Genomic DNA, 144,179 nt, shown 5'->3' on the forward strand with positions numbered 1-144,179 from the left:
ATCCTGTGGTAATACCCCTGAATATTATCATTTAAACGAGTAATTTTCATAATAAAAGAAGAAAAAAAAATCTATGGAGGTGGCAAAACTGCCCGTTTCTGAAGTTTAAACCAATATAATTTCCAGCTGATTTACAGAGAAATAAAACTGTGGTCCTGTACAAACTTTACATTACAGGGAAACAGTTTATTTTTAAAAAATATTTACATATTTGAGTACTTGGTTCTTTGCAATAGCGATTATATGAACACAGAAAATTGTATGGTAGGCAGGTTTATTTATTAGATTTTTCTATTTGTTCTTTTTTGTGCAAATTCCAAATCTCTCTTTTTGTATTATTATCTGCCTCTATTTGCCTTGTATTACTGCTGCTGCTTTTTTTAGTATTCTGAGAAGGCTGGGTGACTCTGCTTCTAGGAACAGGAAGAAAAGATTTAACTCTTGAAACACCCAACTCTGTCTTTGATTTACTGTTGCTGCTTTCCACAGTTCGACTGCTGCTGAGAGGACGCATTCCATCCTATGAATAAAAAAAAAAAAGGCATTTTCTGTATAATATATCCATCATATATATCCATCCTATATATGCATTTCTATGGATCTGCAATGTTAAAATTGTTTCTGTTAGTGGAGACTGTTCTCTGGATTTTAAGTAAAAGTACAGAAGATATTCTAACATTTTGACTGTTTGAATAAGAAAAAAATATAATGGTAAGGGTGGTTAGTCATCTCAACCAACTTTAGCCTTTTTAATGCTGAGGTGTGCCAAGCCACTCTCCATGATATGTGAAAAGTCCTGGAAATCAGGTGAAGTCCCTGGTGACTGGAAAAAGGGAAACTTTGCACCCATTTTTAAACAGGGTAGACAGGAGGACCCTGGGAACTACTGACCTGTCAGCCTCACCTCTGTGCCTGGGAAGATCATGGAACAGATCCTCCTAGAACCTGTGCTAAGGCACATGGAGGACAGGGAAGTGATTCGAGACAGCCAGCATGGCTTCACCAAGGGCAAGTTCTGCCTGACCAACCCAGTGGCCTTCTACGATGGAGTGAGCACAGCAGTGGACAAGGGAAGAGCTATGGATGTCGTCTGTCTGGACTTCTGTAAGGCCCCTGACACAATCCCCCACAACATCCTTCTCTCTAAATTGGAGAGAGATGGATTTGATGGGTGGACTGTTTGGTGGCTGAGGAATTGGTTGGATGGTCGCATCCAGAGGGCAGTGGTCAATGGCTTGATGTCCAGATTGGTGACAAGCGGCATAGCTCAGGGGCCCATATTGGGACCAGTGCTGTTTAATATCTTCATCAATGACACAGACGGTGGGATCGAGTGCACCCTCAGCAAGTTTACAGATGGCACCAAGCTGAGTGGTGCAGCTGACACCTGAGGGATGGGATGCCATCCAGAGGGACCTGGACAAGCTTGAGAGGTGGGGCCTGTGTGAACCTCATGAGGTTCAACAAGGCCAAGTGCAAGGTCCTGCACCTGGGTCGGGGCAATTCCCAGTATCAACACAGACTGGGGGATGAAGGGATTGAGAGCAGCCCTGCTGAGAAGGACTTGGCGGTACTGGAGGACAAAAAGCTGGACATGACTTGTCAATGTGCGCTCGCAGCCCAGAAGGCCAACTGTATCCTGGGCTGCATCAAAAGCAGCGTGGCCAGCAGGTCGAGGGAGGTGATTCTCCCCCTCTCCTCTGCTCTGGTGAGACCCCACCTGGAGTCCTGTGTTCAGCTCTGGAGTCCTCAGTACAAGACAGACATGGACCCGTTGGAGCGAGTCCAGAGGAGGGCCACAAAAATGATCAGGGGGCTGGAGCACCTCTCCTACAAGGAAAGGCTGAGAGAGTTGGGGTTGTTCAGCCTGGAGAAGAAAAGGCTCTGGGGAGACCTTACAGTGGCCTTCCAGTACTTAAAAAGGGACCTATGAGAAAGATGGGGTCAATCTTTTTAGCAGAACCTGTTGCGATAGGACAAGGGGTAATGGTTTTAAACTAAAAGAGGGCAGATTTAGACTGGATATACGGAAGAAATTTTTTACAATGAGGGTGGTGAAACACTGGCACAGGTTGCCCAGAGAGGCGGTAGAAGCCCCATCCCTGGAAATGTTCAAGGTCAGGTTGGACGGGGCTCTGAGCAACCTGGTCTAGTTGAAGATGTCCCTGCTCACTGCAGGGGGTTGGACTAGATGACTTTTAAAGGTTCCTTCCAGCCCAAATTCTATGATTAAGCTATTTTCAGGGCTATTTCATTGTACCTGCAGAAAATAGACAGAGTGTGTAGAAAAAAAAAATTATCTCAGTCAGATAAAAGTGTCTAGATTGGACTCTAGAGGACCCCTATCAAGGGAACACAGAGGGCCTAGTGAAGGAACACAGACAACAGATTCTGCCCTGGCTAAGGTTAATTGAACCATATGCTCAGAGGCTCTCTTGATGTTCAAAAAGACAAGGAGCAAGAAAGAAAAGGGAAAAAAGTGTAGCAACAGAGAAAGAGTAACTTTTACTTTATTATCCAAAGAATCAAAACTAAGCAGGATATAATTTGATCTTCATGTTTAGTAGGGATGTTAGCACCCACAAACAATGATTTAGATTTCTGAAAATATTATGATAATGGACCTATTATGTCTTCAAATAATACTCAGCTTATCTTCCCACTCTGAAACTGCTCTAAGGTTAGTAAAGATTGTTTACATTTAGACTGTCTTTTCCCAGAATCACCAAACTTATAGCATAGGGTCTCTTTTGATTTCTCATAAATAATATGGCAAGACAACTGTATATTACATCAAATATCTAGTCAGGAAAAATAAACTGAAACCCCTTTGAAAAAAAAAAAAAAAAAAAAAGCTATTCTTCACAAACTCCGGTAATATCATGTCTTTCTCAAAAGGCAGAGAAATAAACCATGAGCCAGAAATTTCACATCAAGATTTTTAAAAAGTTTTGCGCTTTTGCAAATTTACTGAATAATATTAATTGGGGGAAGTAATGAACCCAAGGCTTTTGTTTCTCAAAATCTGATGCAAATAACTTATAATGTCAAAGTAATGTCAACAACACTTGGCCTACGGAGATGGCTTTATGTAAACATGAAAATGGAAGCAAATACATCCATTGTTTAATAACTCTTTATTTTCCATTAGGACACGTGGGAGAAACTTGGCATGGTATGTCTAGCAAGTTTACTACGAATCATGACAGTTTATTCTTGTAATAAACCGGGCACCGGAACACTAATTCTTTGTATCCGATCAGGAATTCAGATTTCGGAGAAACTTAAGACACCTTCCCTATCCTTCTACACAACTCGTTTCACCTACCTTTTGTGCTGTTGTTTTACTTGGGTTAGTACCACTTGCTGAAAATACAGGATTGTTCGGAGAGGTACTGAACATCAATAGCTCATCTTTAGAATCTGCAATCTAAAAAAGATGGTGATTTTTTTAAAGTTATTCGCAGCAGAGGTTATGTTTCAATTTGCTAAATTTTGGAGTCTTGATTTTATTTTCATGTAGTTTCTCTGCAATGCAATGCATAAATATCCAAAGAATGATTAAAATATCTTGCCTTTACTCTAGAGTGTGTTTGTAGGAGATGGGAGATCAAGAGAGAGATTTCGCATCGACTGTTATCAGAGGAAGATTAGACATGCATTTCCAGAGCAATACTATTCAGTGGAGCTTAAAGGCAGCTTCCCATTAAATTTTATCCAGCCCCAGGAACATCACAGAAAGGAATGATCCTTTTCCCTTCCTTCTGCCATATTTCTTCCCTACTATTTTGCATCGAACCTTGTGACCATGCAATAGGACCTGATCAGCCTTCTATCCTCACTGAAAACTAGGTATTTTATCCTGGGGCAAGCTGATCGGATTCAACTTTGCAACTGAAAAAGTACTAAATCCCACATAACAGAGGCAGCAGGAACATATTCAAGTGGAAGGGCAAATTAGAGAGTAGGTACTTATTTTGATGGCAGCCTGAAATTACATCACATGAAGAAAACATGCAACAGCACCCTTACTTCTGTAAGGCTCTACTAGGCAGCTAGGGAATTCACGACAGAAATTCCAGCCATGGATGGTTCCACCCATGGTGAGGAAACTGAACAAAAGACAGTGACATCTATCTCCTTCCTAATCTAACCCATATTTCCTTGAATTGTCAACAACAAGCAGTTACATTTTACATGTTATTAAACACAATTGGTTACCATTTCTTTAAGCACATCCCATTCTTTCAAGGATAGATATGGCAAATCCCTGCTAACTGACTAGCGATTAGCTTGCCAGCTTGGTGCATGTGACTCATGCAAGTACTGTAAATACTTTAAAAAAAAAAACCAACCCAAAAGAAAACACCATAATAAAAGGATTTCATTAAATAGGTTGAAAAATCTTCCCAAACACAGTATTTCTTTTTTTTTTTTAATAAAAACTTGGCTGACTTCTAAGAATAAACAGAATACTTAATAACGCAAAACTAATAGAACTCTTGCTCAGGGAGATCCTAGAGGATGTAACGTGCAGCCTAACTGGGCAATAGCCTAACACGGACTCTATCTGTGTTTCTAAAGATACAGAGTAGCTGCTCCGGTGTGACCACAGCCTGCTGTCACAGCCATCTACTTCAGCTGTGCTAGGAGAAAAGAAGGAAAAGAATAAATAGCTACAGCGACAGGGAGAGCTGGATGCTTTGGGTGTAGAAGGAAAAATGAGAGAGATCCACGGCTCCACCCTCTGCTCCAACAGGCCTGCCATAACCACCCACGACCCATTCCAGCATAGAACTTAGCCCCAAACCCAGGACCCCTGCAAGCATCCTTCACCTTCTTCTGCCACTGTTAAAGAATTAGGCCGATCCACTCCTTCTTGCTTGGGGCAGCAAAACTGCATTTTGCCTACACAGCAGTGGAGCTTTGAGCCAGTTCGGAGATGGCTAATGGGATTGTGTTAAACAAACCAAATGTGCAAGGCATATTAGCAAAAACTTTCTATGTCTTTAAGACTACAAAATGGTTTCCCAGTGGAAACAACAGTAGCATGAAAGATAATATGGGGAACAATAATGAAGAGAAGGCTGTTGTCCTAGCATTTATGAACTGATACATTTCAGCCTCCACTGCAAGGATCTCTACAACAAAAAATAGTAGTATAATTTAAAATAACGTACATTAAACCAGAACACTTACCCTCAAATGTATAATTTATTAGTTGACTTTGGCTTATTCCCCAACAATTTAACAATTTTCTCCAGCTCAAGCAGTGCTTGTAAACTAAAAATTTATTTTAAACACGTAGCAAACAACTGCATACGGTAATGACATAAATTATTTAAAAACCTTGCTTTTACCTTGCTTATATCAGGCTCAGATTTGCTGGAACACATACTTTGAAGTTCCTGTACAAGATCTACTTCATCATCAGAACCAAGGGACAGCCTTTGCTCCAGATTTAACTTTCTCAAATGATCCTTCTCTGAAGATCTGGTTAAAAAAACGAACGGAGAGAGCAACAAAAAATAAGCTATGATGTATAATTTAAAAATAAATATTATACACAACTGAAAAACAGCAGTTTCTTTCCAAATGATATTTACTACCACAAACAGGAAGAACATAACATCTAATTAAGTGGCAGCAATAGCTGTCAATAGTTGTTATTTCATAATAGATCTTCTTTATATCCAAATCATTCTCTCCATTCTCAAATTCTAACAAAGCATTCTTCAGCCTACTATCTTCAATGATTCTTCCCTTTTTAAGACGGAGCAATCAATTTTATTCCACTCTCCTTTTTGGACTTAATTCCAAACACTTAAAAACCCCCTGGCATACTGGAAGCATAAATATTCTATGCTCTCTGTGCCCGTGAATATGGTAGAACCAAGGTTTCAGATTGAAGTAAAGTCTCAAATGCAGTTTCCTCTGGCTAATTCGTACCCTTTCTTACAGAAACTCTATCATTTAGACTAACGTGCATGTACTATACCACTTTGAATTATCATTCAGCAAGCTAAAAGAGCCAGAGGAGGTTTTAAAATATACTGCCAGGCGTATACAAAACCATACACTTGGCTTTTCATGGCAGAATGTGTTACATAATATTCTTAAGTTATAGACTCTTCTGTTACATAAAGACATGTAATGCTGCAAGGTTTGAATTACAGAAATGAATTCTAAAACTGTATCGAAGAACATAAATTTTATTTTCTCTCGGAAATTAAAATTAAAAAGAATTCCTTTCTTCAGATGTAGAACCAAAACGTTACCAAATACAAACTCTTCATCTATTCATTATAATGTTCTGGTTTACAATATGATTTTATCATCTTTATTGTTTGCTAAGTGTAACAAATACCAGATATTAAAACTTACTTTGTGGCGAGAGAAGCTCTTTTCTTACAGTTTGGTTGCAACAGAGTCTTAGATTTTATACCTGCACAAAAGACAGATTGACTTATTAGTGAGTTATGATGTGTGTTGGGTTTTTTTATTCTAAAATCTGGGATAAACAGGGGAAATGTGTTCCCATTTACTGGCTAATTATATCAATAGAGTCTGTCCGAGACCAGAATACGCCCCTTGAAACTGTTCAGAGTTGTATTAGGAACTGCTAAAGCAGTAAAACGGGCATGAATTGCCCAAGTTTTTGTGGAAGACAGGACATGAGGTTTCTGTACGAGGCACCTGAACCACCCTTACTGGTTCTCTCAGAGAGAAATCACTTGTCAACAAGAAAAGACTTAAGTCTGCTTCCTTTAAGTAAAATCAAACAACTCGCCCTTACTTGGAAACAGGAACATTTGATTCTGATAGCCACAAATGGAAGGCAACTAAAATTACACTCATCATTCCATTTTTTACTTACATTCAGAGATATTAACTGGACTCCAAGAACATTCTCAGGTACAAGACAGAAGTATCAACTATACTACTTCAGGTTATGTTAATTTAATTTCTTATATCCTCTTAGCAGGATTAGATAAGTTCATAATTCAGAGAACTAGCAAGCAACAGGACATTAGAGTTGCAGTTCAGAAAAAGCAGCCTTCTTTCTGAACAAGAGCTGAAGAAATTAATAGCTCAGTTTAACATTACAAAGTACCAGGTATCAAGTATTTCAGTCTTTTATATATGAGGTAATTGAGGCTAGAATATTACTGTTTCTAAACTCTATACGTGTGTGTGTGTGTGTGTGTGTGTGTGTGTGTAAGCCGCTTTCTCTGTAAACCCCTTCTTAACTCTTCTCTCTGAAGGAGTTAGCTTCATTTTGTGAAAGCAAAATAAGTAATCAGATTTTGTCCTCTAGAAGTTTTCCTCTTCAATACTGTATTCAGTTATGGTATTCCTAAGTTTTCCTTCTAAACAGATGTATACTTCTAGAAGTGTGATACGTTGCTTCTGCACATATCCAGACACTATGCTCTCTATAGTAAACTGCTTATATGGCTTACGATTTCGAGGTGAAAAGACATTTCAGAAGTGTCAGCTGCTAATATAACTTTCACATTTACACACATGCATAGACCCAGTCATATAAAGCCTTCTTTATCAAGAAGCATACTGAAAATGATGTGGAAACTTCTTAAAACTTTACAGTATCTGTGACTACACAGAATTTTTTACATTTAGTTTTTACAATTAAAAGTGAAAATCAAACAAAAATCTTCAATTTAAAACCAAAGATTTCTTTCTTCCACTACAGAGCTTCTAGATTATTCTAGAATTTATCTAATAAGGTCAAATAAGGGATGCATGATCTGAGGATGCACGTATTAATTTAATTTTACTTTGATTTAGACAATAGAAATTATTGTAATGAAGCTATAAAGTAAGTGTAAAACCCCAAAGAAGTAGGTATACTGTAAATTAGGTGCAGAACTAAGGAGTATCAATCAAGTAATGAAGCTTTCTGTCCTCCAGTACTGAGGAAGAGAATGTTAGAGCATTACTCCACACAATATGAGGTAGAACCACTGCTCAATCTTCCACCATCTGAGACAAAGCCTACCTCATTATCAGATGACAGGAAGGCCATTAGAATAAACAAACAAACAAACAAAAATTAATTAGGATACCTCACAGTCATAAAGAAATAATTTTGGGGAAAAAAGTAAACAATTTTTTACTGGTAAACAAAAACATGACTGTCATTTAATTGAGAATTTTTAATTCATGATGTAGAAGAAAATTTAGATTAATATCTACACAGCTTAACCCCCCACACCTTCTTTCAGAATTGAAAATGGAAAGCTTTACCTTCAGTATTTGTCTCCTGCTTATTCCATGACTGGGAGGCTAAATGGCCTGACTTTTTGCGAGGACTTGTGCTCACTTTTCTCCAAGAAGTATTCTCACCTCTTTTCTTACTACAATTTTTGTAGCTCGAAACCACCGACAAAGGAAAATTTCCTCCCTTAAAATCTGCTATATAATTATCTAGTTCTGAAACAAAAGTAGAACAATGTTAAGTTCTTGAGTGTTGCAAATGGTTCTTCTTTGACTACCTTATGCAACTACTTAGTTTAGTAACTGTAAATGCTTTTAACCACACACCTCCCATGATAACTACAATTCTGTTTTATGGAAGTTTTTAAAAAAGGAATCAAACAGTTAAAAGCCCCACTGTGGCAATGTACAACTACTTGCCTTTCAGACAGTTCACTGTTACCTGTTCTGGGTAGAGGACAGCCATGCAAAACAGCTTTATTTAGCAAGATGCTGAGAGCAGCTTTAACAACAGCCTGTTGACCTTGGCTAGGATTTTTTTTCGCTATAGCTTGTCCTGATACAGATGGTCTTTTCACAGAGGCTCTGGAGAGTATTGCTTCTTGAACTCTGGGAGCTATCACAGCATTCCATAACTTGGACATCCACCTGTAGGCACACAAACAATCCCTTAACTTCAGAGAGAATTATCAAAATACAAGATTTTATACTTTGGGTAACATAATCAGATTTCGCATTTTTCAGGAAGCACATATATTTTGGACTTCATATTGTATCCCATTTCAGGGAGAAACTGACTTTATTTAAAGTAGGGTTTATTTGTTTATTTTATATTAAATTATTTGACTTAACTTTCTTCAGGTTGCTTTGGCAAACTATTTACCATCTGATGCTTCTCCTCCTTCAGATAAGAACTATAAAACATCCTTTTCATTTTAAGGCTGAAAGAAAGAATGTCCCAGAAAGATGTGTGTTCACATATATACAAAAAAAAAGCCCCTTTCACCTTTGCCAGTGCATGGAGAAGTTTCCATGCTTGCAGGTGTTCATTCATAGCCTATTCGCTGCCAGCGTGGAAAAAAGGAGGCATTCAGTTATTGCACCCTTTCCAGTATTCTTCCATTTCCAAACTTGTCCAGTTTACAAGACCTTTCTATTCGTACAGCTGCCTTGCTCTCACTCTCCTTTTGTTTATTTGATCTATGGTGAACTGTGTCTCCAGGATGCCGTGGATTTTCCAGATTGTCTGGTTTAGAGACTGGCTCTGATTACAAAACTTTGATTCAAAGGGGCATGGTTCTTCTGGGACTTCTGCTTTTCTAAGAGAGAAATATTATATTGTTTTAGCACAGAAGTGAAAAAATTGTATTAGGAAATATAGAAATGCTATTTCTTACAGCTTATAGCTCTCAATGTATAAAGGCTACGAGTTTCAGGCTTGGGGCTTAGCTCACATCTATAACAGATGCTGAGACAATCTTTTTTATATCAAATCCAACTTTTTTTTTTTTTCTTATACCCTCTTCTGGGAGGGAAGATGGTAAGACTGAGAGTCAGCAGGTTTATATTAAAGGTCTAGAAGAAATTATAGACTATAATGCTGTGTTTCGGCTTTGCAGAAATCCATTCAGAAAGAGTGAAGGCTAAAATGTGTTTGACTTAAATGAACCATTTTGTTGGATATGTTGATTCACAGCAGCCATCTTATTACCCAAAAGACTATGACAACTTTTTTGGCTTTTTTTTTTTTTTTTTTTTTTTTTTTTTTTTTTAAAGTTAGAAAGCATGAATCATTTGATAGATGTATTTTTGGTTAGTTATGAAGCATAAGATTGAGGTTTCATGATATACAGCCACGCTACAAAGTGTTGGTATAACCTTGATTAAAGTTACATTGCTTAGAAAAATAATTAGTAGAGCTGTTAAAGTAAGATGTAAAATGCATATTGGAGATGTTCCTTGAAGCTTGCTTAGCATAATGGTGTGGATACCATTCCATATAGATACAGTCTGCTTCTGCTACCCGAGTTAAGCTACTAAAATAAAGCAAATATTGCTTTCATTTTAATAATAAAGAACTCACTGTCTCCATTTCTGCCTATGTAAGCTTTTGACATTTTGCAATTCTGCTAATATAAATGGTCAGAAATGAACACTGGGAAGATAAAATTAATTGAGACTAAATAGTTAACAATTGATGGGCTGCACAATGCCATCCTCTCTAAATAAAATTCCAACCTGCTGTTTAAATTTGGTCTTATGTTTGTGCTTATCTTGATCAAGTCCCCATTTCTTTGATATAGCTGATATTTAGCAAAGGTATAGCACCACCCTGCCCCTGAAAAGGAGATGTAAAGTGAAACTCTTTCCTGTTGGAACATCATCTTTAATTCCCTAGATCAAAATCAAGAAAAAAATGTAGCTACAATTCCCCTCATTTGTTCTCTCTCTCTCTCTCCAAACCATTGGAAGCCACATGAAAGAGCACGCAGCAGGGAACAATTTCCTGTCACGCCTTCTCTCCCCCTTCCCAGCTGCCGCCTTCCACCACTCGCCTGAGCTAACACTTAGCCCACAACAAACCCAGTTTGTAGGTAGCTGTCTACTGTCTTAATGAATTGAACTGACTCAGTGAAGCTTTAATAAATGCAAAAAGCAGCAGAATAGCACAGTGGAGAGGAGGGGCAAGAGGACAGGAGTGGTTAATTAGATTGAAATAACAGCAACCAGTGAGCTGCTAATTAAAGCTATTTATTGCTAGTTATATGACCACAATGTTACCCATCATGCTGCTAAACTAAAAGCATCCAGTAAGTGCTCACTGGAGCTGTGCTTTTTAATTATTAGTAAACAAAAACTTCATTAAAATGAGGAGTCAGATGGCATATCACTGCTATAAAAGACATTTTGGGGTTGTGCTCAAAATAAAGCACTGTGAATCCAGTCAAAGTTACACTTAGGAGAAATCCAAACTCAGAAATGTATAATTAAGGGATCTAAAGGATAGTTTTTCTGTCCTCTACTAATGCCATTGCAATAAATAAATGATTAAGACAATTCAGAGGACATGATTCAAGAGGGAGACAGGAGATAGATGTATGATATACTTTTTTCTTTTTTTATTTCACAGCACCCATAAATGGTGACTTCGACAATTACTCTGGATATTAGAAAATCTGTCCTTTTAGAAAAAAAAGGAAAACAAACAAGCAAAACGTATGAAGATCTGTAGACAGAACAAAAGATGGGAAAGCCAGTGCACGTGCTAAGCAAAGGACCCTGGAAGAAAGGTCAGCAGAAACTAGTACAAGAGAGAAAAGTCAGAGAGGGAACAGAAGTGGCAATTCAGGAGAATGCTATGAAGCAGGGTGAGAAAAGTAATCTCACATCTCCAGAAACCAACATTATTATATGAATTCTAGATAAGTTTGAATCTTAACTAGGGGCTCATTATCTTTCTAATGTAGCCAAGCAACATCTTAGCATGAAATGAATATATTTTAAAATTCTATCGTATCACTGGCTAGCATTTGCAGGGAAGTTGGAGTGTTAGCAGCTGTTCATGCAATTGTAGGCAAGAAAAGACAAAATTTTCATCATTCTTCTTTTATGTTACTGGACATCTAACCATATATATAGCTAAATGTATATATCTGCCTTATTTACTAAGCTAACAAATCTGTGAAACTGTACGTATGTTTAAAAATGATACCAGATATTAAAAAGAGTGAGAAATTCTCCAAACTTCCCTCATATACAACTTCAAAAGGAAACTTTACCGACTTTTCAAGCTCAGAATTCTTGAATCTCATTTTGGTCTGTTCACTAACGAACACCTTTCTTTACAGTGCTATCTTGAAATGAAGAACAGCACCTTTAAAGTGTTGAGACATATTAGCCATTCCAGTACAAGTAATATTTTACAACTCTGCGTCAAAAAATAACTGAAAGATCACAAGACTGACTTTCAACCAGTGTTAGACACCCAATTCTCATTTGTGACCTTCAGAATTGCCCTTCTAGTAATTAAGTATCAAACAAAAGTTTAAAACTTTCAATAACTTCTGCTAAAATACTTTTAAGGTTGTTGAGTCAGATGGGTTTTGGGAGAAACATAACTACTAAATTTGTAATAAGTATCTGTCTAGTTGGCACTGAACAGTGTCAAACAGGAAACAGAAATCTTACTTGACTGTCGCTTGGCCATGCCCTGGCACCACAGGACAAGAGAAGAAATGTTTTGGCCCCATAAGTGCTTCAGGCGCTCCTAGACGTGATAAGCAAGAGTTCAGCTGGTGCCAAACAGCCAGAATCCAGTCTATGATCTTGCAGACAGGATCACATGGAGGAGGTACTTTGCCTCTGAACTGCAGGGAGAAAAGATTAACATGATATAACACCTCTGCTGCAAACATTTTCCTTGAAACCCCAAGAAGGCTTGGGAATTTTTTCCCCTGGTATATTGTTATTGCAAAAATCAGGTACAGTCAAAAACTGGTCAAACCTTTCTATGGAGTATATTTAAGTCTTGTGTATTGAAAATGATTACCCCAGCTACACTTTAAAAGTTACCTCCTTATCAGTAAATTGACATGCCTCTACTTTCTTGTGGGAAACTGACACACAAATTTGGCAGCAGTGCTTTTTCTAGGGTGTTTAAGATTAGGATTACAACAGGTACCTACCATATCCTCCACAATGTATATGATATAAATAAAGCATACAAAAGAACATACAATCACACTGAACAGGAATGTCTGATCCAGGCATATTCTAAGTGGATTTCCATTTTGATTTTAGATTTAGTGGCAATGACGGAAAGATGTCTTCCCCTAAGACTTAAAATTTTTAGTATGCCTTGTTAAAGGCAAATTATTTGATGCCAGAAAATCTTCTGTTTCAACTGACTCCAAATTACAGTATTCATCACCCTAATCCCAGGTTTATCCTTTGGAACAGTTTCAATTAAAGAAAGTCTTAAAAGATGCACTAGGGATAGTATTTTCCAGCACTGAAGCCAGAGCTTCTTGACAGAGTCTACAGGTGAACGACATAAAGTTAATGTAGAAAAACATTTAAACTGTTCCCGTATATCCTCATAGTCCAAAATAAGGGGAAAAGAGCTTTTCATCTGAAAACATGAATACTAAGGCACAAACAAGGTACTAGAATACAGAGCAAGGATCTTTGAAATCATCTATTGTTCAAACAATGAATGTGCCTTTATTTTCCCTTATATTTTTATAACAGATTAATCTTTCTTCTATTTTTAACTTTGGAAGCCACTGTTTTAAGCTCCACACCAACTGGCACGTAAGTTTGCATACGGCACATGTGTGTATTAAAAAGATGGCATTAGCACACTGGGCATTTGTATTCATTATTTAATTAGGGAAGATACAGGCAGACACATGGGGTTTTTTGTCCAAATAGCCATCATCTGCATATATGCTTTAGAAAAGATAAACTTAATGGGATTACTACCCAAATTCTGTTCAACTTCAGTCAGAGGTAGGAACCTAATACCTTGTTAAACTCTAACCCATGTGACTAAGGATTGCTTTTAAGCCTAAACAAAATAGCCTGAAAACAACATCTGTTACACGATGCTGCAAGTTCTGGTAGCCAAAGCAGTTTGGCAGAGTAAGTTTGATCCAGCCTTTGTCTGTGAATGAGTCAGAGTACCACTCCTTCTGCAATTGTCTGCATTGCTGTATTTCTTGGCCTTGTGCTCAACTGAAGACAGTCCTCTTTGATCTTGAATGATCTACGATCAGAGTGTTTCTGTCGTTTTATAAAGGGCCTCAGATCACTAGATAGTCTCCAGTGTAGGCCGGAGAATTCTGCTATATCCTTTTATTGCACTGTCCTTTGGCCTATACCCCATTCCAGCGCTACAGCATATCTGCAAGGTACAATGTTCAACCAACCCACCTACTTGCCGACAGTCAATTGTTACCCTCCCAATCCTTTGCAAGAATTCTGGAAACCATTCATACTCTCAACCAGACAATGACTCATAGTGGTTCCAGCTTACTATGTTTGTAGAGACCCAAAGATTTAAAGCACATGGGGGAAAAAGGAAACTTTGTTTCATGCAGAAAAGTACTTGTAAATAACTATGCACCTGAAAAAAGCAATCTAAGAAAAGTAATCTATTAAGAGTTTCATTGATACATTTCACATGATTCTTTTTTTCATATTCTGTATTCCCGTTCTTGCTATTAAAGAATACCTAGGAATGTTTCTAAATTTCCTCATTATCGTAACTGAAATGCTCAGTTATCACACATTTCCTCTTCAGGACCTCTTTGAATCAGTAAGGTTTTATAGATGAGAACTGTGGCAAAGGGCACAGGAGATGACATCCCCAAGGATACCCAAGGTACATACAGCTGAACACTCAGAACTGACAGTAGGTCTGTTGTCCCAGACCAGGACTCTTTATTACTGACAGTTTTTTCTATTCCTAAAACAACCTCCCCTTTTAAGCCTGTTTAAAACTCTACTGCCAAGATTATTTTCCTTCGCAGCTGTTTTGATTAAACTCCCCCTTGCAACATCTAACACTGCCTGACTGTCTGCAATAGCTGCTATCACACTGGAATGGTTTTCTTCCAAATAACTTTCAAATTTCCACAATTCTGCTTTTGCCCACATCTTTCTTTGCATTTCGCATCCTCCATTTGCTTATTCACGTTAAAACAGACGTCCCATCTTTATTCTCTTTTGGACTTTTGTTCCAGCTTCAGCAGGCCTACTGGCTCAAAACAACTTCCCTACTGATATATTTCTCCCCCCTACTTTCGTCTTTGATTTAAAAATCATGAAAACTCTATTTGCTGCTTAAAATGTAGTCAATACACACAGGACATAGAACTATATCTTATTTTAGACATATAGAATAAATTCCTTGAGAAAGGGATTTTACGTTTGCTGAACAGATTCTTACTTTCATGCTCACACAGAAGATGAAAAAAACAAAACCTGAAGGATGTTTCATACAGTGGATAAGCGAGTATCCACAGTACCATTATCTGCAGCCAACCTGTGTGTTTATGCTAATCCGCCGTGGCCACACACCTTCCTATATGAGGCCAAGCCAACATTTACAAATACATAGCCTGTATCTTCCCAGAAATGAATGCTTTTTTCTTGAAACAACTCAGTTGTAGCTTTTGACGTTACTATTGTACATATTTCACAGACCTGGTAATGAACAAAATTGCTGAAGCCAATGCAAGTTCTTACCTTGTTTATAACTTTTCTTCTTAAAAACCTTTGAAGCAAGCCACGCATTGGTTCCCCATCCCACCTAAGTTGAACCCAGCGGAAATGTTGCTGAACCAGCAGGTCAGAGCCATGAAGATGACACTTTGCAATTGTCCCCAGTAAAAAGCAATTCTCATGAAAGTAAAAGGCACCAGAAACTCCGTTTGCTAAAAACGAACAATAAAACATTTTACTGAAATACTCAAACCTTCGATATGATTTCATATAAAAGCAAGAAGCAGTGACATAATTAGAAATAAAAAACCCCACCATAAATTAGCCTTAAAACATGCTACATTTGATTAAGAACAACTGTTTGCAATATCATAAAAACTGAACAAATTATATTTTTCTCCTGTTCCCTGTTTGCCATGTATTATAATACAACTGGATTATAAAAACATTTCTCTGTTCCAAATTCTTTAAATACCTCTTTGAATAGTGCAAGGATTTTCCAAACTCCGATTCTCAAGAGGTGCCAGGAAATCTCCTAGTAATTCAGATAAAGAAGCTCTCTCCAGATTTTCTAAAATCACAATGGTTGTCTTGTTTACAGGAGGCTGTTTAACTGGGACCAGGCAATCTGAAATATAAAAATTCATTAATGTCTACTGATGAAACCTGACTTTTATTTATGTATACAGCTTTTACTGCTACTAATGCAAAAAAGAGGAATTTTTAATTTTTATTTTTTTGCCTTTTAACTTGTTCACAGAAACAGACAGACTGTGTAATATGTTCAAAACTAGAAGCATAAAATCAAACAATGGAAAGAATACTGTACAATAAGAAAAAAAAAATTGAAAGCTATTATCAAAATAAATTCCTGAAATGCTTATAATGGGATCTTCATAAACAGGAAGGATTTCAGCACACTGAAAATACATACAACAGAAAACATAGCAAAGACCTCTGAAAACCTTTCTTTCATTTGCTGTAATACATCTTAAACTTTCAACATGTACTCTTTATACCATGTAGTGATAGAAGGATTCAGAATATTCCATGTTTACAAAAGACTTAATCATTCTATGAGATCGCCTATTTGTTTCTACTATCCTCTCTTCAAAACTTCCTTCAGTATCTTTAAGAATCACCCAAATAATCAGAGCTAGTTTGAGGCACAAGCAGTAGCACCTGAACCTAACAGGCATCAAAATGATGTCGATCTGTATCTATATATACTTTTTCACATTTCAGATATTTTCCTTTTTTTTTAACTGATTTTAACATCTTATTGACTAAAAAAAGATACAGCCTTTGCAGGTGTTCCTAACACTAAATTCCAGATGAATGCTTCTGTAATACAAATACTAAACAAAACACTTATCTTGAGTATACTCAATGCTTTGCATTGTTTCAGAACTTCTTGAAGGCGGTACTAAAGATGGCCATTAAGGAAAATGATGAGTAATAGGGCAAAACTTACAGCAACCAACTGTAGCTGACGATTGCTATTTATTGCAGTTTCCTGAATATTACTGCCCTGTTTTACTAGGAGGATATAGATGGATAGCAGGAAGGACAGGTACTTCCTCTGTGTTTGATGGAACCATTCAGAGAGAGGAGAGTGCTCTCCTAGGAGAGGAGATGCAGCAGAACAATGGGGCAAGCAGCAGGCAGAAAAATGAGAGACAGCCACCAGCACAATGCTGAAATGCAAGCACAGACTATTAAGAGTGTGTTGCTGACACAGAGTAAAGCATTCAAAAGAGGAAGCTCTCCTAAGAGACAGTGGCTAGTAAACAAACCAGACTATGAGCTATTTTCTTGCCTGCAGGCCAAACACCAAAGCCTAGCTGACTTGTGACTACGCAATGTGATGGCACTGAAATGACATGGGGGAATAATCACTGGCCCAAGCGATCCTCCAAGCTGTGACCAGGATTTCCTGGGAGGAAAAACTGACATAGCCTGAAGTAACACTGGAAAGTATGCTAACAAACAGAATGGAGCACTGCACACCACTGTAGGAGCCCATGGGATGGCTCTGCTTTTGTTCATGAGCACAGACATTGTCAGAGTTCATTGCAACCGAGAAAGCCAAAGAAAGCTACAGGATGAAAGCATACTTGAAAAACAGGCCCCACACTGGAAACACACAGCAGGTAGAAGACAGCAGTCAGTCTCACTCACTGAATTGTAGATTTTTCTATTAAAAAGTTAGTAATTCTAGTTTGTTTGAATAAAACAATTGCCTATGAGACTCAAATTCCTCTTGGTGTTTCTGGTCTCCCCATACTGAGAAAGAAAAAGGTAGAGGCTGATCCTCTCAAAGCTCTGGCTGTCTCAAAGTTTCATCACGGTGGCACATGAGAATGCATTCAGAGGTGTTGCATTGATACAACTGAAAACGGTACAATTCAAGAGCCCAGCCTCTTTCAATACAAAAAGTGAAATGTGAAAAATCACAGCTCCCGAAACACATGGTTTTTCCAAGCAGGAATGACATTTATCACATTTATTTTTAATGAGAATGACCATATTAAATAAGTGGCAAACATCCTAGAGCTGTAGAAGAAACCATAATAACAAAAGAGAAAAACCCAACTTTTTTGGATGAAAATGAGGTCTTGCTACCAAGGTTAGATTCAGACTACATTGCTAGTTTTTGCCAACAAAAAATCCCCCAAACTAAATACTCATAAAACAGAAATGGGAAAAAAACCCAGGAGAAAGCTGCAAAGGGGTGAAAGCAGCTACATACCTGAGAACTGCTTGCAAACAGCAAAACTGTATTTGAGCCAAAATTAATTGGAACAGTACCAAAGAAAAGAAAACATCATATCACCCTTCAGGCTCTTATATTATTACTGTATGTGTAGTATTATATATTATTGCTATATTATTTTATATATTATATATTAATATTATACACTATATTATTACTGTATGGTTAATACTATGGTGAAATAGAAGAAATCAGAGTCTGAATACATGAGCATAGGTAAAACACAGCACAACCCGCTCATGAAAAAGCCCTCCACAGAAAATATGCTTTTTAGCATATTTACACACAGCTACAATAAGGCAACAATACACCTTCATTTCTGATTCAGTAGATCTGAACTATAGCAATCAACTTTTAAAGGCTCACAAACAAAGGAAAAAGGAATGGGGCAGAAAAAAGTATTGAGAACTATTAATTTTACTTACATGGCACAAACTGTTGACAGAGCTCCCTATTGGACTGTCACACTTAGTTCTACCTCAGTTTAGACTCTTATCATTATTTCCCAAGCACCTGGGTTCTGTTAAAACATGTCACCCACTACGCAAAATGTATTTTAATGTATTTCTTTATTTTGTACCATTAAAAATTTTCCTACAAAATCAGTCCAGCTGAAATAATCTTACCAGTACTGATGAACAGTTCTGCAAGCTGCTCCTTGGAGAAACCAGCATCCACTTCAACTTTAACAATTTCACATGTGGATCCTGCAGCCACTTGCTTTTGCTGTGTTGGAAATTTATAGATTTGGTGAAATAGTGCAAACTTGAATTTATGAACAATTTACTTTATATGTTTGTGTTAATACCTTCATGCAGGCCGCTATCTGATATGCTATATAGTCTTGCAAACTTCCTTCTGGACCATGGAAAATGACATTACGGTATTGTTCAACCTAGAGAGAGACAATAAATTATTCTTGAAAGTTCATAGACTTGGAGGGGTTTTTTTACCTAAATGAGACAATCAGCACCTAACAGACAAAATTCTTTGTTTTGCACTACTGGAGTTGATAAGCCTTACTATATTAGTTTCATAATAGGCAATATTTGCATGCATCTTGGAAATATATTGATAAATTTATATCCTAATTTGTAAAACTACAGGAAAAGGTATTTTGTCATTATAACAAACATTAAAACTTGAAAAATTCAGGTAGGAAGGATGACTTCAGAAGTCACAAATATTTTCTTGATTTTGAATTAAAACAGATAAACCAGCATGAAGTTAAAATCATCAAAGAGTAGCTTAAGTCACTGCTAACTTAAGGACTTAGACTAAGGACTTTATTTCCAGTTGAAATGAATAAAAATAGAATAAAAATTATTTAATCTATCTTAGCTGTAAAATTACTTTATCTCTAAAAAGTCAGTAAGGGAATACACTCATATCATTGTGCAACATTGCTGAACACAGCAGAAACCTATGGCATGTAACTGTTCCTCTAACAACATAAAATACCATCAAAGGAAACAGCAGAAATTATGCAGATCTTAAACTAATTCTGATTTGACTAGCAATGTTAAAACAAATGACCTATGAAAGTTAACTCATATTACCCAATTATCCTTACATTTGAGGTATTAAATAAATTGTAAGAGTTACAGGACATATATATGCACTAATAAAATTGAAGTCTCAAATAATTGCTTACATGAATGTTATTCTAATTTACCTTCCCCTTAAAAAGTGGAATGAAATAACTTTGGAAAGAAATAAGATCTCACAGAGCTTTTAATATATTTTCTTAAGCAGTTCAGTTAATCAGATGGCAGTGATTTAAAGAAGAAAGATAATGCCCTCATGTGACTAAAGTTATTGGGGTAAGATTTAGGTGAATTTATTTTAAAATAACAGCTTTCATCCCATTTCATTTTTTAGAAGTCTTGAAATTCTTTCACAGAGTAGATGATCAATTTTTTTTAGTCAACACTGTTACAGAAGTATTTTCACATACAAATAGCATGTAGAGAGAAGCTAGCTTAGTACTTACCAGGCGGAGGTAATTCTGAAGTGTCTGAAGATGGATCATAGATGCATAAGTCACGCTATTTAGGCAGCCTTCTTGAGGTCCTTTAAAAAGAGATACACAAATAACTTTTCTAAATCTCTCATGTTTGATAAGCATGTATGATGGATACATATACTTTTCATGCAGTATTCTACAGTGACCTCCTAAAATTACAGGCTACGCAAATTGAAATGGTGAAGAAACGGAAGGCGTTTATCTAGCAACATAGATTCATGGGTATCCATGACATAAGTAAAATGGATACTACTATATAACTAAAAAGGTAGTAGGGCTTTTATGTGCCAGCATATTTCATAAATGTTGTAGACCCTTTCAAATCTAGTTAAACAATTGATTTGATATGATATTTCTGAGGATCAGAAACACTGAAGAACAAAACCAGTAGCAAATGATTCTCAAATTACGTATTTCATATGGAGTGCCTTAACATTCAAACCTGAAAATTATAATTGAACATTACCGAACAAAAACACTGTGATATGCTCAGCTCTGTTGTTCTTCAAAAAGTCCCACGGTGGCTGGGAAAAAATCTGACCTGTTGACCATGAAATGTTTCCTGTTAAAACGAAAAAATAAAAGAGAGAGATATTCCTTGTGTCTATATAAAGTGTCCTATGCTCAAGCATATTTGCTTGCTTACAAAGATTGTGTGCATACACTAACAGATTTGACAAGCAAACCAGTCCCATGTACTAAATCATACTATTATTTGATACATGACTGAGAATACTGTTTTCTGCCAATTGAGACACAAGTCTAACAGCTAGCCTATCTTTACATCTATACATGTAAAATCAAGTAAAATAAGATAATTCGCCCAGTCTAATGTGAATAGGGTTTTTTTGGGGTCAGTGGGCAGGTGGAGGGGGGAAGAGGATTTAAGATGAAGCACGTGAATTTTCAGAACCCTATGCAACTGTTGCTACCACCACCACATTTTGGCCAATTTCTCACAATTTTAAAGATTTTTCTGGTTTACCTTGATAAGTGAAGTTACATAAACCAGGAGTACCTCTGTTCTACCTATGCTGATGATTTACAGCCTGGATTTACTGCACATTCTGGATGTACTGTAAAGACATAGTGTGGGCTTTGCTCAGAATTGTCTTGTTTCACCTGTAACACAGATCTCTCCTCTGGACTACTAAATTGAGTAAAGGGCTAATCAACATAGGGCCTCATGGTCCCCGAGATGATATCAAAGTGCTTAATGAATTGTACTACATACACCTACCTAGAAGTAAAGAATAGTTTAATGCCAGCACTGTTCAAAGTTTCATAGCTAGTATTGGTCTTTCTTAGTCTAAGCTTTAAACGATCCAAAAGTCTAAAGATATTTTTATCTTACAAGACTTCACAAATTCAAGAAACCCCCAATTTTTGCTTTTCTTATTACACCAGTATTGATACCTAGTTTGACAGACAATATACTGCTTGCACTCAGGCCAATGTTGGATTCTGCAGCACTATTAAATGACAGGTCTTCTAGGCTCCTCCATCCATCAGAAGCAATTGCTTGGAAATGGTTTGTCACTGCCTGACTCACTGCTTTTGAAAAATCATCCCATGATGTCTGTTTGCGGATATTCAAAGCACATATTGTGTTTTCTGTATCAAATTCCTCTGTACCACAATGGGCTGGTTCAATGCCACTGACTGAAATCCTTACAGGTACATTAAGAGCATCTGTTGAAAAACAGAGAACCAAGAATGAGAAAAACTGTAAAACCTAATTTAAAAAAATTCTATTATTAAAGACCGGTAACATCTAATACTGCAAAGAAATGCTACAAAATAACTCCTGCTGCCAAAAAGCAAATGCTAAAGAGCGGCACAGACCACCACCACCAAATCAGAGCAGTGATGAAAAACAAATATCAAGGTACCTATCTTTTTTTTACATTACAAAAAAAATCAGGATTATTATGCTTAAAAAACAGAAAGTAAAACAAAACTTACTTAATCTTTTATTTCCTCTTTACAGACTAATTTCTTATGAATTAAGACAAACGGTAGGTAGTGTCTTAACATTTCAGTTTATTGTGGTTGTGCACATTTTTATTATCAATGCAGAAAGGGATTTTCTGGCAGTAGTGCACATATGGAAAACACAGTTAAGTGAGCCAAATGTCTAAATACAAATTTAAGAGCTAAGACAGAAAATTCACTTGGAGTGTATATTTGATTTGTTATAGAACAAAACTAATTTAATGAAGTTATTTTAAATCTTGCTCTTTGAAAAAACGGAATACAACTCAAAAGAAGCAGCAATCTATATGGATCATTTAGATGACTAAAAGTGAAAATGAAACTGTATTCTAACTTTAATGGCAAAACAATACCTTTGAGAAATTATCCCTGAAATTAAAAATAAGCACATGACAAAACGATACCAGCTTATTATGTAATCTTGCATGATCTTAGCTTTGCTTTTGAGTTCAGACACCAAATCTTCAGCCAATACAAATCAATGAAGCTTTTCCAATGTCAGAGAAGTTCCGATTTAAACCCACTAGCCTACCAAAGGGAAAAGATTACTCAAAGGCATCCTTTAGATGTGGGATTGTGAGAAATGTATCAAAGGCTTGCCCTTTGGAGGGCTGAACCTCAGGGAAATGAGCAATAAGAAACCCAGAGGGTTCTTTACAAGGAAACAGGCCCCTAGGACAGAGCTACAGTGTATGCCTAAATTTCAGTGCATGTGACATCGACAGCATAGCTGGCAATCCTGGCCCCCAGTCTTTCAGATCTGTTGAAGCACATCCTCCTGTCCTATGTGCATGTAATTCCTTACAGTGGAAACCTTACTGGACTGTGAAGAAGGTAGAGAATGGTACATACACAACTTACCTAAAATTCAGTCTTGGTTTGTTGAGGTGTATACCCAGATGAGAGTGGTGTTTACAAGCTTCCACAAATCAGATATTGTGGGGGCAAAAAAGCTAACTATGATTGCACTGATGCTAACTACAGGCTTAACAAATGAAAGAGAAGAGAAATGGATGCCAAAGGTTCTGGCCCAATAAAACTAGCTGGATTCATGATAAGCCTGCCCAGAGAAACAGGGTTCTAGGACTGATGAAAATAATACAAGCATCAACTTAACAGGCTACAGATTCGGCCACCAGAAATTGACTCCAGTCTGATAAAGAAGTAGACCTCAAAGGAGTTTCTAACAGAAAGTGAGTTGTGTTCCCCTCTGCACCTACAGTAAAATGGTAAGAACATAGATATTATAATAGCTGAAGAGGAAAATCAGAAGCAGCACACAGAAAGCCTCCCTATTTTGTCAATAAATGGTGACCTTGAGGGGACCGGAACATCTCTGTTATGAGGAAAGGCTGAGAGACTTGGGGCTCTTTAGCCTGGAGAAGACTGAGAGGAGATTTATCAATGCTTTCAAATATTTAAAGCGTGGGCGTCAAGAGGATGGGGCCAGGCTTTCTTTCAGTGGTGCCCAGTGACAGGACAAGGGGCAACGGGCACAAACTGGATGGAGCACAGGAAGTTCTGCCTGAACATGAAGAAAAACTTCTTTACTTTGAGGCTGACAGAGCACTGGAACAGGCTGCCCAGGGAGGTTGGGGAGTCTCCTTCCCTGGAGATATTCAAAACCCGCCTGGATGCGATCCTGTGCAACCTGCTGTAGGTGAAGCTGCTCTGGCAGGGGGGTTGGACTAGATGATCTCCAGAGGTCCCTTCCAACCCCCACCATTCTGTGATGTTGTCTCTAAGACATTTTTGAAGAACAAAACAAACAATCCCCTCAACAATAAACAAGTGACAAATAAAACTATGTTCTAAAAAGAGATTGAGATATAACTAGATGATTGTCTTAGCCTGAGGAAATTTGACAGCTATCCACCACTAAGTGAATTTTCTGCAAGAATTTGAAGAAAAAATAAGAAGAGGACAATAGTTTTTGAAAAAGTAATTACTAATATTAAATTCAGTAATTTTAAGAGAATATGGATGTTTGCACATGTACAATATACACCATCTTTTCAAATGGTTTAAAAACAATAAATAATTTAATAAGTTCCAACAAAAATTTATCATATGCTTTTGCAAAATTTCAAGAACAGAAAGTTGCTAAGAAAACTTAATTTTGTGGTGCCAAAAAAGTGACAGTTACCCTTTTAATATTTCTCATTTTTGTCCCACAAGCTCTTTACTAAAAACATTTTTATATAGTGCTGATAGCATTTACTTACTTAAATTTTCTAGGAGATGTTTGCAATCATCAGTAGCAACATCATGCAATGTTCGATTACACTTATCTTTTCTCTCAGCCTCTAGTCCACCATGGCTACAAAGGATTTCTAGACAGTTCTGCAAAGGTAATAACTGATTATTTACTTGTCCATTTGCTGCATTAAACAGTTCTACCAATATGCAGTTAGACTCCTAACTGAAATTCTTACACATGCATCTTGGCAGTGTTCAAGCCCAGGTTGGATGGAGCCTTGAGCAACCTGGTCTAGTGGGAGGTGTCCCTGCCATGGCAGGAGGGTTGGAACTGGATGATCTTTAAGGTCACTTTCAACCCAAACCATTCTGTGATTCTATTATTTCGAAAGATAGTCAGATACGGAGTTTCTATACAGAAGCGACCAAATGATGTTCCTCACAGAGTTGAAAACCAGGAGTAAAAATATTTTATAGCAGACCTGAAAGTCTCAGATCAAGATTTTGAAAAAGCAGAACATACGCAGCCAGGCTTCTACAGTCTCCAAGCACCAAATGCTGATCTGTCGAATTGAGAAATTCTTAACATCTGGCCACTAGTTTAGGTGTTCACACAAGGAAACAGAAGCCCAACTATGCATCTTGTTTTGAATATCTTGGTCTCAATGTTCAAGCAACAGTAAAAAGCAATTCTAAAGCTTAATGCAGACTAGTTAATGAATCTATTCAGATGGAAATCCATAAAACCAGTTTTCACTTTGCAGTTCAACAACTACGAGTTTCCATCATGCCTGACATCTGAGTGGGACACAGAAAAAGAAAAGCAATCATTTTACAATCACCTTGCAAGCCTCCTCTTTGGTAGGAAAACCTGAATTTCTGCAAGCATAGTAACAATGCAGAGAAATAAAGATGCATTTCTATTAAAGTCAGAGCACAAACATTTTGTGGATGCCACTAACATGATACTCCCTTAAAACTGAAAGACTTAAAAAAAGTCATATGCTCAACAAAAGCAAAAATTTGTTATAATTCATTAGAAATAAGCTACTAGCAGATAAATTTGGATTGGTACAATCATACTGTAACATGAAAAAAATACTAATTATACAGATCCTCCCAAACCAGCAGGGGAAAAAAAAAGCCCTCATAAAACTACATTCAAATGTTGATTGATCAGCAATCAGAATACTTATTAAATCATGATTTACAGGTGGCCTTCATGAAGGCTTTGTCAGCCTCAGACATGCCTCTCAAGCACAGATATCCCTATTAAGAAAAAACATCATCAGAAATGATACTAATTAATACTGACAACATCTGGAGTTAATCACAGCAGAGAAACCAAACCTTGAAAACAGATAGAAGCAGCTACTAAGTATTTTGATTCAGAACAACAGCTTGTTGCAGGTTTGGCTACAGCTACCTATGTTGTACCTGTTCTAACAGAAAGACTTTTATCAGTATATCTGATACTCTGAGACCTTTCATAAACATAACAGTCATTCAAACTGTATTTCCCAGTAAGATGAAATTTTACCAGATTGTTATTCCAGCACTCATAAGAACTTTTAAAAAAAAATCAATTAGCTCGCTAACTTTGCCAGAAGAAAATTAAGCATGAAAAAAAGCGCATATTTTCTTGCCAGGTTAGTAGGTTAACTGTCTCTTAAATGGGTGCAATGAATGGCAAAGACAGCAGAAGGCAGAGGACTGAACCGTGAAGCTGAAAGTATGAAGTAAAGAGGGAAGAAAGAAGTGGGAGAGAACAAAGAAATGAAGCTTATTTCCTTAGCAAAGTAAGAAGGTTTGTTGGCTCCGTTGCCTGTGAAATAGCAGCTAAGATGCCCTAGCATAATTAATCTGTAAAGAATGGCACCTACCAATCTTGAATGAAAAGGGTGCAAGTGCCAGCACTGTTTATATGCAACTGCCATGTAGTCTCATGAATGACATGCAGTGCAGATAAAGGATTAGAGAATGAAGTGTTAACAGTACTTGAAGGTGGCTATTAAGCTTTCTTCAGCTTCTTAATGCCCCAAACACCTCTCAAGTCAATAAATGCATTTAATCACATACAATTATATAAAGTCTCTGCAACACCAAAACCGGGAATCTGACTGCCAGCTATATATTGCCTTCATCACCTAAGAGAATACCCTTAACCCTCAATGGAGATCTTCTTAAACAGCTGACTTGGAATGTTCTCAGAAACTCAAAACCGTGAGTTATTCATGAAAGGTATATGTGAAGACTTCCAGTGTCACAGCCTTCAGAGAGAACACATAGCCAAAGCCTCTTTTAGACAGTAAACAAAACCCGGCTTTCAAGTTCCTGAGGGTTAATTATTGCAGAAAGGAGCAACATACTGCACACTATCTAGGTATTTGCTGACTAGAACAAACACCTTAAACTCCATTTAAATTCAGATGAATGGAAACGGAAATAAGAGTATGTACATGCCTAACAGACACTGCTAATGGAACATTGACTCTGTAATGCAAAATGCTGATTAAGCAGTGGCTGGTTCCTAAAAAAACGTAACTTAATAAACTAAACTGATTCTTAAATCTGTCTCTATTTTGAATTTATCACAGCAAATTTATCAGAAAAAAGGAAACATAATGACAGATATTGAATTTATTGTAATCACAAGCTGATTTTTGAAGTCTTGTACTGTATTTTCCTAAAATTCACTCTCTTCTGTGTTTAGTATCCTCTATTTTCTCCCTGGGTAAAAGTTTCACAGTAAGCAGTGTTAGAAGTGTAAAGCTTCTGTTGTCAAATCATTCAAGTGATATTCAATTTCCAGAAATCTTCCTGTTCATCACCAGTAAGATCTGTCAGGTCATTCACCATGTCATCAGTTATCCCAGCCCCTAAAAAACTCATTCATTGCCTGCTAAAAAGGCTGCCTAAAGTAACAAATTAAACAATGTAGTACTGCACTACTCTGATTCTCAAATTTCTTTTCCTCCCCTCCCTCCCACAGGAAAAACTGTTCATAGTTAAATCATCCCTAACTGTAACAGGAAACTGTGTCCATCTAATATCTTTAAGTACATGACACCCAATGAATTGGTATTTAGACTGGGATTCACCTCTCCTTAACTTAGAAAACCTGAATCTCAAGTAATAATGTTTTCTCTTTTTATTGTTGGCCCAAATTAGGCATTTAAATATGGCAATTCACCCCATTTGACACCTAGCTTCTGGAGTAAATTGTCCACTGGAAATATCTGTCTGTTTCTGCTAAATCAACTGTGACAACAAACTAGGTAACAAACTTAGATTTGACATCTAAGTTTTAGTTCTTCAAAGATAAGAAAGAAAGATTTATCTTGACTAAATTCTATCAGGTTACTGTAACTTGTTCACATAGACTGACCTTAAAGCCTTTTGATGCTGCTATGTGGGCAGCTGTCCAGCCCTCTTTGTCAGCATGGTTGATGAGATCTGCAGAAATAACAGGCTTTACTCTACTGCTATAGTTGTCTTCTCTCTTCTCCAAATCAAAGTAGTCTAAATTAGGCTCTGTATCAGTCAAGGAGTTCCCATTGTTTGGCTCTCCATAGTACATAAGGAGCTTGAGACTGTCAACATTACCAGAATCCACTGCTGCGTGAACTGGTGACCAGCCATCCTAAAAAAAACAAAAGCAAAAAGCACACTCCCACCAAACACATAGAAAAATGTTTGCAGAACTTATATCAGCAATGAATCTGAATGGAAGGCTCTGTTTGGAAGTTAAAAAGATAAGCAAGAGTGACATTATAATCCTTTGAGAAAACAGAGTTGCTTGTTTGTGTTTGGGGTGGAAGAAAGAGACGGAAGGAAACACAGCAGAAAGAAAATTTTATAGCTTTCTCCAAGGACAGTCCAACAGGCAGAGACTTTAAAATTTTTAGAAGATCCTAAGCGATACAGGACTTCTATGGTGTTAATAAACTGTTTCCTTATCATATAATCAAACTAACACAATTCTAATGACCAATTATTTGTTTCTTGTTGCATTACTCAATTTATCAGTCAGATATTTTCATGGTTTCAACATCATAACTTTCTCTCATTTCAAGTCAAATATATTTACTTTCCAAATCCAAAATAAATGAATCAAAAATATTCAGTGAAATCGAGGAGCAGAATGTACTGTGAAGCTAATACTCTTTGTGCTGTGTTTCTGGACAGCCTACATCCCACATCTATTGTCATGTTTACATCAAAGTCTTAAGAAAAACTTCAGGAAAGCACCTGAAAAGGGCAATATCTAGATGTTAATTTTGAGACAGTCCTCTTCCCTTTCTCCTGTAAATACAATTTTTTTTTCCATATTCTCCCATTTGTGATATATGAGACTTTACAATACTGATGACAAATTTGGGGCTGGGAGTTCCCTCAGGGACAAAAATAAAACACCCTAACATAAAAGGTGGAAGCAAAATCCCTTTCTCCTCTTCTCCACCTTAAAAACAAGTCAAACCAGAAGAGTTCTGTTTTGCAAATCCAGTGCTCAAGAAAAGTCTGCAGCAAACTGCAGGCAGAATCAGAAATATGTAAAATTATCTGGAAGTCACAAAATTTAGGAGATTTTATAAATTTAAAACTTAATAAAACCCAGAAAGCATGATGAAAAGAACAAAACATCAATTTCAAATGACACAGTTTATTCCAGCTCTAAAGAAGACTTTAAATAAATATTTTAATGTAGTATTTCCTAGCTGTTTGCAGTTATTCAGTACTATACAAGATACTTTCACTTTACCAACTATTATAACTTACGCTGGTTTTTACTGTTCGATCTGCTCCACCTTCCAACAATAGCTTAATACAATCGTTATTTCCATTTTTACAGGCGAGGTACAAAGGTGTCTGTCCTCTTTCAGCAGCATGGTTAATATCAGCCTGATACATAATTAATAATTCTGCACACCTACAGCAAACAATAAGGTAGTAAAATAATCTTATATTTGACATCCAAAACCTCTTTATAACTTACAATATTTAAGTATTTTTTATAAAGTACTGATTTTATAGATACAGAGCTACCTGTGATTTTATCCATCACATATACCCAAGTACAAGGTATAATTTTATACACAGGTATAAAGACAGAAAATCAGGCTACTTTAAAGCCGTAATTCTTAAACTACTGTAGCTGCATTTAAAAACTGTGAATGCGAAACATTTAATTTCACATGGCTAATAAAACTTGCTGACAGCTGCTTAAGAAAAACCTTCATCTGAGCAAAAAAGTACCACATCTTTTCTGACTACTGGTATTTAAAAAAGGAAAATAAAAAAAAAAAGGACTAGGACTAGCTCTAGATACCAGCAAAAGGGACACTTGCCTAGGGAAGTAACTTGGTGGGGACAGCAAAACAGCTACGGCACTACCTACCGTTCAGATCCCTGCATGAAGGCTACTCCAGAAGTAGGTCTCGGGGTGTGCTGGTAGCAGCTACTGGATTAGGGAGGATGGCAGATTAGGTGGAGTACTGAAGAGCAACTCACTAGGGACTGGTATTTGGATCCACGATCCTGTACTTCCTCACAACCCTGTACAGTTCTTGTGCCAGGGTTGGCTCCCCTTCCCTTCCCAAATCCAGCTTTTCAACAACTGTCAAGACTTTAGAAAAATCTTGATGCCAGTCTATTCCCTCTGCAGTTCAAACAAGGGCTGTAAACAAAGCTAATTCCGCATCTCTCTGGTTCAATATTTACCAGTCCATAAAAACAGGATATTGACAATAAAGCCTCAAAGCAACTGATGCATGCCAAATAACTACTGGTTAGGAGATCATACCATAACAAACAGGATGACAAAATATTTAATACAATGTAAGGTATATATAAGAATATAAGTATATAAGAAATTACAGATAAAACAGTCACAAGTATTTTTAAAAAAATTATTTTTGTTAAGTTTTTATTTAGTCAAAAAATCAAGTTCAAGATAAAATGCACAATTTTAGAAAACAGTAAAACAGGTAACATTAATATGAATTACTTAGCTGTGCTTTCTGAAAATGTTCAAATGAAGAAAAAAGATACAAATAAAAGTAATGCTTCACCTTATCAAATGTTAAACATATATCCTAACCACACAGTCACAAAAGTCATCTTAAGATAGGCTCATAACAAGACACCTCCATAAAGCAACTCAGATTGAGTTTTAAATCTGCTATGTTAAAAATACCATTTTGTTATTTTGCATTGTACTAAATGATTCTGGAAATGCTGCGTTGACTTTCCACCTCAGGGTCAGGTAAGGGCAGCCTGGCCTGGACCACATGGGAAGCGATTTTGAAAGTTTCTTCTAAAAGCATTTTCTGAATTGGTGATATTACTGAACAGCCTCAAATACTATCATTTTTTTTCTGACTATGTAATTAGAGATAAACAACAGTATTATCTAAGTTCAGGAATAAGGTTAATGAACATGTTGCAGGGCACTGGCTAGTAAATGTATCACAGACCAGTACTGTGTAATTGATAGTAGTTTAGTGCTGTCATTAACCCCAGATTCTTAGTGCTGTAGTACAAGTAACACAGACTACTATTTCCTTGAAAGGGGAAACACTATACTATTGCCCCAAATTCCACCTATTACAGAATTTTTCTGAGCCAGAACTTTGAAGTGATCAACAAATCAAACAGCCTGAAGCATTCATAGTCTTTCTGATATTTTTGGCTGGCCCCATTATTATTCCATGCTCACTTTTACAAATTGGTTCATGTTTAGCATCTAAAAAAAGTGAAAGTAAGAAAAGCGTTTAGGGATAGCACACTACATAACTAACTCTAAGGGAAAATGAATATAAAGTTTGCAATACCATAACACAGCAGATGATATATAGTAAAGTCAGAGAAATAAATAGCTTCCTATTTAAACAATGTCTAAGATATTTATTTTAGTAAGAAAATATGAAGAGTGTATTTTTGGTTTGTCTTGTCAAGACACATGTAATTTTTATGGATTTTATGTAAAACACTGAAACATTTAACTAGATATGTATTTCTGTGCTCAAAACACCTAGTGGGAATTTGCTACCTCTGGATTAAGACTTCCAACAGAAGATACCCATTAGCTGATACCTTTGAAGTCCTCTAAGAAGTGGCAAGAATCTCTGATGATCCTTATATACTCATGGAAGACAGTGAGAAGGACAGGGATCCCACTGTTCCTCATTGTTGGGTCAGGGCCTATCACCGTATAATAAGACTCTGACCCCTATGTACTATATCATAGTAAAATCCTTAAAAAAAAGCAAAATGCAACATTGAAAGAATCAAAAACAAGATAAGCAAACCCAAAGATATATAAACCAAAGGGTAAAGTCTGTAATAAAAATTCCTAGTCATGTTGTTTAAGACTTTTTGCATTTTTTACCCAGTTTTATCTGGATAAGGATGCTCTGGAAGAGGGTATCTAATGGCTGCTTCCAACTTTCAGTTCTATTTCCTATGATTCTATGGTACACAGTAAAGCTGCAGAGCAGAAATGCAACATCAGCCTTCAGGTCCTCTGATGAAGGGAGGAAAGAGAGGAAAAAGTCATCTGGATGAATTGTTGTGTAGTTCTCAGTATAAAAAGATGACAGAATTTTCCAATCACGCTGTTATAAAACACCAATTTTTATAAAATTAGGAGCCTCACAAAATAAAATCAAATAATTGTAACTACATTTTTAAGAATGTTCTTAGAAATATTGAATCATACATAACTTTCTGTTTTTCAAAGTTACTGATACAAACAAAAAAAAAACCTTAAAAAAATCTGATTTGTTGTTTAAAGTATTTGATTCTACACCACTCAGGAGAATTCCCATATAAATGTTCTTTTGTCTCTGAATATGATATTCATAGATCTCTATTCTTCAAAAAATAAGTGCAGAAATAATGTCTTTTCCCCTTCCTGTGTTAATCCTATATTATAGCTTATAAACTTGAAGAAAAATAAGAAATTCGAAGGTATTATGGCCATGCAGACCAGTATCATGCTGTGGTTACTAAGCATACATGTTCAGAAAAAAAATAAGTATGGAAAATATTAAAACCAGAATGCCATATGAATATGAGTTTCAGTACGTTTGCCAAAAAATGACAGTTAAATGCATTTTATACCATTTTATGCCTAAGAATGCAACAGTAATGTAATGAAAAATCTATCTAATATAGTGTAAAGAGAATATAAAATTTAGTAATAGCTGACAGGCAAAATCTTGAGACTTCACTTACTTGACATGTCCCTGAGCAACTGCTGAACACAAGGGTGTAAAGCCATTTTTATCAGCAGCATCAACTTCTGCTTCTGCAGTCAGCAGCAATCTCACACAATCTATAAATTGAGCAAAAACAGAGACCAATGCAACAAAAACAAGTGGTTAAAACTACCAAAAATTAAAAGGGGCAACAGTAGCCAGTCTTTTTGACTATACATCACACACCTTAGCGAACTGAAGTAGAAGCTCAGGAAGTAGTTTGCAGGAGAGGTGAGAATTGACTCCCAAGGGGCACCACCACTCTTTTGCAAAAAAGGCTTGGTTTGGGTTCTACTGGGATCCAAATATCTGCCCACTGCTGGCAACTCCCACAGTGTTAGCTGATTTACCTCTAAAGTGGGGAATTCGAACTATCCAGCAGCCCCTAAAGGCAGCACAGTCCCTCTGGTAGGCACATGACACATCCCAAATATGCAGCCACAGGGGAGATGCTCACAAGCTACAGGGAACTCAAGCAACACACTGGCCAGTCTTGTTTTAGGACACTTTGACTTGGGATTGCAATGACAAGTAAGATAAGCTGACAAGCTCAAACCTCCCCACACCGTTCCCATTCATAGATTTCCAAAATTACATGCTAAAAACAGTACCAGCCTGATTCCACCATCCTACAGCTAAACTAAGATATTTAATTACATAGTAATTACACTGCTTTTCATCTACAAATTGGAATATCATTTCATGCAATTAAGTTTGAAGAAAATACTTAATCTGCTCTATATTCTTGAAATTGGTTCTAGACCAAAATAAACCAAGTCTTTCGTAGTTGAAAACTACTACTTTGAAAATAAACTCAGCTAGAACATCAACTATAAACTCCTGACCTGATTTCTAAGCAAGCTTAATGCACTCTCTTCCAGCACTGGATAAGATCCTGGAGCCAAGCTTTGCTAGTTACGCTTATCTCTAGATATCAGAAACATATATTTAGAATTACTTAGAAATCTGACTAATCTAAATCATTCTTGAATGTATTTACTCCTGTTAAAATTCTTTCAAATATTAACACAGATGTTGTGGAGTTGATTGAATAAATACTTTAACATTAAGAAATAAGTTTTTAAAATACTGTAAATTATTACATTCTAAATTAAGATCCTTAAATTTTTAAACAAGTAATCTGATGAGAAATTACTTTTTTTCTCTTCTTTTTTTCTAAAGTTGGTTGTCAGGATAAGCTACCCAGACTCCATCTACAGAATTTTTTTTTTAAGTCATAAAGACTATCTCAGTTAAATAACTAACTCAGTATTTCCATTTATAAGATAATATCAATTAAAATCAAATTATATTTTTACTCATTTTGTAACAGAAAAAATACTCTGCTAACAATGACTTCCCCCCCCCCTTCCATTGTCAATCCCAGTCTTATATTAAACAATTAACTTGAAAACAGACAGATTCCTGTTTTACATCCTGAAATACTTCTAAAGTTTATGAAGGATGTTGAAAAAATTTTCATCTAGCAGTTTCAAGTATTTGGCTAGATGACTCTTTGGCTTCTTCATAAATCATATGTTAGCCATGCAAAAGCCATGAAGAACGCACAGAACAAGAACACCTCTCTGGAAAGGTATGGTTAATTATTGATTGGCAGATCATTCAGGTGACAGTTTATCTATGTGAAAATACTGTTTCCGATGCAGATCACTGAAAAGAGCTGTTTATCCTCAAGGATAGGTGCAAGCATGAGGAAGTACAGCCACTTTCGTAAGGCATACCATGCGAACTAGTAAGCTCTACATGATCTGTTCTGGTGGCATATCAAGTAATAGTACAATAATTTCCAAGAAGCCTGGGTCCTCTGGATGGACTTTTGGTTGGGATTTGCAGATGGGTAATTTGGGTCAGTCCAGGCTCATTAATTCCAGTTCACTGCTGAGCACCACAGAAACAATCAGCAGTGCAGAGGACTGGGTGGAAGGGCAGGTACAAGACAGACATCAACATTGTCACTCAGCTAAAGGTTTCGGTCAAAGCAAAAGCAAAACATGGAAGCATATTAGCACAAACACCTGGAGACTTCACTGCTCTCCACCATAGCTGGGTAGTCAGTTCTTCCAGAGTGCTGGCAAACACCATGCAGATACATCCAGTGGCTCGGCAGAGCTGACTCCATGTAGCTGTATGTCTCTGCACCTCACTCTTTTCTATTTCCCACATCATTCCAGTTTTTCCTATCAATCAGCATGCCACAGCCTCCAAATACTCAGGATAGAAGAGAATCGATTATACCATAAATGCATATGATTAGCACATAGCTGAGTCCAAAGGATATTATTATTATTCTCTTCACATCTCTCAGTTTCAGGAACTCTATTATTTCATTCCCTCTTTCTCCATCACCTCTTGTTGCAAGGAATGCTCAGGATTGGTAACACAATACAGATATGCAGATATATTAGCTAAGTGAACTACTGTATGTGTTATCAAGTGCATAATAGACTGAAGCAGCTTCTGCTTTGTTAATGGCTCAAACCAAGATGGCTTGACAAAACAATCTGTTCAGCTATCCCAATCTAGTGGTTAAATCATAAAATCAACAGTTTCCTCATGTCCATTCAAACAAAGAGAGAATTTAGTGTATATTTTTAAGGTGAAGTTCTCTCTCAGACTTACAGAATTGGGGGCAGTGTGTGCAGGAAATAAAGCAGCTGCTAGGAGCTTCATGTGCTGGAAAAACCCTCAGCCGCAGCTCTCAAAAGGCAACTGTTTATGAACAGGAAGGCTACACATTTTGCAAATAGGACAGATTAGGAAAGAATATTTGAGTAGTCTCTTTTCTTGTGTAACTCAATTTTCCCTACAGACTGGGCTGAGAGCACATAACAGCTGCTGCCGCCACGCTGGTTACAATGTGCTCTACCATTCTCTAGTTATCTACACATCTCAAATACTTCCTTCACGGAAACTGTGTGGGGATCATTCACTTTCCACTCTTCCCAGACTCTCTGCAACATGGTGTTTGTTTCTGAAGGGAGGTGCTCGTTATGCTGGCTCTTAACAAGTCTAGAGCTACTCTTTTCTTCTGGCCAACTATTTCCCAGGAGAAATTGGAAAATCTGAGAGAAGGCTGAGGGGAGACCTTATCGCTCTCTACAACTACCTGAAAAGAAGTTGTAGCGAGGCAGAGGTCGGTCTGTTTTCCCTAGTAACAAGCAATAGAACAAGGGGAAATGGCCTTAAGCTGCACCAGGGGAGGCTCAGGCTGGATATCAGGAAGAATTTATTTCCTGAAGGGGTTGTCAGGCATTGGAACAGCCTGCCCAGGGAGGTGGTGGAGTCACCATCCCTGGAGGTGTTTAAGAGACGGGCAGATGTTGTACCTAAGGACATGGTTTATTGGTGTTGGTAGAGCTAGGACAAAGGTTGAACTCAATGATCTCGAAGGTCTCTTCCAATCGAAACTGTTCTATGATTCGATGACTTAGAAGAAACAAGGGGCCTGGAAATCTCTGAATCTATTTAGTCACTAACTCCAGGTTGAAAGTATTCTCAATAAATTAAATCACGGTCTGATCAGGCACCAGGGTAAGCTTATGTGTTAAGTCTTACAGTTTGACTCTATGGTCTTAAGTATCTTTTCCAATCGAAATGATTCTATTATTCTAAGGAAAAAAAAAAATACAGTCAAAAGACAGTAACTTTGACAATCCTACTCAACGCAATGAAAAAATTTGTACAATAAATTATTTTATCCTTCTTAAAATTACATCAGTGTCGTTTCTTTCCACCTGGTTAGTTTTTAAAAAAAGCTACTAAAAATTACTTTTTCAAATAAGAGATTTATTCCTATACTTCCTTTCTGAAGCCTATATATTTTTACATAAATTTGCTTTTAAAAGTCTCCACTTCGAATAGCTGCATACATCCATGCACTTGGGAACAAACCCCAAGTAACAAAGAAAGGATTATGTATTAAAGTTAAGCACAAAAATCTTTCTCCAAAATATTATAAGTCTACTACTCTCAATTTTCACATAATGTATTAAGCAGACATCAATAGAATTACTTCTGGTTTAGCTCAAACCAGGACACTGCTGCTGTGTGATTCTCTCAATTCAGAATTCGTACAATCCATTTAGTCGCTAAAATGCGATAATTTGTACAATGAAGTGTTTTTCACAGCCTGCCAACTACAAATAGAAGAGCAACACTAAAACCTTTGTAATATATTTTATATCTTAAAAAGTAGAAGATACTAAACAATTACAGGATGCATATACATGTGTTTGTTTTTATTACTATGTTTTCATACTTCTGTCAAGTGCCTCTTTCACTTGAAATTTTGACAATAAAACAAGAAACCAAATTGCCTTTGCTGTCAGTAGGAGCTGCTCAGTAATTGTAACTGAAAATCAGGGCATTTGCGTCAACACGTTTTAGGAATACAAGATGAGTAGAGAAGAATTGGGTCAATTATGGTCTCCCACAAACACCAGCGATGATAAATGGATGTAAGTCTAGAAGAATCCACAGAACATCTATTCAGTGAGGGAGGAAAATAAATCCACACAATACAATAAACTCAATATTCAAGATAGAAAGTTTTTTTTTAAAAAAAAAAAAAAGAAAGGTAAGTGCCACAGGAAGAAAATAAAACAAAATAAAGGAATTTTCCAATATTTTAAAGGTCTTGGTAACAGCAAAGAATCTGTCAGATGAAAAGGCCCAGATGTTTCCACAAAGTAACCATAGCACCTAGCAAGCAAAGAGAAAATATACCATTCTGAACAAAGAACATTCCTCCTATCCCGATGCCTGGTAGCAAAATTATCCCTGAACATGTCAGAAAAAAGTATGCTATCTGCCTAGCTATGGATTTTGGATCCTCAATTTAATTTGATTTTTAAAATACTTGAGAAAATTAATGGAAAAGTCTGTCTAAATACTATTTTGAACAGTGGATCAGGGTTTTCTAATTGTGTCACTAACAAATACATTGTTAAATAAACCCACAAAGTACTCTTCAAAGCAATGGCTTCAAAGGCACTATGTTCCATGTTATCCTGTGAAATAAAATCTTAACTTTACTAAAAATTACTGGAATTTTGGCATTGGTACTGGAGGATTTCACCTTTAGGGTCCAAAACAGCATAACGCTATTATTTGCAATATAAGAATCTAGGAGATTTTTACATAAGTAGAAAAAACTACAGTAATGTGTACTGGAATTTTAAAGAAAGCTGCTGTTTGAGAGCCTTATGTTAACAGTCTGAAAATTATTGCTTGGAGTTTGCATCCATGAAATTCATATCTATTACTAACATATTGGCCTCATTTCATAAATATACTCATAAAATATGAAGACTGAGTGTTGAAAGCTGTGGAGACGCTACCTCCTCAAGGCTGAGGATTGGGGTAGTGGGGAAAAATAAAAAGAAAAATGTTACTATCTCAGTAGAGCCTAAAGAACACACTAAGGCCGTTTCCTCTAGTTCAAAAATAAAGACAGTTCATTTTATTTCCCAAGTAACACACCACTCTGAAACTATCTTCCATTATTTTCTCTGCTGCTGCAGAAGATCAAAACGCTGGTGATGACCTATTCTTTCCTGCTTACTCCCTGCAGAGGAAAGCTCTTTCAAGTTGCCTTCGCTACAAAAGATCTTTAGTTTGTCACAGAACACGGGGTGATGATATCTGGTGGCTTTTTATAGGAAGGGAGTGGAAAATTAGAATGGATGTTCCTGCAGAATTACCACAAACAAGAATGCTTTCTGTGTTCCAAAATTCTGCCTCCAGAAGCACTGCTTACATATACGCTGCACTATGACTTTTGTCATATAATCTATATATCTCGCTTTCAATTTCACATTTCTAAAACCCATGCATTTGACCTAATTTAATATTAAAAACTCATGAAATAAGCTTTCACTATTTCATATGAATGCCATAACAAAACAGTATCACTTACCTGTATGTCCATTCGTAGCAGCAGAATACAAGGCAGAATAGCCATCTTCACAAGAGTAATTAATGTCCAGTCCTTCTTCATTAAGCAGCATTGATAATAAAGTGACATTTCCCTGGGCAGCAGCTTGGTGAAGAAGGGTGGGCCTGCCACCCAGGGGGACAGGACCACCACTTGTTAACAAAGGGGTTAGGGAGGAAGACCAGCCTGTGAGTTAAAGCAACATAAGTTAGATGGAAAACACATAAATAAAGCTCTGTATTTTCTGTGTTCTTTTAAAAATTAAAAAGGATCTTCAAAATGACAGAATTTGTTAGTTTAGCACAAGTTTTGTGATGATGCTTTGTCTGTACATCAGAGGGTATTCTGAAGAATAGAAACTGCACACAGGGGTGACAGTTGTTAATGCAAATGAACAGGATTTCGTTACAAAAAGTTAATGTGAAACTTGTTATGAATTGTAGGAGCAGCTAGATGTCTCAAAAAATTACACTATTAAAATTCAGAAATTACCAAAACTTTTACACAATTTTTAATTTAAGAGCTGATATGCTGGGAACGTTTTTTAAAGTATCTAAAGAAAGGTTTCCAAAACAAAACACTTCTTTTTCACATGAAATTTCATCCTCCTTTACAGTCCTAGTGCAAACTTTAGTATTTATATCTCATCTGCAGTTATACAGATAAATTGCACAGAGAGCTCTTAATAACTTTAAGCACCTTTCAATAACTTTGTAAAAAAATGTAGAAATCATTTGCACAAATAATACAGAAATAAATATATTTATTATTGAACTGTACCTTTAGGTAATGTTCCTTCTACTCAGCAATACTTAAACAATATATTATAAAGTGCCCTAGTGTGAATGAGTAACAGGTTATATAAAATTTACAAGTGAAAGCTTTCAAGTCACCCTATTAAAAAATAATATTAAATTCAAAGTTTTGAAAGCTTAGGAGTTATCTTGGTTAAATGTTCTGTTCATTACTTATCAGCTTTAGTAGGGCGTTTGTTAAGAATATGAAGTTTTCTGCATAAGGCATAGAAAATTTTGTGCATTCTTCCTTGATCAAGGACTGCAAAAGAAAACAGGAGAAAGATTTTCTTCTTATTTTCACTATTACCTTTAGAAAATCCACATTATATTTCTCTCTTGAATAAATAACTTTGTATTCTGTGGCCACACATAGGCTATAACATGAGGCTAAAATTTGATGATACATAGCAAGTTTACGCAGGTTTTACTGTGGTTTTGCAACACCCAAGACTGAAGAGCAGCCGCAGGACATTACCTCCAGCTCCATCAAGCTGATCGAGTGCTATCCAACCTCCAACACCTAGAACTAGAAAAAGCTTGTGGCAGTAGCTCTACCATGCTGGGATGATCTGCTCCGTGTTTCAGAAAAATAAAATGAAATGTGGAAGTTCCCAACAGAATTCTATAGAAGCAATAAATTTGGGAACCTTTTAAGAGCTGGACAAATTTTAATTAAGGTCCTGACTTACACAAGAATCCATCATCTGAGAGCCTTAATGAAGAACACATAGTTTGATCTTCATCCAAAACAACAAAAACCCAATGCTTAGAGTATTTTCGTATCTGTTTCTAAAGTAAGCTAAATTTGTCATTTCATATTAAGTTTACTAGTTTAGTATGTAAATGAAATGTATTTGCAGTATTTTCACAATGTTAGCTTATTATTCAACTTATTTGATATTGACTGTAAGAAGCCATCACTACAGCTATGAAGTTACCTTATAAATCCAACCAACAATAAACTGTAAAGTTAACTCCATCTTCATGTAACTTCAATTCTGAAGCCACCTTCTGACTATTAATACTCTTACTAATAATTGTTTCTCCAGTACTTTTAATCAAGAGGATTTTGAGGGTTTTCTGAAGTTTGCAAAAAGAAAAAGCAATATACAAAGTAAACTGCATCGTTTAAGTAGTAAAAAAAAATCATATATATTTATTTCAACTTCTGTTATTTGAGAACAGTTAAGTCTTACAAAACCCCCAAAGGTCTGAAGAATAACTTTTGTTCTTCCTTTCCACTACAAAAGTGTCTTTATTTTTCCAGCCTTTTGTTATTTTTTGAAACTAACTGCACTGCAGCCGTTGTTATATATATATATTATTTTTTTAAAAATGTTTTTAAAATGGTAGTTGTGCAGTTTTTACTGTCTTGCCATGGTAGTTAACTGATAATTGACATTGCTTGGGTGGTGCTCCAGATGCTACCATTCTTTGAGTTATATTGGAATTATTTGGGGAAATTTGGGGAGCCTCAAACTAACCTTTAAACATGAAGTTCACTTCGCCAAGCAGTTTTGTAATATGAATAGTATTTCTGGGCTCCCTTCCTTCTTGAAAATAGTGCAAGTTTCTTGTTGTGGTTTTTTTTTTTTTTGGGGGGTGGGGGGGTGGGGTGGTGGTGTTAAGCATCATTAACAGAAATGCCAAAATAACAAGGAAATTTTTGGCCATATATGATAACTTAACTTTCATTTCAACTCCTTGAAATGAAAAATATGTTTTTGCAATTCAGTGATGAAAGTCATTATACTAGACTATCATTAGATGAAAACCTTCTGCTGAAAAAGGTACAAAACCAAGGTAACAACACAAACATAACTTTAGCTTCTATTATCAATGTAAAGCAACATAATAAAGCTGGTATCATCCAACAAAATACACCAATGTCAGAAAATACCAATAAATATGGTACACCATTACAGATGTAAAAAGTTAGAAAACGTGAAGCATCTGTGAAAGCTTGTAGGACATGCAGCGATGAAGGGCAGAGGGACAGACAAAAACAGCTTCTGGCATCAGCTTCAGAATGTGAGATGGTTAATTTCAGAGCCCAGATCAGTCCCTCATCCCCCGACTTTTATCTTCGAAGCCAATTGTATAGAGAGAATAAGTCAATCACTACAGAAATGAGCCAAATAAGACATACTTCATTGAAGAGTGACATAGAAAGCGCAAAACCAAGAAGAAAGTGAAAGCAGAAATCCCAGGGGTATGAAAATCCAACTGCCTACATTCGTTTCCATTTTGAAGTCTTACAGGCATTGAAATGTAGAAATCCAAACAGAGCAGAAGCATTTTGGCACCAGTTCAAAGGCTGCTGAAGTTAATGAAAACACTGTCACAGATTTTGAATCAGGCCATAAATGTTCATTGTAATTTCTCTATGTGCAGTCTGTTGAACATTAATGACAAAAACTGGTGTCTTTTCGTACCAGGGATGAAAAGAGCAACATGCAGTACAATGCCCCATCTCTAAAAGAAGGTATCATCACATTAATTTAGAAGAATGCGTAACTGAAACTATCGGTGCTCTGATTTTAAGTTTGCTCTTAGCAGTTGCTCTTTCTAGAACCAAGACACTCCCTTACTGAAAATCAGGCTGTTGCTATGTTCTTAAAGCAATCTGAGCTAACTAGGAAACTGTTTTAAAATTAATAAATAGAATACTTGAGTGATTAGGTTATCATCAGTTCTTCTGACTCCATAGTAAGAAGAAAGAAACATGAATTTATTGAAAACAAAAAAATATAAAAATGAAGTATTCTTTCAATCTCGTTTTTAATGTGCTAAATTTGTTTTGCACTGTTGTTTAAAAATATTAACAAATTCTGATTGAAGCTCACTACTTACTATACAATAAAATATGAATAAGATTTCACCATGCTCTGCTTTAACTGAAAGTAAAATTGAAATTCTAAACATTTTCTGAAAAAAGTAAATAAACCAGATTAAAATCAACCAGAACATTAATAAAACTAACTGAGTCTGTGCCTTGAGGGCACGAAAACGCAGATATGGGAAGGAGTTTTCAGCAGTATTTTGAGTTTGTGACATGTTGTTCACCTCAAGAAAAGTCATACTTAAAAAAGAAACTGAAAAAAGAAAGTTGAACAAGTGAACATGAATTCAGGCATTACCAACCACATTACCTTAATGAAAACAGTGTTATTAAATTTGGGTTATCTTTTCTTTTCTAAGACAAAGTCTATTTCCATATATATTTATAATTTTTTTTCTTTTCTCAGCATAAAAATTTTGAAGGAAACGTCTTTCTATACTTCCCTAACATCTGTTGCTCAAAGTTTATTTAGTTCTGCAGTTTGCCAGAACACTTGGCCAAAACAGATTAAGTTCCCTTAGAAAACATAAATAAAATGGGATTGGAGAATAAGTGCAATAAAATATAAGCATTAGTTTGGACAAAAGACAAATTTTGAATATTTATCCGAATACTGCAGATAAAGTTATTAAAGTTCTTTGAGTCTGTTTGTAGCCAGTAAAGGAGGGGTATTAAAATAGCATCTCTACATTAATAAAATAAAACAGCAGACCACTAACTAGAGTTCATGCAATCTTTCCTTGCAGACTTCAGATTTTGGGATGTTTCCCGTTTACAATTGCAAAAATTCACAAAAAGCAGAGCCACTTACAAAATACTAACAGCATCAAATGTTCAGAGCAAGGATTATAAAAGGATTAAATGAACTCAACTGGTTTTAAAAAAATAATAATCTGTCTTAAATGATTACCGAACATCATCTAGTTAAAATAAGACTAACTGAAATATACATCCTAATTCACGCTCATAGGATTCGTGAAAGGCAGCCTCTTGTCTACAAAAACTATTCACTTTGAAGCTGACTTTGCCAATAATTGGTTGTATGTCAATAAAATCTTAGGGGGGGGTGTTAATGAAATTTTAATTCCATTATGAAGCTAATGGCACCTGAACGCAAATATCTGCAATACTGGGAGACTAATGATCTATCCGACATGGCAATCAGACTCAACTAGGAACACGAATTTTAGATGAAAATTCAGGACATTCACATGAAAATGAGCAAACTAAGAGGCAGCCATCAAATCCCACAGTTGTTAACTCTGAGAAGTAGTAGACAAATGGAAGATAAGGTTTCCAAGCTCATATTTTCATGGCACAGTTCAGAAAGGAGAGAGGATTCTGACAGTATGGTGCCACAGTGAAATGTTAAAACCATCAGTAGGTTACTCCAGAAACATGCAGAAAGTCTTCAAAATGAAGTGGAATGGGAATAAAAATTCCTTAATAATGTGAACTCTGGAATCTCCTATTGTCCTGGTGTCCCTTGACCCCTATTATGTACAGATACAGGTTTGCCACATGCTGCTTTTAGAATGTTTTCCCCAAGACTGGTCAGTTCAACTGCCTTATCAGACAGCGGTGCAGCTACCAACAGCAAGTGGCTGGTTGTGTGACAGAAGCAGACCAGCTGTGCAGGCGTTTTATACCCTATAGGTGGTGATACAGGGATTAAAGTTATGAGGGACCGAAGTACCATAAATGAACTGAGAATAACTGTTGAAATGTTGAGTCTATTCAAACATTCTTCTATGCTGATGAAGGTTTAAAGTGTTTCATAACTATGTCCGTCTTCCTCACTGCAGTGCAAGTCAGGCTAATGTGCTATTGATCCCAGCAGGGAAATATGTTAACAAAAAGATTTATGGGAAAGCTACAATTAACTGAAAGGTAGATCAGGGCCACCTTTGTTCATTTAACTGCCATCATGAAGATATCCTGAAGTTGGCAGCACATTAGGCCCACAAGATCCCACCGCAACGCAAAACGAACAGCAGATACACGCACTGACTCCAGACTTAGACTATCAACATAACATTTACATTTTAACTTTCCAACAGCAAACCTTTGCTGATATCTGAAGCAAACCCGTGAGATGCCATACACAAGTATTAACGCAGCCTACAAGTAAAACCAGAAGAACTACAGAAAAGCGAAAATAAAGATGAAATATATGCTACATGTATGAAGTAATATATTTGAAACTGCACTGTTATCCAGGCAATTGCATACCTTAATGTGCAACCACCTAATGTCATAGGAGAATACAGTTTCCCCAGCTATGCCCTATTTTCTAAAAGTTTCACAAAGCACTGAAAATCATATTCCATGGAAGATCACCAGCAGAGGTAATTTTCAAAACATTATTTCAGACTGAGAAAGCATTTTGAAGTCAAAATAATAGCATTCATTAAAAAAAAAAAAAAATCCAAACAAAAAAAAAGGATTTTCTTTAATATACCATAATCTGCAGCCCATTTACTTTAAACATTAGTCCTCATGTTTTAAAAAAGCCTTCACTTTGGAGACCACTTTGAGGAAGCAAACTAATTTATAACATTACTAAATCGGCAAAAGAATTCCCATACCCCTGGAATGTGGAAAAAATATAAACGAACATTTCAGCTTTTAGAAAGTAAAAAAGAGAAAGATTAAAAAGATAAATAAAGCAAATGAGAGATGAATAGGAAAACCAAAACATTTTTGCAGAGGAAGACAGGCTGTAGCATATCAATCCCTTTACCTGATGCTGTTACCAGGAGGCTGTCTGAATCACATGGTCTACAGGATGAAGCACTAACAGGGTTTATGGAGGAGCTACAGGCAATGGTGGTGGGAATGACAAAGGAATTTTCTGAACATGCAGGTTGGTTCAGTCCAGGGAAGTGGGAAGGCCAGGCACCCACCTGAGATGAGGCTATGGCTGGTATGGCACAGCCTGCAGGTGCCACAGATAAATCTATAGCAGGTTTTGGTGGCAGCTGAGGTGAGGACTTAGAAATAATTTCCTCATTTATTACCCTGATTCCTTGTGGTGAACTTGAAAGAGGTGAGGTCACGGTTTTGCTGTCAGTTTTTGCACTTGTATTTGGGGATCGACTACTATCCATTAAAACTTTAAGCTGTGGGTGTGGTGGGGAGGGAGTTTGCGAAAGCCCTGGTTTTTTAGGTGGAATAGGTGGAGGATTTCCTCTGTCAATTCTTGATACGCTGGGAGTCTTTAAACTCATTCTACCAACTGGGGGATAAGTGCCAACTTCCATTGAATGTGATGTCCCCAGTCGCGACGGGGCACCGCTCTGAGGGCTTGTAAATCTTGAAAGGACTTGGGTAACAGTATTCCGAGCTACCTGTTTGGCAACTAGGTTGTCACGACTAGTAGGGGATACATCCCTTGAGGGAGGGCTTTGGGTTGTGTTTCCATTTTGGTCCTGATCATTCGCATTCGCTTGAAATCTAAATCTAGCTGCTTGGATTCGTGGATTTAGGCCTGGATGCCCAGTAGTGTTGGCAGACGGTGAATGCAAACTGTGCATAGATGAAGTGAGCGAGGAATTCTGAGCTGCGGCAGTGGGTGCTGCAGGGGTGCAAAGGGAGGTACTATTTGAAAAAGGGGAAGTGCTACTAGGTAAATCAGGTGATGAACCTGTACTTGGTCCGTTTTCCTCAATTCTGTTTTGATTCTGTGTAAGAACAGGAGTTGCGGGAGGGACAAGTTCACTAGATGAAGACTGCCTATCAATGACAGGCTTCACAAATGCCGCATTGCTGCACACATTCATTTTTGTATTGCCAGACACTAGTGGGTTCACTGTAGAAGGCTTTACGGATACAGTCAAAGGCAACTTTTTAACATTTTCTGTGCTACTGTCCATCACTACTGTATCTGTTTGGCAGGCAACAGTTCTTGAACTTGGCTCTTCTGTTTCAACAGAAACAGAAACGAGACTCCTATCTTTATTTTTATCTTTATTTTTAAGGGAAAGATTAGCTTTACTTTCATTCTCCTTTTTTAATTGCTCAATCATTTTGATCATTTTATCTCTCTCTTCTCTGAGGTCACTGGTGTGTGCTTCCTCTCTATGAAGTTTGGCACGCAACTGCTCTCTCTCTGTGTCAAACTCAGACAGCTGCTTTTCCATTTGAGCTTCCATTTGTGTACTCCTTTGTTTCTCAGCTGCAAGAGACTCCTCCAATTCAGTAGCCTTTTTCTTCTCCTCTTCAAATTTTGACATCATTTCTTCCAGTTTCTGGGCTTCCTCTACAATTCGGCCAGACAACTGTTTACACTCTTTCACTAGCATCAATACTACATGCTTGTTCTTTCCACGTTCTTCTTCAAGACGAGCGGATAGCTTTTTGTGCTCCAGCTCAAGATTCTGTAACTGAGACTTTTCCATTTCCAACTGTAAGAAAGCACAGAGAAAAATTCTCATTAACAAGATGGAGACTTTGAACATAACCTAGTATTAATCTGACCTTGATATTTTAATGTTTGAAAGTATGCCTAAAAGGCACCTCCTTGCCCCAGGAAAGTGATTTGTGATATCTCACACAAGTGCCTATAATCTTATACAAGCAAAAGAAAGAGACAGGCATCTCTGAAGAGAAATTCAGAAACTAAGTAAGCCCATCTACTCTCCCCCATTGGCAACACAGAGACTCCCCAAAGTGATTAAATGCTTGTCATTCCTGAGTTAGGAGCTACCTGTTCTCCACAAATTAGACATAAGACATCACAGGAAGTCCTCTTCTCAGTAAAGAAACCAGACACAAGCAAGAGATGAGCTTTGCAAAAAAACTTTGAGCCCAGAAATGAAAGGTTTCAGATCTTCCTCAGACTGAACGAGATTAGGGTTGAAACACACAGTCCATCATGCCCGTAATACATTTCTTACATCTTGTTTTAACAACTATAAATAAGACATCGATTTCTGAGACCAACTTTTTGACACAGGCACAAATATCTTCCTGTACTTACCAACAGTGGAAGGTTTCACTGACATCAGTGATGTATAAACTATGTTATAAGCTAGAATCAAAAATCTACTACATGCAGATAATGGATAAGAATAATTTTTCCCTTCATTCATACAGTTATCATCTCTAACTCATCTTGCCTGCTGATTATGCTTCTATTCAAAGACCCTGTTCTAGAAAAGCACTAGAAAAATATGTTAATGCACTATTTTATAAAATACCCACTAGTAATAATGCAAACTGCATTGCTTCATATTTTCCCAAGCCAACTTTTACACAAGTCAAACAACAACAAAAGAAAAATTGATTTCTTTCTTCCTGCTCCTCCCTTCACATACTGATGCAGTAGCTTCCTATATGGCTTATCTGAATGACTGATAAAAAACCCACCAACAAAAATCCCAAGAAACTGCTGAGCATTCCTTCTCCTGTACTCTTTTTATTAGTTTAGCCTTGTCAGTTCTGCTTTGCATTTACGTATAGATCGATCCAGAAATAACAATTCAGAACTGTATCACTAAAGTGCATTTTCTAAGTGGCCATTTTTTCTGGAAAAATACTTTCACGTACCTATGAAAAGAAATAATCAAGCACTTACATAACCAGCCAGTTTTGACTGCAAGAGTAAACTATTTCATGCTTCTATAACATGAGAACATTTCATGATGCTCAAAAAAAATAAAGAAAAGCGGAGGCAAATAGCAATACATTTAGGACCAACTTGGAATTAATGCTTCACTTCAACAGATGAAGGAAGACTCATAGATTATAGACTCAGATTATAGTGTCATGGTAAAATGATAATAATTTCAGAGTTTAAGACAACACAGTGTTGTCAATATATTTACTGTAAACTGTAATGTGGGCAACAAGATGGGTAGAAAATTGGTAATAGCTACAGAATATCTCCTCTCTTAGTCAATGCTTAAAATATTGTCTTGGTTGCCAGATGAAAACAAACAGACACACAGGCAAAAACAACCCCAGGCATTACAATATAATAGCTTGTCAGAAGCCTGTTGCTACAGCACATTATTCCCTGTCCTCTCCAATAAAAGATGAAATTTCTTAGCTCTCGAAGCTTTTTCCTTCTAGACGCATCTACAATTAATTTTTTACCTAAACTGCATTTAAACGAACGCCAATATAAATACCATTTTTAAGTAACAGTTCTGTTACACTCCTGTTATACCATAGAGTAGAGTTGAAACTCATGCCATCAAGAGATGAGAACAAGAGGGAGAGAATCTGTAGTTGTAATAGAAATAAATCCCACCTGCTATAGCTCATTGTCCCCAGGATAATTTTTTTCCCACATGGTAAGCAGAATTCAAACACAAGAAAAAGCTTAAAAAGGAAGGAAAGTGAAATGACATAAAGAAAATAAACAATAAATTCTGCACTTGTAGACAAACGTTTGTCTCAGTCTTCCAACATTTCTAATCACATTACCTGACTGTAATTTTCTCTTCTGTTTTCTTCAGAAGAATGGGAAAAAGCATAAAGAGATGATGGCAATATTGAGGTCATGTATATTACAGTAACAGTAAAATTTCTTCCTGAAATCATACTGTTATCACAGGAAACACTGAACTAAGAGGAACAAACCACTATGGGAAATTATACCTCCACTACGAACTTCATGGCTTCAAATACCTCAAAACATGTTTAGCAGTGGAGGGGCTCCACTGGGGTTTTAGAGCTTCATCCCAGGTCAACCAATACACTCTGTACAATGCATTTCACAAAACCAAGTCCACTCTTTCTTAAAAACAGTGTTAAATATATAAAAAATAACATTATCAGTCATTGCTAAACAAACAATATCAGCAATGATGTTAATGACAGTACAGCTGCAAATTAAATTATAAGCTGTTATGATGACACTGTTATTTAGGAATGGTCCCATTCACAGTTCTTCACATGCAGAAAATAATTGTTTCTTAAGCATTTCATTGTTTTTTTCAAAGCATCCAACAGCATTTGGATGCTTCACAAGCATTTCAAAGCAAATGGAGCATCCAACAGTTTAGTTTTGTTAAAACAACAGTCATGAGAAAAGCATACAATTTTTAAAGCTTGGAAATGCACAAAGATTATAGTGAAAATGTTTTTGTCAAGATTTTCTATACTTTATTATTCCTCTATTTTGCTTTCAGACAAGGGACTGTTCTATAAATTAACTGTTGTGAAATTATATTACTTTCAAATAATTACAAGCAGATTTTAACATATAACTGGGATGAAATCAGTTTACCATACTATCATAGTATCTTATTTGTAAGCTTTGTGTACAAATAAAGAATCCCTAATATATATCTAGATCTATATATACAAAAGTCCTCTGATTTCAAATTGAAAAGAGCAGCACTAGTTTCTCATTTTATGTTATCTCCTATGTCTATCTCCGCCACTCTTGTTTTGGCTGCATCATCTTGAACAGGAAAAACCTCTTAATATTTACACTGCATTTTTTCCTTTAGATGACAGATTTAGAATTAGCTGTAATTATTTATGAGTTTATGAACTAACTATGACCTGATTTTTGCAAAGTGTACTATATGCATACACTAAACCATAGCAGTAATTTAAACATCTGGAAATGTGTCCAAGAAGGATTTAAAAAGGGGTAAAAAAGGATACAGAGAAAAACGATATTATCCTGCAAAGAACTAACCACCAAAGGCCCTTCAAAGGTGAAAGACAGAGCACATGCCTTGTGAGAAAAGGTTGACAGAGCTTGGCTTGCTTAGTCTAGTGAAAAAAAGACTGAGGGATGATCTAATAGCAACGTCCGCTCCCTTACAGTGATGACAGATCCAAATTCTTCTTGGGTGCCATAAAAAAAAGTTAATGTGAAAAATTGCCCTTCAGGAGGCTCAGTCTTGAAAAAAAGTTCCTCACAAGGATAGTAGTGCAGAAAGGCTGCAGTATTGACATTTCTGGGGGTTTTAAGGACTCAGCTAGAGAAATTCACAGGTGACCAGATGTACTGCTGATGACAACCTGCTTCAAGCACAAGGTTAGACTAAATCGTAACAACAGGCCTCTTCCAACCAACATGTCTGTCTGTCTGTCTTTGAGCATGCATCCTGATACTGACTTCGCTGCAAACATGCGACAAATGAAGAACTGTCATTTTGATTATCTGGTTTTGACTTCCTAGGAAACCTCAAAATTCATTTCAATAGCAGCTCCAGGAAAACCATTCAAAGAGATGGAAGAGGATGGAGACTTAACACAAAGCAGATGACACCTGGGGATTAGGTGTTTGGTATATGGCAAGCCTATGACTGACAGTCATTTGTGCATCTCTCTCATTTTTCTACATTCTGGCACATTGTTATGACTTACTTTTTACGATCAAACAACAATTTTACTCAAAGAATACTTTTAAGGTCACTATATTCATGGATAATAGGCCTCCAAGAATAAAAGTTTAGTCTGAGGGTGTTTAAAGTCCAGTAATATCCAGAGAAAATAAACACAGCTGTACACAGACTTCATTACTTCGTGTAAGAGTGAGACACCGAAGCAATTCCAAACATGAAGATAGAGGCATCAGGCATTTAGAGAAGGAGGAACCACTCTTGGAGGGAGGAGGTACAGCTTGCTCTGTATTCAGGTCACATTTGTCTAGGCTTAACTTTTTTTTTCTTACATTGGGTCACCCTATTTTGTCTAATATTTCTAGAAATCCCTCAAAATACCTTCATCACCCTCTTCCATGGAGGAATTTGAGAGATGGAGAACAGACAGAAAAATGTGGAACTAAGGGAAGATAAAACACTGAATGAATGGTTTGTGAATGAATGGAGATGGTTGAGAGATATGTGATCTGTTGCCACAAACCCAAGAAGTTGAAGAGGGCACGCCATTCAAACAGCATTTCTAATTGGCTTTAAAAGAGGAAGATGTAAGTTCTGTAGAGAGCCATGCACTCAGCTGCTCAACACCATGCACCATGTTTTCAAATCCTATGTTACTTAAATTTCCTATTTGTTAGAACGAGTAAAAATGGTAGAATCATAATGACACACTTTGAAAGTAACACACTTTTTTTCAAGTGTAGTGCTTTAAAGTTTAGCTTGAAGTTACAGACTTCAGGATTGAGTGTACTAGAGGTTTATGTACCTCACAAGGTAAGAATCAAACTGCAAATTAAGATCAAACTACTTAAGATTTAAAGAAAAAAAAAAAATCATGTAATCTTCTACGAAACAAAAGACAAGAGCATCCTTTCCTGTACATGCAGACTTACAGACTTTGGTAATAAACCTAGGTCAAAAAAGGGACAAAAATGGAATTTACATAACAATACCCTGACTTTGAGACATAATTCTCAATATGTAAGCCCACCTTACATGCAAGCATCTGTCCATATACTAAAAGACAGAGATAGATGAAGAATTTAGGTACAAGAAGAGACTTGTAGCCATGCACTGAAACAAGAAACTAATCTAATTGTCCAGGCAGACGTGTCAGTGTCTCTCCCAGTACCATTCTTCAGTTAGAATAAGCAAGCTTACTTGCTCTTTTCTACGCTGACACAATCCCTTCTCCAAAATCTCAATTTACTTACAAAGCATATGAAAAAGAAAATTAACATTTAAGAGACCTCAAAAAGAAGTGCTAGGTAAGTACAGGTAACAGTTCACTACACAGGCCACTGTTATAAGACTTATATATCAATCGTTAGTCTAGTATTATTGTTTTGAACGCGGTTATCTGTTTTTCTGAAGTCTTAACAGAGCAGGGATGCTTAAACTAAACTAAACCACAGAGCTAAGATAACAAGAAAAGGTCTGCTGATTTAATTTAAGCACATATTTACAACAGACTTCTAGTACTTTTGTGTGCATATTATTTCCCAAAGACCAATTACTACCAAAATCAGGTTTATGTCAATTGTCTTACCATTGCCTGTTTTGGTTGGGTTTTTTTTTGTTTCTGTTTTTTTAACATCATTATAAAACTGTCACCAAAAGCTGTTTCACAGCTGCTGAAGACATTCTAACCATCTTATACCCAGGGAGGATTATTCAATGCCTAGCAAGTATTTCTCTTCTAATTATTCACATATACCTGGTCTAGATCAGTCTATTATACTGCTGTCCTGCCTTTCCTCTCAGAAACCCCTCCCACACATATTCATATTTAGCTATGCTTTAGAAATGTATGGCTTACATATTAGTAAAATATGTGCAACCAACCACTCACTTTCAAAACGACATTCTTTTATCTTCAAAGTGATACTTTTTTTGCAACATACTCGTTCCTCCCACTGTAAGAGAAGATCAGTTCTGTGACCATTTGAGGAACCTGAACATACATAGGTCTATGGGAACTGATGAGATACATCCCAGAGTCCTGAGGATATTGGCTGATGTAGTTGCCAAGCCACTCCCGATCATATTTGAAAAGTCCTGGAAATCAGGTGAAGTCCCTGGTGACTGGAAAAAGGGAAACTTTGCACCCATTTTTAAAAAGGGTAGACAGGAGGACCCTGGGAATTACTGACCTGTCAGCCTCACCTCTGTGCCTGGCAAGATCATGGAACAGATCCTCCTAGAACCTGTGCTAAGGCATATGGAGGACAGGGAAGTGATTTGAGACAGCCAGCATGGCTTCACCAAGGGCAAGTTCTGCCTGACCAACCCAGTGGCCTTCTACGATGGAGTGACCACAGCAGTGGACAAGGGAAGAGCTATGGATGTCGTCTGTCCGGACTTCTGTAAGGCCCCTGACACGATCCCCCACAACATCCTTCTCTCTAAATTGGAGAGAGATGGATTTGATGGGTGGACTGTTTGGTGGCTGAGGAATTGGTTGGATGGTCGCATCCCGGGGGCAGTGGTCAATGGCTTGATGTCCAGATTGGTGACAAGCGGCGTAGCTCAGGGGCCCATATTGGGACCAGTGCTGTTTAATATCTTCATCGACGACATAGACGGTGGGATCGAGTGCACCCTCAGCAAGTTTTCAGATGACACCAAGCTGAGTGGTGCAGCTGACACACCTGAGGGACAGGATGCCATGCAGAGGGACCTGGACAAGCTTGAGAAGTGGGGCCTGTGTGAACATCATGACGTATCGCATCCTGGGCTGCATCAAGAGCAACGTGGCCAGCAGTCCGAGGGAGGTGATTCTGCCCCTCTACTCCACTCTGGTGAGACCCCACCTTCAGTACTGTGCCCAGCTCTGGAGTCCTCAGTACAAGAAAGACATGGACTCATTGGAGCAAGTCCAGAGAAGGGCCCCAAAGATGATCAGGGGGCTGGAGCACCTCTCCTATAAGGAAAGGCTGAGAGAGTTGAGGTTGTTCAGCCTGGAGAAGAGAAGGCTCTGGGGAGACCTTATAGTGGCTTTTCAGAAAGCTGGGGGCAGTCTTTTTAGTAGGGCCCATTGCAATAGAACAAGGAGTTATGGTTTTAAACTAAAGAAGGGAAGATTCAGACTAGATATAAGGAAGAAATTTTTTACCAAAAAAAAGTATGAAACACTGGAACAGGTGTCCCAGAGAGGTTGTGGATGCCCCATCCCTGGAAACATTGAAGGTCAGGTTGGACAGTGCTCTGAGCAACCTGATCCAGCTAAAGATGCCCCTGCTCATTACATGGAGGTTGGACTAGACACCTCTAAAGGTCCCTTCCAACCCAAACTAGTCTATGATTCTATGATTCCAAAATAATTTTCTCTTCACAGCAAATGTTCTAAATATGCAAAGAAGTAATTTTTAGAGTTGTAATTTTTTTTACTGATTTATGAAAGAGGGACACCTAATATAAAACACAAATAAATTATTTATTTTATGCTATTTAGGTTAGAACAAAAATAACAGTGGCTCCTCTAGGCTTCAATGGTGTTAGTTTAAAAATACATTGTGATGATGCTTTCTCAGCTCACACTGAGCTATCCACTTATATACTGCATCAACTTGTACCAGCTATATTTCATTTATTCCATAAGTAAAGCTAAATTCACAGAACGAATGAGGTGTGTATGTAAAATATCACCAATATCACCTCACTCAATATGACAATTAAGTGATAAAATTTTAATACTCATAATAATAACCAAGACAAGGATGTAAATTTTAAAAAGTGGCATGAAAGAATAAATCAGGAGATGGAAAAGGAAAGAAAGGTGGTAGCAGGATACCTTCTTTTGTCTGTTTTCAGCAGCAGCCAACTGAGCTGACATTCTTTCTTGCATTTTCCTGCAGTGAGCCATAACAGCTTCTAAAATGGACAGAGGGTTCATGCATATTGGCTTCTTTTCTTTATCAGCAGCACCTGCCTCAAAGTCTCTCTGAAGAGCCAGAAACGGGTCGCTCAGATTAAATCTTCCATATCGTTCCTGGATAAAAACCTCTTTGCGCCGGGCCTAAGAGAAAAACCAAACAGACAAAGAAATAAAACTAAATGCATTCTTTGGAGTACATCCACACATAGAAGAGACCTAAATCACAGGGAATGTTATGTTACTTATTTATGTTTTTAAAATATTTTCTTTAGATATTCGTTTACAATCTCTAAAAGAAATAGTCATATATGTTGCACACAGATTTCATTATAGTCAATACAATTCACTACATAAAAAAAAACCTTCCCCTTCTCAAATCAATACAGCAATATCAATGTAGAGCAATTTCAGAAGTATTGCAAAAGTAACATCTTGTAAACTGGCTGATACACAGAGAGGAAAGGGAAGAGAAACATTCTAAAATAAAGTTTTCTATTTCTGTGTATTAAAATTATGCTAGTAAAAGATAAATGTTTTGTGTGTTTACTGCAGTATCAAAATAAGTATTTTTCAAATAAAACCTGTCAGTATGTTTACACATACAGAAATGTTCGTAATAGCAGACAAGCAGAGAGCAAAAATACCACCAATGCTATTCTGAAATTAAGACACTTCTCCTATCTCTGTTCAGGAAGAACTTCATGACCATATGTTTCTCCATACCATTATTTTAAAACATATTTCCAAACTACAGTACAACACTGCATTGTCATAACAATAAATATGACACAATAAAGATCAGATAAAGATTTGCTTGACAAATTGTTTGTTCTTCAGCCCAACATGAGAACAGATCAGTTACAGAGAAGGTATTTTTACATTCAATACACAGTATGCAGGAAGGCCACAGATAAGTACTGACTTCTAACAGTATTAATAGAAAGTATTGTTCCAAAATCTCAGGTTTAAGACTCATCTAATTTGTGGGGCGAAAAGAAAACCAAACCAACCAACTGAAAAAAAAGAAATAAAGTCAAACCCTCCCAAAAAACCCACCAGGAAGATCCAACGATTTCTAAAAATTTGTTGTGGTGTTTTTATGCTTGCATATATTACAGAAAGCAGAAGGACAAAAGCTAAACCATTATAGCACAAATTTTGGAAGAAAATGAAGGCTTGTTACCTTAAAAATTAAAACAGTCACCAGAACAGCTCTTTAAAGAATTATGGCTTAAAAAAAACAGAAAAAAAAAACCCACAGTGTAGAGAAACACTATCAGAGAGAGGAATCCCTTCAAAAATGGACAAAACTTTTACCTGTGATTTGGTTCAAATTCAGTTTTGAAGAATAAACCAAAATGAGGAAGAATAATCCAATTCTGAGATACAAGAGGAGGAACAGGTCTAATGGTTACCAAATGGGTTAGCGGATCATTTGGAAAGCTTGAGCTAGAATTGTAACATACGAAGAGGTCATAAAAGGTAACACACATTTTGGGCCATGAGAAATCACAGAAGAACATAAGAACTACATTAGAAAAACTGTCCAGAGACTAACTACAAATAACATACCTTAGTTAATGACCAACTTTTTCCTATATATTGTCTACAAAATTGAAATATTGTGGGAAATTAAAATGTAAAAGAGAATTTGACTGCAACAGAAATAAGCGTGCCCACATACTCTGATGCTTTAAATACTTTTAGTCTGTTTTTCAATTTCATAGTATAAATAGAACTTGAAAATGTTTATAAAAAAACCCAGGCCTTTGGGGCATAACTTCAGAAAAAGCTTACAGAGTTCACTCAGACCTAAAGTCTAGCTAGGCTTACAAAGCTAGTGAGTATTTGAAGAGACAAAAATAAGCTGTTAGAATCTAGTTATTTTTTATAAATTGCCTTGCAAATAACCCCTAATTAGTCCAGTATTTTAATCCCTTAATTTTTAACTTAGATTTTAAAATAAAATAAAATAAAATAGCTAGTTCCAAAGCTAATATTGCAAAGCCACGTGGGGAGGGACTATATTTGGAGCTCCTAGTTCTATATACTGAAGTTACAGAACATTATGCACCTTAGGAATTCAACCTTCAGGTAAAGGAAACAATCAAAACCAAAAACTTGACCTTAAATGGATTAAAGTGCTAAGCAGCCAAACAAGATAACAAACCCAAGCAGATTAAGAATTTAAATGGAGATGGAGGCACAATGCTTATACAAATTATCAGCAGAAAAAAACACTTAGTTTATATAAAGAAAGTGAGCTGTCAAAGTAAAGCAAAAAACACTGATGTAGCAGCTCAGCTGCAAATAAAAAAAAAAAAAAAAAAAAAAAAAAGACCACCAGAGCCTCCATCCTTAAATCCAGAGACCTAGAGGAAAAAGAGAAGCCAAGTAGATTAATTAATCTTGGAGGCAAAGGCAACCACTCATGCCTTTAAGGAAACACAGGTAGAACCTGTGAAATAATGTGTATTTTCCATTTTTTTCTATGACCCATGACTAGCTGTCCTCTTGGCACATACTGCATGTATGCAACATGAATGTATTCTTTGAAATGTTATCTACCTTGCATAGCAATTAACAGAGCAAGCAAAGCAAAGGCTCAGTGTGCACCTGCCAAAATAGTAAGGGGACTGGGTGTTTGGATTCACTAAGGAAAAGATTAAACTATATAGAAGGGATGAGCTCCATCTGAACGAAAATCAAAACAATCTGCTGGTATCAAGAATCAAAGCGGCTACAGGAAAATCTGAAAGGCTAAAGATTGTGGAAAAACCAATAGGTCCTCAACAGCACACAGTTTAGGATGACAGACCCTGTAAGGCTGAAGCCTTAACTGTTTACCCTGAAGTGCAGGATAAAACACACTGGCGACTCTCAAACCACAAACAGCACAGTTGTCTCGGGATGCTTTCAACTCAAAAGGGAGCTAAATGCAAAATGTCAAACAAATGTTTCCATGTTTCTATACAAGGACTAAAAATATAAAATGATGGGATGAGGATGCATGATTTCAAAAGAAGATACCAGCAAAAAACATAAAACAGAAGCTTGGTAGAAGGGAAACAATGACTAGTTCCCTAAAACTTAGGCACAAAGTGCCACATAGACAAGCTAGGCTTGTTTTTTTTTTCATCTGATTCCTCCAGCCCCTAAACAATCCTGTCTCTTTGGACTTCATTAAAGTACATCAGATACAGGGAGAAATAGAAATACTAGAATGAGAAAATTTTCTCTCTTGCATCATCTTTCAGCACTGACTTTCAAGTCATAAGAGCTAATAGCAATATCAAGATGCCTGTTTTTTATGGCACTCATCTGGGGAACATACAGTCTCATGTCATACGGGTAATTAATCCTTTAAAACAGTCTGCATAATTTGGCGGCTGTGCTAAAATAGCATTAGCAGTGTCTCATATATTAACTTCAATTGCTCAGCAATATATATGGAAAATAACATTTTAAATGTTCATTTGTGAATAATTAACTGAACGCCTTTTCAAAGAGAATTTTCAAAAACAGACAGAATATGCACCCAGCATAGGAGGCAATCAAGACTGCTGCATTGTGAAAGGTGCTATATGAATTTATAAACTGTCAGCTTTATTTTTCTGTACATACCATTTGCACATTGACTAGCCTTTTAACGGGAGTACTGAGATTTAAAGTATTTAAAGGTATAAAAAGATGTTCATAGGAAATGATTCTTTCTGCAGCCTATGCCAGTGGTAAACAAAATTGTGACTTATGCTAAATCCTCCAACAGGTAACTGATAATGAAAACTGACAGCAAGCACTCACAAATCAAGAGAAAACACCTAAAACCAAAGGGAAAAAACCTTTTAAATAGTTAATTAATGAAATTCACTACTGCAATAGAGTAAAGGCTTAAACTTATTTACAGCAGCTTTTGAATTCAGTCGAATAAGAACATCACATTTATACAGAGCTTTTGAATCCTTACACAGAATCTGAAACATTAAACAAGGAGACTAAAATAAGAGTGCAACTACTACTTAAAAAGAACAAAAGCCCAAAGTTTCTTTATGGACAGTCTCAGCATTATGTTAGATCAAGGACAGACTACAAGTAAAATACAGTAGAACTGAAAAACATCTGCAGAGAGGAGTGAAAGATGATCAAAAGGTACCACACAGCTTCTCTTCAAGGAAGAGCTAAGTAGAAACTGTCCTTTTCAGCATGAAACAATCAGGGAGAAACATGCTAGAAGTCTGCACACTGACAGGACACGTAGCAACCGTCCCATGATCTAATGAGGGAAATTTGAGTTGGACACAAATTCTTCTCACTGAGAGCAGATAAGCACTGGAACGCGCTGCCCAGGGAAAACGTATAACCTCTGTCATCAGGAGATTTTCAAAACTAGACTGGATAACGCCATCAGCAACCAAATCCATGTTTGATGTTAGTCCCTCTTTAAGCAGAAGCTTGGACTGAAGGATCTCCCGAGGCGCCTTTCGACCTAAATTACCCTATGATTAGTGATTCCTTCTAGGACTGTTACTTTTTATCTCGTAGATGTTAGCAATCTTCTCAAGTAACAAACAACAGAAACGAGCTCTCAGAGGAAGGAAAAACAACCAAATACTTACTGGTGGAACAAGTCTTAAGTCTTGCTTTGGATCATGAAAATACTTTTTGACTTAGAAACCAGAACTTTTAGTCTGAAATATTTTCAAAAATAAAAAAAATCAGTACTGAACTATCCTAGGGATTATGCAGCTGTACGACACAAGGGGAAGGCTTACTGTCAAGTTTTCTCTCCTAGGTCTGCAGCCAACAAGAACCTACAGGATCAAGTTGTAAGATAAACTGCTTCTTTTATTAATCTGCCAGGGAGCCTGTCTCCTACCGCATACAGCAAGACATCTCATTCACCCCTACACCAACTTGTTTCACACTATTCAAGTCACCTCTGTGCATCTATCTGCCAGCTCCCTCCCGGACACTTTGATACCTCAAGCTGACCCTTTGCAGTCACTGACCCCATTTATCTATTGGCAGATGAAGACTGGCAGCAGGGTGTGCAGGGAGAGGAACAAGAGGAGTGGAGGCATCTGGATGAGGGGTTGTGGGAAGAGCTGCAAATCCAGTATGAGAACTGACCTGCAGTCACTTACTACTTATGCTCCACTTCAGAAAAAAACAAGACACCAAAAAAACCAATCCAAACCAAAAAAATCTATTTTCAGTGACCAAACTGAGAATTATGAAGTCTAATTACCCCTATTATGGAAGCAAGAACATAAGGGGGCAGAGAGGCCTTCAAACAGCATCCACCTTACTGTGGACTTAAAGCTAAAAGCATAAAAAAAGCAAGTAAAACCAAATACAACCAATTAATAACAAATAAGCCAAATAATGAAAACAGAAAAATTAACTCCATAATATAAGTTATATTGTTAGTTTTCTTTCAGTAATAATCTACACTGATATTAGTTGCACACTAATTAGTTGCTGAAATGAGTTTTCATAATCAGTAACAGAACATATAAGCAACAGCACTTTTAAGGTTAATACTGCCTTTTTCCCCCAATGTATCTGAGTTTCCCCTTCATTTACTTGCCAAATTAAGAGTTCAGCAAGTCCAAGTCTTCCATCAGCAAGTGATGATAAACATCAAAAATAGGACTGCATGTCCTACACTGCTGTGGAACAATGGAACTGAATTAAAGCTGCCCCAAAACCCTTAAACAAAATTTCCTTCCTTTCAAGAGCGTTTGTTCCTCTGATTAATTTCCTTTTCCACATATACTAAAATTGTTTCAGCAGATGTTGATAGGTTCATATTAATATTTTCTCTTGACATATGTATTAGGGAGTGGTAAAAAGTTTTCTAAAACTAAGCAGCATCCAAGATGAGCCAGTAAAAGCTTATTTTATGTGTTATGTTAAAGACGGGGGTGAGCCCTTCATTCTAAATAAAATTAGAAGGGTAACAGATTTTTTTAAAAGAGGAAGGTGGCTGAAAGAGAACATGTTTATAAATCTTACTCAGTGGCATTATACAGTGTCTTGAAATGATTTGCTGGAGTTATTCATTTAAGCAAAAGAAAATTATCAATGAGTATATACTCAATAAAAGCAGTACTTTCAGAGATACTGGCAAAATATGGGTGTGGGGTGGGAGATATAATATCTGACAATGATTAATTAAGAATGACTCTTCAAAGATTGCTGGCAATTTTGTCATACAATAAGAGCTTGGGGGCTTTGTTGGCTTTCTGGGTTTATTTTTGGTTTTTTTGGGGTTTTTCGTTTTTTTTTTTGTTTTTTTAATGCAGATGTAAACGATTGTTTTCGAAATATCCTATGAGATTTTGCTTCCATCTAACCTTTTACAGAACAAACTAAAAATGGAAATGTAAACATCAATGCTGAAGAAATGGTATCCTGTAGCATTATTTCTCCCAATGAACACGTGATGTTCAATTTCTCCTTACAATCTTACCTACAAACTAAATTCCTTTCTTCAGCACTGTAACAGTACGTAACTATGCAAATTCTGCAAGTGAATTAGATTTTTAATGAACTCAACATTACATGAAAAATATTTGACCAATATATTCAAACTGCCTGTTTCCATGTTAAGTGTCAAGTATCATAAGACAAAAACTTGTGTGTACACTTCAAAATTCTTTGAAGAAGACCAATGATCCTAACAGGCTGCTAGTTCAAAAAGAATGAAAACAGTAAAAAGAATTGAGAAATCAGAGGATGCAATCAGCAAGTTTAACAAAACCAACATACAGGTTGGTTACGCTCTGACAGACCTACATAATTGTTTCTTACTATAAAAAATGCTCTTTACAGATGACTGATCAGAATCATCAAAAAATTCAAATTTTTTGGTCAAGGTACAAATAAAGAAAATATACTCATTTAGTAATTTTTATTTTAAGGCACACCTATCTTGGAGCAGTGTCTTGTAACAGTTGTAAGCCATACAATACATCAGTGAAACCTGTTCCAGTGAAGTAGGCGGCATGAAAGTTGAGATATAATCATTTTTTTTCTAGAAAACTTATTCCAAGTGTGAACAATTAAAATAAGAGTAACAAACTTTTCCAAAAATTTGTAAAGTTTTCCTTTCTCTCAGAACCAGATAGCTTTAAATCCAAGCTTTAAAAAGGCATTTTTCAAGGTAAAAAGCAAGCTCTGAATATAAGACTGTATGTTCTACAAGGTTATCCTCAGTAACCTCCATTTAAGAAGATAAACAAAAATCATCATTTTAAGGCATAAAAGGTCAGATCTTACCTAGCACTGACAAAAACAACAGCAAACCAGATTTTCTCTATTTCATGCCAAATATCCAAATATTAAAAAGTTTGCAACAAGCTGTACAATTTCCTCTTCTTTGCACTAAAAAGCAGACTTAACAATAGTACAACATGCCTAACAATTAATTCACATCTCTCTGTGTGAGATTTAATTTAATTAACACTTAAGCCATCCTGACTTAAAACACAACAGAAAGCACTGAAGAAGAATTATACAACCAAGGTAATGATCAAGCCTGAATTTCCTTAGGGATCTGACTCCATAAAAAGAAAGTATCGCCCAGTTGCACCAGTTTACTGTTACCCCAATATGGCCATACTTGGACTTGTGCTACTGCACAACGTCCTTCCCTTTCTCCCTGTTACCTGACAAAAACCTCCATGGAAGAGAAAGGTACCAACAGCACAGACAGACATACGCTTCCAATTCTTCATTACTAATTTTCTCCCTGAGAATAATGAAAAATCCACTATTTTGAGGCTGCATATTTGAAAATGAAAAGCTAATTATAAAAGCTAATTAAAATTACAAAGCCAAGATCAGTTACTAACAGATCAGTACCAACAAGAAAAAACAATACTGTCAATATAAAATATTCTTCACTTCTTACAGATGTGAAAGGTGAAACTCAGGCCTTGCACTAAGTTTCTAAATGCAGGAGAAAATGCTGAAGTCATGAAATACCATGTGTTTTTGATTGAAAAGAGCCATCCAGATGGTCTCTATAAAGATGACATTAGACCTATTTTATGACAGCTTTGTTGTCTGATGGTGAAACATTTGAAAATTATAGGCCAATATTTTGTAAAGGAAGTATCACTGTTTGATGCTCTCATTATCTAACCACCCAGACATTTATTTCTGAAAACAATACAGATTTTCATACTGATAATAAGTCTCAATGGATAGAAGAGACTTGAGCTTTCTGGTTACTTTAAATAACCATTTGTCATCTAGACATCTTTGCATGTTCAAATTTATAGTTCAAATTCATGCAAATTAACTCATAATTCTTTGCATGGAAATCTGTCGGCCATTCTTCTGAAGTACTGAAGGAAATCTGACTTCACCTCTAACCAAAAAAGAGCACTTTAACCTCCATGCTTAGCAGTTAAACAGTTTCTTCAGCTCAGCAACAGACAAAACATACAAAGGCATAATAGAAAAACTTTAATGAAATCAATCTGTGTTTCTATTTCATATTATCAAAGTATCAAAATCTTAGTTAAAATATCAACCCATATTGCTGCATAGTAATTACATGATTACCAAACTTTAATCATTTTAATGAAAAGGTATGCAAATTACGAGTTTCCAATGCAATCATCAGGCACAGTCAACATAGGTTCACAAAGGGAAAGCCCTGTTTAACTAACGTGATACCTTTCTATGATAAGGTAACCCGCCTAGTGGACAACAGGAAGATAGTGGATATAATTTTTCTGGATTTTAGGAGGGCTGTTGGTACTGCCCCTCACAGCATCCTTCTGGACAAGCTGTCCCACTGTGGGATGAGCAGCTTCACGGTGCACTGGGTGAAGAACTGGTGGAAGGGCAGAGCTCAACGCATTGTAGTTGGGGCTACATCTGGCTGGCGGGCGGTCACCAGCAGCCTTCCTCAGGGTTCAATTCTAGGGCCAGTTCTGTTCAATACATTCATCAATGATCTGGATGCAGGAGTTGCATGCACCATTACCAAGTTTGCTGATGATACCAAACTGGGAGGTGCAGTTGACCTTCTTGAAGGACAAGTTGCCTTGCAGAGGGATCTTGATAGATTGGAGCATTGGGCAATGATTAATGGAATGCAATTTAACAAGTCCAAATGCTGGTTTCTGCACCTAGGACAGAGTAACACCAGGCACAAGTATAAATTGGGAGAGGAGTGGCTGGAGTGAATCCCTGCAGAAAGGGATCTGGGGGGGCTGGTCAACAGCAGGCTCAACGGGAGCCAGCAGTGTACTCTGGCAGCCAAGGACAATGCCCTTAATAACATGCTTTTACTTGGTCAGCCCTGAATTGGTCAGGCAGTTGGACTAGATGGGAACACAGTAATGAAATGCTTCTTAGAGAGGTAGTTGATGCCCCAAGCCTGTCAGTGTTTAAGAGGCACTTGGACAATGGCCTTAGTAACATGCTTTAACTTGGTCAGCCCTGAAGCGGTTGAGCGGTTGGACTAGATAATGACTGTAGGTCCTCTCCAGCTGAAATAGTCTATTCTATTCTATTCACAATAGAAATTTATTTGAGGTATGGTAAGAGAATTCAATGTTTTCAAATTATTTCCCATATTCCCTGGAAGGTAAACGGTGAGAGTAATATGTATTACCTCCAAGAATTTTATTCTTGCTACTACACCTAGTGAAGAAGCTGAATGAACAAATAAATTTAACTAAATAAATTTGATTTCTAGAATGAACTATTTTAAAGTAAACCAAATACTCGTCCACATTGTATATTTTGGATTTTATGCCCTTTATTAAAACTTTAAAGCAATTTTCCAGCTAGTACTCTCTTTACAGATACCATTACTTAAAAGTTACCATTTTGAAAATTGTCATATAACAGCTTGTATTTCCACAATATCTAGCTAAAATTTTACTCTGCTATTTCAGAGTTGCTCTATGTTCTCAAATTTTCCATTTACTTGAACGAATGGAAAGCTGGCTTTTGTAAGAGACCTAGTGCTAAGTATTTTTAGTACACTGCCAGAGCTTCTAAGCCAGACGCCTCTCTCTGGGAGAACTGCAGGTGGAAAGACACATCCACCAGTCAGAACAGCATCAAAACAGAGTGGGAGGGAGAAAAGCATGGGAACACATACACCCAAGCATAACAAAAGTAATTGCTGCTATTTGAGTATCTTCACAAGCACTGAATCTGAAAAGGACCCAAATCAAACCTTTTATCTCATTCATAATTATTTTTTATAAAGTACTATCATAATTTATTCGGAAGAACCAAGAACAAACCTTATACATCTTTTCTTCAGCAACAGTAACATGAAGAGACACACAAATAAAAGAAAGAAGTGTTATGTTATCAGTTGCACTGTAGTGTTACCATCAATAAAATTAACTGTACCGTTTATTGGCATAGAGGAAATATCCTGTGTTTGTTCCCTTAACTAAAAATGGAAAATTTCAGTTAACATGATCATACAGATAGGACAACCCAGTTACATTACTCATTGTCAGCAACATGAGTAATGATGGCAAACATTTTAAATAAGTCACTCTAACAATGAAGTCACAGCTGTATTATCCATAAAGATCACAGAAACCAAGAAATAGGAATAGTTTTTGTTTGTTGGCTCGTTTGTTTTGTGGCTTTTTGTGTTTTTTTGCCTTTTTTTTTTTTTTTTTTTTACAAATAGTGTCTGTATTTCCACTTACTAGTTTATATTGGATTATGCAGAATGATCAAATGAGGGTAGGAGGAATCAAGTGGGAAAGGCAAAGCAATTATTCAAATAAGAAATCAGCAGAATACTTTCAGCTAAATTAGTAGTTACATGCCTGGCAATGTATAAAGATATTCAGATCTTGTGTGATAAACAAGAAGAAACTTATGAGTTTAACAGTCACTGCTGGAAAGGACTGAGTGAAAAGGATGTTTGCAATGCAAGGCCATAGAGGTTTCTTACTAGAAAACCACTCTTACAGTTTCTTACTTGTAGTTTCCAATTTTAGGACAGCCTGGAATAGGGTATTTACCCAAGTAGTGAAGCTTAAGCTTAAGAAAACAACACATACACAGGACTGTTTTAATATGGTTTACCAAAAGTTTTGCTTTGCTCAGTGCTTAATATCTCTCTTTGGCAACTACCACAAGAAGCAATGTTAGCACTACTAAAAACTTATTTTGTCAGTAGCTTCTAGAAGAGGCCTTTATACATGATATCGGGAAGAATTTCTTTACTGAAAGGGTTGTCAGGCATTGGAACAGCCTGCCCAGGGAGGTGGTGGAGTCACCATCCCTGGAGGTGTTTAAGAGACGGGTAGATGTTGTACTTAGAGACATGGTTTAGTGGTGTTGATAGAGCTAGGACCACGGTTGGACTTGATGATTGCGAAGGTCTCTTCCAACTGAAACTGTTCTATGATTCTATGTGAAAATACCAGGATCCCTCAGACCAACAAAGTTAATCAGTCCAGGGACTGCTGCTACATCCCCAGCATCTATTGGAGAAAGTGATACTTGGTTCCATTCATAATGAGGTGTTACTTCAAGGAAAATCCAAATACAGTTCACTTGACACCTTTCATGATGCAAAGAAAAGTATTTATTGTTAGTTACCCACACTTACAGAACTATTACTACAAAAGCCACTGAATATAAGAAAAATACTTTCACAGGCATCTGAAATGATCTTTTAAATATGATACTGTATATCAAGTCAACCCACCAATACTATAAGCAGTATTTCCAAATTATTATAACATGGACTCTGGCAGTATCAAGGACAAGGTATAAGACTGCCCTTTAGTTTCACATTTCCTGAAGAACAGTGTTTGGTTTTGCCACCTTAAGCAGGCCTGGTCATTTTGTTGTCATGCAAGAAAAGTTATTTTCTTACATTGTAACCAGTCATGTCATTCTCAAAAATTGAGGTCCACACAGATATTTCCTGGAATAGTGTTAGTTTCTTGAATTGTTTGGCAACAAAGCAGTGTATCAAAACATGTCAAGTAATTTTATAAAAATAAATTTAGCTGACACAATATAAACTATAAAAAATACAATACATAAACCATGATCAAGACAGGAAAAAAAAAAGCAAAACAAAACAAAATTACAACATTCTTTAAGGTTGTGTCTTACAACACTTTTTCAATCAAGTGAACAAAGACCTTGCTGCGTTACTTTAAAACTTCAAGTAAACCAGAGATAAAGAAATCATTCCAAACTAAGCACTGAAAAAACACTTCACCCACTAACCTGTCTGAAGTTTGTTCATATTTATAGTTTCCTTGTAATCTATTTTAAATAGCTTGCAATAGTGAAATAACACTTTTGGACAGCCATGTTCAGAAAATTAGAATAAACTAATATTAAGATAGTAAAAGCTTTAATCATAACCAGAATCATTGGACAGATAAAGACAAACTATATCTAAGAGCAGAGAAAAATGCATACACAACCATAATTAAAGTCAATAAATTAACAGCAGTGATCAGATGAGCAAGACACAAGCTGCAGATCATTACCTCCCAAAAATGTAGTAAAAATTTAATTTTTGCAAAGAAACTGCAACATGCAAAAATGACAATGCAAACAAGGCATTATCTGGCTTCTATTTCATGGTTCCCTTCTGCCACCAAGGCCAACAACTGCCGTCATACTGTCTACAACAACAACCTTCTGTTACATACAGTTTAACATCATCTGCTCCTCCTTCTACTTAATCAACATTTTTCAAAGACACCTGCTACAAAACAGGCTGTCTCACTGGCTGCCAGAAACCTCTAAAGCCACCTTCTGTGTGCTCTTAGCTCCACTCCTTGGTATGCGAGCACCATGGGATTCATATGTACAGGCGACGTTCAGACTTGCATTTTAAATTCACAATAGCCTAGCACAATTACTGCAGGTAAGGGTCTTTATAGCTTACAGGGGATGTAGCTTCCTGTGACAGATTACACTTAATATACATGGAATTTTTCTACCTATCAATCAATTTGAGAACACCTAAACTATATGGATTCAACCCCTTTTCCCTGATAGCTCCCTGGTTTCTTCCCATCTGACCTCAAAGTTCGTTCTAGAAGTATGAAGTCTTATAGTATAATTCTTGTTGACTTTGTGCAGTTTGTAGTTCAGGATAAAATCTTTATCCATATACAACTGACAATTATGGCATTGATAATAATTCTATTTTAATGAGTAACTTACGAAGTACAGGCAAAACTAACTATCAATCCATCACAAGATGCAAAAGACAGTTAATAACAAAAAGGACATGAAAACTCCAACTGATCCATCCAATTTTCTTAACTAAAACTGCTCAGCCTGCAGTAGGCAAGAGTCTGCCTTGGCCAAGTGAAGGAAGCTCTTTCGCTAGACAGACCTCACTGGGAAGGAGACAGGACAAATTAGGCAAGTATAGCTTGCGAGTAGCTACAACTCTCCTTCCAAATATTTTACTTAATATTTACGTGAAAATCTTTTTCAAGGAACAGCTAATTCATTACTGAAAATGGAGAGCCAGGCATGAAAGGCTCCACACTTTGCATAGTTATTCCAGTATCATTCTCGGTTACCCACCAGAAACCTAACATTGTTATGTAGTATACTGTTATGATAAACTATGATAAACTCAGTTTGGTTTTTTTTAAATACTGTTTAATCTTCACATACACTTAAAGAATTGCAAAGTGGTACAGAAATACGTACATGTGACATCATCAAAATAGTTCACGTTTCCAATCAGATTAAAATAAAACTATATTGTTCAGTGCTTAATCATTGTCAGCTGAAACTGAAAGACAAATTTACTAACAATAGCCTTCCACAAGCACAGCTCAGGACTTGAAATCAAACTAGCTTGAGCAGAAAATGCATTCTGCCCTTTGGGGAGAAAGAGACTTCAGAAGAGCATTTTACAATGACCCATCTGGCACTTTCACAAGCAAGGTCCATCTGTCTTAAATTCAAGATCATAATGATAGAAGGCATTGGGGAATTTCTGGTTTTAAAAAGCGAACATGGGGATATAAAGATTTAAAAAAAATCTAGACCAAATCAACTCTTATTTCCTACTATATTTACACAAACCACTCTGGAAAAGGGCATTTGTAGGTATACAGTGACTAAGTCAACATTAACAGGTAGTGCAGCACAACAGGTACAAGTTTGTAGAGCAAGACAATCAGTACTGGGAATGTGACTATGGTCCTGCCATTGGAAGGAGGCGTTACTTCGGACCAGCTCTGCTCTCAGTTCAGTTTACCCAGTCTGAGAGGGCTCTATGAGGCAAATCAAAGCAAAGTAGGTGGGGACAATAGGGAGAGTTTCTTCAAATGTGCACTCTTGGTCTGAATGCTAAGGCAGGTTCACTCAAGTAGTTAATTCACACACACATTATTACATAGAAATGTAAAAAATGTCCTTTATCATAATGAACCCCAACATCTTATAAGCTACCCATATCACCAGAATTTTCTAATAGAATGTTAGTACAGAGAAACATTTCTTGTGGTTCTAAAATGTAATACTTTGCAAAACTACATTCAATTTGAATAGATACAATTTTAGAAAAAATGGAGCAGTTTTGAAGTGAAGTTGGATTATACCAGTATAGCCTTGGAGATGGAATGTCTTTTCACTGCAGCTAGTTATTTAAGAAATTTCTGAAACAATCTGATCATTTCAAAACAAATGATCCTCCTAAAAAAGTATTAAAACTTTTTTTTTTAATACTTCCTTTAAACTACTGAATTTCTCATGGAATTGAACACTGATATCCCAGTAGTTCTAAAATGATTAACAGGAGAGTTAGAACCTGAAAACTGGCATTCAACACACTATGCATTATCTATTTTGATGAAACGCTGTGTAATCTACACAGTGATCACTACACTTTCTAAAAGCTCTTTATCCTTATTTTAAAATTTTGTATTTTTAGACTGGAAGCTTTTTAAGGTAAAGCTACTAGAATGGGTTATTAAGCTTAAATGTGGCTATGAGGTATTACATGATGCATTAATTTCTGTCATTTGACCTACCTATTTCAGTACATTAATATCCACATCTGCATGACAAAATTCAATCACTGGTCTTCAAGAACTCACGTGTCTTGCTAGGGGAAGTCAGAAATTATCTTATATGGATTTTCTACTCGGACATAATACAAAAAGTATGATTCATTTCCAGCTCTACTGATTAGCCTGCAGGCCTGTCAAAATGCTTAGATTCAGGCAGATAGACTGTACTTACATTTGGGCAAAACTAACTCCCACAGCAGAGATCTTTTTCTTCTCATCTTTTTATAACTTGGATAGTCTAACTTAAATTCTCTGAGCAGCAAATTAACAAAGTCTGGTTTTCCCTGACTGTATTCTACAGTTCATATGCAGCGCTCAATAATGGACACCACAAATCTCTGCCCTCCATTCAACTAAGGCCCTAACAACAGGGCGACTTTTCTTACCCAGCTGCCTGGTTTTATGACACTACCTATTTCCAAACTGATCAGCATTTTGTCAGATATTGCAGAAACTGGCTAAAAAATTCAACAGACATTGGTGCAAACACACACATAGAAGATAAGCTTTCCTGCCTTAGGAAGCTACTGTAAAAATTAAATACAGTGGGGTTTTACAACACTGAAGAAACACCTATGACCAAATTCACCTTGCCATTCTCATACTGTCCTCCTGACCCGGCCCACATACACAGAAATACAAACTTAAGCTCAGAGAAAAGACATTGCTCCACAGCAATGTCATTGATATTGCAGTCAATTTTAATTAAACAAAAATATATCCGTTGTTGGTATTGGCAATTCTTTTAGCATTTTTTTATTTCAGTGTTGATTTTTCCCAACAATCCAAAGGAGTTGTTCTAAATCTATGTGGTGTGGTATATTAAAGGAGCTAGTATGATAGGAATTTGCATTTTTTTGTTCACATTAATTAATACATACCACAGAAGCAAGTGGAACATAAATTTTCATTTTACCACTCACCACCTAATTAAATTTACATAGGCAAATAAAACTATTAAAAAATAAACAAAAATCCCAACTAAATTGGGCTTTAAAATTTTAGATGAAAAATAACCTACTAATGATTTAACTTTATGAGAGAATTACCACTAAAAGCAGCATTTAACATTTGTAATTCCATCCTTGACAGCTAACACTAGCACTTCAATTCATCATGTGAGGGTCAATGCACTTCAAAAAAATCCTCTAGAAAGCAGGCAAATACAGCAACCTCTGTATGGCTAAAGGAAAAGAAAAAAAAATAAAACCAAACCAAAAACAAACCAAGAAATGAATGCTGTATTTAAGATCACAGTTGTGGGAGGCCAGACCTGTGCTTTGATTATGTGGCCACATTACCTCCACATTAGGAATATATTATCCCTTTATTACAGGCAGCCAGTTTATTTGGATAATTGAGACAGATGGAGACAGCAGCTATAGTTATGTTTCCCTCCTTTTTTAACTGTATGCATTCCCAACAGCAATTAAACAGCATGTTATTTCTCATTAATGAAATAACTTTAATGATTTAAATGTTAATCTGAATTTAATTTTAATTGCAGTGCAACTCTGATCATGGAGCTACTAAAATAAAGAAATTACAGATTCAAAAAGAACCATCTTAAGTCATTTGGTGTAGTAGTTACACAAAATCCAAGTGCCTAAGCGAAAGATTTACACAAAGATCACCTTCTTTGAGGTTAATTCTGATGTTGCTCTCTACAGCAAATTAACTGTTCAATTAGAGAATAAATCTGGAAATTTGACCCTAAGTGTGACAAAGGTCTGCTCTTCCAATGCTGTTGGTCCTCACAGGGTTGAACTTGTCCAGCAACTGCTCAGATTGATAATTGCTGTAACTTCTACAAATCTGAATTTCTCTGACTTCCAAATTCCAGGCAGCCAATGTTCCCCAAAAATGAAATAGTGTTCAGATAGAGATTAGTTCAGCAAAATACTGTGAGTTCTGCATTGTACAAATCAGAGTATACTGATATAACAAATCTATATATGCTAAGGGCAAAATACCCCTCAGCTTTCTCTGTTTATTTCAAAGCACCAAACTACTTTTACAGCAATAGTAGGAGACATTGACCCAGTTAGATAAAGTTTCAATTGCTAAAGCAGGAATCAACAGCCCTTTTTTAGAAATCAGAATGCTATGTGTCCTTATGTGTCTGCAGTTGTGCATGTCAAAGGAACAACAACTTACTGTGAAAACATGGAAGCACACAGATGTCACCTGTGTATTTCTTATGGATGCAGTTTAGATCTGAAGTTTTTTGTTCCAAAAGCAGACTTCAAGGTATCAAAACATTATATAAAATACAACAGTAACTGTACAATACAAGACGCACAAAGATGCAACAAAAAGAGTTAATTGTTACGTCACACCTTAGATTTGCTTCTCTCTAATTTATCATGTGGCACAAACTCAAGTGCCTTAATGAAAATCTATTACATCAACACTATTAACTTTACTAACTAAACTTACCTTCCCCCTCCCTGCCCCAACTCCTACTCCCCAGGATGACCAGTTAATTTAACAAGGTTTCTTTCCATAATCCCAAACTACTGGCCTTTCTCACTTTTAATTTTTATTTTTCATTTACACAGAATAGACACAATGGACACTCTGCACTAGAACAATACTCAGTGGACAGACTTAAAGTACTCTAGTTCAATCTTCTCAAAGCAAACTCTGAAGGCTTTCTTTGTTTTTCTCATTGGACTGCACCTTTTTGAAACTAAGCTTTAAATAAGCAGAAAAAGTTATGCAACATCTTAAAAGTGCTAAGTGAGGACTTAGTAGCCATCTTCTCTGATGGCTACTAACACCAAGAGAAATTAAACTGAAAGTCATAAAATACAAATTGATTTTATGATACAACAAATACATTGTAAATGAACAGCCAGAAGACAAACATCTGAAGACAAAATAATTCTGAAATCCAAGGGCATTGTCTCCCTGTCAGAAAAGCAGTATTACCGCAGTACTAACTGATACAGGGTATCATTTTGGAGTTTAATTTCTTTCACTGACACCTCAAACTGCGCATAATTTTACAGCTATTTTTTAAATAAGAGAACAAAAAGCCCCAGAAGTCACAAACCCACAACACATTCAGAAAATTATTATTCTAGATTTCTATTAGCTATTAAGCAGAAGAGTTTGCTCCATATATAGGATGGAGGCTCAATCCACAAAAACAAAGACGTCATAAATATTTTCTGCTTAATCCATCAAAACCCACACAGGCAAATTAGAATTCTACAATATATCAAGAAGCATTAAAGTGTAATCCTGAAAAGTAAATTTCTAAATGAGTGAAAAGAATTCATTTAAAACAAGATTTTTAAAGTGATTTAAGTGAGAACTCCGTAATACATATATATACACACACTATAAACACAGTATAGGGAAAAAAAAAACCCAAACCACAAAACCAGTAAGGCATGAATTCCAACTCTGTATCTTATCCAAAAATACTGTTCCTGCTCCCTAGTTCTTACCCTTAACTCTCTCAGAAATCTCTGTGCCATTCCACCAGGCAATACTGTGGATAAAGTGTGGATGGTGATGACATGACACGTATACCAAGAGAATAAACATTTGGCACTTGAAAATCATGCTTCTGTAAGAGTCAGCCTGAAAAGAAATCCGACCTATGGATGTTGAAGGTAGGTGTGGGTTCTTTTTACAAAACTCACTTTACAGACAGAGAAAAAACAATCAGATCTCTCTCAGGTCTTCAGTAAAGCCCATGACGTGGCTTCACACAAAATTAGTGAAGTGGGAAACAAGAGAGGTCAGTGTAAGAATTTATACAATGGGAAAAGAACAGACTAACAGACACATCAAACAGGTCTTGTTAAAACAAGAAACTTCATGCTAGGTGCAGATAAAGAGTAGTACCATGTGAGTCAGGCTCTGATTATATTCGGTATTATCAGTTCTTTCATGATCAGTCAAGACTGATTCACTTTAATGCCAGAACTCTCCAGGAGAGGTAGTTCCAATAAGTACATAAGTACTATTCATTGTACAAATTTTACAAATGCTCATGGAAATAATGAGCAAAATCAGTATGGATAAGGGTACATTTAGAAACAATGTAGTTAAACTTAATTGATTATAGAGAAAAACTCGAGATGACAACCACAAGAATGAACAGTTATTTTCTCAGAGATTAAAAGACCCAGTTCTATAGTCTTACAAAAAAGACCAAGAACATATAAAACTGCTTAATAAATGCATATCCCACAGTGACTGAAAACTGACAGGAAGATCACTGAAGAGGAAAGACAACACATGTATTACCTAGTATAGGGCTGGAAATTACCAGGCTTTGACCTATCAAAAGAAATTAGGCTTTGAAACGGCCCTGGAGTACTAGCAAGATTAAAAACCAAACCAAACCAAACCAAAAAAACCAACAAACTCCCCAAACACACACTCATAAGCTTTCCTAATTTTGAAACAGAGCTTGATCAGGTTTTGAAATAATAACAGAAGAAGTCTTTTCCCTTACATGAAAATCTTTTCCTTCTTGCTTTAAGGATACACAAAGTCTGTATGTCCATTTGTTGAAACAAATCAAAGTGCCAAATTCGACAATTCCAATGGAATTCTCTTGTAATTCACTTTCATAAAAGATGTATATTTGGCTATTTAGCAGCTTATTTTGTGCACTGCTTGGAGACTCCAGTTGCTAATACCGCTGACTTGTGGCTTCCCAAGTAAGAAGCCAGAAGATACGAAAGTGTCATATTCCAAGATATCAGGCTACAGTTCTTCAGCAGGCATAACTTCCAAGTTTTCCAATACTAACACAGCTAACCAGGCAAGCTGCCTGAAAGATTTGAGTTTCATATGGATTTTTTGGACAAGATTTTACTACAAAATACAGGAATTGGAACTTGAGATGCAGGAGAAGAGGGAAACAAAAACCCAAAACCAATTTTCAACATTTATACACTTTATGTGAAATTGAGCTATTTTTTATATTGGTCTACATTAGTCATCAAAAAACCAATGTGTATACACTACCCATTTCAGCAGGTGCGTAGGAATCTGATATAGACTTTTTCTCTCCTGGGACCGTACTATCCTGAATGTTGTAACATTTGGTAACATTAAATGTGTACTGCACTTTTTTTCTTTATTTCCTGCCCCCCCCCCCCTTTTTTTTTATTTCATTCAATTTCAATCCATCCATTATTTGGTGTACAGCGTAGTAGCTTGTTCATGAATATGTATTAGAGAAAATTGTCCCAGTATTTTATTTGCACTCCTCCAAAGTTAGAAGACTCAAAAAAAAGAGATTCTGGGTGTGGTGTGCACATTGCTTCCCCTTTTACAAAACCTTAACTGTCAGTCAGGAAAAACAGAAAGTCCTAGTCCAGGCAAATGAGACGTGAAATTGCAAAATAGTTAGATGAAAAGGCAGTACATTTCAACATATGCATATACCTGAAGGCCAAACACCAAATAACTTCAAAGTGCAGTAATCCCCCAGAAACATATTTCTTCCAGTGTCTTATTGCCATTACAAAATGAAAATTGTATTTTATAGTAGAGGTTTATACCTGTAAAGTCTTTAGTTACTAATACATGTACATCAATGACAGCTACTTTAAAGCTCCATTTGCATCAAGTGATCTGAAGCCATCACAAAACAAATTAAAATTGATTAAAAATGCATTTACAGTTGTTACTGTGACATTACAAGTGGAAAATGGTCCCACACTACTTGATAATCATTACACATACTACTAAAAACTAGTATTAGACATATTTTATTACATTGAAGTTTTGCTCTAAGAGACCTTAAACGGCATAATTTCCCTCTATCCAACTATGAAGCTATAAATATTTTCAAACTATGTAAGGCTGTTTTCCCCTCTAAACCTGCAGTCTGTTTGGCAGCTCTGTTAAATTTTGTTCTGTTCCAGAACAATTTAAAAGTCATTACAGTCACAAAAAATTATCATCTTTTGATTAAAATACAGTTTTGCTTGTACATTTCCAGTCAATTTTCTAAGCTGACTTTCCAAGTGCAACCTTCTGAAGCAAAAAACCAGTATTCCCATGTGCCGAACATAGCAAAAATCTAATCAAGTACTTATGAGTGCTACTACGAGTCTGTATCCCATATTTTGCCTTTCATTTATAAAAAAAAAGCAAAACAAAGAATCAACACAAAAACTTTTCCCTAAGTGGATATGACCATCAAATTTTGTCCCTCCTTCCATCTCACAGAAAACGAATGCACTGAATAGACTAGATGCACAAATATACAGACCATCAGAACAAATGATGAATAGAATGAATTTTCCTTTGAAGTTATTCCTTCCTTCCACAAATAACAGACTCTATAATATAAAGGAATTTAAAGAGGAAGTAACTTTGCAGTTTTCGCACTTATTTCTCTGAAATTTTGTTGGTAATTTATACCAAAATTACATAGAATTACCGAATGGCAGCAATTAAACAAGAACATATTTTGTGAATACTGAGATTTAGTCAACCTAAAACTTTAAAATCACATTTTACTCTTCCACTAATAATATTCTATGCACAGTATAAAGGAATTGGCAAAAAAGAATTAAAAAAAAGCAAGCCACAACAACTCAGTAACTTACCCGCAAAGCTTCAATTACAAGGTCTCGTGCTTCTAGTTCTCCTTCCATTATACTCAAAAGCATTCGCAGTTCTGGCTTGCTCAAGTTATCCACATCAAACTCTTTTTTCTGTAAGAAACAAAACATTGATGAACACACTAATTAACTGACTGCAGTAGTTACTATAGGTCTGAAACACAGACATATCAGAATCCTAATCACGGGTTCCTCAAACATTTGCAACTGTCAAAAGTTGAGGTGGCTTTATTTGTAGTATATAAAGTCAAAATTAATAGCAAATAGTCTTGATTTTTTTTAATTGAAAGTGAAAAATTAGCCCTCCAGTATGACACTGTTTCAAATCCTATGCTGTTGGAAGGAATTCATCCTGCAAAGTCTTGTGAATGATAAGGGTGAAATAGTAAAGAAACTAACTTTGTGACTAACAGTTCCATGTGCATCCTCACAGAGACCGCAACAATTAAGCAGACCTGAAATAGCACAACGGGGGTGAAGGCAAGAGAGGGTGAAAGAACCTAAACCACAGTGCAATTAATCCAGCATAACCTGTGCCTCGCAAACAACTACCAAGTTATCACAATATACTGGGCTGAATGTGAATTTTTGAAGCATAACTTGTGAAAAGACACGAAATCTTATCTGTATGCTTTATTTGCAGTCCCATTTGTTTGGCTGGAAGGTACAGTTCAGGTTTAAGAGGCACTGACAAACAACAGTTCATAGCAACAATATCTTCTCACTCCACAGTTACCAAGATCAGTGTAAATTTGACTGCCACCCCTAGAAAGACAGGAGAACAAGTTTATACCGATGAATAAGATTGCTGAGCACATGCATAAACACTGTATGTTGGGAATGCGAGCATGGCTTCTGTAACAGTGTCAATAGACACGTGGGTAAATAGGATCCACTGGACACCAATATATTTGGATTTTCAAGAAGTTTTGGACAAAGTTCTATATAAAATATTATTACAAACACTCCTATCCAACAGTGTTGGATGAAAAGACACTTCATGGATAGGAAGCAAATGCTATCGGTAACAACCACTTTTCAAGGTGGAGACAGGTAAGCAGGGGGGCACCTCTAGGACCACCTTTATTCAACTTCTTCATCAATAAGCTGGAAAAATAATAAAGAAGTGGCAGGGACAACTAGCTCACGTGGGAGCTGGCACATAATTCCTCACTTACAAGGCTAACAATCTCATTTTGCCATTATATGAAACCCTGGTAAACCCACACCTCAAGTATACTGCATAAAGTCCTGATCTAAAGGCATAGAATTGATAAAGAAAGGAGAAGTAACTACTACATGAGGAATGACTACAACGCTGAAAGTCTTGATTTTGGAGGTGGGGCAGGGGAAATGTTATTAATATCTACAAAATCACAAAGGATGTAGGTAAGATTAATACAAATCTCTTGTTCACCAATACCCACAATGCTAACACAAGTAGATGCTTAGTGAAATTAGAAGGGAATCATTTTAAGAGAGGTAAAATAATGTTTATTCCACCTGCTAGATTCAGCTGACCAGCATAATTTTCAATATGCTATTCACTACAAAGGAAACACTAGAGTCCTTGCTATGATGTAGATGTGTCTCCTAGCAAAGCCCCGAGATGCAGACACTCAGCTGTTTTCAAGATGAAGTAATCAGTTGCCAAATTAGCTGAACTCTGTATCTGGATATACTGTCTATTTTTCCTGAAGGATGTAAAATCTAAGAGTTCAGCTACCCAAGAGCTTAACTTCATTGCAGGAAAATCCAATGAAAATTAAAGCAAGTACCATTTCTGCTTCTCAAGGCAAGAAAGAGGAGGGCAAAACAGTTGTTCTTCCCTCAGGCTAGAAGGCCATAGATCAAAACTACCCAGAGCTATAACTGTATTATTAGATTTGCTCTGCGTTCCACTTTTACTTTGTAGTTAAAACACACAGAGGTGTACAAATGGCTAGTGAGAACTGTATGCCAGAACTTTAGCTATTTGCATTCAGCGTACATTGGACTGAGCTTCTTCATTTATGCTAACATGGATCAACAAGAGGAGCAACAATTTCTATTAAGCATAACTGTTTTAGGGACAGGGCCATCCGCTCTAATATTTCTAGACTGAACAATTGTTACCATCTATTTTTGCTGTCTGGCTCAGCTATTCCTCTAATCCAAAAGATACCTCTTACCCTCCATGCCAATGGATCAAGAAAAATCACCAGTTTCTCTGAAGGCTTTTTCTCCAACATATGCTACAGCAGCCTGTCGCAGTGCTCCTCACAATTTTATACCATGCTCACCAACCTATGGGCATGCATAAAGTGAAAAGCTACTAAACCTATGCGGTTCCTCATGTAATCTAGTGTCCATACACTACATTTACCTTATAGCCTGCAGCAGATTTCACTCTCAGCACTTTTAACTACCAAATTTAATTCAGTCAGATAGCAGGACCCACTCATCCACCCTCCTTCTTCTATGAGCCACTTCATAATACCTAACAGCTCAAGGACAGCAATTGATTTATTCATATAACTTCCCTTATAATAGAGAAAGACCATCTCCATTTTTCAGATGGAAAACTGATGCAGATATATTTTTTTCCAAAAAACATGGAAAGCAAGTAGTATAAAACAAATATTCAGTAGCAGTCTTAAGTCTCCATTCAGTGGTTTAAACCACTACGTTATCTTCTCTTTCTAAATATGCTTGCCTCCTCTGACAAAAAAAGCATCCAAGGTTTCTGACAGACAGGGACAAAGCTAAGAGGGACATCCACAAAAGTACAGTGCAAGAAATGTGATCCTACTTTTTTCTCCAAGTCAGTAAATTCAGCTTTTCAGGATGTATAACACAGGGCAGCACTTTGTCAAAAGACTGACTTGTCATTTCTGCAGTCTTCCACAAGACATAAATGAAAACACTCTTACATTCTTAACAAACCAGAGGCATTCTTCAACATATGTCACGCAGTGATGAGCTTTTTTGACTAAGCATCTGCTCAAGCAATTAAAGTAAATTTTGCTCAAGTACACATGCTGAACTAGAACATATAAAAAGACAGCAATAATAAGCAATTAAAAGTGCTCTCTAGTAATTTATAACTAGATATAAATAAACACCAAAAAATGTTAATAGAAAGACATACCAACAAGATATGCAACACGGTTTTTAGATTTTTCATTTTAAAAACTTGAAATAAGAACTAGAAAAAACACTTCACACAGGAACAGTTCTAGCTTATCAGACTAAAAACCCACCTAGCCAAGCACCCTGTCTCCAAAGAAGCCAATAATGCATGCCTCGAAATCAGCATCAGAGCAAGACAAGCACATGATGATACTTCCCAGAAATACTCTCCCAGCCTCCACCAATTTTCAGTTTACACACCTTCTGAGCCAGAAATTGTGATTTTGCACGTAGTAGCCCTTGGCTGACATACCTGTTGTGAATTTGCCCTGTTGCTTTTTGAATCTCTGTATAATTTTAGCATTCACAACATTCCACAGCACAACTACATATTTTATGAAGAACCATCACCTTTACTGTCAGTTGGCCATCATGTACTTTTGTGTGATGCCTGTTGATTTATTAAGCACAGAAAACATGATCTATTACCCATCTCCATGCTACACAATCGGACCAGTCTTCACATATACACAAAGAACAACAAAATTTTCCCAAAACTGGTGTCCAAAATCAATCAGAAAAGACACACAAACAGAAAAAGTGAAATAAAGAATTTAAGAGCTTTTTAGGATGAAAGAGAAGGCCACCATTTTTCAAGTCTTGTTCATGAATAATTTCATGTCCACTGAGGCTTTCTCATCATCACTTTATCTGACAAATTCCAAAACTGGAATGACCGCTTTATTCCAGTACTGTAAGGACATCTTAGATTTGTTCACTATGGGTACGCCACTTTGAATCCCCTCATACAGGGTAAGAGTGCACATGGCATTTGCTGAAGAAGCTACCACACCTCCTTCCCATGCACATCTCCAAATCAGCACTTTTGGAGCTACATTGTAGCTTACTTTAACTGGATCAAAATACATCATTTAACAATTTAATATATTCTTAAGCATAGCTGTAAAAATATTTTTAAGATTTGAGTAAATAAAGCATATGATGAAATAAAACTATCCTCCTGCTTAAACACTCCCTACCACCTTCCTGGGAATCAAGAGGTCAGTCATGGCAAGGTTGCCTGAAGTTCTTATTCAGATGTAGCACTGTCTGCCTAAACCAGAGAGAAAGCTGTTGTTTAGATCTAGAGAAGTAATCTTCCTACCATCTTCCAGTGGAGCAGTAAGTCAGATCTCCAGAAAATAAAGACTGCATTAGTAGCTCATGGCTTATGTGCCATCTGGGGTTTAGCTACACTACCCCTGGTAGAGTGCCAAGCTGTAACAATTTAACCAACAATTTAAAAACTATGAAACCAAGACATCCATTATATTTGTTTTATAACAGGGGTGCATGAATATGTTGCCCCAGGGTGACATTTGGCATACACAACCAAAACACAAGAGAATTTTTTTCTCTATCTCTTTTGGATTTTAAAATGTCTGGTTTATTTGATTTATAAGAACAAAGTACCTGGAAAAGACTACAACACCAGTCCTCCATGTCTCTAAAACTCCACGTTATTTTTCAGATCAGTTTGGTAAGGGGTGTGTGTTGCGTGGCAATAGAGTAAACAGCTAATTAGCTAAAACTCATTCAACTACCTGTATATGCATCACAAAAAGAGTACAGGCAAAACGATAACCTGCATTGCTAAAGATTGAAAGAAGCTCTACCACGAACCAAAAAGAAGAAGAGAAGGATGACTTAGGACAGCAGTGATACAACTGCACAGGCATTTTCCCACCTCCATTGTCTTTGGAAAAGACAGAAGATGAAATTGGAAGGTCACCAAGAGATGCAGGAACAGAAAGGACTCTTTACCACATGCATAGCTATTCAGAGGTGGTAAAAGTCTTTAGGTTAAATTTATCCCACCACCCTCCCTCAAAAAAGAAGAAAAAAATTATTGTGAGGGAACGGCAGCACCAATAGTTTGGTTTTGCTGACCTAGCCCAGTTGATAGTACTGGCAACTTCAGGAGCAGAGTGCTGTTCATTGAGCTACCACACAGCTGTTACGAACTCTGCTGCCTTCAGCAGAAGTCTGAATAGGTAAAGTATGAAAGCCACAGCTTTCCCTAAACAAAACATAAGTGAAAAACAAGTTAGCTCTGGATTAACCACAAATGACCACAGAAAACAAGCTCCTTCCTTTTCAGAAAGCAGCCTTTTTAAAGATGGAGTGGGGTAATAACTCAGGACTTGGGGAAAAAGACCTGTGAAGCATAATTGAGGGCTGAAGTGGAAAGACAGGGTAGGGAGAAGTATAAAAATGGTGTACAGCAAAAAAATTAGGGAAAAGCTGTAAAAAAAAAAAAAAAAAAAAAAAAGTCCTTTCAGACAGGAAGGGAAAGGTATGTACCTACATTTGTTGCAATTGTTGCATATTTTATATTGAGTTCCACTAAATACATACAATCCTCTTGAGGATTCATAAGCAGACTTCCAAGATGAGGTTCTAAAATTAAAAGGTTTGCCATTACTTATTAGGCTATACAAAGTAAACTTTTAATACCATGATGGCTTTACATCTGTCAGACCTATAAAACAACTGCACCATAGAAACACAGCCCTGATTCATACATTTTACAACATCATGTCCCCAGGTAAAAATCATTATTGACCAACTATAAAGATCTGTTTCAATTAATTCTATTTAGTTGCCTACATATCAAGTGCAATCTGAAATGTCCAGGGGATCAGAGGTATCTTTTTGGGACAGGCAGATACCATACAGGACTTAGGAGAATCATCCACACCATCTGGACTGGTAGCAGAAGGCCAGCTGGGATACCTGAGAGTATCACACACAGACCACTAAAGGAAGACCTCAAGATAGGACTAAGACACCTAAAGGCAGGCGTGAGCCATGTAAGCTAGGTACCTAATGTCCTTTTATTTTCAAAGGAGAATTGATCAGCATAGTCAAAACAGCCAAGAAAGCTATTCAGCTGACCAGCCACCAGAACCATTGGCTCATGGCTCCACAGACTGTATTGGTCAGTTTTCCACTGACTGTAATGGGATATTAAACACTGTGCATACATGTAGACACCTAAATTTAAGTGCCTTGAACCCCATCCATACCTCCCAGAGTCAGCTGCCTAAGTCACTTCACTCAAAAGCAGAGAAGCTCACAAACCTGATTCTAAAACTGTTTATTCCTTCTAACCACTTACTTCACTCCACCAACTATAAAAGGAAGTTTCAAGACCTAGCTCAACATAAACATGGGTATGTGGTCAAATGAATCCTAACCCGTTTCTAATAAAGAAAGCTCTGCAAACAGAGAGAGTATTAAAAGAAGTGGTTATAATATCTGTACAGTATTTGTGAATACTTCAGGGAAAACCACAGTTTATTGCTTTGGCTGTGGAAAGCTTGTTCTTTTGTCTGAAACTAGAATAAGAGTCTGTGACCCCATGCTTTTCCAGAAATTATCTGACGCAAAAATAGATGTCCATTTCCCACCCCATCCAAGTTGAATTAAGAAGCAAGATGTGACCTATAGGAATGTTCTTGGCGACAGAAACAAATATGAAGGCAGAGAAATATCTTTCAAGGAAAAGTAATGCTGTGGGAACTTACTCCTCAACTAAGACCAAGTTTCTTGCTGAAGAGAGTATCATCTGATGTTAACATCCAGGACTCGTGCAAAGTTTCCTGCAATCATATCTGAGCGATCAGGAGGGCACTGTACCTGCATAAAGGATGGGGTATACCCATCCCTTAGCTCAATTACTGTTACTGGATATGTTCACCACATGAAGTTACCTGCTTTTCTGCCCTCCTCTTCCCCAAGCACTGCTCCCTTGCTTTCTGGGATTTTCAAAGATTTTCTTTGAAAGTTATGGGGGAGGTTTTGTTTAGTTGCTGTGGGTTTTTCTGGCTTGAGCTAACTGCAAAACTTTTAACGACTTCAACATTAACCATAAATATACCTCAAAACTGGGAAATTTATTTTGGAAACAAAAAAAACAGCCCCCAACCCCTTCAAAATTAGTAAGACACTGACCTTTAAACATACCCAGATATTGTCATCGCTGTTAAAACGTGTTTGCAATCTATTAACAGCCACAAAGGTACTCAGTCATTTTTTTTATTTCAGTGAGAGTTAGGTAACTAAGTCTTTTTTTATGGATCTAGGCCCGCAACCCTTCAATAACCGTGTCTAAACTCTTACTTAAATTTAACAGGTATTTTTTATTGAAAAAGTCGCTTTCAGATAAGTCACTTCTAAGGCAAGTAGATCCAGGTACAGGTAGACATTGTTGAAGCTATCTTTAGAAGTTTTCCAGAAGCTATCTTTAATTCTTCCAGAATTTTACACCTCACCCTGTGCTACAATAGAACCAAAAATAAATGCTCAAGAAAGCTTTAATTCACATACCATAGAGGCAGCACCTCTTCCCTAAGCCTACTTGACACCTTCCGATTTACACATTCAAGATTACACAGGTATTGTAAGTCAACTTATCTCTTTCTTGGGTAGGAGTCGGTGCAGAGGCAGACCTCAAACTGTTGTCTTCCTGAGCTCTTTCCTTCCCATCCCAATTTCCATCTCTATTCCCATCTTGCTGTATCACCTCTGAGGCAGAAGCAATGCTTACACAAAGTCAAAGCAGTTGGGAAAACAACAGGACGGACAGGATGCACCGCATCCTACAGATTTGCACCTCCATGCCACTCACACACCTGGCTCACAGCACAGCCCCTCTGCACTTGACCTTTAATGAGAGACAGTGTGACAAGTCCACATTTGGAAGAGAAAGGAATGTTTACCAAGTGGACTACATTCAGTGGCTTTCTTTTCTCATCCCCCAGGGAACGAGGCGGGGATGTCACAACAAGGGAAGAGAATCTGTGCTGCAGGTCGTGGGTAAAAGGCAGAAAAAAGGCAATGCTGTAGTTTGGAATAGGGCGAGGAGAGGCAGAAAGGATACCAAGACTAATCTGTCATTAGTCTGCATCTCACCTACATCTTCAAACACCAGCATCACACATCTGACTAGATGAAAATAACTTCTCTGAACACTAATGCTACACTGAGAACTCGTCTTCAGATGAGAACAGTGGTAGGTATCCAAAGCCCTTTTGCAGGTGGCAATTCTGCAGGATGTAATCCCTAATAGGAGATACAGGTTTTGCTTTTCAAGGGTTATGCTACTTGCAATATTTTTCAGGTAAGAATCTTTCCAACTGGTCTAAATCAGCCTGTATAATTGACCTGATCAAACTATTATTTAGCATTTCACTATATTGACCAGAATGGCAGTTCTACTAGGAGCATTCTTGCAGATCTATCAATAGTGAATATACCAAGCTAAGCATAAATCCTACATAATGTCACCACAAAACTTTAGGGAATTTCTCTCCATTTATGAGGGCATTTTTTTAATATTGACGGTTTTTTCTGTAGCACAACTTTTTTGTACTTTTATGTGACCCACAGCAACCCTGACTGATCCTCTGGGGTACGCACACATCATGCTCAATGAAATTTTGACTGATGAAGGCAGCAGCAAAATCCCTGCTCACTTTAGAGGAGTCAAGAGTCCACTCTACCAATATCCTCTATACGTACAGCTTCACAGACAGCAGAATGCACTGTCTTTCAGAGGAAAATAACGTTTACGCTTTTGCTCACTGGTCAAGCAAAATGAAACCCAGGAATTTTACTGAACAATTTTAACAAACTTATGTTTGGTATAACAGGCTTTTCACAGGCTTTGTTAAAGCAACACTGAAGCTGTCACATGTGAGAAGCCAGCCCTCTATGCACAGCAGGCTGACGTTCAATGTTTCAACAAAAAGACTGTCAAATTCGATTATTTCTTGCTATTATATAACCATTATTGGTAGAAATTATGCAGATGGAAGTCATTCAAGGATGTTTTAAAACACACACATATGTTTTCTTTCAATTCTAGTCCAAATTGCACCAACATGATTTCACTGGCTTCAGCGCAATCAAGCTGTGCAGGTATGAGAAAGGACCAGAACCACTCCCCTGATGTTTTCCCTTGTCATCTTTACCACGACAAAAATACCAATACTCTGTGGGAAAGAAGTGGTGGGCTTACCAAATGCTGTGCTCCATCCAAGGAAACTCAGAATGACAAGATTATCAGCTTTACTCCTAAAAGTAACACACTATAGAACAGTCTAGGCTTTTTCAGTCAAATTCCCTAGTGAGTGTAAAAAAGGAGGGGGCACTTTTAATCCTTTTCTACAGTGCTTCTAAAAGCAGCAAAAATCTTTTTTTTTCCAGTGATGTTACTGATAGTGTACCAAGACACAGTAACAGCATTTAGTATCAAGAAGCCCTACCGTACCATCCTGTTATACATCTCCTGCTTACACTATAAAATTTACATATTAACATATTACTATTACAAATACTGTTATTACAGTTTTTTAACGTACTATTTGTGCAATGAGGATTCTGAGAACTGGAAAAAAAAGAAAACACTGTACTGAAAACAGTGTTTTGTTATAAGTTGAAGTTTAGCATGAATTACAAGGTAGTCATCCGGATGCTTACTGTCATCTTAAAAGTAAGAAAGATGATCCAATTCACAATTCTGTATCTTGAGTTTAAAGACAAAAAATAAGCTATTCATACTAACCCTTCAAAAAGAATACTGCAGTATAATTTTTTTTAAAAAATCTTTTCATTGCACAGAGTTCTTTTTACTTTCCTGGACAAGAGATAAAATGAAATCAACAATACAATGTTTATATTGGTAAGGGGAAAAAAAGATGAAAAGGAATATTAAATATTTAACGACTGAAGGCAAATTAAAAATAAAATTAATAATTTAAAAAAATATTTTGCTATTGCTTAAGTACAGCTATTACCTTTCCTAGGGAGCAACACCCAGGTTACTTCCTAGCATCTCTTCAGTTTTAAAAAGATATTTTTAAAAGCAGTGTGCAGTGAGAGCTATCGCTCCTACCTTCTGCAATGAGAACAGCACATTGCACAAGTGGCTTACATAGTCACTGCCTAACAGGACAATATTGGAGTGCTACTTGATTACGAGCTACTCGTTTTGAGTTTTTAAAACTGAAACTTAAGGCAGTAATACTGAGTATACTGAAGAATTTAGTATAATTTGGGTTTTTTACTCAAAACTAGGGCTTTAAATTATTTAATGCTTTTATGAATTCTTACCTTAATATTTATTTATGTCATGATTATGTCTTTTTTTTTTATAAAAGACATTGATGTTACAAATATTCACCCTGTAAGGTTTATTTTGTTTAATTAAAACTCAATTTCCACAACACTGCAGAAGTTAAAACACGTGAGGAAGATTAAGTGCACGGTTGGAACAAGGTTTCAGGTAAGCAGCAGTGCCTGTTTGAAAGAAAACCAAACAATAAAAATGCCAGTAATAACCTCGTTTTCACAGAAACTGGTGCCCTCTCCCTTGGGGGGTCATCGCCTTCAGAAACGATCCCACGCAAAACGCGCACCGCTGCGGTGACACTGCCCTAAACTTCGCACGTCGCTACCAGGCCGAGCGCTTCCAGCCGGATTTCGGACCTGCTCGCCCCGCTCTCACGGCGGCTGCAGCCAGACGGTTAACGGGGGCTGGGCAGCCCCAGTCGGTCCCTCGCCGGGCGAGGGCGAGCAGGCGGGCTGAGAGGGGTCTGCCGCCGCCCGGGTGAGAGGCCGGGGGCCCACCAAAGGAGCAGGCCGCCCAGGGGACGAACCCCGCTCCCCCGCCAGGGGTCGGGCCGGGGCGCGGGAGAGAAGCCCCCCGCTCGCCGAGGGGAATGCAGCCTCCACAGGACACCGTTTTAACGGCTGGCACCGTTTGAACCGGAGGAAGGAAGGAGAAGGCAAGCTCCTTGCGGGCGCGGCAAAGGGTTAAAGACCAACATTACCCCCCCCGCCCCCGCCACGGTCTGACAGGTCCCACCGCCCCGGCCGCTGTCACCACCTCGGCCCGCCCGGAGAGCCGGGGCGCAGCCGCCCCTCGCGGTGGCAAGCGGCGCGAAAAGGGGGGCGGCTGTGAGGGAGGCGAGACCAGGGAGCGGACCCCTCTGCCAGGCGCCGCACGCCGACCCCGCGCCGGGGCACGGGAAGGAACAATGGGGGAGAGAACCCGCCGCCCCCGGTGAGGGGAAGAGGGAGGCCGGCAGGGAGGGAGACCCCGCGCCCCTCTCTCTTCTCCCTCGGGGCGGGACGGGTTAGGCTGCAGCGGGTCCCGCAGCCGAGCCCCGTCCCGCCCCGGGGGAGAAGGAGGGCGGAGGGACGGAACGGGGGAGGCAGGTCTCCAAGCGCCGCTCCGTCCCGTCCCTGCGGGGATCCTTCCTCGCCCCGGCTAGGTCGAACCCCGCTCTCCCGCCGAGCTGGTTACCGCTGCCGTGGCCGCCGAGTCCTCCCGTCCGCCAGAGCCCGGCTCGCCGCTCGCGCCCTCCGTCGCCATCTTCCCGCTGTAACGGCTCCGGCGAGGAGAGCGGCGCGGAGCCGAGTGGCGGCAGCCGCCGCCGCCGAGCGCTTAACCCCCTCCCCGCCGGCAGCGAGCCCACCGGGAGCGGGGGCGCTTAACCCCTCCGTCGCCGCGCAGGCGGCGCTGCCGAAGCCGAGCCGCCCCCTTCGCCGGCCGAGGCGAGCGACTCCCGCCGGCGGGCGCTCGGGTTTCCCCACCCACCCCCTCCCCGTCCGCCATAAGGCGGCCCAGAGCCAGGCGGAGGAGGGGGAGCCGGACCCCGCCGCGGGCTGCCGGCGCGCAATGGTGGCTGAGGGGAGTGCCACCGCGCTGCCCGGGCCCCACGCAGGCACCGCTCTTCTCGCTTCCTTCCCCCGTGGCTTCGGAGCAGAGGAATGAAAGGAAAGGTTATGGATGGGGCGGGAAAAAATGGGGTTTTACAGTGGGCTTGGCTCACCTGATCGGTGAGATCCTTAAACCAGCTGAAGCCTTTGAGGGAAGGGCATCTCTTTGCCGCTTTCCTTCTCGGGGTGCTGACGGAGGGAGTCACCTCTCCCTCCCCGTCCCCCATGGAGGGGCTGGGGGAGGACATTTCTGCCGCCAGCTCTCGCTTACTGGCTTATTTTCAAGGCAGGTTTGCTTCAGAGTCTGTTCGAGGGTGGACCTTCATCCAGGCCCAATGTGCCAGGCTCAACGCTTTGGTGCCTCTCAGCCCCAGCCCTGGAGCCTGCCCTGGCCTGGAGTGGCCCTTTGCTGTTCCAGGCTGGTACTAAAGCCTGTTCTAACTCCTCCAGAAGCGGGTTTGGGCTGCTGAGCTGAAGCTGCTACCACACAGGCTAAACATTCCACCTGCAGGAGCACCCCTCCATCTGTGCTGCACTGTGTGCCTCCAGGGGGCTGTTCCTCAAGGTCCTGCCCCACTGCTTTCCCCCCCGCAGTGGTATCCTACTTGGTGAGCTATACACCGAAACCAAAGCCAAAGGTACCCTCCTCTGGAACCAACTTACATCCATTTTAAGCTGCATTTGCAATGCTATTTACTCTGCAGCCAGATACAACTTCCACCAACAGCAGGCTCCTCTGAGCCTTGCCAGTCTCCTCCTGTCATGGCGTTCCTTCAAGTCTAGGTTCATGCTGAACTCCCTTGGCACCACGGCCAGACAGAAATGGGCCAACCCCTTCCCTTGATCAAAGACAGCAAATGTTCTAAGCGTGCTGTACTTAAGGATGTAAGTAAAAACATGCACAAACTTTTTCCCCTTTACATTACCAGAAGGGGGACCGACAAGTGATTAGCAGAGTAAACTCCAACTAACCTAAACATATATTGAATGGAGTAAGCAGAAGGCAGCTTACAGGATCCATTACAGGGCACGTAAAATCCAGTCAAACAGATGATTTCTGGATTTAGAGTGTGCTTTTCTTTTTCCTTAAAAATCATCTAGCTCTCCTCCTACTCAAGCTTTACACTTTTTATAACTATAGTGAGTGCTCGTGTCCTTTCCACTGCTGAAGCTGAGAAACTCCATTGATGACACAGAGCCTAAACCAACTTGATTTCTCAGTTCTCAGAACTCCATTTAATTGGTTTTAGGCTATATTGCTGGTTGCTTACTTTATTGACAGCAAAGTACCATACATTACTCATAATTATTCTTTATGTAATTTTTGAAGAGTATGTGGTGCTTTGCCATCGAGAAACTCAATGAAAAGTCATTTGTTTCCTATGAACTTTGTCATACTTAGTCCTTTCCAAAATGGTTTTAAACACTGAGGTTTTTAAACTGGTTTGAGAATATCTTTTCTCTTACTGATTTCTGTCTACTGTTGTCATTGCCAGTATTTCCCTGTTGCATTAGAATTATCTGCTGACCATTACAGTTACTTAGGTGTCTTTCTAACCGAGTTGGTACAAAGCATGCACACAACATACTGTGTAAGTACTATTTTTTTAACTCCATCCACATCACAGCAATGATGCAGCAAAGGCCGCACCATTTATCTCTTGCTCTGTTGAGATCATAAGCTCTGGTTTAGCTGATATTTTATCAATTACCAACTATACATTTATCAAAATAACAATGAATATTAGATTAGTCATAGCCTTCTATCTCAGACTTGAGAACTAATTTATCTTTCCTCATCTGAAGATAAATTTAGAATGATTTCTGAGAGATGCGTGTGCTCAGATCTCAGCCAGCAAAAATTTATAGGATAGATGGACCAGCAACATGTCAGTTAAAAGCCCACCCCCAGGCAACTAATATCCAGCACATCATCCAAGCGTTGGAAGAAGTTTAGCCTGGTGTCATGGTCAAAAAGATGCCAGGCATGCTTTTGAAGGAGGAATGATCTATCTTTCTTCTTTATGCCACAAAATGAATCGTCACATTTTGAAAATACTGATTTTTGTAATCGTATGAGCCTATACCGCATGTTTGTGTTTCTTCACTCTTTCCCCTAATGACAGCAACAAGGCTTACTGTTGGCATGAGAGCACTAAAATCCATATTAGATATTACCAGTCACTGCTGGGACTAGATTCTCATGCTCACAGCAATCGTTGCTGCATCGGCAGTGATGGTGGTAGGGCCCAAATGTCTTTGAGGTTTTGCAGCATGAATAACACCTTTGGACTTCGGATCATCTTCAAAGTAGGAAAAGTTTTTTCCTTGATTGTTAGTACTGCGTCACGGGGCAAGGTCTTACTTATTCTCTGGTTACTCTGTTTATGCTACCGACATCCTCTTTTGGAACTGGCTTTAAACCCTCAGTAATATAGCACCTACACACATAATAAATTAGTTTGGAGAGAGGGACAGCATGACTTCATGGCTGCTGCTATAGTGCACTGTCATTGCTGTGCCTGTGTTATATAGGATAAAACACCTCTTTAACGCATGGCTAAGCCAGAGCCCTTCTAGGAGAAGAATTTGCCCATGCTCTTACAGATAATTTTATCACTACAGTAAGGCAAAGGAGTTGCTTTCCTCAGAGGAAGGTACTCACTGTTTTACTACTAGCACATAGCTGGCAAACTGAATGCAATTAACTCTTTTTCTGCTGTTCCAGTTTTATTTGGCTTGAGTGACATAAAGGAAAGGCCAAGCCTAGGAGCAGGCCTTGCAACCAAGCTTTAACTGTATTTCTTTCCTATGATTAGAGAGCTGGCCCGTATCAGTGGAACGTCCACACCTTACAGGATGCAGCTGTGGGACTGAATGGTGCTCATTCCCTCCATTAGCACACAACTGCTGTGATAGAAAATGCATGCCTTGGCTTTACATTGGCGGAGAAGCAAACTGCTATGTATCTAAATCACAGGGTGTATTGAGGCTTTACCACCTTGCTACTAACCATTTGTGTGAAACAAAAAAGTAAAATGGTATTTTATTCACTCTTTTTCTGAAAAATAAGCCTGTGTCAGAATTTAAAGTGAGCAGGAGATGCTGAAGGCCCAAGATAAGTTTTTACAGAATACTGAATATCTGAGAAAAAGTAAGTAATCATCGTATCGTCACAATCTTTTCAAAGGTCACCCCAGTGCTAAATTAAGGCATTTCTGCCGTCACCCTCATCTAGCACTCATCAAGCCAAGCCAAACAACATCATTCAAACGCTGCACTGATTACCTCTTCATGGAACTTTGGTCTTGGAGACCTATAAGCAATACAGAGCACTCTGATAACTGAACCATTAGCTTGGGTTTTGTGAAAAAGGGGTTGGTTTCTCTGGAAGACAGCACACCACTGTCTGGGTGAAATTCAATAGAAAAAGAATCAATATCCTAGAAGGCACATTGGCTGTTGCTGAGGATGTTAAACTAGCATCAAAAAGAAAGGTGAAAAGGAGATAAAAATCAAAATGTTGAGAACAAAATGGAATCTCCAGTAGGCATCAACAGAAGAGATGCTTTAGTTGGCTATGCACAAGGAGCATAGCTAATAAATAAAAAGTGTTGGAATTGTTGATTTATGAGCATAAATTCAACAGTGCTGCATATTACTATAAGCTAGTGATGTGATTCACATGACTGGAATGTTGAAAACAGGCTATAACGTGCTTAGAAAAGCACAAATGGACAAAAAGAAGGGAAAACTATCAAAATAGAGTGTTCTATGTGTCAGCATTACTGACATCTCAGGAAAGGTTATTTGAATGTTTATGAATTGTATTTTAATGTTTAAAACATAAAACGAAGTATTAGGTAGTGTCTAGTGCAAACCCCACATCATTCTAAAGAACAAAATGACACGATCCTTGAGTATCCTTCACACAGAAAGAGAAAACTGTTGACACAGAGGGTTCACCTTGAATGACATCATTCTGCCAATACTGTAACATCCTGGAAGAGTCTAAAAATTACAGGTGACAATTCAAAAAGTTAACCTTGAGCAGGAGGAATCTAAATGAGACCTCATTTTAACATGTGAAGAGGGAAAGCTAGCTCCAACTGGAATCTAAAAGTTGAGTGTTTGCTGTGCCTAACTTTCAAAATCTGAGCCCAGAATGGAATCCAGAAACTAAAAATGGGTACAGCCTATGAATTTGAAATGTTTATTTTAGATAAGTCTTGCAGTCTGTGTTATGAAAAAAGAAAAGATCGCACACTGATCTCCCTGGAGTTGAAATCCATAAGCTTCTACTAGAGTATCAATATATTTTAAGTCTATGCTGTAATGTCTGAAAAAGTTGGATATTTGTTTGTTTTGCATGTGTTTCCCTGTGAGGGCAAAAAAAGAGTGTACAGCTTTTTAAATACCAGGAATGTATAAGACAGTTATCAGACTGAAAATGTATGAAAATACTCAGGAAAGTTAAAAGCCCTATCTTAGTTCTCTCTTTCACTCATCTTCTTATGGGTACCCATAAGGAATGTGGGGTAGATTCACAAGAGATTGCTAACTGAGGCAGTAAAGGTGCAGGAATGAAGAATTCTCAGAACCAGTTTCCCTGAGTAGGCATGATGACTAATGTACTTTTACAGGCATCAGCACTTCCAAGCAAAAAAACAGATTTTTTTTCTGGACATAGGAGAGATGCATGCTGCTGTGCTCATCTTGGCTGTAGCGGCAGGAGGCAGGGGAATTCATGCTGCAACTGCCAGACGTGGAAGAGTTTGTTCCTTCACTGGCAGGAGTTATGCAGTGATCTGCAGTGCTGGGAAGTACGCTACCTCATTTTGGAATTTAACTCTTAGCCCACAAATCACCACACCATGAAATTAATTTTTTCAGTGATTGTTAAATCACTATTGCAGAATCTTAATTTTTTCCTTATTTTTCTTTTTTTTTTTTTTTTGAGAAAGAATCCATTGATTGCTATGCCCACTGTTTTAGCATTTCTGCCTTTTCATTATGCAAAACGTTAATTTTGAAATTTGCTGCTGAGATCCTTTGAACAAAATTGGATCGCTAAATGCCCCCCTGTAGGGATGAAGCTGTACCACTGCCAAAATGGACCGCTGTACCTTAGAAGAAACTTGGCTGGAATTGAAATGATAGTGCATGCAGTGGAGGCTGTCCTCTCTGCCAAAGCTCAGCTATTGCTCTGAGAGCTCACTGTGCGAGTGCAGTGCTGCACGCGGGCATTCAGCACACGAAACAGCTTCCAGAGGACCTTTACTCTGTAATTGTAGAAATAAAATCTCAAGGGAGATTAATCAATTCATTGCCAAAAAGGATCAGTCTCAGTAAGGTGGTAACTACCTTAGCACCTGGACTGAACTTCTATATGGGGACTTGGTAATGAAATGTTGTTTGTATTGAAATGCTCCACTAGGGAGTAATTCCCTTGTTAATGAAACAAAACTGCTTCAATAGGTTGTTAGCTCCACCACTGACACTGTAGAACCACAGCCCAGGAGAATTAGCTCCTGTGCTGCTGACACAGAACAGAAATCATTGTGCTGAGGAGTTAACTCTCTCCTGGAAAGCAAGAATTTGCTAGAATAAAGGAACAAATTTGCTTGCTTGTAGGAAAGTGATGCACTTACTCACCAGTGCAATTCAATTTTTGCAATGTAACTTTATTTTTACTCTCGAGGTTGAAAAATAATTCTGTGAAAAGACAAGAGATCTGAGGGGGTGTGTGTTCCATAAACTGAACTAATGTGGTCATATTGCCAAGACTCATAGTGACCTGAACTAAAGATAGACAACACATGTGTAAGTCTGTGGTTCAAGTTTCTGGGTAACACAAGTGCTGATGAATATTTTAATTGGAAAAAAAGTCCAGTAAGACAGACTTTCATTGTGAAATCACAAGTAAAAAAGGTGAAATTATAATTCATGTGGCATTCTGTATGTGTGCAAAATTCACGTATTTACATGTGAATGAGGCAGACAAAGGAAAAGCAATGAGCAGAAGAGAGATAATCCTGGCTAGTCGTTCCTGTCAAGCATAAGCATCTTTCAATGTACAACTGCACTGAAATCTTTAAGTCAGGGATTAGGGATTCTGCCTTTGCTGTACCGTATAAATTCTGGCTATCCATGAGATTATCTTTCATTAGAATTTTGCTCAGCATGTCCCTCAAGATTGAGATGTTTTACGCCATCACTTAGATTGTATGGGACTTTGGTCCCCAATGTGTCATTTGCCTGCCTTACTGGGAATTAAGTGGGAATGAAATTCAAAAAATGAGTATGAGCTAGCTGTGTTGCAAAAATGGAAAGAGTGTTTAGGCTCCTCAGTGTCATCAGCTCTCAACGGATGCTGGGGACTCTCCTGCCTTCTGTGCCTTGACAATTTCCTCTGAGATTTCAAGACTGGGCATGAATATAAAACTGAAGCTCTACAGAAGATCTGCTGCAGCCAGAAATCTGTATGAATATAATGACTTTACAAAATATCACAAAAGACTGAATAATCTTGCTGCAGGACAAAGGCAGAGAAAAAGGAAAGTCAGTGGATTTAGAATGAGGAATATTTATGTAATATTTGATCTTTATTATTTTAAAACAAGTACAAAATGTGATTCATAGAAACACAGGACTGGATTACCAGTCAGTCTTACCTCTCCCAGATCCTAGGAAACATATTACATAGTCCTGTCAATAAAATTATTACTATAAAATCAGAATTTTTTGCTGTATTGTTTCTATTCAAATAGTGCTGAATGTGTTAGCTTAAAACTATATAAATTCTGCATTATTTATGACAAAATTAAATATGTCCTGATACTGGTGACTTTTCCTTAAGGGCTAGCAAATAACATAGTAGCTACTAATTAAGCACCACAATACCTTTCTGAGTCTGAAGATATTTCAGCAGTTATTTCAATGTAAAAACAAAGATAAAGGAAAGCTCAGTGACTTGCTAAGGACCACAGAACGGTTCAGAAACTGTAACTGAGAAAGGAAACCCTGGAATAGTGGTTTCCAGCCTCTTGCTCTTATTTAAGTCACCATCTGAGTAAATATATACATTTAATGAAATGAGATTTAGATGTCCCTGTGCCAAGACAAAGAGATTGCACTGGAAATGAACTGGTACTTGAAAAAATGGCACGATCAGAAAGGAATGCTTTCACAGTGGGGAAAGGCTGCATTTCAGTGAAGTCTTTTCTACTCTGCAATGTATATAGCACTGAGATAGAGCAACAGTTGTATAAAAACACTTCACAACCCAAGTCCTCCCTTAAATTTAATGTATAGTTTTTTCAAAAAAACCCTAGTTGATTGTAAAAAAATCAGCTCTTTCACAGAGGGGAAACTATTCCAATTAGAAGTGGAGATGAACCCACAGAAACACTTCCTGTGGAAACAAGGCTCTCTTGTTGGAGGATAACAAGAGGATGGTGGTTGTGTTTAAAAGGTATCCCAAAGTATAAAAAAATCAGCATGTGCAGCATTTGGCCTCTGCTCAGCCTTTGAAAAGGCTTTTCAGAGATGCAGCCTCTGAAGAGAGATTTATTTTGCAGAGACTGCTCTAGAAACCACCAGAACAGAGCAGCAGCCTAGAACAAAGCTGTTTCTCACCCGTGGCGGTATGAAAGGATCCCTCTCCTGCCTTTATTTGAGGCCCCTTAGGAAGCCTAGGGGATGCTGGTTGCTAGGCAACACCCAAAGCAATGGTGTTTATAGCATTAGGTATTAATTATTGTCATGGGCTTTTTCCATGGAAGATCCTGAAAATACGCAATTAGACACGTCACAAGATAAGTAATTTTGCATTCTGATGGACAAGCATTATTAATCTGCAGAAAATTAGGAATTTGACAAATTGTTCAAAGGTTACTGACTGTGCCAAGCCTAATATTTTCTTTTTGTCATGCTGTTTTTTTGTAATTGCAGCAAGGGGATTTGAGCAACAATATGGTTGCAGTAAGCTGTTTAGAGGTTCTGAACTAGAATGTAATATTGCTTCGTTTGTTTCCCTGATTAAAGTGCCTAGCCCTAAACTGATCTTTACCAGCACTTTATTTTGAGTAGTTCAGGTCAGTAATTGAGCAAACAAAAGGAAGCCTTAGAAGATGAACATGAAAGCTATGAAATAAAATATTTAATAGCAGCTGCATGTTGCAACACAGAAGTAGAAACAAACATCAAATTAAATCTTGTGAAAGGGACAAGGTTTAGTCTGGTAGTGTTGTGCTTGAGCTAAGTTTCTTCACGTCATTCATGGCACTGGCTAGTATTTATGAGAAAGAAGAACTGCTCTTCTTTCTCTATCATCGCCTACCTAGCTAATCATCACTGGTGTAATGGGGTGTACACATGTTACGCTCCACTTTTAAGGGGGTGTTTATCCATTGTATGAGCCAGGTTGAATGAATTGGGGCAGCCAAGAAGAGACTCCAGTTAGTCCAAAGAAATATGGAGTTTACGCTAAAGCAAGTCATTAACAAGGTAAAAACACAACCAGCAGCGTATTGGAAACTCCTGAGAAGTGACGGTGACAAAATGTAACCAACACCAAAGCAAATAAATTACTGTCTCAGCACATGAACTGAGTAATTAGAAAATCAGAGAAAGAAACGATCAGACTTTTATCAATTACTGCAAGGGAAAAAGTGCTAATTATTTTCTGATAGAAGAAGAAGTTGAGACTGTGGATGGGAGAGGCTCAGGGAGACACTAATAAGAGGTTGTGTGGTTGAAAATCTATGTACACACAAGAATGCCTTCTCCCATGTCTTGAATACACTAATATTTGTGCAGAGGGAGAGTGAAATGCAGCAAAGGGGAATAGGAAGCACTTTGCTTTCTCCTGCCTGTAGATGAGGCACACGAGAGAGAATAAAGCTTCCATTCTGTTTCCTGAGTCATGTCTCTGTAGATGGATATGTGGCAGAAAACTGTCATGAATATTGATGTTTGGTAATTTGCCTCAGGATGCTTCAGAAATTGGAACAGCAGTCAGACTGGTACTGTGCTGCTTCAAACGCCCGTAGAGCATGCTAGCAAGCAAAATTATCAGGCAGGCAACAAAAATGATAAAATCTGAAAAAGTCTGAACCTCTCTTCTTCCAGTAGGCTGTGAAGAGTCCAGACATTTGATTTCGATCAAACAGGGGCACAAAGCACAAAAATTTCACAGCTGTCTCCATAGCAGTTCTCAGCCCCAAAATCTGACTGCCCAGTTGTTGAGGCTGCTGGCTGTTTTTCTTTTCACTGCTTCCAACTGGAAAGGTATGAGGAGCAGTCATTTCATTCACCATTTTGATGGACATGCAACTGAGACAAAATTACTATCCTTTGGCCATTCATAGTGACAAATGTTCTCCCATGAAAGCTAGAACATTATTTTGAAAACTGTTTTTTCAAGCTTACCCTCTTACCAATAGTATGTATACTTTTTAATGAAGCGGTATGTTAGGGAAGTCAGTGGCTTTAAAAAAAATTAAAAGATTGTTCCACAAAGATGGGCTACAGGCAGAGAAATGTAGAAATTAAATTAGTCTTCTTGAAAAAGAAAACTAACATACTGTAATTTTATAATGAATGTGAATGTATCTGTTGATAACATCATATTGCTCAAACATTTGTCATATGGAATATCTATCAGCAAGCAGAGCTTTTCCTTTGGTAGCACTTCCAAAGCAGGTGGATTTGCTGTCACTGCCTAGTTCTGAGGAGCCAGAATGATGGCAACTGCAAATTTCAGACTGGCTCGGGATATGTGTCTGTGCTAGACCCTGACCAATGCAATTTGTTTACCTGACAGAACTCATACAACAACCTACAAATAAGTGTGACTCACATCCTGCCTTATTTATAAGATGAATTTTTTTCTACCTTTTCCAACCTCATGAATCTTCACAAAAACCTCCTTCTCTTTTCCTGATATTTGTTTGATCAATGTGTTTGTCTTTTCTCTCACTTGTCTGATTTGAAAAATCAGATAAAAATGGAAATTAATTGGTGTTCTCTATTTTTCTTACATTTTGGGGTGTAGTTATATTACTTTGAATTACTCCGCAGCATTTCTAGTCATTTGCCACAGTGAACCATGGGCCTCAAATTACTTATTTACTATTGTATATCTTCTTTACTTCCTTAATTTTTCTCATTAGAAATAGCTTAAATTTGTTTCATGATTCTTTGATCAGAAGTTTTCTTGAATCATCTATTGTATTTATTTACAGACTCTAACTAAAATATTTATCTCATTCCACTTCAGTGTCTGTCTGTGATATTGTTAGGCTTGATCCAATTGTCTTCAGCAGTGTTTTCTCTCAGGCCCAGATCCACAAAGAGACCTGGGTCTCATTTTCCAGCAAGCTGGAAGCTAGCTTTGGAGGTGCCTGAATCCAACAGCAAAATCACCTTGGATTAGGAATTTACACTTAGGAAACTAGTTATTTTGGGGAAGAGGCAGTGGCAGCAGGGCTTTTTAAGATTCTGAAGCCTCAGTCCCACTTTGTGGATACGAAGTTTAGAGAATCTGAACATGAGCTCTTCTAGGTGTAGAGCGATTTCACCTTCTTTTGTGTCCTTGAACTTTGTCAGCGTTAACATAATAAAATTTCATATTTATTGGAGACCAGATTCTTGACTGTTGCATGAAATGAACAGCCAAAAGAGCAAAACAATGCCAATGCACATCAGCTGCAGACCTGACCCCAACCTGAAATTTGCTTAAGCCCAGTACAGTATTTTTCAGTGACCTATTCAAAAAAAAAAGCAGCCTATCAAAAATTTCAATTCAGCGTTCCACAGTGCTGGGAAATAAGAGCTTAAACCGCTTGTCCCCTCTAGTTCACTTTTTCTTACAGCTTTGCTGAAGTTTATACTGTTAGTTAACAAAAAGAACTGTTCCTGCACAGTTTAGCCAACAAGATTATGACAGGAAAGAAATCACTTGTTCCAGGAGCTGGGAGAAACATAAATGCAAATGATAACTGGCCCCTGCACTAAAAATCCTGAAATAAACCTTTTTCCTCTAATCAGAGATGTTGCTTTGGGGTGAGGCTTTGTGAAGTCCTTAAGTCTGATTCTAATGGATGTACGTGTAATAAAATAGCTAGCAACATTTGTGGCAGGGCTAGAGATGGACTCAGGTTCAAAGTCAAATAACTGCTCTGGGGTTTCAAGTTGATTTCACAGGTTCATATTAACTGAAGTGATATAAACACGACATTCAGTGGCTGTACCTCAACTTACATCCCTACAAACTCATTAGCTTTTTCTTTTTTTCTCAAAGCATGTTACTGAAAAGTAGAGCACTTAAGGTGATCCTTAAGGAGTAAACTTGCATTCATATCTACCCATCCTTGCTACAAAACTTCGCATTTTTCTAGTTGTCTGCCATTGAAATGGAAACATTTGCTACTTGCTTTAATTTCCTTAGCAAAGATTTACCTCAATACAATCTAGAATTTGAATGCTTTTATTGAAAACATGATTTGAAATCAGAGAAAGTAAAACATACTTAAATAAACTGTGTGAACAACATCCCTGTTTTCGCACTCAGTCATAGCTAAGCTACATTAGTACATTTTGTATTACTTGTACTGGAAGAACAATAAATCATTTCTAGGGAAAGTTTTGTCTTTACCTACTAGCTGTCCCATTCAGTGACAAATTCTTCTTGAATCCCCTCCTTGTTTGGAAACAGAGGCCTCCTTCATCATAGCCACTCATAATCCAAGAGAACAAAAAATCATTATCGTGGCTACTGAAGGCTAAAAAGACAGATTGGTGTAGACAATTGTGAAGTGTTTTCAGTACATAGAATTAGAAAAGCTCATTTATCTGATTTACAGCTGCCTTCTTAAGAGGTTGATCAGAACATGAGATCTACCCTGTGCTATACGCATGTTATGGTAAATAATAGGCAGAACTTCAACTAAGCAGAAACAACAATAATGGATTTTCTGAAGACTTTCTTAGCCTTCTCTTTTTGTTCTTGCTAAGCCCCTGGTGTAGCTATTAGGACTCAATACTTCTGTCTCTGTAAAACTAGCATGTTCTGACTTTTTAACTTCCATATCTTTTAGATTTTTGTTTCTGAGCGTGCTGTTCTGGAATTGCCTATTTTTCCTACCTATTTTCCTAATTAGTGTTTACTTATGCTCTGTTTTCCCAACATAATGGCACATTAACAGGCAGGAACATAGTACAGTTTGTCAGACTGTTCTAAATATTCTGGCAATTTTAGAAACTTGTTGGTCTCATTGGCTGCATATAAATATAATGACCTACATGATGCAGGAATGAAAGAAACGCAGTTGAAAATAATGCACTCATTGACGTAAGTAAACCATGACTGATAGGAAACGAGCCTACACTAGTGGTGCCAAGATCACTATAGAAACGGAATGATCTTGTGGCAAAATTCAAAATGCTAATCAACTGCAGAGAGGCACAAAGTCTGTGAGTGCAACAGAGGAGAAGGAAAGCAGCTACCAGTGCCCCTACTGATAAGGTAGTAAGGAATCCTGCCACTTAAAATTCCATACCAATGTTTGTGGTTCCCAGTGGAACCAAATTAGATAAAAAATTTCATATTGGAATTACAGTCACTCACCCTTCTATATTTGTTCCAGCTCTACTGCCACAAAGCAGGTATTGTAAACCTCATGTGATCATCTGGAGAAGTTTGTGTGGTTCCTTCTTGTACATCAGTGTTAAACCAGAGCTTCCACTCTGAACATGGAACTTCTCAGCCTCCTGTGCTTCCTGTCACGTGAGGTAATAGGAAAAATCCTGTATCCTGTATGGAGATGAAAAGATGTGGTCTCTGCGCTTCTGTGATGATCTGTTCAAATGGGATACCCTTTGAGTGAAATAAATGGTTGCTACTCAAGACAGATTTTTTCAAATCTGAACAGAGCAATGGATTTTTTTCCTGAGAGCTGTGATCATTTCATCTTGCTGATCATAAAATCACCTGAAATAGAGGTTTAGCAAATATACAAGGTAGATTTTCAACAGATTGGTTCAGGGGAAGCTTAATCAGGACAACATAAAGGGAAGTGGATGGACTGACTAGAGGTGAATACATATATCAGAAACAGAAAAGGAATCTGATCTAAGCTTAGACAGTGCTTACTCTAAGGAAGAAACTGAGGAACAGAAATACATCCTAGTGTTTTGTTGTTTTATTTTAAGTGCCAAGTAAAGGTTAGTTGTAAACCAAAGTCCAGATCAGAAGAGACTTTTAGAAAGGGAAAGCAACTAGATAGTCAGCAATAGCCACCAATAGCTTTGGAGCCCTAGGGCATGTGTACCAAAATGCCTTTATAAGAAGGTTTAGCAGTCACAAAGGGATTGTTTCAGAGAGGATAAAGAAAGACACTGTGCTGGACCATACTTGCTCAGAGATGACTTAGATATTTTCCATTTAAATTTCCATTGTAAGCACCTTGACTTCTTAAGTAATGAAAGGCTAGAAAAATAATGATTAGTGCTAGAAAACCTTCATTCATTTCCATTGAAATGAAATCTTTCGGTATGTTGAGAGGCTCTAATCTTCACCATCTCCTAATAATAACTTTCAATAACCAGTAAAATTACATATTCAAAAAGAAAGCAAGAGGCTCCTTCAGCAAAGATCCTGTCTTGGTTAGATGCATCAGAAGCAGTGAAGGGACCATCATCAGTTGCTACACAAACAGCCTTGTCAGTACATAGACTGGTATATGAGATCGAACCATACTTCTGCTTTCATCTTATTCTTCCCTCCCCTGCTGTGCTCATATGTTCCAAATTTAATGAGAGCTAGGCCTTTCAAGGGGAGAGTACACTGATGCACCTGCAGCATTCATATGAGGCTGGAGCTTTCTAGGTGGCCAGCAGAGGTTTGCAGAGGTTTGAGCAAACGATTGGAAATTCAACTGCTCTGCCCTTCCTTCACCATGCAATAAACATGGATCTCAGCCAAGTTCTGGCTAAATGTGACGTGAGTACTGGTAGAGAAAAAAGAACCCCTTTATATCATCTAGTTTGATATAACAACAGTATTACAAAACTGCCAAGGCACTGCATAGAGTATTGTCATTTTGGGGATAAAGTGTGATCGTTTCATTATAGCCTGAGTTGTATTCCAAGGGAGACAGGGTAATCTTTAATGTAGGTAGTCTGAACAATTATCTTTCTTTTTATTCCTTGTGTGGAAAAGTCGTATCTATGTATTTGCCTGATGACTGTTACCAAGGAATTGGAAGTCAGCAGTGGATGCTCTTCTGATGAACTGCTTTGTCGCTTTATTGATCTATTTATTTTCAAGTGAATTATTGGTGAATAAGGACTGCTTGTTGAAAGGCAGATGGCACAAATTCTTCCCGGCACTAAGATATCATGTATGCACAGTGCTGAGAGCAAAATATTTCAATGTGGAAAAAAAAATAATGACAACTAGTAATATGACTTGACTTCAAATTACACAGCATGGAGCCCATCACTTGAACTGCATCAGGAAAGATACTGGCTGCCCACATCATCCTGTGATACTGTTAAATCTAATAAGAATAATTGTGAGTCTAGGAATGCTTCCAAGTAAATTTGCTTAATGATCTTAGACTCTAAGGAAGAGATGTCCACCTATTGCTTAATTATTTAATCTAGTAAAGGACATGTGAATAATGCAGCAGCTTATCTGCCCATCGGTACAACTCAGCAGGAATATAACTCTCTCTAATTGTTCTGTGCTGCTTTCCCTTTTGGCTGGTGAATCCAAGGGCTGTTACAGCCTGCTAGGACACCGGACCTGCTCAGAGGGGCAATCTCATCCTGTAAGGCAGCTACCCTGGCAGATTACCTTCACTGGCAAAATAAAACTGTTCACAAACAGTAAAACACCTTAGCTGCATGGGTCTAGACTTATCCCAGTCCTGTGGCTTCGCTGGTGGCTGAGGTGAAAAGGTGTCTAACCTCACTGCACAGGGAGCTGCATACTAAAGCACTCGTTTTGACTGAGCTACTCCGTGATGATACTTGCAAGCATTTCATTTTCAGATTTTTGTAAATACACATGTCTTTATTTATGTATGTACAGACACACACACACAAACATGCATGTAATACATGCATACATAAAAGATCTGAAAATTTAATAAGCTTGCTCTTGATGGCAGGTCTGGGAAGACAGTTTTTGCTGATTTTTCTGTATCATGCATCATACAGATAAGTGATCCATAGATATGTGTTTGTGCATTTTGTAGGTTTATATGCATACACTATATACTAAAGATCAAACATTCATAAACTGCTATAAGCTTGGATCTGAATCACTCTAAATTAACTCTTCTGGGTGTTCAGGTGGTGATGCAGATCCTGTGTGAATGCTCACATCATGGGGCTATTCCAGCATGAAGGTAAAGGTTTTGTCTTCTTTCCTCTGATGTTTTTGAAAAACTTCGATTTTGGTCAGGTAAGGTGTAGGGGATAACTGCAAGAAGAGCTATCCTCTTGCCCTTGCAGGTCTGAGGTTCCTGCAAGACTGGAAAATCATTTCATGCTCTGCTGTTCCATGTTCTCAATTCAGATCCACGGAAATTAAGAAGCAATGTAGTTACACAAATTAAGATAGCAGAGAATCAAGCCATGAAATCGAAATGGAAAAGCAATGAGCCAGGTAAAATTTAGTCACATAACACAAAAGGTACACAATCTAGTCCCAGATTGACTTGTCCGAACAGGGAAAATAAAAAGTGGTTGATTTATTTCAGGTTTCTGAGATCCCTTTGAATCAGAACCGTTGGGGCTGCTCCTGAAGTTGTTAGTGGGCTTTCTTGGTCCTGCCTGCTTAACAGCAGGAAGGCCCATACTACAAGCTCAATTGCCTGAGTTCTGTTGGAATCTCCAAACCATGGGCTCTTTTTCACTCCTGAAGTCCTGGTGAGGTAACTACGCCAAAGCAGTTAATCCACAGCCAGTGGAACTGATGAAGCTGGGTTTCTTATGGGTCTGTGTAGTATATCCTTTAAAATACTCTCACCACAATACACTCAGCTCACCCTTATGTTCCTTTGCCTCACTGGTGTGACACCTATCGTCCTGCTGGCTTCCCCTGCAGTACATGCAGCCTCCTCCCAAAGCCCCATACCCTCTCCTCACACCACAGTAGTCCTCCAGCCTGCTGATGTTAACCTAGCTCTTCACTCATCAACACTTCTTATGAGTCCAAGCTATTTTTTTGGCTTTTAGCTGTGTAGCCTGGCAAAATGTGCATACTGACTGGCCAGTCAGGGCATGCCTGCTGATTGACCAGCTAGATGCTGCTAAAGAGATCACACTGAATTCTCTCTGCCTTTACTTCGGAGGAAGCACCATTAGGGTCTCTTTTCTTTATTCAGCATCTAGATCTCAGTGTAGATGTTTGTTGTGTTTGAGATCTCTAACCATCTGCTGTATGGGGCTGAAATTGGTCAAGGAGTACCAAAAATAATGAGGAGAAGGAAGGGGGGTGGGGGGAAACTGCCTGCCAGCCAGCTAAAAGAAGAAACAAAGGGTGTGATTTTGTAAACTTCATGTCCCTGGAAAGATAGGCTACAAAATAAAGTGAGGATGCCTCAAAACAGACAAAACTAAGTCTACTGTATGTTCAGAGTTGCTTAGGAATGGTTCTTTGGCATTAGTCCAGGAGCCCTGCAGTAGAAAACACAAACCTCGGGAGCCAATAGCTTATTTCCAAATGAAAGAGAGGGTTGAGAGCAGACCCCCTCTATATCTTTTATATTTATGGAAGGATAGTGAAGTGGTAGCCTGTTGCCAAGGGAGCTTATTCACCAGCGTGTGATATTATTTGAAGTGTCTCATTAAAGCAACCGATTTTTTCCTGTAAGTTTGAAAAGAGAAAGCCTAACTGCCACAGGAGCCAACAAGCCAAAGCCTGGGCTGTGTCTTCAGTGGTAACTCTGGGCAAAGTGTGCTGGGTAACATACTGCTTCCAGGAGCAGCCCTTGGAGGTGGTATGTCTCTGACGCACCGTGCTCTCCTTCTTCCCTTTGAAAATGGGACAGAGAAAATTATCGCAAACTTCTGTATCTAGTAGCTGCTCTGGTCTCTGCCGCATGGGAAGGGAATGAGGTAAGGAGATCTTACCCTTGCGCAGCAGCTGCAGCCCAAGCTGGGAAGGGCTTCTAAGGTTGGAAAGAAGTCTTTTCCCATCGATGTGGACAAGAGCTAGGTCAAGTTGGATCAAAACAGTGTAATATATGATAAAAAAGATGTTCTACGACATCTCAAATTACATTCATATTTTCATCTGAAACCAAAGAATCTAATTTCCCATTATAAGTGACCCCCAAGAGTCATTTCACTATTTTTACTGCTGTTTAGCTTTTCCTTCTTTGTGAATCTTGCTTCCTGCTGTCTGTTCATTATCTGAGCAGAATGCTGCCGTGTGGATTTAAGCTATGATTTTTCTCTTCCTTGTTCTTATATACTCTTCTAGAGCTGAGAGACTGTATTAAATGATTTGCATTTGGATACTAGAGCTTGTCTTTGACTGTGAATGCATAGCATAAACCTGGCACTCCTGACAATAATTGCTTTCATTTTTGCTGTGACCAAAGAAGAATTTTGCACTTACTGTGCACCTCATGGATGTTAAGGAAATTCTTTAGTGCTCCTTTTTTAAATGTCTTCTGTAACAAGTGGAGATAGTCAATTGGTTGGCAAAATATTATTCTAAGATTTATTGCAATATACAAAAAGAACACATTTCAAAAATAAAAACGATCACTGACTTGCAGAGAAACAGATGGGCATGAATTACACAACCAGCTAGAATGAAAAATAGACCCAAAGTGAATTAAATGCTGGTGGGATGAAAATTAAGCATTTTTTTTTCTGCTGAAGTGAGAAAACAGTCCTACTTATAATGGAAAATTATTCACTCTGCTGTAGTGTAAGACAAAATCTATCACACTGGAGGGAGATATTACGAGACTGTAGAAATACATGGTCTCACCAGTAGAATGGATTGTCTCACTGAAGGAAGAACTACAAATATAATTTAAAATTCAGCAGTTCTGGACAAAAAAAGAATGCTTTCAGTACTTACATGTTTAAAACCTTTGCTGAACATGTAGAACAAACAAAACAAATGCTTTTAAAATGTGCTAATGTGGCAAATCTTTTTTTTTTTTTTTTTTAATTGTAAACTTGCTATGAGATTTCATCACATTTTTGTCTCCATAGATCTTGCTGTTTTCATTAATTACAGTTGTGTTTCCACAAGCCTCAAATGTTCCTATAGAATCTATCACTTCATCTTCGGCTTTCAAAGGGCAAGTGCTGTAATAAAACTGAAATTGCTAAATATCAGTTAATTCCCACAGTAATAATTTAAGTATTATTTATATCACTGTAACCCAGAGAGATCTCAGCTGAGACTGAGGGCCTTTGTGCTAGATATTATCTAAGAGTAAGTTTAATATTCTTAACCACATTAATCTAGCTCAATTGAGAATGGTCACTTTACAAAGTATCAGCTGTGCTGCAATGATCGGACTTTTGTGAGAGTAGTTTATAAAGAATGATCTAATTGTTCTGCGTGCTTGGGGCAGCGGAGCTGCTCTAAGTTCCCAGTGAACTGCAGGAGAACATTGTCATTCTTTCAGGGTACCCGATGTAGTGCTGACCGTGAAGGTGTGGGAAAAACACTAGAGGACAGGACCCCTTGCATGCCACAGCATGATCATGTAAGCCTCTGACAAACTGTTAGCTGTATATTTCTACTCATTGGTGAGCATGCTTGATTTTTAGAAACTTATGGTAGTGATGTTTGGGCTGTCACATGTTCATGTTGCTTGACTTGGGAATGACATGGGTTATTACTGACGTTAATTTTACAGAAGAGCCAAAATTAGCAAGAGTCTTTGTCAAAAAGGATTATAGTCTAAATAAAGAAACAATAGACAGATGTACTAGGAGAAATGAAATGTCTTCTTCCTTTACTAGATGAGGGACATGAAGATTAAGAATTAAAATCTCTCTGTGTGCAGATCAGTGGGAATTTTGCCAGTAACAGCGACTGGATTAGACCTTTACCCACAAGGATGATGCTGCAGTGGTACAGGCAGCATATAGTAAAGCCAGGAACTGAATACAGATTTTCTGAATTCTGGACCAGAAAATGAACTGTAGGAGCTCTTGTCTTGATTGGATTTTAGTAGGTGTGTGACCTCTGTACCATACTGTACACCACCACCAAGATTACATTTATATAGCAGTGTGGTCAAATGCAACCATTTCCATCCCAGTATCAACATCTGGAACTTGGACCACAGCAGAAAGTGCCTTAGGGAATGTATGTATGCTTCAGAAGGACCAGTCTACCATTGTAATAATCACTCTAGCAAGCTTATCAGGGTGCCAGTTGCAATGCATTTTTTACCATCTGGTTCTAATCAATCTTTGTGTGGCACCATGCCTACCATACCCAGGTTCCCTGCTGTAAAACGACATGTTACTGCACAGTGGCTACTCGTTATTTCAGTCACTGTGTCCTCACAATGTCACGCAATGCCTGGGGGGGTCTCATAAATGTATGTGCTACAGTGAGGAGTGTGGTGTAAGAGAAATGTTCGTAATGGACTTCACTTCATTACAGCTGCCTGCAGTGGTTTTAGACATGTTCTCCACATTTTAACAACATTTCAGCATTACAGAGGACTGAAGAAGCAGAAGAGTGACCACCACCCTGCAGCACACCGTTGAGGATGTGGAGTGAAGAGCAGCAGGTTGCAGTACTGATTGAGGGAGGGATGATGCTAGTGGAGTTACACAATTACTTTTCCTGTGCAGACTTTTTGTTTTAACAGGGGACCAAGTTGCTAATGCAAGAAGTTTGAGGAAAAGAAGTTCCCTTATAAAGATGCACAACATACACTGTTTGTCCGTGAATGCTACAAGCTAAAGAGGTCAAAATTTCATCTTGGAGCCCCTTAATTAAGATTCTGATAAATTCATCATCCACACTGAAATATGCAAAAACTAATCTTGGTCAAATGTCAGATACGATGGACTGAGAAAGTAAAATAGAAAATCTCAAAACTATAGATTACTGACCTACACATTAGACAAAATATTAAATGTAGTGCATGCTTTGTGAGAAGGGGTATGCATAAATAGGAAAACCAGGTAATCTGCAGAGAGCAATCCTTTTTGCTAGTCGAATTGTACATCTAATGAATCTCCGAATGATGAATCTCGTAAATATTTGAAACTTTCAGCATAGTGATTTAATTTCCACAGAGGCTGTTTATGGCCTTTTATATGCAACATTTAAAATGTGTACACAAAATATGGTCTGATTATTCCCAACAAAAAATTTTATTCCACAAAATGAAAGATCCCCTTCAAGATCACAGTACTTAAAGTCTGTGATAAGGGACCTACTCTGGCCTTAGATGTTATGGTGTAAAATGTCTGCTGAAATAACTGGGATTGCAATAGTGTGAAACAGAGGTAAGTAAAATCACATGTAAAGCAATACTAGAGGTTCTGTTCATGCAAGTGAATTTCAGATGAAGTAAATGCTCATGGATTTTCCTCTCTCCCCAGATAAAATTATTTTAATATTATAAATTGACCGAGCACTGGTTATACATAGGTCTTGCATGTCCTTGCACAAAGCTGTTTATTGTATTCAGACAGGGGCAGGCCATTTTGGTACGTTGGCCATGTTTGCTTTATTCCCTCCAGTGCTCTTTTCTCTGGTGCTCTCTCCCCACTGGTCTCGCTGCCCTCTGTGCTCCACTCAGCTGCCAGACACTTCTTCCAGAGTCTGCCCTGGACCTGCGGAGCACCCCGAGGTGGTGGCCCTCACATCTGTCACCATCTGGTGCCTCTCTTGCCCCACTGTGGTCACGACTCTGTAACACACATTGCATGTGCTTGTAGCTGAACAATTCATGTGGATATGGATATTCTGGACAACAAATATCCTTCCTGCAAATCATATTTGTCTTAACCTTTTAGGATCCTTTGCTTTATCAAGATAGTTTCACAGTGAGGATCAGGTTTAATCCTGGGTAAATACATAGAAAAGATTTTACAAAATCAGTTCTTGCTTATGCCCCTACAGAGGAGATGATTTCACAGTAATTATGCCTGTGTCTGAGATTAGTACCAGACCCTGAATGCCATTAAGACATCGCTGTGGGATGCATTTTCTATTTTATTCTCAGCAAAGTGGTCAGCTGCAAGGGGGATATTACCCTTCATCTTCTGGCTTACCAGAACCTTGCTTAGAAGAAGGAGAAGCCTCTTGTTTCAATATTTTGAAATAGCTTCTGTAGTTACAATTGCTACTACAATAATTTACAAAGACTGCGGAAATCTTTAATTTGTGCTCCGAATGTAGTGCTGTCCTCAGATGTAAATCAAGGACTTCTGGGGTAAGTATCGAATGCCAGGAACAACCACCATCGTCCTGGAGTATTTAGGTCATTTGCATGACATGATTCTGGTGCTGTTACTACATTGGGTGGCACTTTATTCTGCAAAAAAAAAAACCCTTTGATTTATACAGGGCTTCTTGCAGAAGAAAGTGCCTAGAAATATACGGTTGTCTGAATACATTTCTTAAGATTATGAAAGTAGTTTGCAGATGTCAAACACTATGTAAATATTGCGACAAAAAATATGAATCCTCAAAAAGATTTTGCACGTATAGAAGTAGGCAGTGACAGTTCATGGTGGGAGCAGTGAAATCCTTCCCATTTAGAAAGTAAAGCCACTGGGAACATCTGAGCAGGGAATCTGTGCAGTCACTGAAACACAGCCCGTCTGGTCTGCCATTTGAGACACACTGTTCTGTAATCTTGCAAAAATGAAACTCCAGGGAAACTAAGTGCACAGCATCCACTTCACAGGCTTCCTAAGTGTTTTCACGTACAACAAAGCTGCTTTGGTTCCTCTGGGTTCTTGACTTACTGCAACCTTTCTCTGAGCCATCCAGATACATCTGAAGTATCGTAGAAAGAGCAGAACTCAGGCAGAGATCATCTCCAACTGAAGGAACCAAGGAGGAGGGAAAGTGTGGTTATGGAGGTACCTCTCATAGTCTAGTCTATTAACAAGGGCCTGAAACTCAAATTTCCAGTTAACACTCCATCAGAATCTGAATATGAATGATAACTATGTATCAGCTGAGAAAATTACATTTCCATCCTTGTTGCTTCCCAATGTTAAATGTCATGTAGCCAAGTTAATTTAAAAAAATCTACTGCTAGCAGTTTAGCAATTGTTGTAGAAAATGTAGTTAAATTTGCTGTTCACACTATATATGCACCCACAAACGTATTTCCCACATTTTATGTGTTTGGTTCATTGATATACTTTGGTTTTTTATTATATAATTAGGTCACAAAACATTTCAAACATCTCACTTTGTAAATGTAAATGTAAATGTAAATGTAAATGTAAATGTAAAGAAAAGGTATGTGCCTATTACATTTCCAGTTTGTACAGAAGTTAAGTTTCAAAGCACCATCCAGGACAAAAACCCTCAACACCCACTGATAGCCACAGGAGTTGTGCAAATGCATGAAAGCTAAATTTCAAAGGTAAAAAGCTTTTGCTTCCCCCATCAACTGTCATAGGTAAAGATCTAGTTGCAATGTTCTGCTAGTGTACCCTTTCCAGGCATTTGACCAGGTAGCTGCACTGGATTTGGGTCTGAAGGTGACAGGCAAAACCCACTACCTTGCAGAACCAGGCAGCCGATGTCTGGAGTTGAGGATACCCTGCAGTGCTCACCATTCTTATTCTGGCTTCGCATCCCCTGTGAACGTCGAGCTTTCAGGAGGCTGAGCTGTGGCAACTTCAGAGCAGACTTCATCACCCACAATTCATGTGGGAGGGCACCAAAAAGCTGCACGGGTGAAGCCCTTGAGAAGGCAAATGGTGGTGTTCTTGGTGGGCATCCTCAGAGAGCTGCCGAAGAGGCCAGTGCTCTTTGAAAGCTGGACCCCCTGTCTGCCACCAGCACCAGCGCAGAACAGGCTCTGGTCAGTGTTCACCAGTAACATTTTCAAGGGAAAGAAACTCAAGATTTCTGTCCTGCTTTCTCTTATTCAGGGAGGTAAAAAAAAAAAAAAAAAAAAAAAAAAAAAAAAAAAAAAAAGTAAGATATAGAAACAACAGCAGATCTTTAAATCAGACTACCATGTATGTTAATTAGAAATTTTGTTCAGAAACAGCACTAATTAAGTACACACATTCTGACTTCTTATTTTCCCTTCTGAGCACAGAGCAGACAACCCCAAATATATTCTTTCTTGACAATTATGAATGCATAAGAAAGCTTCTACCATACCCTCTTCTGCCTTATAGTACCTACTGCAGAAATATGGAATTAATTAAAAAAGACAAAGTGCAATGAGCTGCCATTCTCTCCCATTTGTCCTCAGCAGTCAGCAGGCGGTGTGTCGCATACTCAGCACTGTGAAGCAAAGGCAGACAAACCCAAAACTGGTCCCCAGACCATAAGGTGCTGCAGCAACATTTCTCAGGTGTGCCTGTGCAAATCAAGAGTTACACAAGGAAAACCCCTGACTTACAGGTGTCTGAGTCCAGCGCACACATAGGAGTTACAGTCCTTCAGAGGGGTTTCAGATCAATTTCTATGAGGATAAGATTTACAAGTGTTCGTAGAGTTTGGGACCCCTTCCCTGCTGCCAGTGCCCAGGACAGCTCATGGTCTGCAATCTGCGGCAGGGCAGGAGGACCTGCATCATCCCCCATACACCCAGCCCATGGCAGCTGCAACCCCGCCTGTACAGGTTCGTCAGTTGCCTTTTTTTGGCACTGATTTGTGGTGAATGTTGTTCATATTCTATTCAGATTCTTATAACTTGTCCATCACATTGCTTTCTGTGAACCTGTTACAGCAAAGCTTGTTTTATAGTCTGTGTCAGATGCTGGGTTTTTTGCACATGTTATGGAAATGTAATTTTTGATTTGCTCAGTATGTGTGTGAATGATCCCACATGCAATAAAATGTTCCCGTTGCATGCTTTACTTGTAACCACATTAGAGAGACACATGTGTCTGCAGCAGTCAGGATGTGTGTTGTGGTTATTCTCTCTTCTGAGGTTTTTGCGGTTTGGGTTTCAGTGAATTTCTCAAGGTTTTGCTCTGAGGTTTTTTAATGTTGTTGTTGCCCAATTTGTAAACGAAGGAATTTTTAATTATTGAAACCTTTTGTCCATACGGTCTTTCTGTGGAATAAAATTGTATTGCACAGAGTGCAAGAAGATGGATTAGATGGTGTCTTGAGATCCCTCGCAGCATTTTATTTCTATAGCTCTGTGTTTTTACTGCTGTTGGGGTGTGGAAGCCATGCGGGAGGTGTTGATCTGTGCTGAATGCTCGCCTGTGAATTATAGTTTGTATTTTGCCATCTGGCTGCTTGATAATTAGTCCATCTTTTTATCAAATGAATGACACATGTCTTCATTTCCTCAATACATATGCAAAACTATATATTTTGGAAAGGACTGTTTTCAACTTCAAAAAATTGCCAGAAAGCAGTGTCTTTCTGCAGTCACATGTATGTCCTCAGACAAACTTCACCCACGTTTGGACCTAGATTAGCCCTTGCATCATACTGTGGTATTACGCACTCCAAGTATTGGATTACTGATTACATGGTGTTTTGAATTTGCTACACGCATATATAAGCTGAGATCTGGATGATACATTATTGTACCATATAGCTGCAATATGTAGCTATATTTTCCTATATTCAATAAATAAAAAAAATACTGAGTTTGACAGTGTGTTCATTCTGCTATATACAATCACTGCTCCAAGTATATTTCTATAAGATCCATTCCTGATGGGACTCTGTGGGAGGGGGCCCGCAGGAGAAGCAGGCTGAGCAGTAGGGTAGCCTAAAGAGGACAAGGGGACCATGAAGTACCCAACCTCAGCTCCTGTGGTATTTCTGCTTGAGAAATCTGTGTTCGTTATGGCATGTGAAATCAGGAAATCATTAATTCAATTATAATCTACCCCCAACCCCTGGGGAAAAAATATGTTTTTGAAACCTTTTTCTTCTCATTTATGAGGAAGCTCTTGGAAAAGGTTGTCCAGAAGGAGATAAAAGGCATTTTCTCACTCTGTGTCTTGCTTGTCTATTTTGGGATGTTGGCTATCCAACTTGGTGCTTAAGAGCTATAATTCATGAGTCACTAGCTGTGTATTAAACGCACAGGGAAAATCTCTTTTATTGATATATATTTGGAGAAAGATTTTTTAATTTATAAAATTGAAGAAGCTGTCTATTTTTTGAGAAGTTAAAAGTTTATTTTTAAAAATTTTTCAAGAATGCGACACATTGAAACTTAAAGGGATGTGTTAGCTTCTGAATTACAGCAGGTTTTTTTCCTATCTAGAAAGGACTTTTACCACAAAATATATTAATTTATGCAACTTTCAACAGGTTGGCAACTGCCAAACTGCCTGAAAAGATAACCTAAGGGACCACTTCTGCTCAGTCATTGTGATTTTTGTAGTGTGAAAATCATCTACTAGATACTGGTTTGAGGCAACAATATCTGCCATCAAAAATAAGTGAATAAAAATTTACCATAAAGTCAACATTTCTCACACATCTTGTGAACTGAATAAGACTTTTAGCTATAACCAATCTATTGGTTTGGTTGGAAACAGCTGTATTCAAGTTGACAGTATTAAATATATATAAAGAAAATTACCATTTTCCTGATCTAGTCCTATCTAGTGGAAGTGAATATGCATTAATTTTCTAGCAAATCTGACTGTACATCCCCTTTCCTTTGGAATACCTTTGCTTTTCTACTGGCATTTGCATTACTGTCTTTTGAAATCTAAAATATTATTTATACAGGAAGACTCAGGGTTTTTTTAAATTATCATGATTAGGTGGATCAAGGTAAATGCTTCTCTTCGTAATAATATATACATATTAAAGTGGTAATAGTTCTTCTCTTAAAATGCTTCTCTTCAAAAAGTGTACATACTAAAGTGGTAATAGTTCTTCTCTCAGTCATTAATATCACTGACAGCAAACGATGGCCAGAAAAGAGGAATGACCTTTCTGAAGGGATTTCATTCTACACGGTGCAAAACAGGGGTATATGAAGATAGCAGAGCCCTTTGCCTTGAGCAAGCACTGCAAGGCCAGTCTTTGGCTTGTTTCAGGTTGATGTCTGTTACGCTGATTAAACTGCATCTCCATTTCTTCATTGTATCCACTGTTTCTCCCATGAACTGTGCAGATGGTAAGGTTTTGGGATAGGGCAGGCTTTTTGTTACAGATATGTACAGCGCATGCCAAGTAGGGGCCCTCATCTCCAGTTGGAATTGTAGGCACTACTGCAACACAGACAATGTTCTTTGAAACAAATATTAACTCCAATAAAAATAATGGATATTTTCTTCCAAAGTTAGAAGAAATAAAACCAATTTGTTCTTTTTTTTTTCTCTGCCCACAAGTGCACACACATGTACACAAACACATTAGTCTAGTAAAATCTTTATCTTCCATAGCTTATACATTTGATTCACCTATATAATTAGATAGGAAAGGAAAACCTTAATAAACCATAAAAGCAAAGTAAATACATCAGAAAAAACGTGCTCAGGATGCTACAGAAATAAACTGTCGTATCCCCAAATACATGTAGATTACGTTTTGCTATAATCCCCACTACCCCCACTACAATTTTATCTCTTTCTGCTGATGTAAAATGCCTCTCATGACAGAATGTGGTGCCTAGAATGTGAAATGAGACTTCCTAGAAAGCCAGTCAAGTGCCCAGTCCTACTCATACATCTTCTTGTGTCCTAGTCTTCTGAGTAATAGCATGTCAAAGTGATGCATCTTAATATGTGTTATGGAGACAAAAGGGCATGGACCTTTTGTGGAAGACTTACAGAGCACTGTGCATGCTGCTGTGAAGGTTTTGCTCCTAGTTCCTTTGCCTGAATCTCTGCTCTCTGACTCTTTCTCATATGACCAGCTACCAGAAGGTTCCAAGCACAGAGTACTTATTTTGCTGACTTCAGGTTTTGAAATATCTCTTTAGACCGGTATTTAGTTCTGCAGAGATAAAAGCTACTCTTTTTTCCAGAGTGAGAAGTTATACTTGCAGAAAACTGTTTTGAAAGCTATGCCTTCCAATACCCATGCAGCCTTGGACAGACATGAATCTTTGGGTCCAAGTCTCCAAGCAGTTTTGAAAGGAAATCGGATCACTGCTTGCTCGCGATGTATATCATATCATATTAATCCTGTGCTTCAGGGCATTCACTGGCTGCCTTTGGGCCAAGAAGGATTTTTTTTTTTTTCTTTTTCTCTCTTGATGTATAAATTGGCTCCTAGTTTTTTTGGTTTGACTTTTGTTCTTTTTATCTAATGACCAGCCAACTGGAAATAGGCCACATGTCTAGACAGGATGCAAAAGCACAGTGCTGCACTGCTCCTGGTGCCACTTGAAGTAAGCTAAGGTTAAACTGGTAGCCAGATTTAGGATCAGGAAGAATTTTTCCCCTAATCCAAGTGGAATGGTTAGGAGTATTTTGCTTGTTTTGTTGCGTTCCTCTACATTGAAGGCCACAGTCTTTGTCCTAGATCCCCTGTGAATACGCCAAAAAAAAAATCCTGCTATGCTGGGACCCACAATATTAGCAACATCTTTGATTTATCCTGCTTCCTTTCTGTAGGTCATTATAGATTTTGTTTTGATTGTATATGTTGTTTGTTCCAAATAAAAACATGGGCGGTATTACAGCAGGAAGCAGATTTTTTTTTTTTTTTATTTCAGCCCATTCAGGACTGTGCAGCTGCCTGCTAGTACAGGGAAATGGATTTGTTGACCTAGGTTGCCATTTCAGACCAATGTTCCTATAGAAGTTGGATCCCACTTGCAGCACCATTATCACAATTCACCTTAGACCTATTTATTGCAAAAGTGTGCAGCAGAGCAGAATTCAGGCTATCCATACATAGATGCAAAAAGGCAATCAGTATTTCAAGGCATGAGAATATAACTCCAATAGCCAAGCTGATCACCTTTCTATCAGCTTATTACTTAGACTGACTGAAGGACATTTCTCTAAAGGAATGATCGTGAGCACTACGTCAGACAAGATATCCAAGCAATTAATAAAAAAACATTTGAAGGCATGTTCAGGTTTGTTGAGGCCTTATGTTTAATCCAGGCAATTCTTCTAAAGTGTATTTTCTGAATTGCATAAGATGTGTCTAGCAAATAAAATAGACTTTTATAATTTGCTAAGGAAAAAAACCGCCAGTATGTGAAATGTGAGATCCTTGTCCTGTTCAAAATAAGTGTATCTGGTTTGTAATCCTCTTGTGCATACACTTACAGCTCCGTTCTGTGTTTTTTCAGCTTAAGGAAGATTTCCCTTTGGAAATTCAGTACAATGGAAATGGCAACATAGCTGCTCAAAAGAGATTTAGTATGTGTGGATTTTTGACATGAGAACACCCCAATTTTGAATGTATAAGGTAACATCTAGAATCAGTCTGAAAATAAGATCTTCCTATTTTTGCTGCATAAACATGTTTATTTTTCATTCTTATTCTGCATTTCTGTCAAGTCTGGAAATACTTCAAGTAAATGCAGCTAAACAAAGAAATAACTTTTATTTCAGATAAACAGATTTCTTCTAATGTCAATTGTGTGCAATCTCTTGCTGGGGCACCACTCATTGTGGCCGTTTTTTGCAGCTAATGCCCATACAAACTCCTGTCTATTGGATAAAGGTGTTGCACTTTAAGAAGTCTTGTGACAGAGGATTAGAATTATTAAGATCAGGCACTTCAAAATACATACTGTCATTGGAGTTGCAGATGATTTCGAACATAAATCAGCACATTAAGTAGTTCAGCATGTTTAGTAAAATCTAGAAGTCCATGGTACTTTTGAACTTTATCAAGGTACGAATTTTGTACCACCCAGATTTTAACTGCTTTTATTCTCATTTTTTATGGACACGGTAAAAATATGAGGCTTCTTTTGATTTCATAAAGAAAGGTGCAGATCTCTTGTTGTGAAAAAAATGGAAACTTATGCATGCCACCAACAGCACAACCTTAATTTTGTGTCAGCCATGATATGGGATATAAAAGTCAGTCAATACTACAGTCACTTAATACTACAGTGCAGAAAGGCATGTCAGAACAGGGATCTGAACCTTTGACGCTAACGCCCAACTTGACATCAACAGAAATGGTTGACAGTAACAGTGCTGAGTCACATGCCTTTAGAAATATGCTTTAGATTAGAAACGCCAAAAGACTTCCCTTGGAGCCTGTCATCTATGGCAAGAACCTGCAGGCTGGCCCAGCAAGGAACGGGAACCTGTACCCCCTTTCTCATGAGGTCAGCACAGTGTGAGAACTGAAAACATTTTCCTCCTTTAGGTGCTGTGACATTCCCATCCCCAGCTTTGCTACGGCAGAAGTCTGCCTTTCAGAATAGTGTTTGCCACAACCTGTCATCTTTCAGTAAACCATCACTACCTGCAACGCATCTCCTTTTTGGTTCCTGGGTTTTCTAAAATGGATGGCAAGCCTGGCACTGCCTCTTCCACAGTGTATTACAGAGTTTGTGTGCATCAACTGTGCTAATACGGGGGTATAATTCTGCATTTGCCCAGTAAATCCATGCCTGGCTGATGGTAGATACTATCCACAATATTTTAGGATGCCTATTATCTAGCCTTGTAATGGCTGCTAGGAATACTGATTATGGAAATATGTCATTAGCCCTAAAAGTCCTTATCAAAGTGATTAACAGGAATAATTGCCTGTTATGTAAACAAGAAGTTACAGCAGATTATGAACTGATTTCTAATGATTCACAGTTCCTGCACATTCAGTCACAAAATGATCAGACTAATTTGGTGGTAATGACAACCTTTACATGCTTTGTGATGTTCTAATTTAATTAAAAAAAAAAAAAAAAAAAACCCAACACCCAAAAACGCAGTAAGTGCATCCCTCCTTGCTTCCCTGCTCCTCCCTGAACCAGGTCACAGAGCTGCAGAAGCAGCACAGCAAGACCGAGCGCCAAATATCACTGTCTGTGACCCGCTTCAGACTGCGAACCGAAGTGTTGCTGTCAGCACGTACAGTCTCAGGATGTCCTGCTTTGCTCCCAGGCCAGGACTGCTCAGAAACTGGAGACTCATGAGCCTAGGTAGCCCGGGTACAAACTCCGACCTGATGGTCCCACCGCCACTGTTGCTGAATCCTTTCACATCTGCTCTTCCAAACTTGTCTGCATTAAGCTGCTCCCTGCTTGGAGACCATCCTAGTGACCTTCATAGCAGCCTTCAAATGGCCAAACTGCAGGTGACAAACCCTGGCCTTCCTCTGTAAGCACTGTCCACTACATAGCTAATTTATTTAGTACCAGAGGGCATCCAGAGTTCACATATATAAAATATTTATGTTTTTTATCTTAAAAACCACATAATAGCCAGAATTGTGACAAGGATGAACAAGGGTCAATATAACATCCCACTTTTTCTTATATCTTTGCCTTTGTTTGAAATTAAAGCACCTGAAGTTGGATCCTCAGGTTACAACATTTTAGTCCCATAAAATTCTGAAATCTAGCTAAAGGAAATGAAAAATGTTGTCTTAAATTCTTTATTTCTCTCTGCACTCTCTAAGCTGTCATTTCAAAACTGCCTAGGGCAAACCCCTTAGGAAAAGCAGACTGGCAAATGACCGGGGTTTCTTTTTGTTCTGATCAAAGTCAAGTTTGAAAAAAAGTGTTGCATTCTACTTTGTTAAGAGCAGAAGCTAGGCATTAGGGTCTGTATTCATCAGCAATGTCTATTTGTCTTAATTGCTGCCCAGCTACTTTAAAGGACAGCTATTCTAGTCCCAGTGATGCAACACTTGGGTTTTCCTGACATTCTGTATTTATGATGAGCATGTTATTCATCACATAAAGCAGGGAAAACAAAGAGTGAGATTCTGATTTCCCTTGCAGTGACATAAATCCACAAGGCTAATGGAATTATTGTAGATTTATGTGCTGGCGAGTGCTGGATTTGGCCTAGCAGCTCAATAAATTCTCTGATTTTCAACATAGCAGGACAGCTATACACACCATATAAGTTCTGAACCATCTGGTTTCTCTGAGAGTGCAGGAGCTTTTTAGGGAGTTCTTTCTGTCTCTAATTGAATATGGTTAGTTATTTTTTTACCCATTCCTGCCATTGACTACAAAGATCCCTTTCTTACAAACTTTAATTACTTCATGAGCTGTACAGCCCTTGACTGGATGTTACTTCATTAAATTGAAGAGACTATATAAAAAGTTGAACTGATAGCAGCTCATGTGAAGAGAAGGAAGCAAAGCCACAAGATCTTCTTCATTCAGCAGAATGATAGAAAGATTTGTGGCAGCCAGGGACTGCTAGCAAAACGAGGTCTTTGTAAGTAAAGGTGAAACACGAGCTGAGATTGAGTTTCTTGATTGTAAACAATCAGGGGAGCGATAAAATATAGCAATAATGATTGCTGATAATAGGCACTCCCTTTTTGGAAAAACATAGCTGCTTGGATCACATATAACCTAAATTACAAATGCTATTCCCTTTTGTGCAAACATATAACCAAGACTGCACAACTGGCAGGATTAAGAGAAAGAAAAAAAAAAAGAGCATTTTTAACAACAAATGTTATTTCACAGGCTCATCAAGACCACATGGTTTTCCAAAGGTTCTTTGGGAAAGCAAAGACACTTTTTTCCAAGTAATTTACTAGTCTTAGAAAGTTTTTCATCTGCTTGAGGAAGTTCTAGGTTTTAAAGGGCACGGAGCATTATTTCAGAAATATTATCCTTGTTTGCAGTTAGAACAGTAGCAGAGCTCGTGATGTGTGTTGTTCTTTCGTGATTACAGTAATGCGGGGGAGGCTGAAGGGATCGACAAGTTCTGGAAAGTCAATAGAGTGCTATAGCATGTTAGCCAATGGTCAGTCAACCAAACCCTTCAATTAGCTCAGCCTGCCAGTATTCTTTTTCCAGGATAAATTATCTGATGGCTCTGAACAGCTTTGACTTGACTTTACCTCTAGGATAACTTTACCCTTCAATTGTTTGCCTTCTAAAAAAGAAACACTCTTTTCAGAAAGGAAACTTGCTTTTTAGAATAATAGCTGCAGAGTATCTGGCACAAACTTTCTGAGCACATTTAGGCAGGTTCACGATGTTTTACAAGAGACCAATTTGAGCGACAAAACTAACACGTCAAACACATCACCCTTTGTTAAGGAAAATCCAATTCTGTCAAAGACAGTATTCATGTGATCACTGTGATATTTGTAATATATGAAATAAATCCTTAGCTTTCTAGCATAAGTGTTTCACACAGCATGAAGCAAAGAAACTGTATGTTGATCTTGGTTACCCTTGCAAAACATTACAGATCTTAGAAGTATGATATAAAAATAGGAGCAGTGATTAGCCCAAAGTCTTTGGCATATCTTGTATAACAGTTTATGAAACTAGTAGTTTTCCTAGTATTTCATAGCATCTGTACAATAGTTAAATTATTTAGCCCCATTTTGTGGAGAGAGAGAGAAAGAGAGTGGCAAAAAAAAAAGCTGAAACATTCATAAGAACCCACCTTATTGAGAAGAATAGCATAAAGCAGAGCTCAGAGCTTTCGTTTCTTCCCTTAATCTTTTGTCACTACAACATTATTCTAAATCTCACAAATACAAGTGTTTCTTTTGAAAGCATACTTCAGTGAACCCCAGCAGTGCTACCTGTCCCCGCCAGTGCCGGACCTCCTTTTCAGTTCAGCCATAACATTTGAAAGCCCAGCTGTTGAGACATCTGCAAGTCAGCAGCTTGAGCATGAGACTCCCTCGCTTCCTCCCTGCTGTGTGTCCTTTCCAACATCCCCCATCAGTCCAGAGGACTGACATAATCCAACTGTCTTTGGCTTTGTCCCCTCATGTTGCTTTGCAACAGAACTGTGTTGGTAGCAAGTCACTCCTTGTTTTGTGTATTTTCTTAACTGAATGTGCGTTAGAGAGTTTGAAAGAAGTCCACTGTTCCAGTATATTGAATTAGGCCAGAGTATATGAAGGTTTTGAACAGTAGGTAGGCATTGGTAGACTAGAAATATTCAACAGAGATTGCGCTGGATAGTATTAGGAAATATGTTGATTAGATGGCAGTGTAGCTTTGTCTTTGAAGTTGAACATGCAGCCTTATCTTTTTTAAAAGATCATGTGGCAACCAACATACGTATATCCGGACCTCAGTTACTTGTGGGCAGATGACACAGCTGCTAATTGAATGCCTTGTGCCTTTGCTCAGTCACCCTCTTTCTCTCCTCCAGAAGAAGGACAACACCACACCTTCCTCCTTTCGACAAAACTGAGGGGTACATGCTGCCCACACAAAGCCACAGTCTGCCCACTACTGCTTAAAGCTTCATCTCTTGTCTTCAGAGACCTATATGCACATTTTTCAACAGTAAATACACTACATATGCTTCTATAGCTTAATTTGTACTTCTTCTAGATTATCCATGCCTTTCCTGAACACAGGTTTTCTCCTCTGCTGCTCCTTTACACTGGACAATTGATATATAACCACAGCTCACTTGTAATATTTGTGGGTGTGTCAGTGACCAGTAGTGCCTCAGGGAGCAAATGGGACTGTACAGAACCAGCATAAAGAGGGAGGCCACAAGGACTCCCTATTCCCCTTCATGTGGAGGCACTTGCCCAGGGCCCTGTCTCTCTCTCGTCTCTGGAAACCCATAGCACAGATTAGCCATGACATGTGGGAGATTTCAGCCACTAGTTTCATAGTGGTACAATTTTATCCATTTGTGTTTGCGCAAATGTTGTTAAGTTGAGCAATGTTAAAGAGAAGCATTTGAAAGCACTCCAGAAAGGTGCTGGCAAATGATGAGCTATGCTCTTTATTGCTTAGCTGTTTCAAAAATGTACAGAGCTCTTGTTTCTCATTTTCAAAATGTAATATTGCTTTATGTTTGTTATCTTGGCTCCTCCAAAACACTCTCCTTCTTCATCTTACTTTTGCTAGGATTTAAAATTTCATAGCTTTGTTTATGTATTGTATTTCTGCCATTGAATGTAAATTTTATTTTGTCCCTCCCAAGATACTTCCAGATCAGATTTTATGCAAAACAGTTTTTATCTTCTGATTTACTTTGCAGATATGATGAGCCCAGGAAAGTTTGAAGTATTTTGAAAACAGAACAGAAGCATTTCCCTTTGATAAGAGTGTGTTTGGCTGCAGCTGATCAGAGTGTCATCTCTCCCTTCACACACTCACAGATGCTCAGCTCTGATCTGTTGGTGTAACGTCACAGACAGTTGCACCCTAACCTCGTTCTGTCAGTATAACTTGGGTAAGGGGAAATACTATATTTAAGCACTTTTTTTTTTAACCTGTATCATCCAGATAGACTCATCAGTGAGCAAGGGAGCAACTACGTACACAATCATATCATTAACAGTTTGATCCAAGCTTGCTACAGGAGGAATCATTCAAGCAACTGGGCTTATTAAGCCAATGTGAATTTCTCTAGCCCTTGCAATAAGAAATGTGTTGGAAGCAAGAAGAAGATAAAAAAGCTGAGAAAGCTGAAGTGCTCAGCCCTGATCTGGACTAGGCTAGAAAAGGTTTTGCCCCACAGGAAGTAGCAAGAGTATATCTGATCTCATAATGCTAAACTTGCTTTTTGCATTTTTTTTTTTCCCCCCTGAATATCAGTATGAATAAATAATAGAATTACCTTCATAGAAACAGACGTAAAGAAAGCTGAAGGGGAGTTATACCACCCCCCTCCCCCCAGTAATCCTGTATTGTAGCAGAATTTAGTGATGGCTTTGAATATGGAATGATTACTCCTGTTTCTTAAGAGGCAGAGCTTGAAATAGTGTTATCTGTATCAACACATTTATTCAAATCAAGGAGATTTTGTGTCAACGTTTTCTATATAAGACTGAGCGGTTTTTGTGACTATGCCAATGTGTTTTCCACCTGGAGAAAACAGGTCTCAAACAACAAAAGAACAAACTAATGGAAAGCACATTTCAAAGATCCTAGTATCCTGAAACTTACTGCTCTGCTAATTAAATGTTTAGTCTGTGCTCTGCTTTTTTGTTAAATCTCTCTTTATTTAATCTCTCTCTACATAAATCCTCATCATATTAAGTAATTATAAATAGTGCAATTGGCTAGTTTCTAATTAGGAGAGGAAAACACTCAGTGATGCATGAACTACAGGTTAATGTAGAGCAGTCTGTAAGTCACTCTGCCCAGGGCTCAGCAGATTGTGTTATACTCCTTAGGCAATGGCTTTAGAAAGCCTGTGTAACATAATGAAATCAAACCAATGTATCATTACATGCATATTTGTAATTAATAAGAACAAAATAAACATTAATTGAGCAAATCAGTGAAGTGATGTGCTGTTAAAACACCACACGCCTGAGGTTTAGAAGTTTTTTACAATACTGGCTATTTAGTGTGTAAAATGAATGTGCAAAAAAGCTGAAAACAGCAAAGAAACAAAAGGTTTCTAACTTTAGTGTCTCCCATTGTATTAAGACAAGATAATGTAAGTTACATAATAATTCCTGGGGAATAGCTACTTCATTATCTCACCAATTAATTGAATGTTATCAAGGAAGAAGTAATTGCATGTTAAAAGAAACCAGCAAAGGCTGCACATGAATGTTATATCTTAAATGAGTGAAATGCCTCATTTCACTTCTACTCTCTAAAGGGCTAAAACCAGAACCCTAAGGTGTGGCCATAATTTGGGATGGGAACGAATAAAAAACATTTGCATTTTGTTACTGAGATCCTGCTCCCAGTAGTGCCTGAGATGAGTTCACATAGGAGTGGATTTTGTGCACTGACCTGGTGGCAGTTTAACTACCTAGGTGGACTGTAGACTTTGTTTCCTCTTTCAGGATTATGATTTTGTTTTACTTTTGTTTAGGCTATTTGGTGGGTATCATGCCCTCTATATGTTTTTTTTTTTTTTTTTTGCTAAAAATCCTCCCCTTTATAAATCAAGGAATTACTTTTGCACCTCAGTTTCCCTTTCTGTAATAATGTTCTTCATTTTGAGGTTTACAGCCAGAGCTTGGTATTGTTACTCCTGTGCCTGGTTTACAGAGATGGGGCTTGTCCAGCCAGCTGGTGAGGCATCCAGTGAACTGAAAGCAGCTGGGGCAAATTACTTACAATCTTTGAAGAGAAGGCTTGTTGGCCCTGATAATTCCTTACTTAGTTTTCCCCTCTGCCAGAGTTGTGATGGTGACTTGTTTGCTGTAGCTGTTGATGTTTTCATCATTCATTTACCACAAGATTTTAATGATGATTGGTGGTGATGAGTTCCACTAGCGTTTGTGGTGTCACTGACCCAGTTTTGAACCCTTCTTCTTCCTGTTTATATCTCGGCTGAGGCAAGCTGAGCAGAACTGAACACAGCATTCCAGGAAAGATTGATTTACACAATATTAGATTACTTTCAGTTGTATTTTCTATGTATTTTCTACTCTGTTCCTTCAATATTCTGGTTTTGCTTTTAGGACATCACATTGGATAGCAATAACTCCACTGACCAGTCCTCCATGCTGCCAAATGCTTTTTTCAGGGCTGATACAATTCATTTAATATTCGGCCACACTGTATGAATAGTTAAACACCTTTCTTTCAATGTATATTGCATTTCAGTTCTTAGATTTTTAAAAATATTATGGCTCCAAACTGGTTTTTTCTAGTATCACCTAATTTTAAAACACAAGTTTTGCTATCTCATTTTGCCATCTAAAAAGGAAATTTGTTAACTGTTTCATCTTTTGCCTCCTATCTGATTTCTGATTCAGGATAATACTTTTCCTCTTGCTTCAAACCATAGTGTAATGACCGTATGGCATATTTGACAGGGGTTTCATTAGAGAATATGCGAATCCCTATGCTGAATATAAACAACAGGGGTTTTAGCCATTACTTCATAGTCTGCACACAGGGAATTCTACTGTATTAGAAAGGTATGAGATTTGTATGCACTAGCTTTTCCTCTGTAGGGCATTTATAATGCCAGTAGTGAAACATATTACAGACATTCAATATTTTGCAGTTTGAAATGTTTTATTCAGTTCACCTGGCAGTGAAGCAAAGCTTATCCCCAAATAATCTATTATGCTTTCTTTCAAGTGTTTCCTACACCCCAGCCCTCCCTATCACTGAGGTACCACAGTAGCTGATTCTACTGTAAGTTCAACATTCATTTTAAATTCCTGGCACTACTCCCAGTGGAGCTATGTTAATTTGCAGCAGCTAAAAATATGGCCCAATAGTGCTGTTTTGCTGCATATCCCCTCCTCCCCAAACAAAACAAAGCATTTCAATGCTTAGAGAACACATTTGTCATATACACAATGCTATTTAATAACACATTGACAGAGAATAGTATGATATCTAGAATGCTGTGATGAGTGCCTTTAATCTGTTCCAATCACAGCTTAGAGTGCACTGAAATACCTGTTTGATTTTATATAAAGCATATTAATAACACTTCCCAAACTAAATTTAATAGTGTTCTATTACTCCTGGCTTTTTTCCTCATGCTTCAGAGGCAGGTATACCATCTCAGCATACCCTAATTATCAGTTTTCCAAAGTCAAAATAATGTTAATAAACTGGAAAGTTTCACCTACTGGAAATCACCTTGTCAGGAATGGTTTATCATTGTGGCAGAAGCAAAGCAGCATCCTAGTGTATTACAAAGAAAGGAAGTCTGGGTCAGGAAGAAAAAGAAGACCTCAGTTGGCTTACTCGTCTCTGCACAGGTCAGCCCTCAGCTCTGTGGAGACACTGTGTTGAACAGATGCTGCCTGTGTGTGGGGCCTGCCTAGTCAGAGGATACATATTTAAGTACCTTTGAATCCATAAACAAATATAAAACTGACAAGCAGAAATAAAATTCTTGATGAGAATGAGGAAAATAATTAAGAACAAAGAAAATAAATATATACATATGTTTTTAAAAGTATGTTTTTAAAAATACGTTTTTAAAAGTATGTTTTTAAAAATAGACACCAACAAGAAGAATGAATCTAATTATTTTGGGGAGTAACCTGTTCCCAGTGTGGTCCATTTCTATTCGTGAGTTAAACCTTTGTACATTCTTTCCATTGATGGTCTTGTGATTTATGCCTGAGTTACCTCTTGAACAGGACAGTCTTCTTGAACTGGGACTGAGTAAATGTCATGTCGATATGAAATGAGATCTTTCATGGACACGATGAAGCAGTATTTAGCTTAAAGATATTGGATTTCAAAGGACGATGACTCTCTCTTAAATATCAGAAGGTGCACTATTAAGGAAAAATAGCACAAATATAAAAAAAAATACACTCTGTGTGCATTGCTGACACTTGATTCAAAATTCAAGTTTTGAAGTTCACTCTGAAGTTCACTCTACCTCGGTCTTGGTGGTGAGCACGGGAAATTCCCAAAGCTAAATAAAAAGCAGAAGGCCTGAATGCCTTTATGTAACAGGTTTGCAGTTGGAAACAGCATCAGAGATCAAAATGAATCATTCATCCTACATGGCGAAAGAAGCAGAGGTAAATTCAGGTTTTCAGGCCAAGAACTTTAGGCATCTGTGTCATTAGAGGTAGAGGAGGAAAATGCCTCACAGGCTTCTGTGTTGGTGGTAAACTTTCTATATTAAAGGGGAGGAGATGCTAATTCCTGCATTTCTGGCTGCAAAATCACTGCCTCAAGGGCAATGTCATGTCTAAATCCTGCCCCTTGGTCAATCTGTGTAGCAGAAAGTATTAGAAGGGGAAGTATGTAGTGCATGTGAAGCCTATGTAGTGCATGTGAAGAATAGTCTAAACCACACGTTACTAAAACAGACTGGAGAGATACTCCAGAAAGCATTCAAATTAGGTTAGGTCCTTGCTCACATTTTCTTTCTCACCACCCATCACGCACGTATTTCCTTTGGCTGTTTGATAAGTCAGTGCACTTTTCCACAGCAGTACCCTGCAGTCTTCACCTTGTGAGAGATTTTGCCTGATTATTCGTAAGACCCGCAACATGGAGAACTGACATGCTAGAGAAAACACCATTATTCTAAATCTGATTGATCATTGCAGGACAGCGCACAGCTATTTGTAAAACATGCATCGTGACTTAGCAACGGTCTGAAGTTCACAGTAGTGTACTCCATGTACAATAAATTGCAACGCTCCTCCTATCTCTTGGACTTTCCCACAACATTGTGGGATAACTACTGTGCTTATTGGGCACTCTCTCTGTGCTCTGCTCACCCTCACAGAAGTTGGTACCCCTGTTTGTATTCAGTGATTGTCCTTACCCCACTTCGTCTTTTCCTGCAGACTTTTAAGAAACTTTTCCCAACAAACTGAGTTCTCTGTCTTTCATTAACCTGAGTTTTCAGCTGTTCTTATAGTTTCATCCTCTACCCTTGTTTGTACATGATGGCTTGTGAAAGTGCCTTGCTTGATTCTTATGCTTTACAGTACCACAGACAAGCTAAACCCATCTGCATTTTGATCACATTGTTTGACATTTTACAGGTTCTTTCATGTTCTGGAGAACTTTAACCACTACTGCTTTTAAAAGGTCCCTCTTTTATTTTTCGTCCTTCTGCATTTCAACTTCACCAATATTTGTTTCTCTTGTCCTAAATTAATTTCCTTAAGTCATCCAGGTACAACTGCTCTCCCCCAAGAGTGTACACTAAACCTCATAGGTTTCATCTTAACTCTTCTCCACCAGCCTTTGATACACCAGGAGCCTGTGCGGCCATTCAGCGAGACTTGGACAGGCTAATGAACTTCAACAAGGGCAAGGGTAGGGTCCTGCACCTGCGGAGGAGTAACCCCATGAACCAGTACAGGCTGGGAGTTAGCCTGCTGGAGAGCAGCTCTGCAGAGAAAGACCTGGGATTCCTGGTGGGCAGCAAGTTAACCATGAGCCAGCCATGTGCCTTTGTGGCCAAGAAGGTCAGTGGTGTCCTAGGGTGCATCAAGAAGAGTGTGTCCAGCAGGTCGAAGGAGGTCCTCCTTCCCCTCTACTCTGCCCTGGTGAGGCCATATCTGGAGTACTGTGTCCAGTTCTGGGCCCCCCAGTTCAAGAGGGACAAGGAACTACTGGAGAGAGTCCAGTGGAGGGCTACGAAGATGTTGAGGGGCCTGGAGCATTTCTCCCATGAGGAAAGGCTGAGAGACCTGGAGCTCTTTAGCCTGGAGAAGAGAAGATTGAGAGGGGACCTTATCAACTCTTATAAATATCTAAAGGGCGGGTGTCAAGAGGATGGGGCCAGGCTCTTTTCAGTGGTGCCCCGTGACAGGACAAGGGGAAACGGGCACAAACTGGAGCACAGGAAGTTCTGCCTCAACATGAGAAAAACTTCTGTACTCTGAGGGTGACAGAGCACTGGAACAGGCTGCCCAGGGAGTCTCCTTCTCTGGAGATATTCAAAACCCACCTGGATGCAGTCCATGCAACATGCTTTAGGTGAACCTGCTTTAGCCAGGGAGTTTGGACTAGATGATCTCCAGATGTCCCTTCCAACCCCCACCACTCTGTGATTCTACAGTCCTTACAGTATATAAGGTCCTAACAGAGTTTTTAAAAAAACATTGTAAATATGTAAATACAGTGTGAAAATGTTCAGTTGTGTCTCTGGTAGTACTTGGAGATGATATGAATGATATAAAGGTAGGTCAGATATGGTGCCATTCCCTGGACTTTTGCTCACATATTTTCCTCCAGGTGCAGTAGCTATATTGCCAAAACTTGCATTCAAGTAAAGATTTAAACAATTAAGCCTGCTGTACTGTATATAATTACCTGAAAATATCTAAGCTACTTTTTAAGGTAGGTTCAAAATTCAAACCATCTGTCAGCTTTATGCAGATAAGTCAAGAGGAAGAGAAAGTTTTTTTCAAAACCCTCTACGAATGCTGACAGGAGCGAAGACTCCTGAAAGTGCAGTGAGCGTCAACAGAGAGGTAAAAAGCTCCATTCAGGACTGCATATTAAGTTTCTCCTCATACTTAGTCCTAGGTCCAGCACCCACAGTGTCTTCTGAAACATCCTAGAAGAATTTGTTCCAATGTTATTTGATGTTTTTATCGATGAACCATAGAACATATGGTTCACATCCATGGAATAAAGATGCCACCAAGATGGGTGAGGTAGTAGATAATTAAATTAGGGACAAGTTATTGATCACAGTCCAGCAAAATGTACTCCAATACAGGCAAGTACTGTGTACTGTATTTCGGTACAAAGAACACCCTCTCTGCTTACAGGGCAAGAGACTCGTTGAAGTAGTGACTACAAAAACCCAAGTGATTCTTCACTGACCTGTTTCAATGTTGTGGCCATGGCATTTAGTAAGATGCTTGCATAAGCACCAAGGGTAATGCTAGAATAAGCTGGGAAGGCCCTTTGCCTCTGAACACAGCACTGACAGGACCATTACTAGAACCTGTTTCTGACTCTTGACAGTCCTGTTTAAGTAACAATGTAGAAACTGCAGAGCATACAGAGGGGCCCACAAATAACTCAGGTCATGAAAAACAGAATTTACAATGTGTAGGCTGAGGAGCACTACTGGAGTTTTTAAAGATCTGATCCATGAACTAAGCTTTTGTTCACATATGGTGGGTTTTCCACTCTTGTAGGCAAAGACATTAGAACATCCAATAGCTGAAACTGAGCATAAAGAGGGAAAAACCAACTTTGAACCCTAAACCAAGATGTAATTTCCTAGCTATGAAGGTAGTTAAACATTGAATCAGCTTATTAAGAGGCTGTAAGGTCATCACAACCTTAGGTCTTCAAGAAATGATTATGTGTCTTCCTATAAAATATTATTTAATCCAGCTTCTGAGCAAAAGTCTTCAGACAGAGAAGGTCAGACCAACTGATTATACTGGTCCCTACTGGCTATCACCTCCATGAAAGAAATCTGTGAAGAGCAGAGCTGAGATTTAATTAATCACATTTTTAAACTGATGATGATTTTTACTTCTTGCTTTTGTTCGTGAGAGTGATTACCAATTCCATAGAGAAGAGTTTACAGTAAACATGAATAAGAACTCAGCAATAATAGTTTAAAGCTGAAGTATCACTTTACCATAAATACTTAGTGCGGAGCCTGTGGTAGAATTATGTCATTTGGAACAAGTAATGCCTATAATCCACTTACTCCCTTCATTTTTTGTTCCTTTTAGTATTAATTCAAATTTTAATAGTATTGGAAAAACACAGCTGCTTCTTATTGGAAAGATAGTTATTTTCTCTATGTTTACAGGAATAATTGATTCAGTAAGATGTAATCTATGAATCTGCTTTTTAAAAATAAAATTACATAGTGAACCATGTTTGTCCAAGCTGTTTCCAGGGACAATATGTCATTAACCCTTTTTCTCATCCTGTGGATGGTTTTGTTCCAAATGTGATTAAAAGGCTACTGTCAAGATTTAGACAAGAGTATAAATCTTCATACAAATTGCTCAATTCCATTGCGGAAGTTTCCCACATTGTGTTCTGCGTGATTTGGAGCAGAACGTTTACTGATATATGTTCATACAGTGACTATCAAGGGACATTTGTGAACAAAAATTAAAGCCTAAAACAAGAGAGGAAACAATACATATATGTTTATACATCATAGTTAATTTTTCAAAGAAGTTAGTAAGGACTTTGTGGTTCAATATAAAATTGCCTGTGGTTCAATATAAAATTATCTGTGGTTCAATATAAAATTATCTGATGATGCATAGAAGTAATATCAGCAGGATTTTGGATAGTTATCTACATGTAGGTGGCAAACTATGAATCAGTTACATAATTCATACGAGACTTACGTATGCAAAATTCTCACACCCCCTGCAGAACATATGATGTTGGGAGATGTCACATATATTACAGGGCGGAGAAAAGCGCAATATTTGAGGGGATTTTTAGAAATGCTACTGGAGCTACCTTTCATATCCTTCTCCTTATAAACTGAGATGATTTATCTGTAACAGTACTGCATAAAATACCTGAAAACAGCCTACCTTATGCCTTCCAAGTGCATTATCTTGAGACCTAGACAGATAACTAGTTGTGGGTTCCATTGGTAGGCCACAGATTTCTTGTACTCAAAAGGATAAAACTTCTATTTCTAGGCCTGTAATGTTGTGAAATATTACACTTTATTAATGTGAAAACTGTTATAATTTTATGTACAGAAAATCTGCTACCGAGATTATGATGCTTGCTATGTATCTTTTTTATGTGCGTTTGTAGGGCAAAGTGTTTGCTCTGGAAAGAGTTGTGTTAGCTAATACCAGAAACAAACTAAAATATGTGTGGCTATATGTTTGATTCCCACATTTACTAAGGCTGCAATGTAAGCAGATACGATTTACATTTACAGGTGTGCATCTTTGGAATGACACCATGAAAGATTCTTGAAATTATTCGCATATATAGACCCCCCTCCGTCCACTCTAACCAAAACAAACTCAAAGTAGACAAATCCGGTTTGTGCCATTTACTGAGGTTTTCAACTTAGTTCCACTACACAGTAGAATGAAACTTAAACCTTTCAAAGAGATTCATAAAGCATAATTGAGTGAAAATATTGACAATTCCAGCAAGAAGATGCATGTCTAAATGGTTAGGCCCAGGATATAGGTCAAATCTTCAAATCTAGATCTACATGCAGTGAGTGAAAGTTCTTTAACACAGATAATCTTGAAGCAACTAGAAGGCCTTGGCTGGGTACCTCCCACTTCCTAGGGCCACTACTTTAGTGACCATACTGCTAAAATCTTTCTCTTTCTCTCTTTTCTGTTTAAAATTGTGTTACTACATCTTTATGTAACATTTGCATTTGACAAATTGTCATTTATTCAGAAATATCCTAGCCAGTTCTAATACAAATTTGCATCACAGACTCTACCAAAAGCAATAATGAAATTCCTCTACACTGCATTAACATCTCCCATCCACACTTAACTTACATACATGCCCTGTTCTAAGACCTGCACTAACATCAGTGTTACTTGCCCAGAAGCATGAAGATTTTGCAGTGGCCATCCTCTTTGAAGACAACAGTCATTTCACCTCTTGTTGCAAAATGCAGGGAACTAAATTAATCAACGATTGTCAGAGAAAAAAGAAGGGGTTCGGAGAAGAAAAATATAACTTTTATTTCTATGATTTTTTTTAAAATTACATTACATCAATATTTTTAAAGTATCTCATATATATCCAAATAATGATTGAAAACTATTTATATCCCAGCTTCCCCATCATAATGGAATGCTATATGAAAACACAGTGATCAATATTCATTAGTACAGCCCCACTGTGCACAAAAACATACAAAGAACAATAGTGTTACGAAAAATTCATACAGAAAGCCTCTAGAGGCACTCCAAAGGCAAAATGAAAAACCTGCAAAATCTAAGCAACTTGTGCCAGTCTAATTCAATAGACGACTTTGCTACTTTGCACAGGTCTTGGAGGAACGCTTCAGAAGGTGGGCTCTTCTGTTGAGGGCACCTTCCCTCCCCATGCCTCCCACGTGTCTCCCTGTGCTCTTGGCAACCACAGCAGCAATGCTGGGGATTTGGGAAACTGGTACAAGCAAAAGCAGCCCTGAGGCTACTGCATTGAAACTGGAAAGTATATCACCGTACAGCTGGTCTAGGACCAAGCAACAGTGACATGGCTTACAGCCACCACTGCAAACTGTTCCTGAATTATACTTTTGCCCTTCAGGTACTAGAAGAGGATGTGGGCCATTAGCTCCTGTTCTGAGATAATGAACCTGGTTAGTAGATAAACTTCCTAGTCTCAAACATCAGAATTCTTAAAAATATTGTTTTATAATTAAAGAGACATTTGAAAGCAACAGTTTCTACACAAACTACATGCATGATCCCCTTCCTCTCAGACATTAAAAATGTTATTTTAAATTACCTTTGCATATCTATGCTAAGCTATGAAAACTGTCTGTTAATAATATTAAATACTATCCAAAGAGCTAAACTGCAGTAAATACAACTATTCCTAATATGGTAAGAACCTTCTGCTTTAAGCAGCCTTCTCTGCATCTTTATGGTATTGTAACTCCCAGTGATTGTCTAATAGCAAATGTATTAGGTCTGGTTAAATGCCACAAGTAAGGCTTCAGTGGAAAAGACAGTATAATCTCACAGTGCCTAAGGGATGAACAGCTTATGCAAGTGGGGTATCATTTTGCCCTTGAGTAAATCATTACATTCTTTCAGTGTCCTACATATGTATAGATGCATAGTTGTGTCTGGAGAGTGTTGTAAAATACCCTCTTTTAAACTTCAAACACTGCAAAAGCTACAACCACATAATTTCTCCTTCAAGAGAGTCTGTCCGTTGTGCCGTGAGTGCTAATGTGTAGATCCTGGACCACCATTTTATCTGTTTCCTTTCAACTCCCAGCTAACTTAAATATGAACATGCTGGCAGGGCTCAGTACTTTATTATCCAGTAACTATATTCAATAAATTCTGATGGATTTTTAACTGAAAGCTCCTCAGAAAAATTAGCAACTGTGCACTGTCAATCTAGTAGGCGGTAGACACTGAATACTGTCCACTGTGGATCATGTATGGACTACAATGGACCATATTCTGATGGAGTACTGTAGAAATTACTGATATCCCACTCACTTTAACCCACCTAAAACTGGAGATCCAGTCTGAGTTAATGATGTAGTCTTCCTAGGAAATCACTGCAGAGAGACAGGCAGTCACAGAGGCAGATTCAGATCACACTCAAACAGGTATCTGAGCTAGATGAGAAGAACTGATCCCTGGAGGTACCTATATGCCATCACCGCACATAGAGAGAGCTGAAATGATTAGCCAGGACAAAGCATCTGTCTTACAGATGGTCTAACGTGGGTGAGATGAATCCAACCCTCGCCTTCCAGTTCAGAAGTTAAAGGATTAGAAGACCAACCTTTCAGTGCAATGAACAGAGAGGTACCTCAGATGGCATCTTTAGCTCCTTCTCCTAACTCTGTAGAGTGCTGAGGAACTTGCATGACAGAGTGATCCTGAATGTTGTGCAGGGAGATGCCAAGGACTAACCCACAGGGAACCCCAGGCACAGGCTGCACCTAATAGGCTCTTCTCTGATCTCTTGGGGGAATAGGTACCAAACTAGGAACAAATTAGAGGATAGGAGGTAGCAATCACTCAGCCTGGTAGGATAAATATTTGGTCTGGAGAGAGCTCTATTCCAAGCATTCCTCAACCTAAATAGTTTCCAATCCACCTCCTGACTGTGGGTGGTGGCTCTAATGATACGATTGTGGTGGGGTTATTTTCCAGCTCTGTTTTTAACCTGGGCCACTGTGTAAACAGGAATGCAAGATGTGAAAGGGTAAAAAGAGCCTAAATAAGAGGAGTGCTGGCATGCTTAAGTTCTCAGTCCCGTTGGTTAAGACCCAATCCCATCCCTGCTTCCAGGAATCCTCACGCATTTTCTATTTAAGTCATCAGATGAAATACAGGCACAGAACTGGGAACTTGTATCAGAACTGGTAGTCCTGGTGTCTAAGATCAGAAACAACAACAAAAAAACCCCTCTCAGAACTTTACACAGCTTGGAGATATCAAAGAGAACAATTCTAAGACAATTATCACAGACTTGGTAAAATTCAGAGATTTGATACAAATATATTTTCTTGTCATTCTTTTGCATTATGGACTCACTTTGGGTCCGGTAGCCGGGCTGGCAATAGCTCTAATAATGACAAGTTTGTGAAACAGGGATATCAGGTGCTTCCTGACCCTGTTAGACATGTATGTTCTTGGCATACAAATCTCTTCAGTAATCTGGGAAGCACACAGATTACTGGGCAGTAAATGTTTCCTAGCTGCATTTGCCTGGGTCTACTCCCACCTCACCACTTTTCATCCCACCTCTCCTCCAGGCCTGACCCTGGGAGAGAACAAGCACTGTAACAGCTGTTTCCGCAGAGAGAGACAATAGTGCTGCTCACGTGAGGGCCCCAATGGTCTCTTCATCCTGTGCCATGGCCTTCTATGCATGGCAAAGCAGAAATTTTCAGAAAGACTCTTCAGAATAACAGAGTAACCAGGAAAGGATTTTGCTTGAAACAACGTCCTGGAACCTTTCAGAAAAGAACTCAATACAGAAGTACACCATTATACATTACATAACATGTCAAATAAGTAAAATGATCCAAAAGATACTAACATAACAAAAGGCAATGGAATGAAAATGGCGTCTCAAGAAAATCAACAACCAGAGCTTAGAAACCCCTTCCTCTGCTGCCTTTGAACATCTCCCACAACCCCTGTTTAGCAGTAGGAGGAGGTGGCAGTTCAAGGAGCAACCCTAAGCTTCTTCACCAGACTCCCCAAGAGAGCACTGTGGAGAACTAATGACGGTAAAATGGTGTTTTCAGTGACACACAGTGAAGCTTGTGCTTTAGGGTGTTTGTCTTACACCCTTAACTTTACATTACAGGATTTAAAGCAGACAAGGTCTTCAGAGCAAGATGGTCTTTTATCACGCCAATTCCTCTAGGGCCTTAAAGATGATACAGATCTCTAAAAACTACTACACCATAAATCATCTTTACTATTTTCTTCCCACTCTGACCCTCACCTCTCGCTTGTAACAGATTATTATTAGTCTGTTATAAAGTAGCTGACCATTTCAAGCATTCATCTTCCTCTGTTGACGGATTACAGAGCTTGTACCCGGAACAGGGCCCCACTGTGAACCAGCTCACTCAAGGTAACATGACCTGTTTGAACCCATCTTACTTAACATTACAGATCCGGCTGAAGAACCAGCTCAGATGGAATTATATTCTCAAAACCTAAATACTACTTGTTTTAGTCCTTGTAAACCAACAGAGACTTGCTCTGATTCTGTAGCCCTTTGAAAAGCTAATTTGTGGAGTAAGCTCAGGTGACAACAATATTTCTTTCAGACCTCGTATCACCTTATTCAAAATAAGAACTACACTTTGGTCTGAAGGATAGAGAAGGTTTCCAGGCACAGGGAGGAAATAACTGAAATGGAACAGTGGGCTTTTAAGTCACATTGTGCTTCAGGAGGATTATAATTCTCTCAGGGCTGTGTCCTGAATCACTTCTTCAAACACTTCAGCATAATCAGCTTTTTAGTCCTTCCAGCTCCATGCCAAATGGCAATAATGCCAACGCTGTCCGCAAGAGCTGAATCACCTCCAAATAAGACATAACAGTATTGTCATCATACCACTCCAATAACATTAAGCTGCAATAAAGAAATCAGGTTTCTTTATCCTGCATTGGACAGGAGTCTAGCCCTGTTAGAACCAGGGTTACCAAAGCCACAAAGAGACAAAAGAAAAATGGGAAACAAGCTTTTCTTGTTGACAAAGACCAACACCCCTGTCATAGGAGATCCTGATGTTTCTGGATACAGTGGTATTACCAGAAGATTACCATGTGGCATTATGATACTCTCAAACCTACTGTTCTTGCCTGGTGTGTACGCAGGGGATGGACAGAACCTTTATCCTGAAGACCTCAGTATAGAGATAACCTAGAAAACTTCTCTGTGATTGCTTCCTGAGATGCAGTGATTGATTATGTTGACACTTCCAGTCTCTCTAGGGCAATGTTAAACATTTCAACGGACACCATGGTGGTGTAAGCTGAGCTGGTAGACTTTTCCCTGGAGAACTCACAGGTAGCTAAGAAGTGAAAAGATAAGAAAATGGTTTCTTAGCTATAACTGGGAAAAATTCTGGTCTTAAATCTTCACTGCCAGCTTACTCAGTGGATGCTGGTCTTGTTTAGGAGGCAAATAAAAAATCAGTGACTTCTTGTACAGCCTAGCTGAGGCTGGTGACCAGCATCCTGCACTCCTCTACAAGGCTGTTCTCTGCTGGTAGCTTACACTTGCAGGCCACAGATAGCAATGCTTCACAAAGCAAATTACCAGCTCTAAGTTGGCAATCAGCTACTAAAACAGAGTAAAGATCAGTAGCCTGAACCTTGCCTCAGCTGTCACTGGGACTTTAGCCATGAATATTTCGGCTGCCAACAGCCATGAACAATTCCGTATGTACAGTAAATTTAAGGTGTCAAAGGCTCTGTCACACTTTAAAACAAGTGTTTTACTTACTGGCATCAGAGGCAAGAATGGACCACCTGGGCCATCACCGATAATACCGTGGCTACCTGGTAATTGTCACGGGCATTGGCAATTCATTGTGAAATGACAGCCCTGTTACCTGGTGTGTGTTGGAGAGGTTTGAACTACAGAGCTCCGTCTTTGCATCTTGGGCAAGCACCAGGAGAATATTTGGCTGCGACTAGGAGGACAGGTTTTATGTAGTTTGCTATTTATGGACGAAAAGCTGACATGTAAACAGGTATGTTCTGACCAAACCTGAATTAGAGCTCAGCCTCATAAGTTGTAGAATTCTACACACATACAGACTTCATGAAATCAATACAGATAAATTCTCTCTTGCCTTTTATTTAGATATCTGTAAACTGACCAGCATAGTTGTGCAGGCTACATATGTTTTTTAAGGGAAAAAAAAAAGTCTTTGCAAAAATACCAGTTCATTAGAAACTCAAATTTTCATAGGAACATACCACTTACAACAAATTTCTTGACAGAAATAGTTTGGGGGATTTGTTTGTTTTTTCTTTTTTTTCAAATCCAGAATGAAATTCCTTTCCAAAATGAGGAAAACCACAGAAGTTCCTCAAAATGGTAGCAGTATTAACTTTTTTGGGACAGGCTGGCAGCCTAGGATCAAGTCTCCCTTCCACACAAAGCATCGGTCTTCAGCATTAGACTTTGCTGGGATGGTTTATTTTATGTACACAGAACAGCTTTCAAGAGATTTGTGTTTGTTTTGTTATAGAATAAGAACTTTTTTTAAATGTGGAAGAGTTCTGCAGAATGAAAGAACAACTCTCATCCAGCTCTACTCCTGCAATTCAGGTCAACAACTTGTTTACCGGACCACTGCCATGACAATAAAAAACACTGGAAAATAAAAAGATGTAAGTGACCCACTCTGAAGAGTTCCTGACAATATGAGCTCTATCACAGTACAGTATCTTTATCACAATATCATCTTTCCTTTCTGAAACTGTCACTGTCACTATAGTAACTGCCATATTAAAAAAAAAATCCATTGCTAATCTTGAAATATGAACATATACCTAAAATAGCCGTGCTTACTGTACCAGTAATATCACCCAAGGATTTTGCAGTGCTTTCAGAGAGATCATAAACATAAAAATTAAAATGAAGAAACATTTTATATTTGATAGAGTAAGTCTGTTAGCTGTCATACATTGAGTTATATGGCTTCATCTCCTTAATGAATTAAGATATTGATACAGAAGAAACAATGTAAGAGAGAGAAAAGATGGAAATTACTTTAGAAGGGAGACATGGCTAGATTGTGGTAGTCATAACATAAAATCTCTTCATATTGCTGGAAGATAACATAACTGCATTGCCATGAGCAGACACAACTCACCATGCCTTGCTTGCCATTGTTCTCCATGCTGAATTGCTCCTGGATTCTGAAAATCACTGGGAAGTACTGTGAAAAATTGCATGTCACTTAGAGACAGCCAAGGGATAAGGCAGATCCCTACTGTACAATATATAAGGATCAGCATAAATTAGAGCTAGCACATGATCTGTCCTTCTGCGTGCAAAGCAGGATTTTCTCCCAAAGTAATTAGGCTTTATGTGCAAAAAGCTTTTTTTACATTACTTGTTTATAGATGCCTGATCAGATCGTAATCTCTGTATCATCATCCTTAACCTAAATTTTGTTGCCGTTGTCTAGGATTTTTAGCGTGGTAGCAGACACAGATAACAGATAAATGTATATGTTTGTTTCTTCCTTTAATTGTTTCATTACAAGTTGTGGTATAATAATTACAGTCGACTATCCTTGTTCAGAATACAAACACTTAAAAATGGTTAAAACTTTGATACATGAAGTATCAAGCTTTGTTTTAAATGTCACTGAACTTCCTTTTGTTGCCTATAAAAAGTACCCTGCAGGCAATGCTGGACATGAAATAACATGTTTTAGCAATATAAAAAAGATATATGCAGGCACAGAACCAACTGTCCATATTGTTCCTCCAACTTATTCTAAACTACAAGCATACGCTATGGAGTCCAGGAAGCAGGCGGAGACCCAGTCTATAAGGGAGAAACGGAAGTTGCCTATTATCTACCCAGTCGCTGGCTTCTCAGATGAGAAGGTCAAGGGAGGTTCTCCTCCCCCTCTACTCTGCCCTGGTGAGGCCACCTCTGGAGTACTGTGTCCAGTTCTGGGCCCCTCAGTTTAAGAGGGACAGGGAACTACTGGAGAGAGTCCAGCGGAGGGCTACAAAGATGATGAGGGGACTGGAGGAGAGAAGACTGAGAGGGGATCTTATCAATGCTTATAAATATCTAAAGGGTGAGTGTCAAGAGGATGAGGCCAAGCTCTTTTCAGTGGTGCCCAGTGACAGGACAAGGGGCAACGGGCACAAACTGGAGCACAGGAAGTTCCGCCTCAACATAAGGAAAAACTTCTTTATATTAAGAGTAACGGAGCACTGGAACAGGCTGCCCAAGGAGGTTGTGGAATCTCCTTCTCTGGAGATATTCAAAACCCTTCTGGATGTGTTCCTGTGTGACCTAGTCTAGGTGGTCCTGCTCTGGCAGGAGGGTTGGACTAGATGATCTCCAGAGGTCCCTTCCAACCTCTACCATTCTGTGATTCTGTGAAACACTTGTGATGGCTTTATGGTCAAAATAAATGGATTGATATGGAAATGGATTGAAATCACTCAGTTGATTGAATTCAGAAAATATTTATTACATGACAATGGCCTTCAAACTACAATTGTACTAAAAACTAGCTAGAGCGGGCAACCTACTCTTTGGATCACACCTGGATACGCAGAGCCATACTGCAGAATTTCTGTGCAACTAGGAGTCCTTGTAACACGTTGTACAAGTCTTTGTGTTGCCTTTGCCTGAGCTGTTTGGTGCTTCCTTCCTGCTGAGTTACAGAAAGCCCTGTTTCTTCTGGCTTATGATTGAAGCGAACCATGGGAAGGCATGAGCTGCCCGTCAGATTGTATGTGGCATTGTGCATATCTGTCTTTGCTATGAAGTGGTTGGTCTACTAGTCCAAGTGAATCCCAAGTTTTAGCCCAGCCTCCAGCTGTTTCAGTTGGAAGGGCCACTGGAATATCAAGCAACAAGGCTTTGTGTGTGGGTAGAAATGGCATGAGCAAGATCCCTACCCGTATCGCGATGTCCTTAGTGATTTTAGGCCCCTCCTATCTTCTGTACATGATGTGTCCCATTGGATCAGGCTCTATGTGGCCTGCACATAACTGTGGTCCAGGCTGGATCTGCTTGCACAGACATCAGCTGCAGAACTTCTATTGACCTAAATGGCAATGGGAACAAAGATTTCAGCAAGTGCCATAAGAAGAATAAACTCTGCATCCCAAACATAGTGGGGTACTGGAAGAGAGAAGAAATGAAAATACGATGTGATCTGGGAAGCAAAACATAAATTCAATGTATTTGCAGAATTCATTCTCATTTTCAGATCTCTGCTCAGAGTATTGCTAATGAAATTAACAAGAAGAATAAAAAAAATAGCCTTATGCTTCTGTTATGGGCAATGACATCTAGAAAAGTTGAGAGAGAAGATTTTTCAGGATTATGAGACTAAGAACAGGAGAAAAGATTCCAAAATTTGGTGCATTTGTTCAAGAGCAGAACTTTAAGAGGGCCTCATCCATCTGTTTCAAAACCAAAATAAAAATCTGTTCCCTCCCCAAAAAGAGTTCTGAAATGTATTCTGTATCTTTACTGAACAATTTATTGCACACTCTAACACCAGCACATACATTTAATTAAAAGTACTAAAATGTCAGAACTCTATCAAGAAGCGGGGAGATGTTGGCCTGTGTCCCAATTAGTTCTTTTATTAGCTACTCTTGTAGAATAATTTTTAATGAACCGAGGATGGATTTGATCAGGAACTGATTTAAAAGAGCAGGTTACAGCAGTATATTGTTGCAGGGTAGGAGATCAGGTTATGCCCCAATAGAATTAGCTGGGTTAGACTAAGACACTCATAACCTCATTTGTGTCAGAAAGAATTCTGTTTCTTATGTGGAATTTTTAAGTGGTTGTTTTTTCTCTATTTGCTTTAGACTGACAGAAGGATGCATTTTAAGGATTTTAAGTTTATTGCATACTTTGAGGTTTGCAAGGGAAGGGATAATGACATGGAACAAAAGCTGTGTAGGTTTACCTGAAAACTTCACAGATACGGGTGTTACACAGAAGGCTTCTGAAGATTTGGACTTAGTGGTAAAATTTCCTCAGCTTTAAAAGTAGTAAGACGTTAGTTTTCTCAGTATCTGTTGCAATCCCCCACTAGGACAGCATGGCTTGTCAGAGGCCCAGTTCTGTAAGATGCTGATCATGGATGGGTGATGTGCACCCTCTGCCCTGCAGGATTTGGTGGGAGGGGAGGGTGTTCGCCAGAGCACTCCTGCACTTCAGGAGAGGGATCCTCGCTTCTGCTTACTTTATTTTCTACGAAAACATATCCTAAACTCCAGGAGTCAAACTGACATATGTCAGCGTAATAGGCCATGTACACCCTTCTCTTATTTTATATCAAGATCTTACTTCAAAAGAACTGAGAACACACTTAAAATTAGATAAAAGTTTAATTGTCTTTCTGTCTCAGGGGCCAAATTATCTTTGGTTTTACTAAATTTTTTTCTTTCTTTAACTGTGAACCAAGTTCCATAAATCCAGCCTGGGAACTGAAATCCTATTAGGTTTCTCTCACTGAAAGAAGGAAACTAATGATTCTGCAGCTGAGTTTCTAATTACCAAATCATATTAATGATCCATGGGCCAGGACATGACCCTCCCTGTCCCACAGATGTTCTGGTTCTCCAGTGCTTAGAGGTATGAAAACAGAACGAGTCTACTGAGAAAAATGTTCCATTTTTTCTGCATTAGCCGTTTTACTGACCACTTTAAATAAGATTACCACATTTAAACTGAGTAAACACTGTACTCATTCTGTCAAACTTCAGTGATCCACCATGCTTTGAAAATAGGTTTGAAACCTCTTTTGGTTTATTTAAAAACTTTTCCTTTCCAGATTATTCCTTGGAGATTTGCCATTTCTTTGACAGCCTGGAGACCCATCAGGCAGTGTTTCTGGTAATGTATATTGAGAACAAATCCATATAAACCCTGCCTCTCCTCCAGATTTGAGATAGAATTTCTCCTCCAGATTTGAGATAGAATTTAACTTATTATTTATTATTATTACAGAAAAGGTCTGCTTTTCACTTGACTTAGATGATTTAATAATTTAATGTTGTGGTAAGGAAGAGGGGTTTTTGGTAGGAAATAGATCCAATCCTTAAAAAAAATGAGTAAGGCAACCGAAACACTTTCTTTGCTTCTTGAAATCAGAATAATTCTATTTTTGGAAGGTCATGTCAGTAATAAAGTCTAATTTGAGGGCAGATAACGTTCAAATTTATTTTGTCGTCCTTTTGGTGTAAGATTTGTAAGGCTTTGGCAGAGTTATGCATCTGAGTCAGCCTCAGCATAAATGGGTATTGTTCTACCTACGTAATACAGCCTAGTAGTTCCCAATCTTACAAAGCCCCGAAGGAATAATCAAATCACGGTTTTACCATGCCACGTGCAGATTTCAAAATAATCCTTGTATTCTCCCTGAGTGAAATAGGATAAAATACCTGTTTTACTGAACTCGGTCTAATAAATTCCCTTTACTGAGGGGAGCTAACGCTCGCGTTCATTTCTATGGAAACGGAGATTGCAGAGGCATCTTCCATGCAGTGTTTTGGGTTAAGTGCAGCAGAGTTTGGGTCCCTCTTTCCTCACAATCTAAACTGATTATGTGCTGCAAATATGCAGTGCCAATGACAGATATGTTCTTTTGGGGACTGCGTAACCACAGCCCCCGCCCCCCCCCCCCCAGTAAGAAGCGCTCCCACCCACTCCCACCTCTGTGCTTCCCGCAGGCTCTGCCCCACCCATGCTTGCTGCAGAGCACCAGCTGCCAGCTTCTGCTTGCCTTTTTATCAATGAATTTATTTTTAGTGGGTTTAAAATTAAGGGATGCTGAACTGCCTGCTGCCCTTTCAGTACTCCTTCTGCACTGGCTGAGCTAACTGGGAGAGGGAGGATGCAAAGGCAGGGTAGTGTTTCAACCTTTTTAGCTGAGATTCGGCACTGTGAGCTGGACCATAGAGCACAGACCAGCTCGGCTATACACATGACACTTCAGCACAATAGTTTTTGTGAGCAGAGAATGCCTGTCCTCTGCATTTGATACAGCTTATATTTTGCAAGTGCTCTAATCTCATCTGAATTCCAAAGTTTCTCCAGGTGCAAAGAGCCTGCGTATATGAAACCATTACCGTAGGAAGCTGCTTAGGAATCTCCTATTTCTTGCCATAGTGGTTACTTTGAAAGAAGAGAAAAACAATCAAATTCTGATACCTCAGTGTGTGTAACCTAGCCAAAAAGTACCTTGTGAAAAGCCTGTTATTCTTCAGCTAAAAAACAGATTACACTCCTTATCTTTGAAAAAAACTAAGGTATCTTTCCTGAGATTCTTTCTCTTTTGTCTGCCTGATTCAATTTAGTTTAATTCCTTCAGGCTTTGCTCTTGATTTGTCATCCTGTTTGAGTGCATTATTAGTGAGTTCACTTTTCATTTGTTATTATTTATTTGCATTATCTTAATTCATAAGGACCAACATTCCTTTGTCCAAAGGGCTG

General features: G+C 38.2%; 1 protein-coding gene across 1 annotated transcript; it reads right to left on the reverse strand.

Moving 5' to 3' along the window:
- Positions 1-274: 274 nt before the first annotated feature.
- Positions 275-87,775, reverse strand: CTTNBP2 (cortactin binding protein 2). The gene is made up of 23 exons (XM_086473132.1): positions 87,707-87,775; positions 76,207-76,314; positions 54,459-54,683; positions 45,061-46,723; positions 38,661-38,864; positions 32,700-32,799; positions 29,241-29,391; positions 27,850-28,104; positions 24,488-24,605; positions 21,684-21,959; positions 20,734-20,829; positions 20,235-20,314; positions 19,050-19,136; positions 18,868-18,967; positions 15,941-16,093; positions 15,490-15,677; positions 12,427-12,605; positions 8,681-8,886; positions 8,269-8,454; positions 6,385-6,445; positions 5,361-5,493; positions 3,329-3,430; positions 275-520 (listed from the first exon to the last, which is right to left on the reverse strand). Exons 1-23 carry the CDS (start codon positions 87,773-87,775, stop codon positions 275-277), a joined length of 4,986 nt encoding a protein of 1,661 aa, XP_086329258.1.
- Between the last annotated feature and the right edge of the window lie 56,404 nt (positions 87,776-144,179).

The sequence above is a fragment of the Leptosomus discolor genome, chromosome 1 (genome assembly GCF_034619465.1).
Source record: "Leptosomus discolor isolate bLepDis1 chromosome 1, bLepDis1.hap2, whole genome shotgun sequence".
In the NCBI taxonomy this organism is placed as follows: Eukaryota; Metazoa; Chordata; class Aves; order Leptosomiformes; family Leptosomidae; genus Leptosomus; species Leptosomus discolor.

Excerpts from the sequence above, each read along its gene's own strand:
- CTTNBP2 (XM_086473132.1), bottom strand. The coding sequence starts at position 87,775 with ATGGCGACGGAGGGCGCGAGCGGCGAGCCGGGCTCTGGCGGACGGGAG. Across the intron at positions 15,678-15,940 it reads TCCTTGCACTATTCAAAGAG|CAAACGGAGTTTCTGGTGCC; the intron begins GTATTTAAAGAA and ends GTTCGTTTTTAG. Across the intron at positions 521-3,328 it reads GTAAAACAACAGCACAAAAG|GATGGAATGCGTCCTCTCAG; the intron begins GTAGGTGAAACG and ends TTTTATTCATAG.